The sequence below is a fragment of the Mytilus galloprovincialis genome, chromosome 9 (assembly GCF_965363235.1).
Source record: "Mytilus galloprovincialis chromosome 9, xbMytGall1.hap1.1, whole genome shotgun sequence".
Taxonomy (NCBI): Eukaryota; Metazoa; Mollusca; class Bivalvia; order Mytilida; family Mytilidae; genus Mytilus; species Mytilus galloprovincialis.
The window spans coordinates 84273395-84417573 of record NC_134846.1 but is presented as its reverse complement, the minus strand read 5'-3'; the positions used below and the strand labels follow the sequence as shown (position 1 = coordinate 84417573).

At 31.2% G+C, this 144179-nt stretch overlaps 1 protein-coding gene across 1 annotated transcript; it reads left to right on the top strand.

Annotated features, from left to right (window-relative positions):
- The first annotated feature begins 64742 nt into the window (after window positions 1-64742).
- LOC143046194 (receptor-type guanylate cyclase Gyc76C-like) lies at window positions 64743-141204 on the top strand. Its single transcript, XM_076219236.1, has 22 exons — window positions 64743-64970; window positions 79128-79667; window positions 105288-105591; window positions 107748-107894; window positions 118741-118913; window positions 120061-120196; window positions 120908-121053; window positions 121516-121621; window positions 122369-122447; window positions 124138-124261; window positions 124542-124697; window positions 126358-126462; window positions 130236-130307; window positions 131096-131258; window positions 131793-131936; window positions 132603-132780; window positions 133220-133360; window positions 134360-134483; window positions 135182-135425; window positions 135728-135826; window positions 137022-137113; window positions 137487-141204. Exons 2-22 carry the CDS (start codon window positions 79287-79289, stop codon window positions 138171-138173), a joined length of 3801 nt encoding a protein of 1266 aa, XP_076075351.1. The 5' UTR covers window positions 64743-64970; window positions 79128-79286; the 3' UTR covers window positions 138174-141204.
- The last annotated feature ends 2975 nt before the right edge of the window (window positions 141205-144179 follow it).

Below are 144179 nucleotides of genomic sequence, written 5' to 3'. Positions count from 1 at the left end.
ATATATACAATTAAAACTATGTACAGGATGTTACTGTCTAAATTTTAGCAGAGCATGCCTTCAGGGCAGCTCTGAATCCATCAACTGTGTCAGCTGATGTTGCTGATGTTGGCAGTTGGTTCCATTCTCTAATGATCATTGGAAATAATGATTGTCCGAAGGCGTCTGTTGTGGCCCTTTCTTGGAAGAAGCGGTTTTTACCTCTGGTCCGGCTATCGTTTGGCGTCAGATATTGGTGCCTATCAATGTCTATTAGATCATGTTGGATTTATTTCAATCTCGAGTTGCATCAACGTTTCTTGTAAATCTCATCTGGATTTAATGTTTGAACTGCAGTGTTTTGTACTTTTATTTTCTATGACAGTCCTTAAACGACAAATATAACCTTGTAATGTCACTTTTATCTTCCATTTTGATGTCTGCATATGTCTCGTGTTGTTATTAATCTTCTAATTATTTTCCAATAGACATTAAGGAGATGTATAAGATAATATGATTTACTATAACTATACATCAAGTATTCAATCGTAAAATGAATGACAAAAACATATCAACGATCATCCCTTTAATCTAATCCCTAACAGTTGGGTGCAGTTATTGGTCTGTTATATTGATCTCCGCATATCATTTATTTCGTAAAAGTACAACTTTTTATCATACTCATTTTTCTATACCTAGATGTTATATTGATGGGGTTGTCCATCCGTTCGTTTCTACTTTTTATCCTTTATCAATTTTTGAATAACATGGAATATAATCTTTACCATATAACGTCATAAAATTGTGCACCTCCTATATCATTTTTATGAAAATAATGAAAGTCAGAATGTGAATATATATGTTCACACTCTTTTAGGTCATTTTTTAGTAGCAATAAACAAAAAAAAAAACAAAACTATGTCAATTGGACATGCTTTGATACTATATCTGCCCTTAAATTTAAGAGGTACATTATTATTAATTTTTACTAGATAACATTTTTGTTCGCTTTGGAGATGCCGTATATCGTCAGGTAATCGGAATTCCAATGGGGACTAACTGTGCACCACTAATTGCGGGCCTTTTTTTGTATTGCTATGAGTTATAATTTATGACAAAAATCAGCAAAGATCAATCGAAACAACATCTGATACACAAATTTAATAATACTTTTAGATATTTGGATGATATTTTGGCTCTCAATAATGGCGACAAGAGCCTCTAGCCTTTGTTAGTCTTGTATTATATTTTATTTTAGTTTCTTGTGAACAATTTGGAGTTTAGTATGGCGTTCATTATCACTGAACTAGTATATATATTTGTTTAGGGGCCAGCTGAAGGACGCATCCGGGTGCGGGAATTTCTCGCTGCATTGAAGACCTGTTGGTGACCTTCTGCTGTTGTCTGTTCTATGGTCGGGTTGTTGTCTCTTTGACACATTCCCCATTTCCATTCTCAATTTTATTTATCTGGTGTACCATTTTATGCAACTGTGCTTCCTTTTTCAAAATGTGTCAGAAATTGTTTGGGGCTTTGCTTAGCAACACGTGGATTTGTCAATGGTTTATGTGGTACGGTGTATTATTGTGTGAGCGTCGTTCGCTGGAACTCTAGATTCATATTCACTTTCTTTTGTAAATGTATTTTGATATCATAGTTAGTTACTCATAGTGTTTAAGAACCTTTCGATTTTCAGTTTTTAGAAGTTACTACGAATGATTGTTTCTTCCATAATCAGTTTAAAGAAATATAGCCTGAATTTTGTTAATTTAGGGATGGAACACTGGTTAGTGATTCATCCCCATTTATGTGGTAATCTATATGTTTATGAAGATTTTTTTTTAGATTTGGATGAGCAAAGCGAATGACAATATAGTTATAACTTAAGACCCCGATATATATCGAATGTTCTGCTTTTGGAAATTTAATCTGAGTTCATAATTAGCTTAAATATCCTTATTCGATTTTGGAAGCTGATAATACAATTAAATTTTACGGGAGCATATTGAAAATGAATAAAAAGATATTTCATGGTAAATATAGAGCTAACCTCATTTAGTCAAATAGGTAATTGCATTACGTTTTCATAGTTCAATTAAGCACGGGGCAATCCAGCAATCATCTATATAATAATTGTATTGTCGTGTGTTTTACGACAGAAAATGAAACCCTAGGCAGTAGGATTAGTTAATGTGGTAGATAAAAACATAATATTCTCTGTTTCTATAGTACTATTAAGTATTAGTGGTGTGATTAAATCTGATTCTAGGACAACTCGTTCTAAGAGGTGATGGTATTTATCTGATTTAAACACTTAAAGAATTCGATCGAACGCGCAAATGGCCTCTGTATTGGGCCTGTATTGTATAAGGAAGGTGATTATGAGGGCGGATCCAGGGACGGGTATGTCCAGGTGCTGGACCCCTTTTTGTTTTTGACGATCTATCCTTTTTATAGGGGTCATATGGTTAAACCCCTTTTATCCTGGGGGGGAACCCCCTTTTGAAAATGGTTGGATCCGTCCCTGATTAGATATTAAGATATTAATAGCAACATATGTTATGTTTTAGACAGGTAGTTGTATATGTTGACTTTGCGATGCCGTTCTGTTTAGAATTGTTTATATTTTATCACGCCGAGGTCTTTTATAGCTTACTTTACGGACCAGGTTCTGCTCGGGAAGTGCCATACGGCTCCTATATGCTGCGACCTCCACGTCTTTGACCTCTGGTAGATAGCTGTGTCATAATCAATCATACCACATCTCATTATTTGTAGATACTGTGGTTACTCTTATCAATGAGATACACTGATATTATAGAGACCTTTAACTGGGCTTCAAAATTATCAATTATGTCATTGGTAATCGGGTCTAGATTTATGTAATCAGGATGAAATACATTGTCTATTATAGTGTATACACCGACCACATTATTATATATATTTAGTGTAATAACTCCACGTTTTTTTAGCATTTGTTACTGATCCCTAACGTTTAATCGACAAAATAGATTTTATTCGATGATTGTTAATAAAAACAATTCTTTTAACTGTGTCTATTATTGTGTGTTTGTTTTTTTCTACATTAGGTAGAGGTATAGGGAGAGGACTGAGATATCAAAAAGCATGTTTAAGCCCGTCAAATTCTTGCGCCTGTCCTAAGTCAGGAGCCTCTGGCTCTTTTCTTTTATATAATTCGGAGTTTAGTATGCCGTCCATTATCACTGAAATAGTACACTTTTTTGTTTAGGGGCCAACTGAAGCACGCCTCCAGGTGCGGGATTTTATCGCTGCATTGAAGATCCATTGGTAGCCTTTGGTTGTTATCTGCTCTTTGGTTGGGTTGTTGTCTCCTTGACACATTCCCCCAAGATCACAACCTTGATAAACAATCAACACATGGATCACGTGTAGGATATATGAGATGATTACTTATTTTATATCTTAAACTGTTTGTGAACGTACAAAAATTATAAAAAAAGGGGAGATTTAGCTACATGTAGCTATAAAACAAGGTTTAACCCACCATTATCTTTGGGAATGCCTGTATCGTGAAGAATATGGCAGTTGTTTTTCACTTGTGTTCTGTTGATTTATATCGTTTGATTTGGTCAGTTTTCATGAACTTATCCTTTTTGAATTTGCCTCGGAGTTCGATATTTTTGATATACATTTTTTTCTGTTGTTTCATAAACCGTTTACCAGATTGAGTGAATGTAACAGAGATAACATACAAATTATATTTCCAGAAACAATCATATCATGCGAACATCTTGTTATTTTAGTTTCAAAACGTAATAATGAATAACAGGATACACAGAAACGTTTTCCGCGGAATGAATTGCAAGTAAGTGGAATGTACTTTATAACACATTAGCAAGACTCAATCATAACGGAATCGGAAGTAACTATGAGTCATTAGCACGAAAAAAAAAAACATGTACAAGATTTATAAGGAGAATTAATTTAACGATAACATTTATGCATTATTTATAGCCATGGGATCTAGATTGAAGAATATTTTCGAACACTTGACTCAATTAACTGCAACTGCATACAGACAACTAAAATTTTATTAAAACATCATCAGTCAAGATGCATATTACATAACAGTTCCAATCTTCTTAGATATTTAAGACAAGGATGGTTCCGATTCCTTTATTTCCACTGTATTTCTAAACTTTGCAAAAGATACCAGAAGGACATTCAAACTCGTAGATTGAAAATAATCTGACAACGCCATTGCCAAAAAGACAAATACAGTACACATGACACAACATAGAAAAGTAAAGACTAAGCAACACGAACCCCACCAACAACTGGTGGTGATCTCGGGTGCTTCGGAAGGGTAAGCAGATCCTGATCCACATGTGGCACCCATCGTGTTGCTCATGTGATTACTAATCCGGTCAATAGTCTAATTCGGAAGGTCATATTCGTGACATCCGTTAAATTGGAAATGATAGTTATCTTATTGTGTGTGCTATTTCAATCTGACATAATTTTTCCTGCTCCAATAAATATCAAGGAACCTGTTGTATAATTTCTTTCGCATATATTGATGATGTTCTCTCCAATAACAATCCCATTTTTTCTGATGTGTTCAATTAATATATCTTCCATAACAGGAAATTGAAGAAACAACAGACTAGAATTCTTCTGCCTAAATTTTAGACTTAAACCTTGAATTTGACATAAGCAGTCATTTCAGTATCAGAATCTTTGACAAATGTGACGATTTCAATTTTGAAATTATAAATGTTACCTTAGCAGCCATATACAAATTTCATCTGCATCTTTGATATACATTTACCATCTCATTCGATATTCAAGAGCTTTCAGCTGGTACTCGGACTTTATAAAAGTCACAAGTGTCTGATCAGAAAGTTGATGGACCAGAATTATGTCAAAGAACGGCTCTTCTTGAAAAAAAACCAAACTCATCGGAATATACCATGCATGATATTGTTGATAAATATTCTGTATCACAAATAATACATGATGGTCATGAAGTATAGATTCTAGGAACGGATTGTTTTTAATCTTAATATTGTGTTAAAGTGTTCCGTTCATTTGTATTTGTATAAAAGTAGATATGGTATGATTGCCAATGAGACAACTTGTTCACAAGAGATCTAAATGACACAGACATTAACAACTATAGGTCACCGTACGGCCTTCAACAATGAACAAAGCCCATACCGCATAGTCAGCTTTAAAAGGCCCGATATGACAATGTAAAACAATTCAAACGAGAAAACTAACGGCCTTATTTATATTAAACAATGAACGAAAAACAAATATGTAACACATAAACAAACGACAACCACTGAATTACAGGCTATTTGTATATTTTTAGCTTTTACTTATTAATGTTTTAGTAATATCCTTGTTGCGTGGCTCGTTATAATATACATCCCACAATTGTGTTATTGTTCTATGGACATTTTTATAATATTGTCTTTTGGTTTTTCTCACATGCTTTTTCTATAAAGGATCTACATGCCTTTTTAGTTTTCTTTGTTGACACTGTTGTTTGTTTTTAAAGTGATTAAGATTATGAAACAATGATAATTGGTCTTCCCTTTTCTTGTTGTCAATATGATTGAAATTTTAATTTAATTTGTTTAACTGTTTAACAAGTGAGAGATTAGGCTAGCTATAGAACCAGGTTTAATCCACCTTTTAAGACACAAGTAGAAAGTTTGTACCAAGTCAGGAATGTGACAACTGTTTTCCATTCATTTGATGAGTATGAGCTGTTGATTTTGTCATTTGTTTTTAATGTTACTTGGATTTCGGTATGTTTAATTTACCTTTTATAGAACAGTTATCGTGACAGTTTTTAACAGAGGTTACATCTACACTGTACGTCATGTTGTGTATTTGCACACATATCAACGAATCTCTTCAAGTGTCAAATGTGTACAACATATATACATATTGGAACTATATTGACTATCGTAAACTATGTTTTGGTCCAACCCACCATTTTTGTTCGACAACGATGCAATTTGTCAAGACTTTTACAGTCGATTGCCATTGTTCAAATAGTAATAACCCGAACAGTTTTCCCAAAACTAGTCCTTACAAATATGGATATACATCTTCTCGAATATATTATGGAGTTAAGAACCTCTGTTCTTTTGTTTGCTTAACTGAATTTTATGTTTGCCGTCTTATACACAATTACTCTAATGCCTTTTTTATTCATATCCATATAAAGAAATGTCAAAATACCACTCTATGTTTAATTTTATAGATTGTTTGTCCTGAATTAGACAACTGAACACAAATACAATTACAGACAACGTAGAACTTTAACTATGTGCAATACTGGTATCACATAAGCCTAGAGATAACAAAATGGGAAACAACATTCAAAATGATTACTGTCTTATTAATTTTTGTGGCTTGTATTAGAAATGAATACTATTGGACTGTTTTTAATCTATTAACATTTAACGACAACGCCTATCATTTATTTTTCGTTGATTGTTTTGTCGTTAGAAAGGCCATTTTTTTTCTTTTTCAAATGATTTATATTGTTATGTTGAGGCCTTTTATGGCCGACTATAATGTTTGGGCTTTGCTTATTGTTAAATGCCATACAATGGTGACCTTTAATTGCCTTCAGTAATATCTTTTGAACTCTGTTGGATAGTTATCCTATTTTCAATAAAAACTCATCTTGCTATTTTCATAAGTTTGATTTTGAGCTCTCAAAAATAGTCAATATCTATAATATCACCAGTAAAAAAATATATATCCATTATTTAAACTATAACTTTATTAAAGTCGTATGAAACTTCAAATTGTGACATATATATTTGTCAAAATTTTGAAGAAATATAATATGTTTAAATTGTTTGCTTCCAACAATGTTTTCCGGATGCAATGTGAACTCAGCGAGACCTTTCTCGTAAAAATCCGGTGATCGCAATACGCATGGATCTATCATTGAAATAAACTATGATCTTATTGTACATGTTATACACGTGCTCGGTATCCATGCTTCTTTGTTGATTGTTTACCGTAAGGTGACAATCGGTAAACTACGGTTTCAAACTCAACAATTAATTAGCTGCCATATCTTCTCATCATCAAAGGCAGAGAGAAGAACTTTTGTTACGATTATATGACATGGATGCGTAAAAAATGATTAACGCGTGCACAAAAGACTAAATTTAGGATATATGCATGCGTTTGTTAAAAAATTGAATAAACATATGACTTTAAATTCAATCAAGATTTGTGTGTATTTATGATTTTTTGTGGCCTCGTCTATCCTTTATTAAACAACAAGATATAACTGTGGTATGTTATTGCATTTAGCAGACTTCATGTATATAACAATCTTTCCTGATATGGTGAGTGGTATCATTTGATATTTGACAGGTTTCTTTCTCCCATATTTATCATTTATGTAGTCAAAAATAGATACTGCTGTATTAATGTCAAACAAGAAGACTTATAAAGCCAAGTGAAAATCATGTCAGACGTGAGGGTACATTTAATACGTGGTTAAGTTTGTTGAAGGATAGTTTATCTATCACCAGTCAAATATTGCTTTTTATTAATGACGAAAAGCTCGGTAAGGGTCATATTAGGCACCGATTATAAAGTTCAAAGTTACAAGATAAAAAAAAATCAAGTTGACCTAAAGACATGTGAGAAAGTTAAATAGAACTATTTACGTCAAAGTTTCATTCTAAAGCGTTGTTTTTTACATTCCAAATAGGTCAGAATTTTGGCGAAATTTGTAAATTTCGGCCAGATTTCATTCAAATTTAGGACCAAGAAATATAGATCACAGGCCGCGACAAACATATACATGTAAGACATGTAAAAAATGTCATTACAAACATTTTTTTGTCGCCGTACGTGCGCTCTATGTTTTCTGTGCAATAAATAATGAATATTTTATCAATTTTTATTGTTTTTTCGTGAAAAATCAGTACTAATAATGATGATAAAATTAGTACTAATTGTGACGTTATAAATAAAACGTTTGTACGTAAATTTTCAACACAAAGGTTTATTTCCTGTCTAGTCACTGTATTAGCTACATTTTTTGTATGATTCATTGCGATATTGGTAGAAAAATCCTAATTTGAAATAAAAATAAGAAAGGGCCATTTTAGAGCCTTATCGAACCTGCTTCTTTGATTTTTTGACATTATATAATTGGATGTCTTTCTTTTCTTAATAAATTAATTATGATTTTCTTAGTAGAAAATAGACACTGTTGCATTGTTTCAAACAAGTAGACTAATAACGCAAGGTAAAAAACATATCAGACGAGAGGGTACATAATTATGCACGTAGATGGTTTTAAAATTTTTACTGGTCAAGTTTGTTGATGGATACTGTATCTACCTTAAGGAGGCTCGCGAGTCTAAATCGAATTTTTTATTTAATATAGGATTTGGCTTTATTTTTCTATAAATGAAAAGAATTATAATCTGAATAGAAAATGAAATAAAAACATGGGATCACCGTTCATTAACGCTCACAATCTGCCTTCGAAAGAAACATACATTTTTGTAAAGGTAACTGTTTTCTGTTGAACTAATAGGAGAAATAAAGCCGGTAAAATCGGAATTAAAAAAGAAATTAATTATAGAAATCGCTCAAATTTTACAATAGTTTAGATTAAGAACAGCTTATTTGAAAATAATAATAAAAAATATAGGTCACTGATGAGTTAAAAAAAAAAATTTTCAATTCTAATGCCAAAGGGAGATAATTTGGAGCTTTTTCAATGATATCTAAATTTTAAAATTCATCTGTGGCCAACACGAATTGATTTTTGTGTGATTTTTGTACCATATGATAAAGTAACAACTACCTAAGGTAATACATAAAATTTGTAATGAAACATAAATGTTTAATTTTTTTCTGAAATTTTTACACCATCGAGCCTCCTTAAGAAGTTTTTTAAACGTTTTATTTCTTGACGTTAGATAATTGATGTCTTTCTATTTAGAGGTCATTATAACTTGTCATTCAACTTAACCAGATCTGTCTAGTGATCTCTGGATTTTTTTTATCCTTAATTGGATTAAAACAGAAATAGAAACAATTACAGCAACCAGCTTATACATTGCAGACGTTACAAATAAAATCACGTGACAGATATACATCAAGAAGTGGTATCTGGAGAGATTTCTAGTTTAGTTAAATTTCCATCGTTTGCAAGCATTTCGATTCTGTGAACAGATAAGAGACATAAATATTTAAGTTTATATTTCTTTTATTTTAATAAATACATTTTCTCAAATGTTTTGGAAAATTAATAATGCTTTATCGCTTATTTTTCTTTTTTCTTTTTATTCAACAACAAACTGCTATCAGATTTTTTTTATGATACTGGTTCAATGAAATAAGCTATTTAAAATGTATTACGATCTTTATAGAAGCAACATCTTAATTTAATAACACAACTAATGGGAATACTTTTCATAATACTATATGTACTGTACCTCCTTTAAATATTTGTTCTGAATCTTGTATACCCAAAGTAAAGAATACATTTTATAAGAGAAAACCGTGTACGTAAAATTATACATCTTACAAAATGTATTCTTTACTTTGGGAATACAAGATTCAGAACAAATATTTAACACGGTTTTCTTCTGAAATCAAATTACCACGTCATTGCACTTAACAAAAACAAAAACGTATAGTCGTTTATTTTTCATATGACAGTTCTTTAAATAGGAAACAAATATAATATAATAGAAGCAACTCTTTTTTTAGTTTCCTTGTTTTATGAATTTTAAAGATTTATTCATTGGATCTTCATTTATTCTCCAGGATACCCAAATAGCATAAGTAGACTTACACTTAATTTTAAAAAAACTTACCTGTTGTAATAAAACGTATAACATACGTACTTTTGGCGTTATTCGTTCATTTAACATGCAGCTTTATTTCGTTTGTGGAATGTTTCCGTTGTATTATGCGGTTTACATGTTGTAATGTACTTTAATATTATTCATTTATGTATAATATTTGTGCTGAGTGTTTTTGCATTTGTTTGTACTGTTTTCCTGTCACGAATTATGTCATTTTAGCGGTATTTAAACATTACCAAATAAGCGGGAAGTTTTTCTAGCCTTAACACCAGGTTTAACATAGGAATATAAAACAGAAATTTAATTCTGTATTATTAAATAATGTTTGTTAATTGGTAAAAAAAATCATTAAAATAAAAATTTGACAAAGTGTGGTGAAGCATTTTCATGATCCTATTTGATATGATTGATATGTTAAAAACTAGTGCATAGCTCACTTGCCAGTTAGATATGAGTGGACTCTCCCTCTCAGCTTTTGTAAGTTGTTTACAATCATATTGAAGAATACCTCATATCTACTTTTATAAAATTTGTATAACCGATAACGCCTAATATAATATATAATGGCACAGTATTTCATATTTTCTTAAATATTTGAAGTCATGCAACAATTTCGTTTTAATGAATTTTCTTCCGGTATGGATGTACGATATATATGATTTGATTGGCATTTATCTTTATTGTCTTGTGCCTGAGCGGCTTCACTAAGACGTCGATAACGAGCTTGTCAAAAGACAACATTGTATATATTGAATATACATGCTATCTTGAGTCATAGAACAATAAACTTTCTCAATTGAGCATACTATGGACCAGATTGCAAATCATCAAAAGAAAATACTTGTCCAATGGTACGTGTTATAAATAGAATCAGCAAAATTCATTTATTACATATTGATATATGACATATTAAATGCAAATAAATACTATTGAAGACTACAAATTGCCTGCGTTACATATAAAAAAAATAAGAGATCACTTACGAAGAAGAAAACAAATATCGAAGTTGCAGTTTATTAAAATTGCATAATTGTGTCATATACTATCATATTGTGATCACGTCTTAGACTAAAAGTAGAATCACAAAAATACTGAACTCAAAAAATTCAAAAAGGGAAGTTCTTAATCAAATTGAAAAATCAAAGACTCAAACTCATACCAACCGTTATATGTCTATCTTGATACAGGCATTTTCTTATGTAGCAAATGGTGGATTAAACCTGTTTTTAAAGCTAAATAAAACCTCTCTCATGTATGACAGTCGCATAAAATTCCATTTTATGAACAACGATGTTTGAACAAAATAAACAGACATAATAGGTATATATTTCGAAAATAGGGGTACAGCATTAAACATAGTGTTATTATCTCAATCACCAAAAAAAAAACAACCAGACATTTAAAAAAACATTTACCATGGGTATGAAATAATTAAAACATATTTTCAAAGAAACCAAAATATGATTCTTTATTTGAAAGTCATGTTGAAAATCAAAATCTAAATCACATTAAACGAATGGATAACAACTGTTTTATTTCTGACTTGGTACAGACATTCCTTGATTGTTACCAAACCAACCCAATGTCAGCACCGATCTATTTATTTTGAAACATTTTCGTTTATGTTCCTTGACCGCTGTTACTAAAAATCAAATATTAGCGTTAAACTCTAAATTCCTTATGTCTCAAAACTAGTCCCAGAAAAGCTTGCATTTACAGGGTAAGATCTATTAGAGAAAGCGAACAACCCCCATGTTGGGAAAAAAACCGTCAGCTATGTTTTTTGGGTATAATCTAAAAAAAAATACTTAGAGAACACTCAAATGCAAAAACTAAATTGAATTGACAACAGCTTGAAAATAAGTTAATATTAACCAAAGTTATCAGGCGACTTCTTGAAGAGTAATAATCTTTGAAAAACGATTTGTACTCAATTTGCCTTTTTGTTAGTATATGATAAATAGAAGATTATGTTAACAGCTCGTAAATTAAATTCTACAAGTAACTCAACATGAATACAATTGTCAATTCTTGAGAGTCGTTGTCCGAACAATGCACGGTTTACAATACTAATAACCTGCGATATTTCCTGTTATCTTGAGAACTATGATGTATGGAGTGAAACAGCAAGATAACTACTTAAAGACCTACTTACAGTTGAACATATCATGATTTGTTGACCAACACCATAACCGATTTACTATCCCTTAACGATGATTGCTGACTAATTTTATTTTTATTTTCTATTATCACGAAAACTATCAAAGATTAAGATACAATTGCTAACCTAGTCAGCAAGGCAAGATTAGCAAGAAAAAGGTGATGGAAATCACAATTACATTCTTTTAGGGGTTAATAGTCTTTGAGTAACTTGAATATTAAAACAATTTTCTCCGAGTAGATCTATATCAAACTTTGTCACAAACTAGCTTATTGACTGGAAGATCACTGTTGCATAGTTTTAAGCTTACAGGGAGACGGATCGATATAAGGAATCCTTGTTTCCGAATCCCTTTGTACTAATGTATCAATGTATTTATATTTGTATATCATGTACATGATTTTTATGCTCCATTTATGAGCATTATGTTTTCTGGTCTGTGCGTCCGTTTGTCTGTCCATCCGTCCGTCCGTCTGTCCCGCTTCAGGGTAAAGTTTTTGGTCCAGGTAGTTTTTGATGAAGTTGAAGTCCATTCAACTTGAAACTTGGTACACATGATCTTTCTAATTGTAATGCCAAATGAGAGATTTTACCCCATATTCATAAAAAGTGACTGTTTTGATATACAACCGGATGATTAACAATTAACAATTGAATTTTCTAATTACAACATGTATCAGAAATTCAGGATATGCATCTAAAGAAGACGTTGTCATGGTAATTCTATCTTTACAAACCATAGATTGTGATCTGACTCCCTCAACTCCACCATTGACAGCTTACGACATATTTGTGAATACTGTGTTGAACAATCTACTGACATACAAAGTCACTATCACTACTACTTTGCCGTTCTCTCCGAATTAGAGCATTTTCAGTACTTGTATCTTTAATGCATGTTTGACACAAAACAGAACAACCGAAATAACTTCAATAAGATAATAACGAAATCTAAATAAATCGATTCACTATAGGTTTATACTGGTGTATCCCTGACACTTGTTCCTTCCAAATGTAGTACTAAATGATGTCTTATGTTTTGGAGGTGAATACTCAAAATATGTACGTTGCAATAATTTATTTATATTTTCTACCTTTAATAGTTATCAAAATACCTGGCTTATAATTAGATACACTGTAAAGGTTTAGAAGGTTTTTTTTTTTTTTTTTTTTTTTTTTTTTTTTATGAAAACAGAGGTTTACATGAAATGTTCATTCTGATTTGATGCTGGCAGTTAGGAAAGCGACAAATTAAAATTATTATCCACTGGATCCGAAATTACTACTTAATCGTTGACAACTTGTAAGAAAGGATCTGGATCATAACCCATTGGTAGTGAAAATCTGGTCATACGACGTGGACAATAACCCAATTGTCATCCATTGTTGAAATTAATAAGACCAGAGTAAGATTTTGAAGATTTATGTTTTGAAAATAGAGGTTTTGAAAACGTTTTTAGATTCAGTAAAACTTAAAAGTCTTTGACCAGGTTGAAGATAAGGTAAATATCTCTCTTCCATTTGCTTAATATTAAATAGGTTGCCAAAAAGGCCTTTCTGCATCAACGGGGAGTCAGATGATATCGAGTTACAATTTTGTCCGTAATATTGTTAGGTGATGACACTTCAAAAGACAATCAATGTAGCTGATTACTTTTTAGCTATGTTTAGAATTTTTTTCCTGTAGTTTTATTTCAGGCATTCAAATATCGCAGATCAAATTTATTCGTTCATAGTGTGTTAATTTACGTTTTTTGATTGAGTTAAGCCTGCCAATGGATATTTTATCGCGTGTTTTTCTATGTTGTGATGTTATGCTATTGTTTCACAAAAAGGGAGAAGGTTTGGTACCATTAAGACGTTTAGTCCCGCTGCAAATGTTTGCACCTGTCCTAAGTCAGGAATCTGATGTACAGTAGTTGCCGTTTGTTTATGTAATTTATACGTGTTTCTTGTTTCTCGTTTTTTTAATATAGATTAGCCCGTTGGGTTTCCCGTTTGAATGGTTTTACACTAGTAATTCTGGGTCCCTTTATAGCTTGTTGTTCGGTGTGAGCCAAGGGTCCGTGTTGAAGGCCGTACATTGACCTATAATGGTTTACTTTTATTAATTGTTATTTATTCATACTTAACCAAAATGAGAAGATATTTAAGGAATGACTGTAATATTTTTTTCTGTCTATGAAGAAATAACATAAAAAATTTGGTGCACACTGAATAACGCGCGTAGCGGGTTATTTAACAGTGTGCACCACATTTTTTATGTTATTTCGAATAGACAGAAAAAATATCACAGTCATTTCTTATAATTTAATTCTAAATTCCATTTTAAACCGTAGAAAACCTTGAAAAAACGTTGATGACGTCACGGTCACATGATTAAATTATGTCTATAGGCTCATAACAAAATAACGTCAGCCAATCAGAAGACGCGTTAGATCCCAAATTAAATTATTGCAAAATATTCAAAAATATAACAAAAAAAGGAACCGAGCTTGTGTTAAGTGTTTAGGTGGAGAAAATTGCACATACGTTATGATGGTACAGCGATATGCACTATTGTAAGAGTGTAGGATAACACTGATAGATATATTTTGTAAACTGTATACGATAACGTAACTAATGACAAGTGTTATTCGAGTATATAAAAAATAATGACGGATCACTTTATGTTTTTTTTTCAGGCTATAACATGAAATTCCTCGTAGAATCCCTTTAAAAAGAAATAGGAAAAATGTCGCAAAACGAAGAAGTGCATACAAAATGACAAAATAAAAAAAAGGGGGGGGGGAAACAACTGTCATATTCCTGACTTTGCACATGCATTTTCCAAAGAAAATGGTAGGTAAACATCATCACTGATTTTATAGATATCTTCACCTGCTACTGCATAATCGGCGCCTAAAGTTCCGAGATATTAACAAAATGGAGTGAGGAACCTAAACAGACATACTAGCATATGTTAATGGGATTACGCCGTTAAAACTATGTAACCATACATCACAGACGTATAACACAACTTACTAAATGATATACTCTCAAACATTCAAACCAATAAATAATAAAAAAAGGCGTTTATTTAACAAAACAAATGTTGTAGTTAATAGTACAAATCAAGTAAAACATAAATACAATTGTTTACAAAATGAAAACAACAGTTAACCAGCATTGGGCCCAAGTCGTACATGAACAATAAATGCCCAAAACAAAACCAAAATACCCCACCAAAAAAAAAAAAAACCAACCACATGATAGCTGTATACATGAATACCGAATTACATCAAGAGTCATACATTCAAAACGAATATAATAGCACAAAACAATGGAAAGGGAGAACTAGACTGTAATTACAAAGATAAACAACTTAAGCACCTAGAATAGAAAAAAGTGTCAAGAAAATAAACAGATGCACGCACAATTTCAGCACATATAATCCATTACTCTAATCATCATGTATTATTTGTTAAGTAATTTTCATATGAGTTGAGAAATGTATACTTCATACGCGGGTGATATATGTATATTGCTACTAAGGTGATGACAATTTATAATTGCAAAAAGTAAAATCACAAAAATACTGAACTCCGAGGATAAATTCAAAACGGAAAGTCCCTAATCAAATGGAAAATCCAAAAGCACAAAAACATCAAACGAATGGATAACAACTGTCATATTCCTGACTTGGTTCAGGCATTTTCTTATGTAGAAAAGAAATATGGAATCAAGAAAAAATGTTGCACCTTAGTCAACATGTTAGTAATCATAAGATAAAATCATGTACATTTGTTTATTCAAATGGAAAGTCCTTTCAGTGAATTGCATACTTGAGTTTAAAGGTGCTTTCACAATCTGATAGTTGGTCAATATTATGCATCGATATCGGATAAATTACACAAGATCCCTTATCATATATTAGATGTATCATGTATAGTAACAGTATATTGCTGTACCAATTCTTTTAAAGATTTACATTTCGTATATTTCCCTTTTGTAACTTTACTCTAAATTGTAAATATGAATGGCGATAATGTGACAAATTCGATATTAGGTTATTAGCTTTTGATACATTATATTTATATTTATTTGAGTTGTATTATCATGCCTACATATCCATTACTCATTCATATTTGTCCTTAACATGACCTCACATCATAGCCATTATTCCACTATTCTTAGATCGTGTCACATTCCTAATTAGCAAGACGACAGTATCACTCTTATTAAAGTACAGATCATATGTCCAAACATCGTTTACAAGGATATGATAGTGCTCTTATATTCGATAAGGCCTTTTCCGATTTAGATTTTCCTTGATTATGTTATTTTGTTATTTTACTTATTAAACTCTCTATTTTGAAGAACTTTTATAGATTCTGCGCTTTTATACGTTATAAAACGCGCAAAATAGATATATAAATACCATTTGTTGACACAATGAATATGAGAAGAAAAACAAGAACAGAGCGTTGTCAAATGCTTGTGAGCTATTTGTGGACAATAGGATCTTTTTGCAATCAGATTATTGACTCATAAGTTGGATACATAATCTAAAGAAAATTCAGATTATTTATAAGTAAACAAAAATAAAAATGTGCATCTTGCATCACCATTTATTCACCAACTTCAAAGTAATTACAACAGAAATATAAAAGGAAAATTACTATAAACGTCTGTCTCAGTTAGCAAGCTTATTCGAAATATCATGGAATTAAAACAACCCAATTATTTCAAGAACTATAGACATTTTAGACATAGTACAAATGTGATTTGAATTTCTGTTCGTTATTTGTTTCATTCTACAGATTACGGACTACACGATAGAAATAGATATGTATCTATAATATTCAGCTACTTTGTAATTGAATCGTTAATAAATCTGTCAAACGCAGTAATTTTTGGGGTCCTTCATAGCTGTTGTTCAGTGTGAGCCTAGACTCCGAGTGGAAGACCGTATCTTGACCTATAATTGTTTACTGTTTAAATTGTGACTTGGATGGAGAGTTGTCTCGTTGGCATTCATACCACATCTTCCAATCTATGTTACAAAGATATAGAAATTTTATGAACATGTTGGATAAATCTCTCTCTCTCTCTCTCTCTCTCAGAACCGAAAATCAATTGTACACTGTAAGTTTTATTCAGTCCATTAATCAACTCGTTTAAAAAAAAAATCATAGTAATTGTTGGATGGAGAATATTGTTTATACCAATCATCTGTATATCTACGTTTGATCTGCAACATTAATTCAATTTGACACAAGACGCAATCCAGTCAAATGAACATTATTTATTATATAATAAGTAAAGCAAAGATTGACAGTACTGACAGTTGAGATTGATTTAAACTCTGTATTAAGGGGATCCGATGTCTTTAATGTATCACTTCAAAAACTCATCTTAACGTTTTATTTATCGAAGCATTTCGATTAAAATCAAAGTTTTCATACAACTTACTGAATTGAAAATAGAAGGTCTTTTGCTACGCTTCATATCAAGTCCTGACAAAATAAACAGTCAGACGTTTGTCCTTATTTAAATAAATTGTTTATGCACACAACTATCAATCACTTGTTTCATATGAACATCATAATATCATTCATGTCTTATAAAAGCTTTACAAAGTTTGCGCACTAGTTTTTCTCATACATTTGTTCTCTGCCTATCTTTGTTTATGTTCCGAATTTTTATATTTTTATGTGAAAGGCAAATTTTTTTTTGTTATTGATCTAGATATCTTTTTATGTAGTGGCTAAATAGTTTTATTGATGTTTTCCTAGAAGATAGAATGTTATATTTATGATGTATAAGATGAAATTGATCTGATATCTTCCGTTATCAAATCATTATATTTTTTATATGAGTTTTGAACAGCGGTATACTACTGTTGCCTTTATTTCCCTTTCGCCATGGATATTAGATAGTTCAATAGAAATACATTTTAATGTTGAAAAAATCAAATAATGGTTTAATTATAAATAAACTCATAATTGATAAATTTTCTGTATAGATCTGAATACAAAGTTAGTCCAGGAATGTGTATATGACTCAGTAACCACCCCCTCCCGCCAAAAAAAAAAAATATCAACCACCAACCCTGACCTCAACCCGTTGCAAAATTGCGGTATAAGGTAAAGGAATGCATAAGTATGAAATTGAGTTAATAGGAAATAATGGACATCAAATGAAGCTGTATATAAGCTGTAGAACTATAAAATGTCACGCGATAAGATATACTCATTGTATTCATTACCTTACATGGCTAATATTATCGCATTTTTGTTTTTTTCCGGACCGAAACGCTCACTAGCAGTTGCATCGCTTCAGTGGTTGTAAACACTCATCAAATATTGAAAGCAAATCGTTTTCGTTAAAGTAAGGCTTACCAGATGCACTCAATTCAAAACAGTTAAAAGAACAACCTAAATATTGCGAAGTTGAAGAGCAATCAAAAATAAACATTAAAAGAAGTGACAAATAAGACAACTGAAATTCATTCCTGGGGTAGAAAACCCTATGCGTTTTGAATATTTCAAAAGTGTGTTAACAACTAATTTATAGGTAATTAACGTATCAATGTTATTTCACATTACCACAAAAGTCCTTCCCACTGGGCTTATGATACTGTTATGGAGAACTGTCCATGAACAGTGACATACATCCTGTGACTGGCTGCAAAGACTCATCGCAGATTCAAAGGTTATGATTTGGTGTGTCCGTCTAAATGACATTTAAGTAAACAAATAAAATATGACGAATTAAAAACAATCATTATAGAAAATTAAAAAGTTGGGAAAAATGTAACTTAGGCAATCTATGCCTGTGATAGAGCAACTTTATCGTTTTAAATATTTCAACTTCTAATAAACAGCAAATTTGCATAAAAGTTTTTATGTCACTACAAAAAATTTGACTACTGGGCTGATGAAACCATAAAGAACCAACGTCCACCAGCAGTGGATAGTGATACTCATCAAATAAAATCTCAGATCAGATTTTATTTTTTTTCTAAGTGAGAACACAGTTGCAAAGACAAAGCTAATATTATCAATTGAAGAGCATGAATTATCCAAAATTTCAAAATGTTGTATCAAAATACAGCTTAACTACGAGTTGTGTCAATTCTATTTGTTCTTGTACATTACCTTGACTACTATATAAGTTACAAAATGTACTATCAGTTGCATATAACATCAGTACGAAAAGATCTGCAAATAGGTCGGCATATTTGAATATGTCTATATCACATATTTGTTTTCTTAAAGTTTTAATATTGCACAAAGAAACGTGGTTTGGATACCTCCATTTGATAGGCAATTGAAACAAGTAATAATCGTATTATAATATCAAGAAAATTATAAATCAAAATTAAACAGAATACGTATATATATAAAACATCACTTTGGGGGAGAAATACTTTGATGTGTTGCATTCGTTCCTTTTGCATTTCGTTTTAGTAAACATGTTAAAACTAAAGTAAAACACCTACTAAAATGTTTTTCATTTCTGTCGGCCATTTACTGTCAGTTGTGTACCTTTTTGATAATTCACCCTTTTTAAGCATGTGTTAATATTCAAGCATTTGAAATATAGCATTTCAGTATAACAATATTTAAAAAAAACAACCAACCAACGATTAGTTACAAAAAATGAAAACAATTTATTTTCAAGTGTTTCATAATCAAGATTTCATTTAGAATATATAGAGTAAGATGTGATATGAGTGCTAATGGGACAACTCTCTATCCAAGTCACAATTTATAAAGTAAACCAGTTTAGTTCAAAGAACGATCTTCAACACGGAGCATCGGCTCACATCTAACAACAAGCTATAAAGGGCCTAAAAAATATTAATGTAAAACCATTCAAACGGGAAAAGCAACGGTCTAATTCATATAAAAAACGAGAAACGAAAAATATAATGTTTATATTTCATGTCAATCTGATTTCAATAAAAACAAACCAGTTACAATTTTGAAGGAAATTCTTGTAAACCTGTCAGAATTGAGAAAAAAATAATAAAGAAAGAAACAGGCAAATGAATGTCCTCAAAGGAAAATTGAAGTTGGTAATGAAGTGGCTAATGATAAAGATAGATATGGAAGATTTAATCTATTTATTGCTTTAATTAGGTTTTGAATTTTCTCCGCTAGTACGTTTAGGTTGATAACTTATGTTGCGTGTTATAAAAAGTTACATAAAAATTATACATTAATGACGAGTTAAGTATAACATTTTATAAAAATTGCACCTTCCGAAATTAAAAATGATAATAAAAAGATAGACAATAATGTCTAGATATAAGTACAGATTGTAATCGACTTTAATAGACACGGATCGATTATTAAAGCAGACAAAAACTCCCTTGATATCTGTCATCAAAACAATCCGAGTTAGAAAAAAAATGAAAACAACATGTTATAAATTTCAAGCGTTCAGAAGCGCTTTTCGGAATTGACTTTCAGCAGGATCGCCCAGAGCCGAATATTAGAAAGCCAATGATGTAATGATGTATAAGTACCGAACAAGGTGGAATTGCTCTTAACCAAAATGGATCTTAAGCATGGATCTGTCAATCTTTGTTAATTTCTAGAAGAAAATAATAATTGAGATTCCGAATCCCTCAGTTAAAGTGCATCGAAGATGGAATAGGCTATTATCTTTATGCTCTTTTCTGTCATATTGCTCTTAAGTGTCCAGGTACTAATAATTTTAGGACTTCAATTTATGGAGTGAAAGTGTTCCTGTTGATGGTGAGATCCAGAAAAATTTGTTTGGATGCAACGCATTAATATATATTTCGCCCCTCTTTATAAAGTGTGGTTTTATATAGACAGAGAAAACACTCTTCGAAGATATCGATTTTATGATGAAGTACACCAATCGCGCGTTTCTTTAAAACAAACAATACCAAAGGAGGATCTCAATTTAAATTGATATTGAATCAAACAAATCGTACACCATATTTATTACAACTAGTATTATCCTTAGTATAAGGCTAGTGAAAGTTATATTATCCATGCAAGTTTTGTGTAAGGTTTCATGTGAGTCCTATGTTTATTTTTATATCATGGTATGTGAAGTCTAAGTATCTATGTACAATACATGTTAAGGTTAAAGTATCACTGTAAGTTTCAATTGTATAAAAAAAGTATATGTGAAAGTATACATGTAAGTGTATGTTAAAGTGTCCAGGTAAGTGTAGGTTAAATTATCAAGGTAAATAAAAGTAAAAGTATTCAGATATTTTGATTTTTTGAATTTTCCTCGGATTTCGGTATTTTTGTTCATTACTATTTAAAGTGTAAAATTAAATAAACAATAACAAAACAGAGCAAGGCGAGCAAAGCACGAAAGTTGTTGTCAATTCGTTTGATGTGTATTATCATTTGATTTTGCCATTTGATTAGGGACATTCCGTTTTGAATTTTCCTCGGAGTTCAGTACTTTTCTGATTTTACTTTTTAGATGAATTCTGATTGAATATTTGTTCTTATAATATTCATTTTAAGCAGCCTCTCTTAAAGAAAAATAATCAACATAATGTTTTTTTTATATATCAAATATTCCGTCACTATGTAAGCTTAAGTTTTTCCCAAATAAGTAAACCGTTAGATTAGAATACAACAAGGCTATTAGGAAGAAACACTCAAATCATAGATTCGTCAGTTATTCCTGCTTACCGTTTCGACGGTCTTTTTCAGGTGTATGACTGCAATCGTTTTGTTTTAAAAATTTCTTGAGTCTGGTGGTAAATGTTTGAATACAGTGGCTCTAAATGGTTAAAATTGTGATATGATCCTGACCATACAATAAATATGTAATAAACTGGTTCAGGTAGTACAGATAAAAATACATTAAACACATACAACTTCAAACATTTTCTCTCTTAAAGGACCATCAATAAAATGAATAAATAGATATAATAAGATGTGGTATGAGTGCCAATGAGACAACTATCTATCAAAATCATAATTTATAAAAGTTAACCATTATAGGTCAATGTACGATCTTCAAATCGGAGCCTTGGCTCACACTGAACAGCAAGCTATAAAGAGCCCCCAAAAATTTCTAGTGCGAAAACATTCAAACGGGAAAATATTTGAATCGATTAAGGGGTTATAGAAGCAAGGGCAAATAACTTTCCTGGAGGATAAACTGACGAACTGAGTGACGGGGGATCGAGAATATTTCTAAAGTTCGTTTCAGTTTCGTCAGTAGAGAAATAATTTAAGCAATTTATAACTACATTGCATGTACAAATAACACCAAATTAATAACGCATGCTACATTATATTTATTTATTGTTAAAGATTTTAACAAAACAAAAAAATAACGACCTCGATATCAGTTGAAAAAGGGGAAAGTTCATTAAACGTGACAGAATCAAACGTTAGACTGACTATAAATAATCTCATCATAGATACAAGGATTAAACGTTAGACTGACTATAAATAATCTCATCATAGATACAAGGATTAAACGTTAGACTGACTATAAATAATCTCATCATAGATATATAGATTCTTACACTGCAACAAGTGTATTACGATATTTCTCCACCCGAGACAGTTAAATTTTATTATTTAAAGCGCGAGGCTTGCCGAGCCCTTTAAATAATAAAATTTAACTGTCGAGAGTGGAGAAATATCGTAATACACGAGTTATAGTGTCGGAATCTGTTTCTCTAATGCTTTTTATCGTTCTTTTTCAAAGATTTTCAGAAAATTGTGCTCTTTATATGCGACGTCATCAGGCAAGGTCGCCTTTTTCATGACGTCATAAAAGGAAAATTGAGAAGAAAACAAAACATTTTGACGTCATAATCAAATTTCGACTAATCATTTGCCGAGAACAGATTTTTCACTAGTGAGGAGAAATATTTTTCTCACACCGGTCAGGAAATGTGAAAATAGCACAAAAATTAGAGAAACCAGGATTAAACGTTAGACTGACTATAAATAATCTCATCATAGATACAAGGATTAAACGTTAGACTGACTATAAATAATCTCATCATAGATACCAGGATTAAACGTTAGACTGACTATAAATAATCTCATCATAGATGCCAGGATCAAACGTTAGACTGACTATAAATAATTTCATCATAGATACCAGGATTAAACGTTAGACTGACTATAAATAATCTCATCATAGATACCAGGATTAAACGTTAGACTGACTATAAATAATCTCATCATAGATGCCAGGATCAAACGTTAGACTGACTATAAATAATCTCATCATGGATACCAGGATCAAACGTTAGACTGACTATAAATAATTTCATCATAGATACAAGGATTAAACGTTAGACTGACTATAAATAATTTCATCATAGATACCAGGATTAAACGTTAGACTGACTATACATAATCTCATCATAGATACCAGGATTAAACGTTAGACTGACTATACATAATCTCATCATAGATACCAGGATTAAACGTTAGACTGACTATAAATAATTTCATCATAGATACAAGGATTAAACGTTAGACTGACTATAAATAATTTCATCATAGATACCAGGATTAAACGTTAGACTGACTATAAATAATCTCATCATAGATACAAGGATTAAACGTTAGACTGACTATAAATAATCTCGTCATAGATACAAGGATTAAACGTTAGACTGACTATAAATAATCTCATCATAGATACCAGGATTAAACGTTAGACTGACTATAAATAAACTCATCATAGATACCAGGATTAAACGTTAGACTGACTATAAATAAACTCATCATAGATACAAGGATTAAACGTTAGACTGACTATAAATAATCTCATCATAGATACCAGGATTAAACGTTAGACTGACTATAAATAATCTCGTCATAGATACAAGGATTAAACGTTAGACTGACTATAAATAATCTCATCATAGATACCAGGATTAAACCTTAGACTGACTATAAATAAACTCATCATAGATACCAGGATTAAACGTTAGACTGACTATAAATAAACTCATCATAGATAGCAGGATTAAACGTTAGACTGACTATAAATAAACTCCTTATAGATACCAGGATTAAATTTTGTATTTACGCCAGACGCGCGTTTCGTCTACAAAAGACTCATCAGTGACGCTCGAATCCCAAAAAGTTAAAAAGGCCAAATAAAGTACAAATAACAACCAACGAATTACATGCATTCTCCGATGAAAATTTATATTGTGTTCGTTATCACTTATGAATTGTATAATACGTTTTTGTACATTTTATATCCGATTTTATGTACATAGTTACGTGAATATTTTTGTTAGGTTTAACATTTTTATGATTTGACGTACTTGTTTTTTCTTTATCAAAGTTGAATGCATCATCAATACATAAAATCAAGTACAACATTCCTTCTTAATGAATTATGAAATCAATAAGTTTATCCGAAGTTCATTTATTTCTGGATTCTTTTTACGTCAAAATACTTTGAAAAACAATAATTCAATAACACAAGGCTAACATATTCTTCCAATAAACATGTATTTTATTAATAAAACAATGAATGTAAGAATATGTTACTTTCTATTAGAATGCAATTCATACATTTATCGTCATGTCCCTTTATATTACTATTTACTGTAGAAAGATCCACAGGCAGCTTATAGTAAAGCTGGTATTAGAAGTGTTGAGAACTGTTGTAATAATAGTTCATAGAACTGTTCTTAAACTCTGTAAGTGTCGAGAACTGTTCAACTCTTAATCAAGTTTTCGAGTAACGGTCAAAATATATTCTGTCTGAGGAAAATTCGAGATGTGTTCTATATAAAGAATGATTAGAATGTCCAATACTATTGTACAACTGTCAAACTTGTTTCGGCAGAACTGTCAGATCCTTTTTTCGGTAGAACTATCAGAGTATTTAGCAATTCCCAAAAACCTGTTCTTGAGTAGAAAATATACTCGTTTTATATAATAATGTCACAGGTTAATACAAGGCTTATAATTTGAAACGCGCTTAGTCTACATTATTTTCGAAATAAATATTTGAAAAGCCAATTCAAATATGAAATTGAAGAGCGTTAAAACCAAAAAAATGCAAAAACCTATGCCAAATTATATAATTGATCAATCTATCATATTAATTATTGTTAGTAAATATCTACAGAGATGACATCTATCAACTGATCGCAACATTTATATCACCAATATATAGTTTAAATAAGACTAGCAACCACGTGTGAGGTTTCGCTAGCTAAGTAACAAGGCTTAATTTACCATTTCCTACATAATTGGAAAGTTATTATCGATTGGTTTGATGTTTGAGTTTTTGATTTTGCCATTTGCTATGGGACTTGCCCATTTTAGCTGTTCGTTACTTTTTCCTTATTTATGAAATAGAGAAACTGTATGTCAATCAAGTTGCATCTAAAATACTGACGCTTCACGTTTTGATACAAACATCATTACACTGTTATACACCAAAATTAGCAACATCATTTTATCTTATAGAATTTCTATTGATAGTTATAAGTTAATGAGATTGAATGAAAATATGCATAGTTCTGAATATATTTTGAAGTTTGTTCCTCAACAACGAGACGAGATTTAAATTTGTGTTGTCTTTAAACAGCATGAATTATAATGTGATCTTCTAATATGTCACACCTAATGATTGGAAATGCCTTGGTTTTCTTACAACGAGTGCTATAACGATGGACAGACGATCATAATTCATATCTCAATTATAGTAGGAAAATTATGACCAGGATTTAAGAATAGAAAACACAAGGTTAAATGCTGTGTGTTCTTTATATGTTAAATTCATTGTTCTCTTTTTATATATATGTTAATGAAAATATGCCTCAGAATAAAGATCATTAGTTATAGATCAGGGCCGTAGCTGTTACGTAGTACCACGTAGATTTTGACTGTTGAACGTGTAGCTATAGACTAGATGCTACATAGATATTGATAGCAGCTACGAAGCTGCTACGATTTGAACTCAACCCTGATAATTTATAAACGATTTCTTTATGTCGTGAAATTAAGTTTTGTTCTCCTCTTCGACAGATTCTGAATATAATCTGTTACAATGGTATTATACTGTTTCTTTAATTAATCCCCCCTTATTTTATTGATTTTGTATTTACATTGTATCAAAGATAAAGTTTTTCAGTGTATGTTCACTTGTGTTTATATGCCTTTTGATTGAGTTAAGCCATTTCAATTGATATTTAATAGTGTGTGTCTTTCTATGTTGTTTCTGGTTTTAATATAGACTAAACTGTGGATTTTCCCGTTTAAATGGTTTAATGCTTGTCATTTTAGGGGCCCTTTATAGCTTGCTGTTCGGTGTAGAGCAATGCTCTATGTTGAATACCGTACTTTGACCTATGATGGTTTACTTTTATAAACTGCGACGTGGATGGAGAGTTGTCTAATATGCACTAATACCCCATCTCCTTATATCATTATCTTTTCATTTTGTTATTTTGAAGTTTTTGTTCCTATATTTAAAAACAATACTGGCATTTTGATTAACAATTTTGCTTTGAAAAGTTTTACCAAATGCATCGCTTTTCCAAGCAATTAAAGCAATAGACATTGAATAATTTAACATATATGAAATCACCCAAAAGCACTAAAATGAGTGATTTTTATTGCTATTGTGGGATAATTGTAAAAAGTACATGTATAAGAACTATGGAATGATAATTCACTTGAATTCCAATCAGCCACGTACAAATTCAAACATATATTTGTATATAATTTATCATTATGAAGTTTTCTTTGCAATCTAATTTTATGTATTCTCTGAAATAGATCATGAAAATTTATGTTTTTTATAATTACTTTGTGTTGCAATAAAGGAGCACCAAAATCAAATAATGGGGCTAGCACTAATTGTAGAGTCAGATATGGAAACTAATAGCCATTTGTACTTCTTTATTACATCCTTCTCTGCTACATATTTGTTTGTTTTTAAGATGATCAAGCTTATTATACATTGTTGAATGCTGTACTCAATTTGTGACATTTTCACCTATTATGTCTTTGTTTTGTTCACACATCGTTGTCAATATAATAGAATGTGATGCGACTGTCATACTATTGGGAGGTTTAGATAGCTTTAAACTAGATTTAATTCTTCGTTGTCTACATAAGAAAATGTCCGTACCAAGTCAGGATTATAATAGGCATTATCCATTCGTTTGATGTGTTTGAGTTGTTGATTTTGCTATTTGATCAGGGACTTTACTTTCTGAATTGTCCTCAGAGTATATTTTGTAATTTTACTTTTTATAGAATTCTTTTTTTTTTATAATAATGAACTGCTTTTTATGATTATTGTTCGTGACTGCATTAATACCTTTTATAAATAATTAAACGGAAATTAGTAGTGCACGACTTTACTCATTCTCTTACGAAGGTAGACTTTACCGGAAAAAAATAAAAACTGTGTCAATAAATCGTTGTCGATAATCTAGAGATACTTTCCTGGTGATTTGTATATTTTTGTAAATTCTGTGTTTTTTTTTCAGGGCAAATATTTTTGAAGTGAATTAAAAATACATCAAAAACTTTTTGTATACATAATAGCAAACCACTTGCACAAGGTTATTAAAACTACGTTCTCCGTTTCTATTCTCTATTCTATGACTTTTGAGTTGGTGCGCAATAGCAAGACAGAAAAGTTTTCACTATATATTCATATAAGAATAAAAGCAATTTTAGACACTGACGATAAAACATGCTCGCTTATATAGGTTATTAGATCAACTGGTAGAAATATAGGATCAGTCAAAGTAAAATATTGCCCTGGAACGCTTCGAATTTAGTATTTGACTTATCAGTCACTGGACAAAAGTGAGTTCCCACACAGAAAAAAAGTCATATCATTTCAACAAAAATCGATATTTTTCTAAATTTTTTACCAAGTAACTCTTTGAGTGATTTTTATGATATAGATACCTTAGATGTAGAAATGTCTGAAGTTCTATTGTTTATTTGGTCATATAACTTTTGTGAGGGAAGTTTTCATTATCTGATGGGTTAAACACAAATCTACTAATACATATACCTTCTTGACAAGTGTTCTACAGTATATATCGATAAGTTTATTAAGTAAGCCCTTTTCAACTGACTTTTAATGGGTTTTTCATACCACGTTATGAATGTTCCTGTACTAAATTGGAGCGTTTTATTTTGCAGTTCTTGTTTGTGGCTGTAGTGTATATCGTAATTGTATTGATGGTAAGCTATCTATTATTTCGACTTCTTAGAAAACAATTTTTGTAAATTACCTATTTACAAAATTTTTAATTTTTGAAATACTAAGGCTTTTCTACCTCAGACATAGATTACCTTATCTGTATTTGGCAAACCTTTTAGGAACTTTAGTTAATGCTCTTCAACTTCGTTCTTTATTTGTCCTTTTTAACTATTTTGGATTCGAGCGTCACTGATGAGTCTTTTGTAGACGAAACGCGCGTCTGGCGTATATACACAATTTAGTCCTGGTATCTATGATGAGTTTATTTACAACCACTGGGTCGATGCCACTGCTGGTGGAGATTTATTTCCCCGAGGGTATCACCAGCCCAGTAAACAGTACTTTTTTTGTGCTGACATGAATTATCATTGATATGGTTATATTTATAAATTACCTTTTTACAAAATTTTGAATTTTTGAAATACTAAGGCTTTTCTACCTCAGGCATAGATTACCTTAGCTGTATTTGGCAAAACTTTTAGGAACTTTAGTCCTTAATGCTCTTCAACAACTTCGTACCTTATTTGTCCTTTTTAACTTTTTTGGATTCGAGCATCACTGATGCGTCTTTTGTAGACGAAACGCGCGTCTGGCGTATATATAAAGTTTAGTCCTGGTATCTATGATGAGTTTATCTGTTTCTTAGGTATAAAATTTATGAATGCATATTTTATGTATGTGTTCCGGACCATATGAGTATTTGAAGCATACGCGTATTGTAACTACCATATTCATGTATACTTATATGGCTTGACCGTACTTAACAAACTGAACGTTGAAAAGGTGTTCCATACATTACATTGTCAATCAAATTGTAGTCATGGTACCTTGATTAATAGGATTCAGTAAACTTTACTTACAAGAAATATACTAGAATCATTTTACATGGTCATTATTGATTTGTCCTAATATTTGTACGAAACGCATGTATGTCGACTTATAAAAATAACTTTAAGAATTATCTACATGAAATGTTAAACAAGAAATCAATTGCTTAACTCAAATGAACTTTGGTCATTGTACGTACTTTCTTTTCTTTTTGAAAACTGCTTCTGGTGTTTTTCTTATAACGTTAAATAGTTCATATTATTTTTAGCTTTTTAATGCGTTTTTTTCTCATATTTATTCGATCTTACAATAACAGATTAACGTATGAAAAGGAGAATAAATACAATAAATAATTGAGAATAAGTTGAGATTAGAAAAAAAATGTTTTTCAAATAACAATTTAAACTCTAAGAAAAAAATGGTCCACGTCATGACGGGTGCTACATGTGGAGCAGGATCTGCTTACCCTTCCGGAGCACCCTAGATCACCCACAGTTTTTGATGGGGTTCGTGTTGCTTAGTCTTTCGTTTTCTATGGTGTGTCTTCTGTAGTATTATTTGTCTGTTTGTCTTTTTATTTTTAGGTGTAATACCACCAAATCATGGTACGTCACATCCGGTTGTATACGAAAGTAGGTCGAAAAAAATATTTCCTTGAATTTGACAGTTGTAGGTAATTAATCCTACATTTTATTGCAGTAAAACCATTTCTGTGTCATAACCATATGTCTTGGGTATTTCAAAACACCATTATTTTTTATTTGGGATTTCTATTGAAAATTTTGTAATCTTGAGGTTACATGGTGACTAAACCTTGTACACAGATAAAATAAGGGGAGAAATTTGATTGGTTAACTTCCAATGATTTATTTTCTTATATGCAATGAAATGTTATGTGAATTTTTTTCTATAGAACTGGACAGGATAAAACTTTACTCATTCCAAGTATTTCTTTATTTGAAACAAAGATAAATTCTGCATATTTTTTTGAAAAGTGCAAATTTAACAAAGACTAATAGGGGGAAATCAATGGTGGTATTACACCTTTAGCCATGGCGTTTATTTCGATCTATGAGTTGGAATGTCCGTTTGGTATCTTTCGTCCCTCTTTCATAAGCGCCTATAGTTTCAATTGCATTCGGACAAGATACAACGTTCTTGAAATGTGTATTTTGTGACAACTAGATAGGCACCGTGAATGTTATTTCACTAATTGGAATAAATTGCATGATAAGCATTGGATACTAGATTTGTAAAAACTATCAACTCTTTGTGCGTTCGTTGGCTGGAATTTCTTTTCCCTTTATGCAATTGTCATTTATAAAATAAAAAAAAAAAAAAAAAAAAAAAAAAAAAAAACACATTTACGGTTTAAATATAAACATAAACAATTTTAAATTTGAAACAGATAGCATGAATCAAAGTTATGTGATTTAAACTTATATTTGTTTTATTTATGGCGCCTCTTTGCAAAACATTGGATTCATGAACTTTAGTTATCTTGTTTAATGTTGAAAAAGGAAGTTACTTTAGCTTATAAAAACATTTCTCTACGTTTGATCATCAACATATACCAATTTCAATGATTATTTATCATTTAACAGCATAAAATCTGATATCGCCCAACAGCTTGCTTGATTTATGTTTCAATTTATGCAAAAACGTGCATGCAATGATCTTAAATTGTTTATAAAGTAATAAACTAAAACACGTCTTTTTAATTATCAATGCAAATTCTTTTCTATATTAACGATTTTTGTTAATTGAAGAAACCTCCCTAACAAGCTGTTGTTATAGATATAGTATAGATCGAATGTCTTTAAGAAGGACGTATCTGCTTTACATCTATTTCATTCACTAAACCATATAATTCTATATGATCAAACATAATTACAATACGTTCATTCACAAGGAATTGTATTCAGCACAGACTATTGAAAAGGTAAGATTTTGCCTGTTGTCTTTTGATTGTCGACTTATTTATTTTTATAGACACTATAATTGAATGGACGTAGGAAAATGTTTTTTATCACGTCATAAATACGATACTTTATCACGATCCAAGCTTTTCTGTGCTTTAAAATAGTAGTGTTTATTGTTTTCATGTAAGTCAAAAAAGAGCTTCTATAATTGATCAACTATTATATATTTTTTTTACCATACTTGATTAACACCAATTTTTAATTTCTGCTTAAAGGTGGTACCCAACACTTTCACTAAAATTAATTTGGCTCGTTTAATTTTCATAAAATTTTGACAAAGTATATACTTCGACCCTTAAACAAAAATATAAAAATTTCAAAATTTTTGAACCAACCGTTTTGTCAGAAAAATTTCACTGGTTCTATAGCAGTTTGACAAACATCAATTTTGATCATTGAGAAGCTTAATATTCCATTTACAACACAACGTAATCAAAACGTTCATCTGACTTTACAGAGTTATCTCTCTGTAGTGTTAGGTACCACCTTAAAGACTTCCAAAGGTATTCCTTGTTTGTAAATGCTAGACATAAATTGTATGTAATAATATGACACATGTTATGACAATAAACAGATAAAGAAATTTGATTCCATGAACAAATTCTATGAACATCACTGTTATTATCCCAAGCGCAATGAAAATGCAGAGGACATTTTCTTATACCAGTTGTCTATCACTTTGTTGTCGCCTCGGTAGCACCATCTTTTATTTTTTCTCTTTTCTTTTCATTTTATTTAAATGTTCGACTTAAAGAAGAAAAGCGGAAAAAATATTAACTAATATAAACTAATAAATTGATAATAAATTGACATCGTCATGAAACAAAACAAATCAAAGAGCTGATAGCTCTGAGGTGGCAGAAGGTGAATAAAAGGTAGCTTGAATTACCATAACCCACTAATACAGCTGCTTTGTTCCATTATCGTTATGATGTATTTTTTTCTTCAAACAAGAATGCGTCATAAGTACATGGATTTCCCATCAGTACAATTATTTTCTATGTTCAGTGAACTGTGAAAATTAGGTATAATCTTTAATTTGGCATTAAAATTAGAAAGATCATATCATAAGGAACACATGTGTACTAAGTTTCAAGTTGATTGGATTTCAACTTCATAAAAAACTACCTTGACCATAAACTTTAACTTGAAGCAGGACGGACGGACATACCAGAAAACATAATACCCATAAATGGGACATAAAGATAATAAAACTTGTTACATAGATACCCGCCATGTTTTGAAAGTTCCCATGGTGTTTTTTTTAGTGTGCAACAACATTTTTAAACGTTACAATTTTTAGCGAAGTATTTTGCACGATCTGGATTCTCTAGAAAAAGTGTCATATTTGTATGATGAACTTACATACCTTTTTCTTAAGTTTGTTTGCATGATTTTAGTTATTAAATCGGTTAAAAGATGGATATGTAGCTAGCAGACCATGGTTTATTTATTTGTGTAAGAATATTAGATGCTTGTTGAAATTTCCAATTTTGAATTATGCAAAAAGATGGACCTTTAACAGGTTGGTAACAACACTCCAAATGAGGGGTAATCCTCATTAGAAGAACATTACAACCTACTGTAAAAAATAAGCACCTTTATATTCATATTATTTGATGAAACTTTTACCAAAGAACTGTGCATCTATTAAGTATTAAATGGTCAAAACATGTCAAAAGAATTTTTTGATGTTTCTAAACTTATATATATCTTCTTTATCAATTTGACCCCTCATTTTTGAACAATTGTTTTTTGTCCATAGATTTACGATTTTTGAACAGCGGTATACTACTGTTGCCTTTATTTAGAAAAATTGTTCCAAATATAGTTATTTTTCCCACTTTTGAGTTAAAAATCTTAAAAATTTTCTTTCTTTTTTTTCAACAGTAAAATGACGCCTTGTTTTAGGCACAGTCCCTCATTTAATATACACCACTCATAATGAGGGGGAGGGGGACACACAACCTGTTTGTTGGCCTTTGTGAAAAAAAAAAGAATAGTACATTGTCCTTTAAATGATTTAATTGCATACAAAAATATAATATGTTACAACAAGTATTATGTCAATAAATTAGTGAAAAAAATACTATTCATTATCTTTATGGTAGTACAGTAGACTCCGGCCAATCGGATACCCAAAATGTCAGCTAAAAATATCCGATTACCCGATATGTTCAATTAGACGATGAATGTATATTCATTGAATATTCTACAATAATAAGTAGATCGATTGCTTAATATGTGAAAGGGCTGGAGGATTGATGGAGTGATTTTTATCGGTAAACGGACAGAAAGTCACAGGACAAAAAGTCACAGGACAAAAAGTCACAGGACAAAAAGTCACAGGACATAAAGTCACAAATTTGATGACAAAAAGTCTCAGGACAAAAAGTCACAATTATTTTTTACTATTGTTTGAATATATAAGAGAAAGATCTTGAAATGTTTTCTTTTAATTACATCTATTCATTTTTAAGTATAGGACATTGCTCACAAGCTTTGTTAACTGAAAATTTATTAGATTTTAATTATGCAAAGGAGATATTTCTTGGCACCATGAAACAATTAAAGTACCAAGTCACTTTGACACTTTGACATTTTGTTTTCATAACAATTATTTGAGCATTATTGATATTTATTGAATAAATTTTAATTACAAAGTTGCTTTATATATAACAGTTCAAGAAAAATAAAAAAAAAATATTTTTTAAAATATTTTTTTCTTGTTTAAGAAAAATATTCTAAAAACTGAATTGTGACTTTTTGTCCTGTGACTTTTTGACCTGTGACTTTCTGTCCTACATTCTTTTCATCAATTACATCACCAAGATGTTTGCATAAAAAATTATCAGCTGATTATGTAATGATTAAATTTGTTTACACTTGCAGTTTTTAAATCCTATATTTATTAGAATAAATCAAATGTCCTGAAATATTTATGTGAATTATTATCTTCCATCCATAGTTGTCTTTACTTGTTTAGTTAACAAATTAATATCCATTATTTACATTTTCACACAGGTAAACTAATTTGCCTATAAATAGATCAAAGCATGCTGTGTAGAATTTCTAATCTAAAATCGTAATTGTTATAATTTTATTTCTTTTAATAATCAAATTTAAATTGATGAAAATAATCATGATTGATAAAATAGTATTGCATAAAGTTTACGTTTTCGAAAGACTATTTATGTTTAAGTCATGGTTCTAGTGGCTTCTTCACAAATTTGTAAACTAACCAATATGACCGCCACACGTGATAACTTTTGCACATGTGAAAAAATATTTATGACAAAAGTCAGATTTCTCTTGTCAAAAGGGATTCATATTTATATTGCAATACATTATTCAGAAGGAGATACATTGAGTTTAGATTATATTTCTTATTCTATGAGCATTTAGAGTTTAATCAAAATTCCCCCAACAGCAACGTAGAACGTACTGCTCTTGTCAACTGAGTCTTGAATAATTTTATAAATAGATTCAAACCATTTGAAGTAAAAAAGCACCTAATTCACATGACAAAGGAAAACAATGAATAAAGAACAATTTAATAAGAAATAGATCCTTTTTATTTAGTAAAAACATAATCTTCTTGGCTGCGATATTGCAAATTCGTAACTTCAAGGGCGAACATATAAACAGGGCGAGTTGTCCCGATACCAAATTCAAGCATGCGTACTACAAATATCTACAGTAAAATCATCCGGTTACAAGTAAACAGATAACGTTCATGTAGATGAGATGAAATCTAATAATTTACATAAATAAAAGGGTACATATTGACGATAGTGATTGTTTTTCAATCCCTATTTACAAATTAAATGATTCCGATGCATAAGCATGTGTTAAAATCGGTGTCAGGACTCAGAAGTTGTCACAGAAACGAATGCGGCATACGGAGGTTCAATGATTTTGAAGTCGGCACCAAAGGCCTTCAGAAGACTTGAAGTCTTCTTCCACCAAAAACGATCAAACGACAGACAGCATAAAAACTCAATATAGAAAACCAAAGACTTAACAACACAAACCAGACGTCAATCCCGGGTAAAAAGGTGGATGTTGTTTCGTAGGTTTCACAAATTCCTGTCTCACATTGGAGGCTTTTCGTGTTACTTTTATGAATATGCTGTTAAGATATATCCATTAGGCAGGTAGCACACACTTAAAGTGGATTGGTAATTGACTCTTATCTAGATCTAATACTTAGACATTATCAAATTCGTTAACCAAAGATCATTTAAGTTTTCTAATCCTCAAACGTACCCTAGTGTAAAGTTTTAGCATTGATATACTTTTTTCCTGAAAAAGGATGACACGACTGCTACTAGTAATGACATGGTTGACATTGAAAAATTAAAAAGAATAACACTGAGAGTAAAAGCAATCGAAACGCAAGTCTACTTAGTATTTGTAACAAAACTAGAGATGACCTTGAAGGTTAAACCTAAACCATGAATAAGTTCCATATTTTTTTAGTGAAATTGTCTTGTTAACAAAACCTTTAATCTGATTCTTAACCTATATTATTAGAATAATCACAACAAATCTCTATCTTGTACTCAATAAAACTAAACCTTTTCAAGATGGAAACTCCTTGAAGACATCCTTAATTTTTTCCGGAACACCTTGGAAAACCCCTACTTTTCGGTGGGGATCGTGTTGCTTAGTCTTTAATTTTCTAACTTGACTATGCTGTATTTTGTGTACTGTTGTTTGTCATTTGTTTTTTTTTCCTTTTTGTTGCTTTTTCGTTTTCAGTTTTTTAACCTATGAGATTGCATGTCCCCTTGGTATCTTCGCTTTTGTTTTGTAAATGTTTGTAAATGTATGTTTTTCAACGCCGTACGCTGACAATAGCGGCGATAACGTGATTCGGTCACAGTTTTGATTTAGACGTAGTATTTATTCTACAACAATTAGACTCCGAAAACACAAAATATGCAACTAAAGTAGTATTACATCATTTAAGGTCAATATGATATACTTTGATGGCCTTCATCAAGAATTAGTATCAACAACACAAAGTCATGGTTTTTTTTATTGCATCCGATGTGTCTTTTGTTTTATATTTATATTTGAATTTGATAACAGACCTTATGACAAAAGATATATTTCCAATCAATTTTTGTCTAATTTACATTTAAAGTCAAATATTTTTTTATAAGAATACCATATCTAACAATACAACTATTGAAATATATATAACTCTAGACCGATAAATTCATGTAGCAATAAGTATCTCTAAAATATTAGTCTATCATGATCTTAGCTATATGTGGCTTGATAAGTTATTTTAAACTGAGCGTCACTGATGAGTCTTATGAAGACGAAACGCGCGTCTGGTTGATTGAATTATAAGCCTGGTACCTTTGATAGCTATTTACACCACTCGGTCGATAACACTGCTGGTGGACGTTTCGTCTCCGGTTTTATCACCAGCCCAGTAGTCAACACTTTGGTGTTGACATGAAAATCAATTATGTGGTCATTTTTATAAATTTCCTGTTTACAAAAGTATGATTTGTTTGAAATATTAAGATTTTTATTATCCCAAGCATAGATTACCTTTGCTGTGTTTGGCACAACTTTTTGGAATTTTGGGTCCTCAATGCTCTTTGTTTGGCTTTATAAGTTTTTTTTTATCTGAGCGTCACTGGTGAGTCTTATGAAGACGAAGCGCCCGTCTGACGTATCAAATTATAAGCCTGATACCTTTGATAGGTATTATATATGGGTAAATGAATGTTACTACTAAACGTATCTGTTTAGTTTCTTACCTATAAATAATATGAACTGAATATTGTTAAAAAGCAAGCACAGATTTTATACACCACCCATACATATAGTTTGACATGGAAATGGCTATTAGTTACTTATACGTATACGTAAGATATAAAATACGTAAGATATAGTGTTAAATCTATTTTTCATATAGACTGGTATACATGTAGTCAGTAAATAGAGTGTAACCCACGTTTTTTCTTCTGTTTAACTTCAATTTGTACTCATGTCATACATTTGCAAGGCCATTTCTGTCATCTGATGATTCTTAAAGATTCTAAAGATCTTCTAAAATTAAAATAAAAATCATCTAGCAGATTCTTTACAATTTTGAAGCAATATTAATTGTTTTTCTCTACGATTTACACTCGTCTGCTGTACCAAATTATCAGCCTACTATATTCGATGATTTTCACAGCTAATTGGGTCCTTGCCACTGCTGATGGAAGTTTTGCCCCTTAGTGTATCACCAGCTTAGTATTTATCGCATTTGTATCGACATAAAATAACCTAGATATGTTCATAGATTGTCATATTTGGCACAACATGTCGGGACTTTCAATAGTTAAAGCTTTGCATTATCTTATTTGATTTCACCTTCAAACTGTTTGGTGATAATGACACAGCTTGTCAGGCGTACCAAAATATGTCTAATCTCGTTTCACTTTTATTCCGTATCGACACATCGGCTATATCAGCTTATTTCACAGATTGTTGTCTCTCAAAAATGGGACTCCTAGTAATCAATTGCTTGGTTGTGACCCATGACAGATGACTTTTATATCATGTCGTCACATGCGTCATCGCACTTTTTGATTCGTTTTGTTATTTGATTTTGCCATGTGATTATGGACTTTCCGAATTGATTTTCCTCTAAGTTCAGTATTTTTGTGATTTTACTTTTTTCATAAGAATCCAACAAGTATTTGTTCGTACCCTTGATTTGTATTTTCGTCATTGATTTATGAGATTTAAACAGCTTCAAAACACTGTTTTTGAAAAGCCCAAAAATTTAAGGCTACGTTTTGGTACATTCTCGTAAAATTAACTTACATATCGAGTTTGTAATTTGATTTGGTACAGTAATTTTCGATAAAATAAATGCTTTCGACTTGAAAAAAAATTAATTTGAATTTAAATGCTGCTAATTTTTTCTAGGGGATAAACCGATTAACCGTTTATTCGCTTTAGATACAGGCCCATATTTTTACCGACACATTTAGTATCGTGTTAGTTGGGAGGGGGAGACATTCTGTTATAGCGCTTATATAAATCTAAGGATTTTCTTATCCCAGGCATAGATTACCTTAGCCGTATTTGGCACAACTTTTTGGAATTTCGGATCCTCAATGCTCTTCAACTTTGTACTAGTTTGGCTTTATAAATATTTTGATATGAGCGTCATTGATGAGTCTTATGTAGATGAAACGCGCGTCTGGCGTACTAAATTATTATCCTGGTACCTTTGATAACTATTATGTTTTTCAACGTTTTGTTGTCTCTTAAAAAAAAAGGAAATACAACCAGATTGCATGTGTGGTGGTAAAGAGTAAAATCACAAAAATACTAAACTCCAAGGAAAATTCAAAAAGGAAAGTCCCCAATCAAATGGCAAAATCAAAAGTTCAAACACATCAAACGAATGGATAACAACCGTCATATTACTGACTTGGTACAGGCATTTACATATGTAGAAAATGGTGGATTGAACCTGGTTTTATAGCTAGCTAACCTCTCACTTGTATGACATTCGCATCAAATTCCCTTATATTGTCACCGATGCGTGAACAAAACAAACAGACACAATAGGTAAAAATGTCAAAATTAGGGGTACAGCAGTCAACATTGTGTTTTCATTTTAATCACTATAAAAACAACAAATGTAACGAAAAAGCACAAAAAGACATATATCAAAATTAACATCCTCATTATGCTTATATTATACGATTTTATTTATCTACGTAAAATGCGCTCACAAAGGATGGAAAGTTTTAAGTACTTTTGTAAAATTGCGCGGTAGACATAAAATAATTTTGTCATTCAAAGGATGGCGGGATACATAAATACAGTCATGTAAAATAGATATAACAAAAACAGACTTAACAGTAAAAGTAATAATAATAAATAAAATAAAAGTGTGGTTCAAGGTATGACGGGATACATAAGTACAATCACGTCAAATGTATATCACAAAAAAACAGACTTAACAGTAATAATATTAATAAATAAAATAATTTTATCATTCAAAGTATGACAAGATACAGAGCCACATCATAAAAAATTTTGTCGTTCAAAGTATGATGGGATACATAAGCACAGAGTTACGTCAAATGGATATCTAAAAAAAACAGACTTAACAGTAAAAGTAATATTAATAAAGACAAATAAAAGAATAATATAACACATTATAAAGATGATAAACAACGTCAGTACGCAAAATCTATACTTCAAGACCATCGTGTATCATTTGTGAAGTTGATACGGAATATTTATCAACAAGTTCTTGGTACCTTCCGATGAACGTTTTTAGAAATAGGACATGACGTTCTTTGACATACCCCTGGTTCATCAACTTTTTACTCAGACACTGGTGACGTTTTACAAAGTCTGAATAGGAACTGCAAGCTCTTGAATACCGAATGAGTTGGGAAATGTATATTCCATATGCAGGTGAAGTTAGTATATTGCTACTAAGGTGGGGGAAATTGATAATTTCAAAATTAAAATTGTCTCGTTTGTCATAGATTCTACTACTTAGATGACCGTGTATGTCAAATTCGAGGTATAAGTCTACAAATGAGGCGGAGGAAGAGCCGTGTCTGTTGTCTCTTTAATTTCTAGTTCTGGTGGATATATTAATGGAACCAATCAGAAAAGTTCGGATTGTTAATGGAAAGAACATCATCTCAACTCGTAATTTATTATAAAAAGAACCAGAAGTTGTTGTCGGACAAATCCGTTGCATCTAAGAACCTTTAATACTTTGACCAAATATGAAATTTTGATCAGTCGTATTGGAAAACGAAAAACATGTGACAAAATATTAAAATTTAGTCAACATACTGAAAACAAAATCTTATCCTTTTTTCTTGGTATATAAATGCGAACGTACGTAATACATTAAGAATGTCAATTGCTTAATCGTCAAAAGTAATAAACACATACATGTTAAATTCAGGCATTTCAACCTATTAACCAAATTCTTTCAATAAATTGACTGAAAATGTGAACGTCTGTGTTTACATTCTAACTTAGAGAAGTATCGTATTGTAACAAACGATTATATAACTTTCTAGTAGAAAGTTAATAAATCAGCTATAGCTAGTGCCTTGTATACATCTAATGTATTTCAGCTTCTTGTTATTTTTAGATATGTTATACAACCAATCAGTCCCACGTGTTTCCTTACAATATCTGTATTAATATTTCGTTTTTATATATACAAATATTTTTCTTCACAAAATACCTGTTTCAAGTGAGGAATATGACTTCTGTTTTCCGTTCGTTCCATTGGCTTATATAATCTGGCGTTTAATTTTGGTTGGATTAATATCCATACTCCTTTTTAAATTTTTTACCTTGGAGTTCAGTATTTTTGTAAATACTTTTGTCATACTGTGTCTTGTTTTTAATTTGTTATTGTCTTATTTACGTCCTAGTAACACCGGTTTCGAATGTGACTTTGTTCGAGCAAGTGATAATCCAAGATCGATTGACAATTTTGTTTTTCAGTTCCGCACGTTTCACTGAAAGGAGTAAATCATTAAGAACAAACTTTGCTTTATCTTAAACATTAAAACGTATTTATTCATTTTTGTGTTATAGTTTACGTCAAGGCATGCACTATAAAACTTTCATATTATCTGTGTTATTATTGTTAATGATGTAAGGGTGTTTCGTAGTGAAGTCAGTACATAGTGGTTGTAAAGAGCGCGATTATTAGATTTTTGTTTTTCTGACACAATGTTAAGAATTTGTTATTATCGGTATTGTAGTAGCATAATTCTCTTCATTGTCTTCATAAACTAAACTAAACTAAAATTAAACTAAACACAATTATTACTGAGTAACAAAGTAACAATATCAATTTCATTTAATCTTGTTTGTAAAACATGTTTTTTGTCACCGTTGCTACAACATTGTAACAGTGGCAAACATAATAATAATACTATTGGTTTGAGAATTGATACTACTAGCCATTCCCCCCCCCATTTATATGACGCAGTTTCCATATAGAATTTTCTGAATAACGGACGAATCACACTAGAATTTATGATATACGTTATAATTGCAACTTTTTGTTAATCAACCAACTGTTTATCAGTTATATATCCTTTAAGGTTTGCTCCTCTGTATCTTTCAGTTTTGTGATAATGAGATAATGACAAAATATGAAAATTAGCATGGTGCGTGATGCATCCATTACAGGAGACTCTTAACCCTTCGATGCACCCGAACTTCCAAGAGTCCATGCAAATCCATCAGCTTTGTTTATTATCCTGATTTGTCTTTTTATGTAGATTTACCAGGATTAAACATATGTAAATTACTGTTGCATGTATTTACCAGTTGAACAAAATAACCTACCAGCATCGTAGACATAACGTGTGTCGTTTATGATAAATTACAATGAATATGTGGTAGAATTGCAATGTGTGAATGAGTCACGGACACCAAAATGACGTAGATGATTAAACAGTACGACGTCAACATTGAGCAAAATCCGACATGGCAAGTTTAAAGCAGTTCAAACAAGAAAATCAAGGACCTGATTTCAAATAAGTTTGATAGAAACATACGACATCCACTGTTTAACGGAAAGCTCCTAATTTGGGACAGCCACATATACGATGTGGCAAGGTTAAATATTTTTAGTGTTATTTATGGGCCAACTGAGACCCATCTCCAGGTGCGGATTTTATTTTGGAAGCAAAAGAAGTTTTGTATTAAATCATTGAAATAATAGCTTTGGTCAGACGAAGACAGTAATGAAAGATCGTATTGTAATTTTTGAAATAAATAAAATGATGACTACTGAAATTGTAAAAATCAATATACTGTCTTCACTTTGAATATAATTTGATGTTATGCGAAAATATTATAGGGATATTTTGTAGGTATATATATGCCTTGACTTAACCATTAATATAGTATACGATAACTAGTGTCAATATTTCTTTTTAAGAAGAACAAGTAATGAAAAGGATGGGAGTTCAAACGTAACCGTGTAAGTATTAATGTGAGAAGCAGCGTCGATACGACACACATACACATGATTTAAAACAATTATATTTAGAAACCAAAAAACGAACTGAAAAAATATCTTGAACACGAATCTTATTACGTGATATGATCTTTAACAGAAACGGTTGAGACCCAAAGCTTGTAAAGCCATGCACAAAGATTGAGAGCCATATCACAACCTCGTCTGAGAAAGCAGTGTAAAATTAACCAGAGGGAGCTGGTACTTCAAATAAGAACTGTAAAGATAGAGTTTTTTACATCGAGATGACCTTGAGGTCCTTTCGATGTATTGTTATCGCCTAAATTTCGATTATGCAAATTAGTTTTGGGTTTTTAACCGATCTATAAAAATCATAGATCCTCGGACTTTATGTAGTGCAAAATAACATTCCTAATCGCTTGTTCTAAATTATTTTTTTCAATGGATACTCCTATAAACATTTTTTTTAAAACACAAATTAATAATATGAACATGTTTTGTCGTTAGATATATATATATATATAAATGTAAAAAATATCATTGATAATATCTATGCACACAAACCGAAAAACTGTGTAAAAGCTTGCGGAGGAATATCTCAAGGACGTTTTGCGGTAACTCTGTAATTGCTTTTACAGAAGAGTATCCACCATGCACTTGCACTGCACTATTATTAGAATAGTAGAATAGAATGATATCAAATGGATGAAAATTATATATACATGTAACTGTTATATTAATATGATATATAACAACAAACCAGTGTATACGCTTGGACTATTATTATATTAGTATAAATAGTCCCAGGTAAACTGATTTGTATCAATACAATATAATAGATATTACGGTGCGGTTGAATTTCCTGTCATTTTTTCATTATCCACGCACGAACTTGTCTCAGAAAAAATATATCTCTGTACATTAACCTCAGTTTCAGGTATAGAGATGTAATTTTTTTCTGTGATATGTGCTTTTGACCATCCACAAGAACTTGCAGTCATCCGATATTCAGTACTTCAGTACTTTGATTTATAATTGCAATTGACATTTTATCATTCCAAAGAAACTGTTTCAGACACAAATTATAAAAAAAAATGATTTATTTTCTATTGCCTTTTTCATGCACTTGGCTAGACGAAGGCAATTTAAAACTGAACATATGATTTTAGGGATGTCCTTCGTTGGAGGAAATATAATGATCTTAGCAGTTAACTTATGCTATAATGTTGCTGCTTCTCTAATTACCAATTTTTTTAACCTTGCTATTGGGAATAGAAATGTTATTACCGACTGTTCAATGGTTTGCATTTGATGGAACAAAATGTTGTTTATGAAATTTTAAGGTAGTTGCGGTGTCTAAATTATAATCCTTAGAATATTTCAATAATTTGCCAAAATGTAGTTGATATCATGCTTTTTAAAAAAATAATAATAAAAAGAATGGATAACGGTGCTTATTTTCACGCTACACGGTGTTCAAAATTAACAGATTTTGTATAGATTATGCAAGGAAAACCCAATTTTCTGCAATAAAGCGAAAACTACACCATAGAATTTTGATATAACATATGGAAAATAGTTTCAATAGTATGCTTTAAGTTAAGAAAAAGACCCGTTTTCTTGCTGCATGATAAAATAAGTAAATTCCTAACACATTCTATTGTAAAAGTACCTTTCTCTGAATTATCTGCCTTTGCATATGAATTGTCTCCCATTATGTGGCAAAGTTAGAAAAAATTTAATCAAACAAAAGTTTTCAGTTTTTTGTAAAATACAACCATAAATATGATAAAACGTGTTATTTTCTATATTGAAATGAAAGTTCTTACACATGAATTTCCTACTACTCTTAAAATTTGAACATTCTATTAAAGATTTAAATCTTGTTTTCTGGTATTTCCAAATCCAAGATGGAGGAAGACACCCTATCTACATTATGTTCAAAAAGAAGTTGTCGTGTACATTCTCATCTCTAATCGTATTGGTGTTAACCAAGATTTTTGTGAGTTTGTTTCATTAAGTTGGAACTGCTACTGATATTATATTTTTGGTTTTGGTTTGAGAATATCTTGGGAATTACTAAAACGTGATATGAATTTACGTCTATCGTAGAGCGGCTGATAATAGTTAGTGTAATACAGATATTATTTTTGATGTCAATAGTAATTCGAAATATATGCAATAAGAATGAACCATAAACAAAGTATCACATATGTGAATTTACATGAAAAATCTAGGTTTAAGGTACAATAAATCTGCCGTAAAAACAGGGTGTTACCCATACTATTACATACAAGAGCATGTTATACTAACTTACGATGATTTATATTATATCTGTGAAAATGAACATCAGCAGATATATACATAAATATAATAACTGACACTCAATTTCTCTTAATAGATACTTGATTTCAGATAACAACAAAATATATAATTGAATGTGTAAAATAACGGAATAATATTTCTCTATTGCAATGTAATTCAATGCAATCAGCATTATGCCAAAACATTGGAAAGCTTATATCGTTGTTTTATACAGTGACATTGTGTATGAATCTATAATGATACATCGATATATACAAATACAACATTTTGTCTTAATAAAGTAAACTAGGAGCATGTAATGCAGTGATTGTCGTTTTTTTTTATTCTATTACATAGTGTTTTTTGCATTGTGTTGTACCTAAATAAGGCCGTTAGTTTTCTCGTTTGAAATGATTTATAAAATTGAGAATGAAAATGGGGAATGTGCCATTTCGGGGCCTTTTATAGCTGACTCTGGGGTATAGACTGCTCATTATTTAAGGCCGTGAAGTGAACTATATGTATTCATTTCTGTGTCATTTAGTCTCTTGTAAAGAGTTGTCTCATTAGCTATCATACCACATCTTCTTTTTTAATTGTACAGAAGTTGGTCTATATTAAGTAAACGGTTCAGTAGTTGGTTTATATAAAGGAAGTTCGCTTCCTAGTATCAAGATAATAAGCTTTCAAAAACACTAGTTTATATTAATAGAGGAATGAACATTGAAACAAAAATGTGTAGATCAATGTGCTTGTCTAGAGATATTAGCCAATGAAATTTTGGCGGGAAAATTTTCTCTCTGGACTTCAAAGATTTATCATTGACAAGTTTAAGTTCTCAAAAACTATTAAAAAATAATTAAAATTTTAAAAGATTTATAAAAAGAAAAAGGGAGGTCAATGGACCATTTTTTAAGGCATTCAAATGGATAAAACCAGAGGATTCCGAAAATCTGACAAAAATTCAGAAAAACATCCGTGAGTAAACCGTTCAGTAGTTTATCTATTTAAAGTAAACAGTTCAGTAGTTTTTCTATATTAAGGGAACGGTTCAATGATTTGTCTACATAAAGTGAACGGTTTAGTAGTTTATCATATATAAAGTAAACAGTTCGGTAGTTTATCTATATTAAGTGAACGTGTCACCCTAATTCAAACAAAAAATTCTCTGACGCTGAAATTTTTTGATGTACCGAATTTGTTTTTAATCAATTCATAAAACTTGTAAAATTATAAAGTTTCTATAAAATTATTATACCACAAGCTGTTTAGAATCTAATTTTGAGTTAATATAATACCTTACTATAAAGGGAAATATTATGCTAGCAGCTGTGTAGAATATAGCGCAGCATTTGTATTATGTAAAATAGTTTTATGGACATAAATAGAAAATGTAATACCTTTCTTTTGTTCATAGCAGATGAAATAAAGCACAAATCAGATTCATACTCGGACTTTAATCATAAAAATAACTATATATTGAACAGGTCTGCCTTATACTACTTATTATAGAAATCAGGTATACTGAGTGCAAATTCTTCTTTATATCTTGCCGTAACGGTTGTATATATTGTCATAAAAAATCTCTAATGATTATATGCAGGCAAAAGAACCACATATATTAGCGGTAAATGATACTTATAATTAACATGGAATACATTTTTTTTTTTTAATTTATGATTAATTTAAATAATGTGCACAACCAGAAACAAGACGTATAGGAAAAAGGGTTTTTCGGTCTTTGTCTGAAAACCTTAACAAACTAGTGAGTATAAATGTCTGACTAAGTACACAACTTTTAAGACACATATGTCAATAGTTTTATATATTTTTTCTTTTAAGTGTTTTTTTTTAATCAAAGGTAAAATCCCAAAAATACTGAACTCCGAGGAAATTCAAAACGGGAAGTTACTATTCAAATGGCAAGATCAAAAGCTCAAACACATTAATTGAATGGATAACATCTGTCCTATTTCTGACTTGGTACAGGCATTTTCTTATAAAGAAAGTGGTGGATTAGACCTGGTTTTATAGCAAGCTAAACCTCTCACTTATATGACTGTCAATAGGTAGCATGAATTTGGAATTTGCTTAAGGTGGTATGGGTGTCTTTCGCCATCTGGGATTGTAAAAAACAGAGAATCCAAGGTTTTAAGGTATCAACAATTATATCTTCGTAATTCTATGTTGCATCACGCACACATAAACATAATTTTGTTCTCCTTCGCTATGCCCATACGAATATACAGATTGTCTTATCAATGCGTAAATAAACAAAACGCAATATGGTTTGAAAAACTGCACGCATAAAGAAACAGTCTGATAGCATTGTCAGAATCGGCAATACAGTAACGTTATGTTTGATCATCATCGATATCAGACTTTCGGGATGATTTTAATTGCACATTTCTGAACTAAACTTCTATAAACAGATATAATGTAAATAAATTAACTGTAACAAAGAAATACTAAACCAAGTATACGTTAAGAGAAGGCTTTTTGAAGTAATTGTCATTCAAAATCATTCTGGTATATCAAGCTACTTTCTGATGATGTGGTCTTTCAAATTGAATATGCAATATGATATTGTGTATACTTCAATCTAACTGCTAAATATTTATTAAACCCTTGATTTATTTTGGGATTTTACAAATGCTGTAAACATATGTTCAATAAGAACATGTGGTTTTGTTGTTTTCAATGAGACAGTTAAAACAAAAAGAGACAAAAATGATGGGAAAATTTGCACAATGAATGTTGTTTATTTCCTATATAATTGATATATATTACAAAAAAAAAAAAAAATAAAAAAAAACACAATACTTTTTGCCCAGTGTTCAAAATTGTAGTTTAATTCTAAGTATCAAATGTTTATGCATTATAAGACCAAACAAATATTGCTTTGGGGTGTCAATGATTTACGGAACAAAATCGAATTCAAACAGTATGTGTGAAGTCATAGAAATTTACTATGTTGACATGAGTTTTCATTGATATGTTTATAATAATCATAAACAAAACTTTTAATTTTTGAAATACTAAGGATATCTACCTAAGGAACAGATTACCTTAGCTGTATTTGGCAAATTTTTTAGACATTTTAGGTCCTCAATACTATTCAACTTCGTACTTTTTTTCCCTTTTTAGCATTTTTTATTCGAGCGTCACTGATAAGTCTTTCGTAGACGAAACGCGCATCTGGCGTAAATATAAAATTCAATCCTGGTATCTATCTATGATGAGTTTATTTACAACCACTTGGTCGATGCCACTGCTGGTGGATATTTGATTTCCAGAGGGTATTACCAGCCCAGTAGTCAGCACTTCTGTGTTGACTAGAGTTATCATTGACATGTTCTTATAAATTAACTGTTAACAAAACTTTAAGCATTTGAAATACTCAAGCTTTTCTATCTCAGGAATACATAACGTTAGCTTTTTTTGGCAAAACTTTTAGGAAATGTTTGGGTCCTCAATGCTCTTCAACTTTTTACTTTATTTGACCCATTTAACATGATTTGATTCGAGAGTCACTGATGAGTCTTTTGTAGACGAAACGCGCGTCTGGTGTATATATAAAATTTCAATCCTGGTATCTATGATGAGTTTATTTACTTCAAGTGTATGTCTGGAAAGCTTAGAATTTCAATTAAACATAAGGTATTTGCAAATCGTATAAGATAACAAATATTTACTTATCCCTGGACAGATTTACGTCATTATGGCTTCTTTAACATTGATAAATGTATCTTGTATGTGACACATTCAAATATCTAAATATCAAACAAGCCTCAGAAGTTATGTTTAAGTTTCAAGTAGCAACGTTATATTGTTTAACTATATTCAACAAAATATCGTCTATGGTTGCCACTATCATATGACTGTCATGTTACACTTTACTTGTAATTTGTTGATTAAACTTAAAATTGTTAAGTCTTCCCAATAAACCAGACAAACAACATGCTTCTTTAGTTGAAGTTTAATTACTTAATATCAAATTCACAGAAACTTGTGAAGGACACAGATAAATGCTTTTTGTTAAAACGTCAGTAAAAGAAATGTTTGAGTTTTAAATAAATAAAATTCATCTAACATTTTAATTTACCATTTAACTTACATATTTTCAGTAATATATTTTTAATACCCAATGAAGTGTCTTTTATCAAATGTAATTACAAAATTTGATAAAAGACACCTCATTGGGTATTAAAAATGTATGACTGAAAATATTTCTTTTGATCAATTTGTTCTAATGTTTAATTTCGAATCACAAAGTTACTTCTGAAATTCATAAACAATTAGACGTGTCAACATCACCAGGAACTTGTTACATAATGGAGAAATGACACTTATACACTTCACAAGAAATGTAGAAATTTATATGAAAGAAGGCAGAAAACATAATTCAAATTAAGAAATTGAATTGAAAAAATTAAGAAATTGCATTAAAAATAATACGAAACTGCATTTGACAAATTGAGAAACTTCATCTTACAAATGTGTAATTATGGCAGATATTTCATTTCATACAAACATCCAATCACATGCACCAGTATGCATATTTTTTGAAAATATTTCCGTGATGTTTACTTTGATCCTTGTGATCAATTGATTCGTAGCAAACAATCTTTCTCAAACATCAGTGAAAAATCTGGTTTTTATTAATTTGTATTTGTTGACATTTCCTAACAACAATAAATAATCAGATCTCATAATATATTTCCCTTTACCTAATCAAAACAAAGAATTTGATTAGTGTATTTTCTGAATGAAGAGCTATTGGAGAAAAGTATTGAAAACCACTTTCAGATGAATTATTCCTTTATTATGCAGGTCAACTTAACCGACTATCTATGTTTATATACTAATCTATAGACTTGATGTATGTATTTATTATGGCATTGATGCTAGTTCATAGTACTACATGATTATTATTTAATTTGATTGTCGATTGGAATACATCGTTTCATAGACTGCAGCTGACTTTTCATTAAGATTTAGATATTTATCTTTTTTTCAGTAATTACTTTTTCCTGAATCATGTCTGACTATGTATTCAGTAGTATTAAACAGAACTATGTAACTCTAGCTATTAACCATTTCGTATTGATCACACCGGTATACCAGCAAATATCTTTCTTTGATGTCTTTTTTTTATAAAATAACAATATATTATGAAACAAGAAAATAACGATCCTATTTATATATAATGATTGACACTTTTTCTTTATTTAAACTTCAGACGCTTTTTAGTGCAAACAGCACAAATTTGGTAAACAACGTGGGAAAGAAATAAGTTTGGTATGTTTCATTTGACACTTTTTCAAAAACCAAACCTATTCATTATAACATCTGACTATTAAGAACAGCTATGATTAATGGTGATTCAGTAGCATGAACCAATGGTTACAAGATTAATGCAGGTTATGCTTTCCCTTCCAGAGTAAATTAGATCACTTCCGATGTGTTAATGTGATTCGTGTTACAATATTCATATAATTGTGAATAGAAACTATCGTTTATCTCGAAGAGATAACAACCTTACCAAAGAGGCAAAAATCGGTCTAGTTGTCAATGCTGTATTTTGTATACCTTTTGTCTATTTTCCGTTTTTCGTTTTTTGTCAAGGCATTGTCAGTTTTGTTTTCTCGACTTATCAGTTTGAATATCTCTTGGGTATTTTTTGCCTCTCTTTCGATAAATCCAGTTTCTATTAAGATAATCTACTCGCAATACAATTCAAAACAAAAGAAATCTTTAAGATACTAGTTAAATCATTAGATGAATTTACCACACAGTTATACAGTTGACAGCATACAAACCTGTCGCAGCCTAACGTATATAAATTGAGAGTTTTTATCTCCAAGATTTCTAATTGAAACAAAGATTGTAATTAAATAACAGGCGTATTAGTTGGTACGCCATGCGAGATTCGTTTTGTCTACATTGGACCCATCAATTGCACTTAAATAAAAACAAATGGAATGGAACATTATTAACAAGAAAACATTCAAGACAGGTGTATCAAGTATGACTTAGGCATTATATGTCATTTGGACATTTAAAAAAAACTGTTTTATTAATGAATTAGGTATTGACAAATCACTTGGAACTCAACTTATACCCCACGATACTTACCAAGGAGGAAATCCTTGATAATCACAGATCAGTTCTAGTTCCCTTAGAATTTCAACCAAAGACGAAGAACTAAATCTTCTCTCACTGTAATTGATACCTTAACTATATAGGTGTCCTCGGAAAAAAAACCTTATACTGATGGGTCTTCCATGTGATCCATAAAACCTTTTTTTTAAATAATAAGCAACTATTTTATCAGCAATCAAAGCAGGGCCTGTGTAATCACACATTTCATAGGTGGCATGAATCGTTTGTGGATACTTTAAAAAAAAATCCAAAGATTTCATCTTGCAATTGTACTACATGTATCACATTTGCATTTTATACACTTTACCCAAGTATTCCTAATCTAAAATTCAAAGACAAACAAAAGAGTTGGTCATTCTTTGTTCACAGAAAAAAAATGACTGACGTAGAATCTAGTTTCTTGTCCTTTTAGTAATAAATCATCTTCGAAACTGACATTATCAAGATACCTAATTACTTGATTGACAATTTATTTGTAACATTTCGTTTGCTGGGTATGTTTTTCAACAAGCTATTTCCATTCCCATGGGAAACAACTATGCTCCTTTTTTTGCCAACTATGGAAAAAACAAAAGAGATAAACAGTATCCTTTAACTTTAATTTCCGCTATATTGATGATGTCTGTCACTAAATGATTCAAAATATGGTGTCTAAGTTTAACAATTCTTTCCCATTGAATATAAAGGACACATATGCAAAAAGTGGAACAGGATTTGGTTGCCCTTTCTTGAGCATTTGGAATCACTGCTAATGTTTGGTTGGGATCGTGTTGCTCGGCCTTGTTTTTCTATGTTGTTTTGTGTATTGTTGTTACTCTGTTTGTATTTTTCTTTCTTGCCGATGCCATTGTCAGTTTGTCTTCCACATGTGAGTTTGAATATCCATTTGGTATCTTTCGCCTATCTTTTACTACAGTTGATCAACAGTAAACTACAGAAAATAATAATTTTTTTTATCAATAGTCAATTTAAAATTCTAATAAAAATCATTATAAAATTAGTGACTTGAAAGCAATGAAAGGCAGACTTAACACCGAACGCTTTAAAATGTAGGTTTCTACCATATATCTTCTATATTTTGAGTACATAACCCTCCCTGAACAATTCAATTACGAAGTTTTTTTTTCTAAAGGAACTACATTCATAGTTGATTGAACTTTTTCTAAGAGTAAACCAATCTTGATATGTATGTCCCTATATATGTAATCACGTATATTGTTATATGAAAGCACGACAATATTTCGGGAAAAAAACTTCAGTTACTTTAAAAGAGATTGAAACATAAATTTTAGCTTAATAAAAAAATATATAAAAGAGGGGGGAAAGTTACCCAAGGGACATTCAAACTTACATGTCGAAAATAGTCTGACAATGACACTGTAAAAAAGAATGAAAAGACAAACAAAAGGTTCATAGACCAAATATAAAAGATTTTCCCGTGCACTCACACGAAATACAAAACAGCCTTATAATGTTCTAAACCTTTTAAAAATGATAAGCATGCAAATAAAATCTTTCAAATATGAATACTACCGTTACATAGGTAAGGCTAACTAATGATGGAAGAACACTTTAATGGAAAAAAGACAATGAGGAAAATCCTCAACATTTTCTAAGATGTTATGCAATTGTTCTGTTCAACTGGTATGAACAGCGGGATATACATTGTACTACTGTTCCCTGTATGAAGAGACAGATACTATGTAATTATTAAAATATATAATATATAAAAGAGGGGGAAAAGTTACCCAAGGGACATTCAAACTTAAATGTCGAAAATAGTCTGACAATGACACTGTAAAAAAGAATGAAAAGACAAAGAACAGTACACAAATATAAAAAAAGAAGATGTGGTATGATTGCCAATGAGACAACTGTCAAAAAGAGACCAAAATGACACAGACATTAACAACTATAAGTAACAGTACGGCCTTCAACAATGAACAAAGCCCATACCGCATAGTTAGCTATAAAAGGCCCCGATATGACAACGTAAAACAATTCAAACGAGAAAACTAACGCAGCATAGAAAAGAACAAATAAAGATAGTGCAACGCAAACTTCAATATAATCCGGGTTGATAGAAGCTGTCTCGGAAAGGTAGGCAGATTCTGCTCCACATGTGACACCTGACTTTTAAAGGAATATGAATAGATAAAATGTATCATATCAATAACGCCCTGACTACAAGGCGGATGACTTTATCGGTGACTGTAAGTATCAAAGGAATCGTTTCGAACAAGCGGTAGTAAAATAAAAATATGATACTAATATTATTGCGCAAACATTCCGCGATTCTTGGAAGCGATAGTAATCACATTTGTCATATATATTTTTGTTCAGTTATCCTTTGCTATGCGTCATATTTTCAAATGTGTCATTACTACGTAATAATATGATATTATAATATCGTTACATCACAGGTAGTGATATAGAAAAGTAATTATACATCACAAAAATCTTTTGAAGTAAAGCATAAACTTCATATATACATTTTGTTGTCATACAAAATGCATTCTAATTTATTGAATGAGAGTTGACGATTGTTTACATTTGTTTGCAATATAAAATACGTCATTGAACGTATTTCATATGCATTTATTGTGCATATAAAACAATGTATGCCTGTGGATAACTTTGATTAAGTAGACTTTCTAATGTAATTCCCTCATCTGAAATCTGTATTTTTATTAGATAAGTTTTTGACGATTTGATTTTTTTTGTAAAAGAGACCGAGTGTTTGATATAAATCAGTCGTCATTGAAACTTGACGCATGTTTCCTATTGTTAGCATTATAGATTGTAACTCAATATTAAAGCAATTTACATTCTTCTAGTAGATGTAGATTGCATGTTTTATCTAATATATTAAGGGAAGCCACTTAGGAAACATTGATGATTCTAATATAAATATCTGTCAAGTTGCTAATATCGTCTTAATGTTCACGTATAAGATATACGACATCTCTATTTTCTAGAAACGTCGGAAATTGACTTTAATTAGTTACCCTCTTGATGCTCTTGTCTACCTGGAAGTTAAACCATTTGACATACTAAACACAATTAGTGCTGTCTTTATTTCTGGATTTTATGATGATTATCAGAGTATATTGATAGAGCACATACTCATGAACATCTATAAACCATCTGACAAAAAGGAGACAATACAATAGTAAAATCCTTAAACAGGTTTAGCTTTATTGATCATTTATTAACTCAATGACTGTATTGTCAGTTTTGCATGAGAACTAATCATTAAATCACGAAAAGTCATGTGGGACTTTGTTCTGAGAATTGTTAGGTATTTTTACATTTTAGTAGAATTCAATTTTGTTTTATTGTAGAAGATGAATTTTAGTCAAATTATGAAAAAACAAATTACCATCGTTGCATTTTATTTTATTAGATTCTGGTTGGTGCATCTGGTTACTTATAATCACTCCTCTTCCTTTCGCAGCAAGACCGTTTTCGATAAATCTATGTTCAATGCGTTGGACATTAGTTGCAGCACATAAAAAATGCCTTTCTATATATAGTCTGCTATATACTATTACAAATGATTAAAATGAGTTTTGTTCTTATCAAAAGATAAGAATGTTTGAATTGAAATAAACCGTCAGTGTCAACTGCAAATATGCAGTATTGATTAAGAAAAGTTACTAAATATCATTTTTTTTATATCCAGAGAAAATGGAATGTCTAAAAACAAAGACTAGATTTGCCTATCATTCTTTTACCAAGGGCTATGACGTATTTTTAGATATGTCTATTCGTCATTGGACGTATTTTAAACATGATTTGTGCAACAGTTCATTCACATTAATTAAAAAAAATGAATCTGAGGTATGATTGAATTTTTTGTGTTTTATTTTCGACGTAATAAGTTTTTTCATGTTGACTACCTTCAGATTCCGACTGGAATCAAATATATTAAAATATTAAAACATGTTTTGGATTTTTCGTACTATTGTTCACCGTTGTAAGGTTGGGCTCATAGACCAAATATAGAAGATTTTTCCGCGCACTAACACGAAATACAAAACAAGCCTTATAATGTTCTAAACCTTTTAAAAATGATAAGCATGCAAATAAAATCTTTCGAATATGAATACTACCGTTACATAGGTAAGGCTAAATACTGATGGAAGAACACTTTAATGGAAAAAAGACAATGAGGAAAATCCTCAACATTTTCTAAGATGTTATGCAATTGTTCTGTTCAACTGGTATGAACAGCGGGATATACTACTGTTCCCTGTATGAAGAGACGGATACTATGTAATTATTAAAATTATTGAGAAAATTTTGGAAATAATTGTAGGAATATATCTCTCTCATGGAAAGTACCTTCACTACTCTTGGATCTATTTGGTTTAATTTTTATAACATTTTTGATCAAATAATTGTTATTTAGCATCGTTAAAAAGAAAATAAATTTTCGAAATGCTCATCTGATAAGTACAGTTGGTATCGTTAATGTTATTGCTACTACAAGGTCGATACCTTTTCCCTCGGATTGTTTGTCCCTAAGAGAATAACCAGCACTGTAGCCAGTATTTTGGAAATTTTAAATTAGAACTGTCCTATTTACGGTGTAAATCGTAAAAAATACAGTATTATTCTATGGAGAAGTCAACGCATACGTAGAAACAATGCGTACTAAAGAAAAGAAAACGTACAAAAACAACTACCCACTACTCAGCAAAACAAAAAGGGAGCATTGTGAATCTCAGGAACCAAACCAGGGATTGACATGGCAATCCTATAGAATAAGAATGTCATGTGTAGTGAAATAGTTCTATCGCGTAACTAATTAAAAATCTTAGACGTGCTAGTTTTAATCGGTGATCAACAGGCAACTGGATTATCAAATCATAACTCAAACATCTGTGATGAGCTTTCATATAAGCTCTTTATAAACAAATTGGTGAATATGTTTTATTTATTTAAACGAGGACATAATCAAATTCAACAACCACCTAAACGGAAAAGATCTATTGCCCTCAACACAATTGAATTGTAAAATATTGAAAAGGTGATACATTAACAAAATATAGACAAAAAAGAAAAGATTTCCTTTCGAAGGATACATTACTGCAATTCAAACACAGCACGATTGCGTAGTTTCTTATGAGCATCTAGATGATACTTGTACATGAGTCATATGTAGGTTGTACTGAAATGATGCAACAAAATTATAAACATTTCCGATGAAAACAAAAAAATGAAAAATAGAACTCCTGATTTTTGTCGCTTTAGATGGGAGATATATACACATACATAGATGTCCGTGTACGTGTAATAATGAATAGAAAGTACATGTTAGAATTGAAAACATGCGCTGGCATAAACATCAATGTTTATAATGTTTCGTTTTTTATTCAGCAAAACAATAGTAGGACTGCATTTTGAAGTTGTTAGTTTATGGTGTTCCCTTAGTTTTACTAGCTTTCAAGTATTGACACAGTAAACACTGCATTTATGACTTAGATTAATTGGTCAACCAGGATAATCATGTCGGTGTCAATGGATAACTGGTGTGTGTGTTACATTTTAACGTTGTGTTTCTGTTTTGTCGTATGTTTCCTCTTATATTTGAGTGTGAATTCATATTACTATAAGACGTATCATGGTACTTTTCTATCCTAAATTCATATATTTAGTTTTGATGTTAAATTAGTTGTTCTCATCAGATTTTATCTAAGGCTTAGTTCGTTTATGTGTGTGTTACATTTTAATGTTGTGTCGTTGTTCTCCTCTTATATTTAATGCGTTTCCCTCAGTTTTAGTTTGTAACCCAGATTTGTTTTTTTGTATCGATTTATGAGTTTCGAACAGCGGTATACTACTGTTGCCTTTATTTGTCAATAAGTCTTTAATCTATGATTACATATCTCATTGCTAGAGTAATATAAACGGGAGAACAAACTGGCTGAATCAACATGTAATTAGACTAGATGACTTCTTATATGTATATTTCATAGTTCATACCGATTGTTACAATGTCTTGTATTCTCGTTTTCTTCGATTAATTATAACTTTCATTCATGCTGATAAACTTGAAAAAAAACAAAAAACAAAACGTGAATGTATTTTGGTTTCAATTATTTGTTAAAATAGTTAATTCCTGTTGTATATTAAGCATACGCCTGGTTTTCCAAAGTAACTTATAACTAAGACATGTATTATGATGGTCGTAGGACGAACTATAGTCGTAAGAAATGTTTTCGAAAATGTCCCATATTACGATATGTCATAACCTTTATCGTTAATTTAAGACACCTACATTAAATTTTCCACTTTGGAAATTGGAAGTTTTGGTTCGTTTATTTTATTATCTTTTCTGTTAATTTTGAAATATTTAGTTTCTTTGTATTCATTTGTATATTTTTCACTTTATACTTATGATTGAAATATAAGGCAGTACATTATTGTTATTTTATACATGTATATCTATTGATTTTTTTTTAAAGTAACGGAAGTAATACTTGTTTTATGTGGATACTGAAAAACCATTCCAATTATTTACAGCTCAGAAATATTAGGGTATCTAAAGAGGGCATTAAACAATAGTTAAATGTAGTTTTATGATGCTACATATAAAGGACGCTAATTAAATGCTGCAAAAAGTAAAATCATTAAAAATATTGAACTCTTAGGAAAATTCAAAACGGAAATTCCCTAATCAAATGGCAAAATCAAAAGCTCAAACATTTCAAACGAATGGATAACAACTGTCATATTCCTGAGTTGGTACAGCAAAAGAAGTATTTTCCACAGGACCAAAATACAGAATCCCCAGACCATCAACTGGGAAAAGAACGTTATGTTTCTGATTGATGCAGATGGTTATCAAAGGTACTAGGTTTATACACTATTCGATAATGCATTCAATCGCTCATTCAGAAAATACGATGTGCTATGAAAACACGGGTTTCTTACTCAATCAAGAACCCGAAAGGTTATTATCTTATTTTCATGACAAATATGTCTTCCAATAGTATTGTCTTTATATGTAAAAGCTATTTTTTTGAATATTTCACCAAAAAAAATGTAAAAAACTGCAAAACTTGAAATACTACACTTCCTCTCACTACAAACCAGTAAAAGTCTGAAATGGCCTATATCTGTACTAGACTGTACTAATTTTTACTCGACCAGTCTGGATTGGTCTGAAATTTACTTGATAATACTCGACTGTAGTCTGAACCATACTTAACAGTCTGAATTTGTACTTGAGTTCTTAACCATTTTATACGAATCTGAACCATGCTCGACCTAGTCTGAACCATACTCGACCTAGTCTGAACCGTTATTTAGATTTTAATACCTCTGACCAGGTGTGATCGTATTTATGAGTTTGCCCCAAGCAGAGGTTATACTTTATATTTCACCACTACTCAGAAAAACAATTTTATTTATTTATTTAATTTTATCCCTTTTTGATATAAATTATATATAATATATTATTTTTTTATCCTATTAGTAAATATAATAATAGATATATAAGGTTAAACAATTTATAAATTTTGTTGGCTGTTATTATATATGTCAGTTAAAAAGAAATTTATCTTAACAGTTAAAAAACGTAGAGGTTATTTGGTCTAGTATGGTTCAGACTGGTCGAGTATTGTTCAGACCTTTGGTTAAGTATGGTTTAGACTGGAAAAATAGGTCGAGTACAGATCAAGAATGGGTTAAGACTGTTTCAGACTGGTCGAGTAATAGTTCAGACTATTTTCAACGGCAAAGATAAGGGTCAAGTACGATTCAGTACAGTTGAGTATGGTTCAGACTGGGGTCAAGTAATGTCAAGTAAAAGTCAGACCAATTCAGACTGGTCGAGTAAAAATCAGTACAGTCGAGTACAGATATAGGCCATTTCAGACTTTAATGGTTTGTAGTGTCTGCATCATTTACTATTGTGAAATTTGACCAAATTCTCAAATCTGTCCTTTTCCGTTCGGTATCAACATAAAAGAAAACGTAGAAATTCTACCGTCATTATACTGGATACCCCAATTTCACAAAACTACTACGTCGTCTGATCTGCTAAGTACCGACTGTTACGTATTTAAAAATATGACTGTTTTGCCGAGTACGAATTCGCATTACTACATGTATAAGACGGGTCTCGGTATTTATCTATCCAATATTCATGTATATAAATAAAATGTTTCTTTTGTACATTGTAAGTCCTGTTGAATATTTTGAACGTACATATTCCGCCTTCATGTATTTTGTTGTTACTTTCGTAAACGTGTTGGTCCTTAGGGTCATTTTGTACTAAGTTATTGTTTGTTTCTTTCCTTTGTGGTTTGAAATCTGTGAATTTGGCTGCATTTCACATAATCTAATTGTCAGTGTAGCCGAGTTACTCGTGGTTCGTCTACATGTTTTTTTATTTTATGTTGTTTTTTATGTTTGTTTACTTTTTTGTCTTACATGATCTTGCCTTATAACAGTTACTTTATTTTTATTGTCTTTATGTATGTAAAAGCTATGATTAAATTCAGCTACTTTATTTATATGATTTTAAGTTTAAAACAACTATATGCACATTATATGTTTGCTGAAGTTATTACTTAAGAAGCAGATGGAAGGAAGAAACAAATAAAACTAAAAGAAAGCGAGTTGTACAAGTTATTATCTTGTTCTCAACAAAAACTGTACAGGTAATTACTCGTACAATTATATTTGTACAAGTAATAACTTGTATGATGGCATCATACGAGTAATAACCTGTACAAAATAATAAGATGTACACGACATATATACAAGTTTTTGGTTAACAAGAAACACCGACATGGTTAGAAAACTTATTTATTTGCCTTTTCATGCTTTTCATGTCATAATTCGCTTTATTTAATTGCTTATAATATTCGCTTAAAATACCCTTTTTTTGGAAAATATTCATTTTTTAACGACTATCGGTTGTCGAAAAGCTGCATTGTTTTGTTGAAAATAGTCAATGTATGTTCGAATCAAGACGCTGAATTATAAGAAAGAAGATAGAAAGTCATATAGTTAACAACCATAGCATTGCAACATCTCACCTTGGGGCCTCTTCTATTCATTTGAAGGTCCCTATCATGTATTTGTTACAAATACAGTAACTACAAAAAAAACTTTTATATCGTTGAAAAACCTTCATATCGGCATCTTTTAAGTGTACTTCAGCTTATTTGTCATTGGTTTTAACTAGTTATAAAGCATTTAAAATAGTAGAATTAAATTTTTATGGAATGAAAAATCTTAAGATGTTTTAGGTATGAAGTGCCTTTGATGCTGCTTTTATTAAAAGGGCATTTATTTTACTTTTCAAATATTTACATAACACTCTCATAAAATCTAATCTAACACTTTTTTTTAATCTGTATACTTTTATACATATTATTTTATGTGAATCCTTTTTCATTATTGAAAGAACACTCATAAATTGTCTCATAATATTTGTTCAACTCTACCTCGACTCGAATCAGGATTGAATTACTCGAAAAGGACTAGCCCTGTTCATGTTTTAATCCTTGATCAAGTACATGCTGTACTAATGAAAATATAATGATATAGGTCATATAAAAAGTGAATTCTATTAAATGAACCGTATGATCATTCAAACAAATAGCAATCAAGTTTAAATTTCACTCATCTACGTCCATTATAACCAGACAGATTTCACGAATCACTGTGCATATTCAACAATTAAATTATAGGTCTTATGTCGTTTAATCTTATATCTAATTGTCAATGAAACTTTCATCCCAACGGATCTCTAATTTCTTTAGCAATAATCCATTTAGATTTGAAAGAAAAGAATTAATCATAAATATGACATCTATAATGCTATTAAAGTTCTATTTAAAATAATTTGTCATTAATTTTAATTTCCACGTCAATAATGAATGTTCAATCTGGATCATGGTTAGAGGACATCAAATAGCTTTCCAATGTCATCATGACCATGACATATCGATATACAAATCTATATATTTCTATACAAGCAATAGTTTTGTACAAAAGAAATCTTATAAGCGTTAGTATGTCACCGACATTAAGATGTAAAAGAGTTGATCAAGGTATAGATTAACAAAGCACCATCTGTTTTGTTTATGGCCTTTAAAATATTCTGTATTTGGCAACCTCTAGCATTTATTTGAATGAATTAAAAAAAAAATTCTAACGGCTCTCATAAATAACTAGGTGATTTGTTAACCAGCATTTTGATATATTTTAGTGGTTTAATTTAAAGTTTATAAATTGAATGAATAAATGAGAAAAAAATATGGCCTCAAATAGTTGCAATAGTTTGAAGAATAATTTAATATACAAACAGTCCTTGAAAAAGAAAGTAAGTTTGGCTATGTTTAAGTGTCTTTTAAGTCATATAGTCATACTTTCGTACTATGGAATGTATACATCCTTGACTTAACACCTTTTGGGCTAGTTCTTTACTATAGAAGAAAATTGGGTGTTTCAGTTAACAGATATAAATACTGGTAGTATAATATATAATAGTAAGTTGAATAAAAAAAAGTTGGAAATCCTAATCCCTTACTGAGTTGAAAAGCTTTAAAAACAAACAATGAAAAAACTGTGCAAAATGTACAATAGTCAGCTATGCTTAACAAGGGAAATCCGTAGTGATTCAAATGATTTTAAAAAAGTAGAAATAAACGTATTTATCTGTTCACTTTAACTCAATTGAAGAAAAGGTGTCCAATTTATTTAATCTCAGCTTGAAAAAAAAAAACAACATATACATTACTTTTTAACATTTGTAGTTCCCTATAAATATTGTGATTTCAAGTATATTTCATAGTAAGTATTGCAATCGTTTCAATAGACAAAAAGAGACTCGAGAACATATGATTTGATATTAAATTCTATGAAGGCGACTTTTCAACCTTGAACTTAAAATATTTGATATTTTGATACATTTTACAGATTGATGTTTTAAATAAATGCTCTATTTTGTCGAGACTGTTTAAACATTTGTTTATCAATTCCTTTTTTTTCCATATTGTTTTTATAATGAAGCAAATTTTAACTCAATATATCTCAGACAGGTTTCGTATAAAAATACAGTAATCAATTTTAAAGTTTCGAAATTGAAAGGTTGATATACTGCATAGATTTCATGATATTGCATGGCAAATTTAAATTGCTTACACCATATTTGATTATATAACAAGTTTGTCACCTGTTGAGTTAGAAATTCAATCTTTTTTGTAGACTTCCTCGGAAATTGACTTTCCCCACATCAAAAGTACATTGTAAACTATAAATTATGTAGTGTTTATTTAATTGACAATAGAACATTGAACTATACTTAGTGTCATAAGTTAGTTTAATAAATACATGAATTTATATTTAAATTGAAAAAAATAAATCAAAAAGAGATTTTGTAAACAATTGCTGGTTAAAATATATTAAGCTAAACCGGCAATTCTCTTGCACACGATCACTATCTGTTATCTCTTAGACTTTCAGTGAATGTATAAATATTAGTTGGAAATTCCACACTAGCTAATGTTAATCATACAAAAGATTGACGTCAAATAATGTCGGATTAACATGTCATTTAAAGTTTATCAAATTTTTAATCTGCTGTTATAAGTGAATTTTTGTCTGCAAAATTAATAAATGACCGAATTTGACAATTCACAGGAATGAAATTCGAACACGTACACACACATAGCCAAGAGAAGAAGATACAAACCAGACATTAAGAATTCAATGATTTAGTGCAAGAATAGCACCAACCCCCAAAAAACTACGTTGCATAATATCGCATTATACAAACACAAATCCAATTAATACAGTAAAATTAAACTAGTATACAGGAGATCAAAATCTTTTGAAACAAATCATAAATATTTTAGGTGCACATCGAAATCTAGCAAACATTTAAAGTACCTAAAATGGAGAGTTGTCTCATTGGCACTTAAACCACATCTTCTAATAACTATTCATATACAGGAGTGTGCTTCTTACTGAGAAACTGATCCAACAGAGTTATGCGGAGAAAAGATTAAAAATGATTCTCCGTAAATTTTATGGACACCATCACGAATAGGTTTATCTATACGCTGTGTCTGGGTCTAAACTTACTGACAACATTTGTACCACGCCTTAAATTGTGGTATACCATCTACATCGTCTTGTCTGCATAGACGTGATTTCTTCCCGAAAATAACTATTTTATCTCCCTCTGGTATCTTTCGTCCCTCTTTTACCGAATGTGAATTGACATTGCTTTACGACGTGTCTGGGTATCGATATATCCTAAATTCATGTATTTATTTATAATGATTCTTTTGGAAGTCCGGTTGGATATTTTGGTAAATGGCATGTCCGCTGTTGGAGACGACGTGGTATCACAATTCCAATTCAATATTTTGTACGTGTATTTACATAAAACAAATCTATTATCTTTTTTAAATGTACCTGTGATTAAATAAAGTCACAAAATATACGTCACTTTTTGTGACGTTGATCCATTTATGTGACGCGCAGTTTATATTTTGTTTGTTGAGGCTGATGTGATATCGTGAATTCATCGGAGGTGCCCATTGTTATTCTGCAGTTTACATGTTGTAAAATACTTTAATTATTATATATTATTTAGTCACGAATTTGTCTGTGCTTAGTGTTATTGCATTTGTTTGAACTGTATTCCTGGCACTCAGTGTTAGCAACATTTGTATCATTGACATGTAAGCGGGATATTTTGCTAGCCATAAACGCATGTTCACCCCACCATTTTACGTATAATGTCCTGTACCAAGACAGGAATATGACAGATGTTATCTACAGGCCATTTCTACGTAGGTTTGTTTCCCGTTTTTTTTTTTTTTTTTTGCTAAATCGAATTATGACTATTGAACAGCGGTATACTACTGTTGCTTTTATCTTAAACAAATATGTCAATTTATGTATGTAAATGTATGAAACCAATTTAAAATGAGTACCACATGTTGTTCCTTGATTAAGTAGGGTTATCATGAAAAAAAAACGATAATTTTTACAAAAATAATTTGGAAGCTTTTAAAACAAATATTTTTATGTTATATTTTCCTCAAGTAGACACAACCTAGGAAATACCACTGTAGTATATAACTAATGCACCAAAAAGCATAATATTCTTAACGATAAAAGTTAAATATTGTTATATGTGCGACCTCTCGTGTACAGGTTTTTCTTTTTGATGTAGAAAAAAACTTTCAGAAGTAGTGTGATCTAGTATTCTTGCGTACATCTGATCCATAACATTCATAAAGCAATAATTGCTATTTTGATATCAATTTTAAATGGTTTTAAAAGCTCTTAAGGATTATTAGGTCTTTTCGTTTCATATATTGGTAAAAACAAATTGTTCGTCTAAAACCTCATTACAAAATCATCCACAGAAAGGTATAACAGACCAAATGGGTACATTTTCCATAAATTACAAGTTATAGGAGTAAAATAAATCCTGTCAGATAGTTGTCACAGGATAATTCTTATAGGTTTTCTCGAACACATAAGTCTAAACGAAATCTGCAAAATCATACTCAATGAATAACGACATTAAATCTTTATATCGATATCCACTTAATGTTTTACTTGTTACATTCAGTATTTAAAACACAAGATATAATTTTATGGCGGCATTTAAGAACAGGAAAAACTGTTTTTCAATTGTATAATCAATACTAGAATAACAAAACTTGCATTGCCTCCATAAGAGAACTATTTTAGTGTCAACTCGGGTAAAGGATTTCAATGTAAAGGAAATACTATTTTGTTATGTAAGAAAAACGCTGACCAAAGTTCGCATATAATAATATTGGTTATTTGAGATATGTGTGTCTTCTTATAAATAATACTACAAATGTATTATAAACATCGATAAAAATTAAAAACTACTGAAACTTTATAGAAATATACGGGACATATTGGTCGTGAACATTTTAAATTTGTCTTTTAATGATAGATTATACAGCTATTGCCATGATAGAGTTTCCACAATGAAGTATTGATATCAGAAGTATAAATCTAAATTTGAATTAATTTACAATAGTTTTAAAGGCAGTATTTCAAATGATATAAATGGTTTAACGTTTTGTAAGGATATTGAACAATAGTTTTGATATTTGTCAGAGTTGGGTCATGTCATGGTCGAACCAAGCAGTCACAATTAATAGTACTATTTTTAGATTCACATAAAATACAAATAGACAAATTCAATGTGCAGAGTTTGTTCTTTGTTGAATATTTTAAATCTGACAAAGATTTAATGGATAAGTTTGGCGATAAATAGACCATTAGTTTATTATTCTATAATGAACGGGTGTATCTATACGAGAAGTAACGATTATTATTCTATAATGAACGGGTGTATCTATACGAGAAGTAACGATTGGCAAGCTATGTGTGTACTGTTATAGGAGGATAACGAAACACCTTGAATACAGGTTTGTGACTTTGATAAATTTTAACTATAAGTAAATAATAATTATATCAGTCTATTAGGAAGGGAAATAGGGACAATGCAACATCTTATAACTTTAGAAGTACACTCGCCAACTTTCGATTTCTTTAATTTGCCTCCAATTCTTTAAAAATGATTAAATGAACGATATGACCATTTTGATTTGTATCATAATCATTAACAGTCTAATTATGGACTGGAAATAACAACAACAAAAAAAAAAAAAAGTAATATTCTAGAAATTTTATAAAGTTATAAATTGATGTCTGTCGAAGACTTGAAAACACCTCTATTTTTAGAATTATAGTAGCGTTTGGAGGAGATGTATTTTTTTAACAGGCAATCAGCATTGTTATTGGAAAAACTTCTGTTCCTGTTTTTTTCTTTATTCATATGAGGATACAGGGATTTGTTATAAAGCATTGTAATAAGCTAACATTGTCCCTTAATCCAACGTTGGTCCTTACATGAATTTATGCTAATAAAGATGAAATATGAATGAATGAATGAACTTGATGAATGAATGAATATTTTATGCAGAAGAAAAAATTATGCGACAGAAAAATAACACAATATTTAATGACAATAATGACAGTAAACATGCAGACAGCAACACAATAATGTCATAATAACATTAACGGTACCAATTTTTCTGCACCAGATGCGCATTTCGACAATACATGTCTCTTCATAACAAGCACAGCACTGTATCTGTTATGCAATGATAATTTGTGATCTTAACTTCAAGTTAATCTTCTAAACAAAGCTCATTTTTCTATGTAAACACAGTTTTTTCACAATCTTTCTAGATAGCTAATCAGTTCTGGTAGTAGTGATCATTTATACGACATTTTATATATTCAAATGTTACATTAGTGTTCTCTTGGTCATTCCATACATAATTCATACCTAAACTAAATAATAAATCACAACATTTGGAACCCATTTGCTCTTGCCTTTGATAACTATTGCCATTGAAAGCATCAATGCGTAGAAGATATAAATATCATATACTATATTGGGTTTATCATACATTATATGCAATCAAAAGGTTATAATTCTATGTTTCCTTAAAATGATCATAGGTAGATTACCAAGTTCATCACATAAAAAGGCCATTGGTACATTTTTAAAACATTATAAAACGACAGAAACTGTTATGAACGAGTCCAATGTCATTTGCTCGATGGAGTCTCTAAATTTCAGACGCATAGTTAAGTATAGAGGCCACCATACTGTTTAACAAAATAAAAAGGGTTGACTATGTTCAATAAATACTCGCTTGAGATTATTGAATACGAAACAAAGTGCCCTTGCTTCTTGCTGAGAAATCCTCTTCTGTGAGCGCAAGAACTTTCTATTTGCATGTAGTAACATGCCTATTCATAGATAAGAATTTACAATTTCCAGCTTCTGGCTGTTAAAGAAAAGGCGGTTAATTACAGGTTTTCGATCCTTCTAAAAACGACTACATTTTTCGTGTCGGTATTAACAGTAATATGCCACTTTTTACAATGAAATGAAAGTTTTTCTAGTAATGATTTGGCAGATTTTCCGAACAGTACGATATCGTCAGCAAACAAAATTAAATGTAATAGATATACATTGATATCAAAAACACTGTTATCATTGTCAATAGGAATATATTGAATAATGTCATTCACGAAGAATGGAAACAACAGAGGTGATAACTAAACTCATCATAGATACCAGGATGTAAATTTTATATTCAGGCCAGACGCGAGTCTACAAAAGACTCATCAGTGACGCTCAATTCAAAAAATGTTTAAAAAGCCAAATAAAGTACGAAGTTGAAGAGCATCGAGGACTAATCATTCCTAAAGGTTTTGCAAAATACAGCTAAGGTAATCTATTCCTGAGGTAGAAAAAAAGCCTGAGTATTTCAATTATTCAAAGTTTTGTTAAGAATTAATTTATAAGAACATGTTAATGATAACCCAAGTCAACACAGAAGTGCTGACCACTGGGCTGGTGATACCATCGGGGAATTAAAACTCCACCTGCAGTGGCATCCACCCAGTGGTTGTAAATAATCTCATCATAGATACCAGTGACGCTCGAAAAAAAAAAATGTAAAAAAAGCCAAATAAAGTACGAAGTTGAAGAGCATTAAGGACCAAAAATTCTTAAAGTTTTGTCACATAGGCAAATTGAGGTAGAAAAGCTTAAGTTTTTCAAAAATTCTAAATTTTGTTAACAGTTAATGTTAATATATGAACATATCAATAATAACTCAAGTCAACTCAGAATTATTATGGTTTACCTTGTTTCACTCCAAAGAAATTGTCAAAAGCCTCTGAAAATTAACCTTCAGTGCGAATTCGTAGACGAAAAGTTTCATAAACTGCTTTTATGGTTGAAACAAATTGCGTGGCTATATAACCCTTTAATAGCTTGCACTATATAAAATTATCCTGATAACATTGTCGAATGCCCTCCAAAAATCGATGAATGCGCAATATAATTTCGATTTATGTTGTAGAATATGTGTTATAATACCATGAAGAACAAATATATCGTCTACAGGTCGAAATCCAAAATGATTATCGATAAGATTTTCCTCATCTTCAGCCCAGCCGAGTAATCGCTCGGTTAATATCAATGTAAACAATTTTGATAAAACACTCAATGAAATGATAGGTCTACAATTATTCGGGTCTGTTATATCACCATTTTTCGGAACCGCTATTGCTATGCCTTCATACCACGTAACAGGAAAAAAGCCATTTTCAAACATAAAGTTGAAGAGAGTTTTAAAATAAGAGCGAATAAAACTGGATTCGATGACAACATTTCGGTGATAATGGAACATTCCCAGCAGACTTTCCAGATTTAAATTTATTTATAGCACGTGTAATTTCATCTTCCAAGATCTCGTTATCTAAAGAGTCTATCGTAAAAGTGTCCAAAAACGAGCTATTTTCAATTTGACCCAATAACTTCTTCACATATATCTGAAAGGTCGGTTCTGACGTATTAAATTTTCTGACGTCAGACACGCGAATCAATGAATGTGTTTGTAGATAAATGTTTTTGTTTTCTGTAAAATTAATTGTTCCTTTTAAAATTGTTGATGATGACTGCTTTACCCATATTTTGACTATTTTATTTTTTTATGTCTGTTTAGTTCACGCATCATTGTAAATATAACGGAATTTGATGAGACTGTCATCAAAGTGAGAGGGTTATCGCTATAAAACCAGGTTTAGTCCACCATTTTCTACATTTGAAAATGCCTGTACGGTGTACCAAGTCAGGAATATGCCATGTCTTGTCCATTCGTTTTTGATGTGTCTTGTTATTTGATTTTGCCATAGGATTATGGACTTTCCGATTAGATTTTCCTCTAAGTTCAGTTTTTTTGTGATTACACTTTTTTCTAGCAATTGTTCAAAATGACACCATTTTGATTTTTTTCGCGGCTTAACTGTTGACCAAAATTTTCGTGGTTTTATTTTAGCTATTTTTAAAAGTTCCTAGTCTTTATGCACGTTTGAAACTGGCTAACTGGCTCGAGATACACGTTTAGCCTTGTTGTAACTATTCCGAGCTAAGAAATATAAATTTGTTTTGCGTCTGTAGAATGACGTTGGTAGAAATTGCGCGATGAATTAAAGTTTTCGACGTTCAAGGGCATAGCATAATTAGTTGTTATGTATTTTCACATTTGTCGAATTGTTCACCAATATGGTTTTCCCAAAAAACTTTAAATGCATTGTCATATAGAACACAGCTTATCTGCCTATCAGCTTAGTTCACATCGTCTGCGCTGGATCAGTTATTTATGAAAAGTGATGCACTGTGTTCTCAAAGAAGTTGATTAAACTGGTGACTCTTACTTGAGTCCCACTTGATAATATCATGCATCCCTAACATGTTCGGTAATGTTCATGTCTGAGGACATGGAAGGCCGAAATATGGTGTCAATGGCTTCCTTCTCGTTCAACCCAGTTAAATCCTTGTCCTGTGTGGTCTAGTTGTTTAAGTACAAGGGTATTAACGGCGTGATTAACATTGAAATGGTTACATTTGCTCCTAGTGCTTCTGCCGGCATTTAATATGTCTATTACTTGCCAACGTGCAATCACAGATGACTTAGGCTTTGCCATTTTACACAATGACTTGGCGATGGTCAAATTTTACCAGGGTTGAGTTCAATATCGTAGCAGCTACGTAGCTGCTATCAATATATATGTAGCAGCTAGTCTATAGCTACACGTTCAATAGTCAAAATCTACGTAGCACTACTTAGCAGCTACGATATTGAACGCGGCCCTCTACGCGGGACAACATGAAGACGATTTAAAGGTATCGAAACTGTGTATTTGAAAAAGTGTATATGACCTTTAATAAAAAGTTGCTTGACGGGTTTCAATCTTTTGGTTGTAATGAATTTGCTTAGTGTATGTTAGAGGCAATTTATAACACAAAACATAAATATTTTTCGAAATAGTTAAAGCAGTATTGCCAGTTATATTTAGGTGGTGTTTAACTTTTGGCGGACTGTATATATACAATGTTGATGTATGCGAGTTAGAAATTATAGTTTTGAAGGTTGAATCTTATATTTATAAACGCAAGTAAGGTTATGATCAGTTTCTCTTCGACATATGGGCTTAGAATGTCCCCTTAGTGCCTTCTGCCACTTTGTTAGATGTAATTGTTGGAAGCTGAATTCCATGTCGCCAAATAAACAGATTTACTTCTCAGTAATTGCAGCTATTCTTGTTTTATTTTATTATTTATTTGTTTATTGAATTAATTGATTATTTATTTTATGTTCGCTCGTCAGATGTTTTATGTGTGTTCTTTACTCTATTATTGAATGAAAAGTTTCTTCTTGATTGACTTTTACTGTGGGTTTGATTGTTTTTAGATGCTTCATATTTCCCCACTCATTTATATTTGTAGTTGTGAGTTGATACAGACATTTCTGTAAAATAGACTTCTGTAAATGCATTTGCCTATGTAAAAAGAGAATGTTTGCAGTATATCAGTATTTTTGTTAAACAAGATATACATTGTTTGATATTAAGTGTAAACGACCAAATTACAACCATTCAGACATATAAAAAAATCAGTGAAAAGAAGTCAAACTCTTTTATTCAATACAAAGAAATAAAGAACCAAAACCTGTAAAAAAAACTATTTAGATTTAATACAAATGTGTAGTTTAAGTTAGGGGACGACCATTTGATATTCTGGGGGGGGGGGGGGGGGGGGGGGGGGGCAGGAGGATTTTGAAAATAGATAACTCAGCCATGATAATCACAAAAATAAATGGTTTGTTCTGTTGTAGTTTGAAAATAAATTACCTGACTAGCAATGTATTGAAAATAAATAACTCAGCAGGTCTAATCGAAAGTATGAGATGGCACCAGATTCTTCGTAAATTCATCTTTTCCCCAAAAAAATCGCGAAACACATCCCATTTATTTTAATAATAAAAGTATAAATATTATTTAAATATACTTGATATGTCTGAAAATTGGTTTTATTTAACTTGAGGTATATTGTCTCAGGAAACTTTAACTCACTTTTATTTTAACATATTTTGTTCATTGACTGCCCTTCTGTATTCTGTTAGTGTTGCATTCCTTTTGTAATCTAGTAATTTTGTTATGAACTTGATCATGAGTTTAAAAAAAACAGCAGCCACAGACTTAACTATGTGAATTCCATTTTTACTTTATCATGCACATTGGTCTTTTGATGTTGTCCCTAGAAACTTAAATCTTACACTGAATTTAAACATTTTTCTTTGAGACCAAAATATTGTCAAAAAATTATTAACACAAAACTTGCATTTTCAGATTATGAAAGGGTCTTCGGAACACTCGGAAAGCATGATTTTGCATCATTTGTTCCATAGCTTCTTGGGCCTTCAGTGGCTCCAAAACCCTTTAAAAAAAATTTGCCTCGCTCCGCTCGGAAATATGTTTGCCAATACTTTTAAAGGAGGCGATACAACCAAACTTTAATACTATGTATGTATCATGCAATACATGTATATGCAGTTGGGAATATAAAAGATTCATTTCTGCAGAGGATGATGATTAATTCTGATTAAAATGGTACATAATGACTTAACTATACATGTATTATTTATAATAAACAAATCATTTAAAAATTGTATGTTTTCAAATATCATAAATATAGCTGTGAAAATGAATAATCAGTCCCTTGCTTTAATGAAAATGTATATGCAGTTGGGAATATAAAAGATTCATTTCTGCAGAGGATGATGATTAATTCTAATTAAAATGGTACATAATGACTTGACTATACATGTATTATTTATAATAAACAAATCATTTAAACATTGTATGTTTTCAAATATCATAAATATAGCTGTGAAAATGAATAATCAGTCCCTTGCTTTAATGAAAATGAAAAATTTTGCTTCAATAGTGCAGAAAATGAATAATCTGTCCTCTTAGTTTACAAAAATAAATAACCGATCAAAAACAAATCCTCCTGCCCTCCCCCCCCTCCCCAGAATATCAAATGGTCGTCCCCTTATGACTGATCCTATACACAGAATTGACATAAAAACATATTTTTATTCATCTTCCATAGGACGAGTTAAATGGTCATGGTTATTTTAAAAAAAGTGTCATCACAGGATACTATTACCGAGTAAATTATAAACGAACAAAGAATTGTCCATTTTTTTCTCAACTTTTTCAATAGCAAAAATATTTTCTAATTTTTTATATTTTTTTACTAAAATCAATATACTATGCAACTTGGTTATGTATATTTGTTCATACTGATGCTAGGAGCTGTCTTAACTTGTCATGAGTTGATGTTTTTTGTACCATGTTGAAGGTTATAACTTAAAGATGAAGAACAACTATAAGAGCGCTGTTCTTTTTATATGACTAAAAACTATAATTATAAAATTTAAACGTCGTTATACAAAAATTTTTTTTAATTACATAAGGTATACTTTTAAAAGACATTCGTGCACTATCGAAGAAGATTTGTGTGAGGTATACTCATTTGTGAGAAAGTAGATACAACTGTTTAACATAATATTCACTAATTAGCAATATTGAACTATAGTTGATTGACTTATCGTATTCATTATTGAGTGTTAATTATTGAGAATGTGTAAGGTAACATCAGTTGTTGCTTTTACACAATGCAAACTTAGAGTTTCAGTCGTTTTAAATAATAAAAGACTAAAAGATAACCTTTTGACAGTAATGTGAACAGAACTCTAGGAAAAACTATGATCAGCTACAGATATACCATTCAACTTTCATTACAGTCTTTTTATTAAGCTGAATGTAATGTATTTGCTGTATTAACCATCATTTGTTTATAAATCATAACATGGTTATTCCTATATAAATGATTCGTGTAAACAGTAATTTACCATACAAATTTAATTTAGTTGGGTTTCTGACAGTTCAAGGTTATTTCAAGGGTATAATGGTGAATGTATAATTGTCATCAGACATTGTCTTTTAACAGTATGTCATTGATTAGACATTATTTGATATTCGATCTTTTCAGGTTTCTTTACCCATAAAAACGATACTTTCATTGATTATATAAACAATGCAATTAAAGCTATAGAGCAATACATTGTATCAGTTCAATTTCATGTTCTGACGTTTCTGAGTGTTCAAAAGGAAATAAAGAAATGTACTAAACTCCAAGGAGGTATCTTTAATCGAATGCATAAAGTGAAAACTAAACAAAGAAAAAGGAGAAAACCACTATACCCGTTAAATGAGGAAAATATGTCCACATATAAAGTAGAAAATCATCTTCCTGACACGTTATGTACATTTTTAATGGAACAAACCAAATTCCTAATTGGTGAAGATACGTCTTGAGCGGAATTATTACTGTAAAGCTGCTGACACATTGTAGGGACGTTTTACAGGACTGTAAAATGAAATCGACGACTCGTCATTAACAGAGTATTTCTATCTGATGAGTTAAGCCTTTTTAAACTGATTTTTATAGTTCGTTATTATGTTGTACTGTTGCACCACTATCCAAGGTTAGGTGGAGGTAAATATGTGCCTGTCCCAAGTCATGAGTCTGTAATTCAGTGGTTGTCGTTTGTTGATGTGGTGCATATGTGTTTTTCGTTAATATTTTGTATATAAACTAGGCAGTTAGTTTTCTCGTTTGAATTGATTTACTCTTTTCGGGGCCTTTTAAAGCTGACTATGCGGTATGAGATTTTCTCATTGTTGAAGGTTGTACAGTGACCTATAGTTGTTAATTTCTGTGTCATTTGGTGACTTGTCTCATAGGCAATCATACCACATCTTCTTAGTTATATCCCTATGAAATTCCTGAATTAATTTGTACTTAGCATATACACTTTCAAAATTTAATATTCATTGTACATGTTCATTAGAAAAAAAGTACAGAGATTCCATACTTATTGTGTAGACAGAAATTTGACATTATATAACCCTTCGCCACCAAGAATGAGTTCAGATCCCTGATTTCGTTTGTGATCAATTGCGTGAAAAATGCACACATTTCATTGGGCGCAGGCGCTTGAGACAAGAAAAAACATGTTCATAAAAATGAAAGATGTGGTATGATTGCCAAGACAGAACTCTCCACAAGAGACCAAATGACACAGAACTCAACTACTATAGTCACAATGTCACCATACGCCAATATGTCTGCAGGAAAGACTTACCTGTTTCTGTTTCAAACACTTATTGAGGGAATGTTCTTAGTTAAACCAGTTTTTTTCCTAATTTGAAAATTCGTTATACACAAATATAATATATAAAGATATTACCAGCATTGATCTGGAAGATAATTCAGATTTATTCAAAATTCAAACTATGTGCATGCTTAGACGATATAGTGGAATACTTATTCGGCTCCTTTTAATTAACTACAGTGTAATATTACACGTTTTTCTATTAAGATTTTATCTTTTGGAAGTTATAATACTAATCTGCAGATTTTTTTTTTTCATTGATGACAATAATTAGTTTTTCTTTTTCCAATATTTTAATCTTAAGGTTCAAGTGTAAGGAGTAAAGTATCAGTGCCTCAAATAATCAAATTTAAAGCCTATGTTAAGATATGATATATCTGCAATAAAGATGTCTTTTTTGCTCACTAAAAAACAGTTTGCTATACAGCTGTAACTAAAATATGTGTATCTACGACTGTTGTAGTAAATGTGTTATGCATATGTAAAAAATATGGATATGTATTGTTACAATGTACATGTATCTACGACTACATATTTTCAATTGAAAAACAAATAGAGAAATGTTTGGCTTAACGTGCCACGTCCACTTTATTTTTGTCCATCTGATGAGTTAAGCCTTTTTCAACTGATTTTTATAGTTCGTTCTTATGTTGTACTGTTATACCACTGTCCCAGGTTAGGAGGGTTGGGATCCCGCTAACATGTTTAACCCCGCCACATTATTTATGTATGTGCCTGTACCAAGTAAGGAGCCTGTAATTCAGTGGCTGTCGTTTATCTATGTGTTACATATTTGTTTTTCGTTCATTTTTTTTTTACATAAATAAGGCCGTTAGTTTTCTCGTTTGAATTGTTTTACATTGTCTTATCGAGGCCTTTTATAGCTCACTATGCGGTACGGACTTTCCTCATTGTTGAAGGCCGTACGATGACCTATAGTTGTTAATGTCTGTGTCATTTTGGTCTTTTGTGGATAGTTGTCTCATTGGCAATCATACCACATCTTCTTTTTTATATTACATGTATATCTATTATTTGCTTACAATAGATGTTCTTGAAAGTAGCAGATAAACCGTATTTTTTTTTTTAAATTTTGATAACTTTCCGTAAAACATAGGTGCTAAAACCATTTCAAGCTTTATATCTTGAGTAATCAGAAAATGCAAATAGACCCCCCTTTTTCACAATTTAAATAACTATAGGATCAGCAGTTTACACCAAATGCGGTAATTTCAAGTCTCCAATGTTAGTAGAAAATACGTAGAAAATACGTAGATTATAGTATTGAAACAATATACTAAACAGCTGCTCGCAAGTAGCATCTTAGGTTAAGACTTTTTTCAAACCGCCATATTCTGTCTGTATGTGCCTGTTCCACGTCATGAGACTTGTTCAGTGGTTGTCGTTGGTTCAGGTTTGACATATTTGTTTTTCGTTAATTGTTTTGCTATTAATAAGATACAGTGGTTGTTGTCGGTTTATGTAGTTCATACGTGTTTCTCGTTTCTTGTTTTTATATAGATTAGACTGTTGGTTTTTACTCGTTTGAATGGTTTTACACTAGTACTTTTTGGGGCCCTTTATAGCTTGCTGTTCGGTGTGAGCCAAGGCTCCGTGTGTAAGGCCGTACCTTGACCTATAATGGTTTTCTTTTATAAATTGTTATTTGGATGGAGAGTTGTTTCATTGGAACTCATACCACATCTTCCTATATATCTTTAGTTTGGTTTTCTCAATTGAATTTCTTCATATTTTTCATGTTGGGCTTTCCATAGCAGATTGGATTGGTTTTTTTTTCTCTAATTGTTGAATGCCGTACGGTAGCGTTTAATTGCTAATATCAACATGTGAACTTTAGTGGATAGCTGTCTCCTTGGCAATCATACCATATTTTCTTATTTTTATATTCACGTTCAACTTGTTAGTTTTGGAAACAAAAAAGGTTAATTATAAGACTCAACTTTTCACCCGGTCTTATTTTAATATATCTTTCCTGTTGATTAAGAAAAGACTATAAACATTTTACAGACATAATTTATGATCAACCAACAGTTGATGACCTGGCTTTAGTTGTAATAAAGTTCTATTTAAAAGCGTACTAGATAGTGTTCAGACAAATAAAACAGTTACAGATTGTTAATATGATAATAAAACTGGACATACATGTTTATAAATATTGATAACAAGATAATTAGTTTCATTATACACTGACCGTTCATGGCTATCCAACCCAGTGAATAACTTAAAACCATAGAATTAAGATATTGTTTAACCTGATGAAAGATTAACTACACGTTTATCTAAAATGATAAATAACTCGCGTTTGATCATTGCCAACAAATAAAAAAAAAAAAAAAAAAAAAAGCAAAGAAGTAATATAGCTAGATGTCAGTATTGAATATATGTTTTGTATAATTTCTCAATTAATCTTCTAAAAAATCGAGAAAAAATAATATATGTTTTGTATAATTTTTCAATTAATCTTCTAAAAAATCGAGAAAAAATAATCTGTTCATAACCTTATTTGTATTATGATTATAATTGAGTCAACTAATTACCAATTTAAAAATTTAAAAGAAAATATATTTGAAGGCGAGTATATGTCATTGGCGATAGTTCGATACAGTACTCCTTCAACTTATCAGGATATCGAAAATATGAAACACGTATCATTAATTCTTCCAGAGATACAATCAATAAACCACTCGTAAAACGATCTATGCTTGAAAGTATAGAACGTACTTAAAAAGCAGGGGGAAAAACCCACATGGATATAGATATAAATTGGTCAAACCTATTACTAAAATGAATGTACATGTATATATAGAAATTTATTGTAAAATTGGGATTCTCTATTAATAGAAAATATATCCGAGGGAATACATCAAAGAGACAACAATCAAATGGCAAAATAGTAAATACATATCTAGAGGGCAAGATTCACAGTAGAGTACAAAAAGTTGTTTGTGCAATATGTCAAGCTTACATCTTCCCAAATAACTAAAAGTTGCGAATAAATAAATGTACAAGAGACAATAAAACTAACCTATTATTTCTCCAAGTAATGAAAAAAAACGTCGGAGTAATGTACGAAAAAGCCTGTACTGACTATGTTTGGCCTTGGGACATGTTATTAGAATTCGACAGAGTTAATTTAGTTTTGTTATATCTCAATCCTCTCCTTTATTAATCTCGATCAGAAGATTTAAACTTGTTTATTAAAAAACATCGAATTCAAAACAGTAGAGGAAATTAGGCACTTTTAAATCAAATTCAAAGTCTTTATTACCTTGAACTTTACAGTTCATCGGTGTAAATACAAATTTTCATAGTAAACAAGTAAACAGAGAGAGAATGTTCATGTAATATTGTCATGTCTCTGGTTTTAAATGCTGTAAAATATATAAATGTATGTAAATATGTTAACTGTTTAATATTCTTTAAACTAGACCAGTAATATTTCTTTATGAATTTTACTCAAAGTTCCATATATTTCGGACACACTAAGATGAAATGGAATTCGTCTTCAATACACTGACGGCAAATTGTAAATCTTCTTATTAATTATTACTTACATGTACGTATAATAGATAAAACCAATACAAAATAACCATTTGATCTTATTCTCGCGAGTACTAATATCGAACTCATATTTGTTCTTTACCTATTGATACGAAAATCTGTCGTCCTACACTCTAATATCGGTTGCTGCACTTCATAAAAGATTGCACACGTCATAAACAGTACAGGAAGCCATGATATTGCACAATGTCCAAAACAGACATACATAGGCATTTTGCAAACTGTTGTATGCATTTTGTTGTATTTGGTTTTTTTGCAATGATTTGTTTATCTGTCTTCTCTTTATTTTGTCCTATTCTACCTTCGATATCTTTAACCTCTTTTTGATAGTCTGGAACACAATTCTACGAGTGTGTGTTGGAAATTTCCCTAAATGATAATAATTTATCATAATTCACTTTGTAGACCTACCAATTTGAAATACATGATAATCTATCCATGTCGATTTTTAGAAATGCATATAACCAGAAGCCCATTACAATGGACTCTGGTATATCGAATCCAAATTTAGTTTTTGATGGGTCCTCAATGGGCCACAATAGTACATTCGATTACAAAAACACTGGTTCAATGGACGGCAAAATCATTTACAAGAAATATTTGTTTCATCTTCTGACATCGGACTCGGACTTCTCTTGAACTGAATTTTAATGTGCGTATTGTTATGCGTTTACCTTTCTACATTGGCTAGAGGTATAGGGGGAGGGTTGAGATCTCATAAACATGTTTAACCCCGCCGCAATTTTGCGCCTGTCCCAAGTCAGGAGCCTCTGGCCTTTGTTAGTCTTGTATGCTTTTTAATTTTAGTTTCATGTGTATAATTCGGAGTTTAGTATGACTTCCATTATCACTGTACTAGTATACATATTTTTTAAGGGGCCAGCTGAAGGACGCCTACAGGTACGGGAGTGTCTCGGTACATTGAAGACCCATTGGTGGCCTTCGGCTGTTGTCTGCTCTATGGTCGGGTTGTTGTCGCTTTGACAAATTCCCCATTTCCTTTCTCAATTTTATTCTAGTGGAAACTTTATGTAAGAAAAAACAAAACATTAACTTATTGATAAATCTCAAGAGCATTGCTTGATCTAATAAACCTTTTTATGGATTTTATTCAGGGAGTTTTCTGCTCTTCAGAATACATCATTCTAAATCGAGTATGAAGCTAAGAAAATGACGGCAATTTAAATTCTTTTGTTCTCCATAGAATCTCATTATGGTTTGTTTTTGTGCAGTAGGTGTAACAGAACAATCTTTTGTAAGTTGCTTCTTTAATTAATACAAAAGCTTATGGAGAACATATAAACGGTGTTTTCTTTCAAATTAAAGAAATGGAGATTTTAATTATGAATCAATGGGTAGTTAAACATAATTCTCTTTACGGTATGCATGTTCTACGAAGACTCGTACTGAATCTCTCAGATGATTAAGCAAATTTAACTACTAACAAATATAAAGTCGGTGTATAAAACAAACTTGAGAACTAGTTCTATAAATGCGTTGGTTTCTATAAATACTCCATAATGATGCGGTTTTTCCTGCCACATTAACCTGATAATTAATTATTGAAATGAATTTATTAATAACGTATCAATACATTCTTCATTAATACGATTAAATCATCGCTGCTTCTTTAAGTGAACGCTTTTTTTCCGTCAAAGAATTAGTCTTAAATACATTTCTTATGTGCTCAGCTGTCGATATTTCATTTGCTATAACGTCATGTAGTTAAAATTATAGCATTAGATTATTGTATTTACACAATGTCTCTATGACCAGTAACTTGGATGCCTAGGGATTAATACATTGATAGTCATTTTATATTTGCAGGTGATAATTAACTGGAGATTTCATAATTACTGTCCTGAAGGACGGAAAGCCTATCGGAGGAACGTTTTGATTTGATCAACATGTTTACATAGTTGTGGAATATGATCGGAAGTTCTTCACGATGCTACATACCAATGGGTCTAGTAGAGCAATTCAATTATGATTATTTTATATTTTCACGTGTGCTTAATTTTTACTACTTGTGTGTCGTTTGAAGTAATTTCTGGTGAAAAATTGAAAAACATAACAATCGGATATTTGACTGTGGATAAAGTTATTCCCTGGCAGCGAGATACCCAGGGAAGGATTATATCTGGAGCTATATCATATGCTGTTGATCTTATCAATAATGATACAACAGTGTTACCAGACTATCATATACATTTAGTGTGGGGAGACACCAAAGGGGACACCATCACCGCCACAAAACTATTACTTGACCAATGGCGACAAGAAGCCGTAGCCTTTTTTGGTTTAGAGGATAGTTGCAGCGTTGAGGCTAGGGTGTCCGCTGCAGTAAATCTCCCGATGATATCATATGTAAGTATAGTTTTCTTAAAACTACCCCCACCCCCCAAAAAAATAATTAGGAAAATAAAAATTTAAAAAACCTGGCATAAATGGGTCAATCAATGTTCATAGACACATGTAATAATTCTTTACACTAATTCCGTTTTCAGACTAACTTGTCTGTCTACAATTTAGTTCCCCTTGAGTTGTCAAAAGACAACAGGTGTGTGTTTGATCTGATCTGTGGTGGTTTTTCATTCATGCATTGGACCTTATAACACTATGCATAATGTTTTGTATAATATTTATTTCGAACTCTTCAATTACCCAATTTGGAAACTTTATATAGCCATTTGTGCAACACCAGGACTCCATGTAATTTTCAACAAAAGACTGCATAATTAATTAAAGTTTCGATAAGTGGCAACCCTTCAATTACAGAAACATTTCCAGTTATTATATTAATCATTTACACCATGACAAACATGAATCATGTCGTTGGTTTTATCGTTTGAATTGTTTTAAATTGGTCATTTCGGAGTCTTTTATAACTGACTAAGTGATATTGGTTTTGCTCATTGTTGAAGTTCGAACGTTGACCTATAGTTATTAACTTATATGTCATTTGGTTTCTGTTGGAGAGTTGTCTCATAAGCAATCATACCACATTTCCTTATTTTTATTTGATCAGTTTTTATAATATTCATCGGACTTTTTTATATTGAAACCAACTTTTATTTATGTGTTGAATGATCACATAAAACAAAACAAAATAGATAATCAGTATTTAAAAAGTAAAAATAAACAATAAAACAAGACAGCTTGATATTTATAATTACTTTCAGAAAAAAAATCAAAATATCCCAAGTTAAAATAAGTGTCAAGTTCATACGTTATTCTTATATACAAATAATTATATAGAAAACAAATATTTGTTTTAACAAGCACGTTTGTAACTGAACATACCGCGAAGTCATTTTTATATCATACGTATTGAAATATAACTGAAAAAAATTGTAAACACTTTTTGCTCTTTACACAAATCTATTCGAAGATATTAGATTAGCTTACACGAATATTCAGTAGGCATCATACTAGTACATCGTTTTTAAACCAAAATGAAATTTTACAATCAATTTGTATAATTTCAGTCAATTAACAAATTGAGAGTTATTCAGAAATTTTCAGTTCTGCAATGTACCATATGTTCACTACAAAAAGTTCTTGACACTCAGTGTACATGCATAGTTAATTTAATGGTGGTATTGTTTATATCGCAAAACAAAACAAAAAACAACAAAAAGCCAACAACAAATACGTTTCATTTTAAAGTTGAAGCGTTTTCTAACCATTTAACATAAGTAAACCAAGTGAATTTTCCAGTAGTTATACTTTCTAAGAATGTTTTCTTGTCAACTGTGTGGGAATTATATCTCAATTGCTTAATATATTTTGCTTTGAGGTCAGAAATTGGTACCTTATCGCTGTTACTGTGTGGACATATGAATCGCCATTAAATCCTCTCTTATTTATGATTTGATTGCCAAAACATGTATGTCTAACTTATTTTAGTAAATGATAACAATTCTATGTAAATATTGGTGTAGAAAAGTAGGGTTGGAGCTGGTTATTCAGTATTTGTTTAAAAACGTTTTGCCTGATTTGATCATAACATATTAACAACTCGGTAATAATTCAAAATTAGTTGGAAAAGTCTGTACTAAACAGAGATATTATCTAAATTTTAAACACAACATATGCCACACCTGATTTGACAGGTACCACGTTACCTGTGTAGTACCTGTAACCAGAAGCACTACTTTTATCACCTGTATCATCATATTTAGGGTCTACGTTCGGCCCAAGGATATGCGATAAACAGAGCGTTTTGTGAGTGATTCTATCTGCTTTCATCTCTCCATCTACTTGTGTGAGATAAATTGTTTGTGATTTATTACTTATGCTAATTGAGGAAAACCGTTTCTTTCTTCAGACAATTAAATGAGATAAGGTTTATTTGTATAAGAAGTCATATTAATGTTTTATTCGATAGCAGGTTTATTGCCAATACATTTAGAGTGCAACTGAAAAGGTTGGTAAATTCTGCCAATATATTTATGAATAACACCTCGACAATTGCATTGATCTTAATTTAAAAGGAGGTTAACTGCATAAAATGTTATCTTAATTTAAAGGGGGGTTAACTGCATAAAAGGTTAACAGTTTCTTTGTTAATTTTAGACAATTGCATTTGATGGCAAATCTTCAGTTGTCTGAGTTAAATGTTAACTGTAAATTACAGCTTGGTATATTTTGAAGACTCTTTCTTAAATAAATGTCTTTGGTTTTTGTTTTATTGCGTTGAACCACAGTTACCCAAAGTTTGATATTTTTCTCGTTCATGAATTGGTGTTCATTTCATGATGGCAGTTTTTCGGTAACGGTTTTTGAGACATTTTTCAGGCTTTCACAAATAGCAATTTATACTTGTAAGAGAAAATAATTTGAAATTAAAAGACTGTACCCAAAAGATTTTATTCGTAAAGCAACTGGGGAAAATGTTTTTTGACCGAATTTGAATTAGGGAAATATTTTTCTAAAAAAATGATATTCCGTGATATAACATGTTAACAAGTCTTCTTTTGTCGTCAACAAAATGTGCCATAACTATAAAACTTTTCTGGAGTATTGTGCAGAAATAGAATTGGCCATTGAACCTGGTCTGAAGTATAATAGTTTTGTCGAGTATTGTGTAGCTTCAGACATTTTCTTATTGATTGCCATTGAGATGTAAAAATGTAATAACTGATTTCCTGAAATTAAATACTGAAACTCCATATATTTTCAAAGTTAGGCACAATGCACAATAACATTCTTGGTGGCGCTTTTGGAAATCGAGTTTCAATTTATCACACTAACTGTCAGTCATCTGTATTAAAATGAAGTTTATTTCTTTTCGATCAATTACTATGCTTAGTGTATAGAATGTTTAATCGAACATTGTCTACAAGACCTTTGATTAGTCTTTTAACCTGACGTTGAATAATATTTGCATTTCATGTTTTTTATGTGTGCAAACTAATAAAACACATGACAGATATAAATTACAGTATGTCAAATAACTCTGACTTTTAAAAACCGATAACTTTTAGTCACTTCGTGCCTATACGTTAGTTACAGTAATGGAAATTAATATCTTGTTGGTTGTTTTAATGTTTTATCATTTGATTGTGTTCAGATACATTGTAAGTTATCAATTGCAAATATCATACAAAATATAAGGTTAACTTATGGTGTGAAACATTGGTTTTAAGAAAAGGAGTGGTTTATACAAGGGGATTCATAGAAAAACAAAGGATAACTAATAGACTAACAATTTCAAAAACACTTGATAGAAAACAAAAGACAGAAAAAACATTACTAACAGAAGTAGAGGCAATAGAGAAACCGGACAACAACATGGAAAAGGGAAGGCGAAGAAAAGACAAACGAATTAACTCATTATCTGATAGAAAACCATATAGAATAGCACGAAACGCGCGTCTGGCGTAAATATAAAATTTTAATCCTGGTAACTATGATGAATTTATTTGCAACCACTGGGTCGATGCCACTGCTGGTGGAGATTTATTTTCCCGAGGGTATCACCAGCCTAGTAGTCGGCACTTCTGTGTTGACTTGAGTTATCATTGATATGTTCATAATTCTAAATTAACTGTTGACAAAACTTGTGAATTTTTGGGAAAAAATTAAGACTTTTCTATCTCAGGAATAGATAACCTCAGCAGTATTTAGGAATTTCTGGTCCTCAATGCTCTTCAACTTTGTACTCAATTTGGCCTCTTAAACATTTTTTTATTCGAGCGTCACTGATGAGTCTTTTGTAGACGAAACGCGCGTCTGATGTAAATACAAAATTGTAATCCTGGTATCTATGATGAGTTTAATAAATAAACTCATCATAGATACCAGGAATAAATTTAGTATATACGCCAGACGCGCGTTTCGTATACAAAAGACTCATCAGTGACGCTTGAATCAAAAAATGTTTTGAAGGCCAAATTACGGACATACATTAAAAAAAAACTGAAATTCCCGCACCAACACAAGCAAATAAAACAGACTAAAATACTGAGCTAACTTAAAAATCGTCATATAATCAACCTAATAAAAATAGCCTAAAATAATTAAATTGTTAATCTTATCTTGGATAACATTTTGAAGTTGGTATTATGCTTTCATGCTAATTATTACTATATATAACAATGTGTGAGTGTGTCGTTCTTGACGTATTTCTTAGGTTTCTGATTTCTAATATTTATTACTCTGGTAGGCTAATTATGCTCTTTTGAACTCTTTAATGTTTCAATTTTTTTTGTCTTACGGTGTCATTTCAAACATGTTACACTTTGTTAGTGTCATGTTCCTGAGGCATGGTCTCTTTAGTTTCAGATTTCTAATGGTCTTTGGTGTGCTAGTTAAATACATTTTGTTTCTTTGTTTTCTCTATATTTTAGATTTCCATTGTCTTCCCGTCTTCTGTTGTAGTTTGAAACATGTCGGAATCAGTGTCTTTTCTCTCAGTTTTTCAAATATTTTCTTTTTTCTGTTAACAGAGACACCAAGGTTTTGTTAAATCGCCTCAATTTTTTAGAACCTGACGTTATGCTTTGGTTTGTCTTTCGTGTTGTCTGTGTGTTATCATTCGTGTTGTCTGTGTGTTATCTTCCGTGTTGTCTGTGTGTTATCTTTAGGGCTGTCTGTATTTTGTGATTTATATTTTTCTTTTATTATAGTGAGCTTCGTTTTGCCAATTGTTCAGTTTGCCTCTTCTGTTGTCCTTAAGGCAATGATGTTGACTGTCAATTCCGAACTACAATTAAAATTGCACGTATGGAGTCTTGTTACTTGTTGACTGTCAACTGAGGTCATCACCCTAGAAGCTTTTACCTGATTTCATATAAACTATCTGATTTTTCTCAAGAACATAAGACGCTTGACTTTAATATTGTTCTGTTGATTGCAGCTGATTTTAGATATAAAAATAAGAAGGTGTGATATGATTGGCAATGAGACATCACTCCACCAGAGACCAAACAATAAGAAGGTGTGATATGATTGGCAATGAGACAACACTCCACCAGAGACCAAACAATAAGAAGGTGTGATATGATTGGCAATGAGACATCACTCCACCAGAGACCAAACAATATGAAGGTGTGATATGATTGGCAATGAGACATCACTCCACCAGAGACCAAATGAAGAAGGTGTGATATGATTGGCAATGAGACATCACTCCACCAGAGACCAAACAATAAGAAGGTGTGATATGATTGGCAATGAGACATCACTCCACCAGAGACCAAAATAAGAAGGTGTGATATGATTGGCAATGAGACATCACTCCACCAGAGACCAAAATAAGAAGGTGTGATATGATTGGCAATGAGACATCACTCCACCAGAGACCAAAATAAGAAGGTGTAATATGATTGGCAATGAGACATCACTCCACCAGAGACCAAAATAAGAAGGTGTGATATGATTGGCAATGAGACATCACTCCACCAGAGACCAAAATAAGAAGGTGTGATATGATTGACAATGAGACATCACTCCACCAGAGACCAAAATAAGAAGGTGTGATATGATTGGCAATGAGACAACACTCCACCAGAGACCAAACAATAAGAAGGTGTGATATGATTGGCAATGAGACATCACTCCACCAGAGACCAAATAAAATAGAAATTAACAACTACAAGTCATGGTGGGGTCTTCAGCACGTAGCAAGACCCATACCACATAGTCCCCTATAAAGTCCACATGATGACAAAATGTCAATATGATATTGGTCTCCTGTTTTCACATTTATGTTTCCTCATGTTGTACTACCAAAATAAATCTTTTGGTCTGTTTGTGCTCTTAAATTTCAAATATCTGTGTTTTCCTTTGTTGTCAGTTAAAGGTGTTTGCCGTATAAATTATTCTGTTTTTAAATTTTGAAATGGCAAGGTATCTCTTAACAACGTATCGTGACACAACAGTATATTTCCATTTATTGTTTTCAATACACGTACCAGGATGTTAATAATGTTTCGTATCAACTAAGACGCATATATACATGTATTTAATAGATCTTGAAATCCTTCAGTTCATTTTTTAAATTATAGTTACTAGTACTGCAAATGAAGCCATTTGGTCATTGCATTTATTCGTTCCTTTCATATTTTACTTAGTCCTTTTTTTTAAGAATTTCTGGAATTCTATCTGCCTCATAAAAAAAATCGTAATGTTTGATAGCTGTGTACGTTCCAATGATTATCTAACACAAGAAGAGTGTGGCACTCTCCCTACACGAGGCGTTCATTCCAACTGAGTATTTGGCTGCATATTCATACATCCTTCACAGTCAAAGGGACACACCACTACTACTGTAGCCAAGTTTTAAGTGCTAGATGGATGGGGAAGTTGATAGGTTATCATATTTCTAAACTCCCATTTCTTCCTCCATTACATACGATTTATCCTGGAATGTCAATAGTGACAAGCAGGTCTCAAATATGTATCTTGATTTCAATTATCTATAATTCCGTTGCACTGTTAAATTAAACAGACCAATCTTACAGCGTATTCCTGATTTCGGATTTCTAATTCTAGCTTTCATTGGAAACACTCATGGGATGTTATTTTCCAGGAACATTTCGTAACTCTTCACATGTATAATGAAACACATTTTGTAATCTGGTTAGTTTTGTCCTTCGCTAACCCTCACCAGACTATGATATAATTATCGATATTAAAATATTGGAAATAAATATTTTATTGTTATATTACTTGAAAATAATTGCTCTCATAATAATTTTGGAAAATAATAATTAAGGTATATTTTCACACCTGAGACTGTCTTAAATGTCATCCTTGATTATGCGTGATTATATACAACAGATATAAATCACAAATGAGAAAAACACTTTTTCGAAAAAGAAGGCATTAAATGATTGGTTATGTAAAAGTAAGTAAGTAAATTATTTATTATAGTGATATGTGTAAATTATGTACAGATTATAAACATATAATATATGATAAATATTAATACACCCGGCCCAATGGACCTCTAAGTCACCTCAAATAAAGTAAACCAATTATTAAACAATTTTATCGTCCTTCCCTCCGCCTATATGGGTCGTTTTCAAAAAATGTCGAATTTTCAGTACACCCATGCTAACTTTTTTATTTCTAATGGAAATTTCAGTTGTAATGGTTTAAATGAAAGCTTGTCGGATTTGTGATTCAGAACATTAATAATAAACACACCTTGCATCTATTTTGATAAGATTAAACTGCATTTAAGACCCATTTTGGGGGTATTTGTCTGCGTACAGTGTCAGAAAAACACATTTCAAATGATTTTTTTGCGATTTTCTGATCGCCTTGATATCTGCAAAAGGGACTTTTTAAGAACGTTTAATATTACTCTAACGAAAAATCGTAGCTTCTATATCATTGTATGTAACATATTATCTACAAACTAAATTGAATCTGCGTACAGGAGGTTCATGTCTTTCCTGTTACCGCTACTTAAATCAGCCGTGAAATTATTCTCCTTATGAATATTGAATCAGTCGGTGTTGATCTCAAAAGTGCAAAGTAATCTTTACATTTAAAACGCCTCTTTTCTTGAACGAAAGTGTAGAGAAAAGAAATTTCAAGACATTTAGTGAAAAAAATATAGCGTACTTTTTTTCATGTCTATGCTGTTACCACCAATTTTGATTAAATACACCAACAGTATACTTGTAAAAAGTGCAATAACGTGTTGGAAACCAAATTCACAATAGAAAAACATAATCACTTCACCAAAGGGAGTAGTTACGTCACAACAGCAATCAAAAACGAAGAAATTTGTCTATCCTGTTATGTCTATCCTGTTACTATGGTTGCTATGGTTACAGTAACAGGATAGACAATTGTAGACAAAAACGTCGTTAATTTTTTTATCTTAACATATAGGTGCAAAACGAATGAAATATTTCGTTGCTTGAAGTCATCTTAAGGTTATAACGTATTAATCTTCCCAATTAAGCATTCGCAGGTGCAATACTGATATCGGTAACAGGATAGACAAAAAGGTAACAGGATAGACTTTTATATAGTAATATATCAGAAACGTACGTTCCTGTTACCAATGAAATATAGAGAAAAGTAAACTAACTTATGAGGGATTTACTTGATGTTGGGTTTATTTGAAAGGGTGAAAAAATGCCGAACAATATAAATTGCTATCTTAGACTTGCATTACTGGTGGTAATTTTTACAACCTTTGAAAACCAATTTTTAGAGGCATTTTTCAGTACAACCTGTTAAATTGGCAAATAATCTATTATATTACAGAATGAATATATATAGAAGTTTATTCTCTTGAAAACCATCTAATTGTCTACGTAAAACAAGCTTAACATTTTATCTAAACCTTTTCTTAATAACACAAAATTTCTTTTGAAAATGGTAACAGGATAGACAAAATAATGTACCACCGATCAAAAAATGTTTCAACATATTTTTGTATGACATCATTAAGATTGCATCTTTTAATATGTTGTTCTTAAAGTACTATTTGTTTTGATTTGCTTATGTAGAGGGTTGTTTGAATAAGTATCTTTTAATAATTTTTTCAATTTCAAAATTCGACATTTTTTGAAAATGACCCATATCACCCTGCTCTGTTGCTCCGTAATTTTCGTATCAAGACTTCAAAATGAGACCAGGCATTATCAACGACGTCACAATGTGAGAGGAGAAGTTATCAGCGACGTCACGATGCGAGAGGAGACGTTATCAGGCTTGCTTTGTCAAGCGTAAAACCTGTCTTAGGGAGAAAGAAACGACCAGTAATAGAACGATAAAAAGATAATCGGGGTTTCTTCGTATAGATATCGTAAAATATCAGCCGTAAAATATCAGCCACTCGCCAAAAAGGTTCACATTGTGGCTCGCGGCTGATATTTAACGATATCAATGTGTAGAAAACCCGATAATCTATACATATCACGTTCTAATCTTTTGTTGACGTAAGTAAATTTCAAAAATATATAGACATAAAAATATTTGTAAACAAAAATTTAAGCTTTAAATATGCAAAAAAAAAAATAAGTGTTATACAGCAACTACATGAAATGCACGAACTATATTTTTTGCTAATTTTCTAATGTGGAAAGACATTAAATGTTCAATTTGTCAGCATGATTCAAATCTGTGAAGTTTTCCTCAATTGAAAGTTTACCAAAAAAGTTAATTCGACATTCAATATACAATGAATGGGCAATCAAACATCAAATAAAACTCAGTTATGATGAACTAAATAACTTTATTTTCAGATATAGTAAAGTCTAATGAAATCAATAAAAAGAGCCATAACAGTTTTGCTCATCGTAAAACATAACCTTATTATATTATTATATTTTCTTATAGCAAACTTAGCATAAACAAAACAACTGTTCGAGAATATGCTCTTAGTAAAAATAACCCTTATAAATTTGGCGGGCTTTTTGCAGTCGAATAATTTACAACTTATTTTCCTAATTTGTTGTCGTCTGGTTAAAATACTTAGATCTGTACTGGCACGTACACTATTAACCTCCGTTATGTTTCTTTAGACTAAAGGTTGTGTTGTCGTCTGGTTACAATACTTAGATCTGTACTGGCACGTACACTATTAACCTACGTTATGTTTCTTTAGACTAAAGGTTGTGTTGTCGTCTGGTTACAATACTTAGATCTGTACTGGCACGTACACTATTAACCTACGTTATGTTTCTTTAGACTAAAGGTTGTGTTGTCGTCTGGTTAAAATACTTAGATCTGTACTGGCACGTACACTATTAACCTACGTTATGTTTCTTTAGACTAAAGGTTGTCGTCTGGTTACAATACTTAGATCTGTACTGGCACGTACACTATTAACCTCCGTTATGTTTCTTTAGACTAAAGGTTGTGTTGTCGTCTGGTTACAATACTTAGATCTGTACTGGCACGTACACTATTAACCTACGTTATGTTTCTTTAGACTAAAGGTTGTGTTGTCGTCTGGTTACAATACTTAGATCTGTACTGGCACGTACACTATTAACCTACGTTATGTTTCTTTAGACTAAAGGTTGTGTTGTCGTCTGGTTACAATACTTAGATCTGTACTGGCACGTACACTATAAACCTCCGTTATGTTTCTTTAGACTAAAGGTTGTCCAAATGATGAACACAATATAAAAGTCGAGCATCGTTAGACAGAGTAGTTACTAACGTGCACCAGGAAATAACGAAGAAACAAGAACTGGGCTATTACGAAGTTAACCCAAGCCTTTGTTTTAATATATCATTATAGACTAAAAAGTGAGAAATGAGAGGGAAAAAACATTCCTTAGAAGATTTATGGATTCTTCTCATTCATTTAATTGAAATTGCTTGTATAATCGCTAGAAGCAAAAAGACCATCCAATGAAAGATCAATTCCATCTAAATGAGTAGTACATACTTCAAACCGTTACTTTTGAACTATATGTACAAACTATTTCTGGTATTGGTATATATTTGTATTGCTATGTTTTAATGCTATTTACGACATACAATTGAAGGTAGCATTAGTAACCAAATGTCGATTCACAATATATACAACTGACGATGGAGTAATGACTATTCTTTTATGTTATTTTATCTAGAAAATCAACCGATTGTTTCTTTAAACGTGAATTTACGTGTCTACTGTCGTGCCAGACCATTTTGAAATATAGCCGGTACATCAAGGACATGATCCTCATAGATTTTATTTTATAAAAGTTGAATAAAATAAATGTATCGTGTTTCCTATATTCATTAAATTCTTTTGTTGATTAATGAATCATTAGATTTTTTAAATTTAATATTCACTTAATATTTGACGTATTTGTCTTAAAGATTGCTTCTAACAACAGATGGATACTTACAACCACTTATCACTTTAAGTAACGGTTTACTCAAAATTCCGTAAACCGAAAATATGACAGGTCGTTGCTCTATTTTTGTCTGTTTCATTTATGTTAAAATTTATTGGAATCACCAGATTTGACTATAACATAATTTCAATTTGTCTCGATAAAAGATCAATAACATAACAAACAAAAAAGGTAACACCTCAACTCCACACTACAAAATCTTCGATAAGATAAAACAAAAGTCAACAATTGCTTGTCAATTCCTGGCTTTCTTATACGACAATAAGCATACCATAAAGCTATAGCATGCCCTGGTCTATCCTAAGAGCACACGCGGTGTCAAAGAAAAGCTACAACTGCAACCTCAGTATGATCATTTAGCATCGTTTCAGAGAGATCAAAATAAAAAAAAAGCTGTTTGAATACGTAGAAAATATGGTACAATATTATCATTTGTATAAAAAGAAGAAAATGCTTGACATCAAGTTGTCATTATCGGTATTTTCTAGTGAAGATGAATATCCAATTATCCAGATTATATTCCATTCACAACAAGGATTACACAGAATAAGGGAAGATGATCAAGAAAGCTTTAGTCAAATTAATGTAAAACATCAGCCGCTGCTTTTCTAATGTCTTTTTGTCACACTATATAGTCGTCTCGTATAACCGTATTTCAAGTCATCAAACTATTTCTTCTTATTGCTAAAATTGCAAAAATACTGAACTCCTCGGAAAGTCCCTAATCACATGACAAAATTAAATGACAAAACACGTCAAACAAATGGACAACAACTGTCATAATCCTGACTTGGTACAGGCATTTTCAAATGTAGAAAATGGTGGATTGAACATGGTTTTGTAGCGCTAAACCTCTCACTTGTACGACAGTTGCTTCAAATTTAATGATATTGATAATGATGCGTGAACAAAACAAACAGACACAATAGGTAAAAATATCACAAAAAAGGTAAAAAGTCTCATTCGATAGGTCACGTTCGTGAAAAGGGAAGGGGATTGTTATTGCGGAGTAACCATATTTACAATGCAAATAGATTTGTTCGTAGTGTCATAGTTTTCCTCGTTTGTTTTACCCAGACATGATATTATATGAGAAATTCCGTAGGCCATGTATCATGTTTATTTCTTGGTCCTTGTAAAACGGATTTTGATAATTTGTTCATAGGTCTGATCATAGTTCCCTTTACACCCTGACTACGTTAAGCGAAGATTTGACGTATAAAATAGTTTCTTACTTTCCTGCAACCGAAACGCATAAGGAATTGCACGCATTTTTCTTTTTTTTTTCTGTCAAAAAAAATCCAAGTAGGAGCATGTCAAGTTCCCTGGCAAGGTGTCCGACACAACGTATTTATTTTAGCTAAGATATTCTACTGTTTTTGATAAAGTTTATTTTTTTTTTTACTTTGAAGTTGATTTAAAAAAGTCATAAATATTATGTAGAATTGTTGCCCATAAAACTGGGTTTTTCAGGGACGAAATTTAAGTGTCAGGAGATCGTCAGAATGCAGGATTTTGCACTTTTTATCAAAAAATGCCCGAACCTCCTGCCGTATAACTACCTCTACGAGGCGGGATGAGTTTCTTCGTGACACATTATACTTTCCTGTCGTACCAATATAAGTTTATAATCTATGGTTGGGTTGTTGTCTCTTTGACACATTGTTGATACGCCTCTGTACTTATTTAAAACCTCATAACAGCGAAAGCTGATCTATTGAAAAGTCAACTGTGGAATCCTCAGGATAAAAAGAAATGAAACAAACTAAAATAAATAAACAGATACCTATTAGGTTTATGAAGAAGGTATACGTATATAAATATAAGGATGAGCATGAGCGAAATACCAACAAAGATCAAGAAGAAACATGTCGGAATAACATTTGCCTGGAAGTGGAACCAATACTTGTAACGCTGATAATATATTTGATTGTCTGGATAAAAAAGCAAATAGGGTACGATTGCTTATGAAACAACTTTCCATTCGAGTTCAAATAAGCTAAACATTTAATTTCTAACTAATTTTTTTGTTTTGACTCGTCAAACATTTAGGCTAGTACAACTCTCGACACCGACTAATAGAGGTAACCGGTGAGATCACGAACCGACGAATAATGACGAACGAACGTATTGGGAGCAGTGATTTTCTATTTGGGTAAAGCTAATTAAAATCGAATAACCAACTGAAATACCCCTTCACACCGTGGGCTCACAAATTTTCCTTTATTAGAAAACAATGATAAAATATGAGCTTTCAAGTATAAGGATGGATATATGAGACTATGTATTTTTAACTTATATACCGTATAAATGTATACTTGCGGTGATCACCTTCTACAATTTTCAATAGTCACGTGGAATGATAGCATGATTTAATCATTCATGGGGACAATATTTTGAATACCACGGTCCGGGACTGTAAGGGACTAAGAAAGTTGCAACATATTATAAAAAAAAAAATCATTTGACACCCCCCCCCCACCCACCCATTTTCCCCGTCTTTTCCTATATATTATTGTATATCGCAGTTATAGCGCGTATCGATCATCTATCTTTGATTAGGGTATAAGGAGGCAACCATTTGATTCTGAGGGGCCGACCTGGCAGACTTGGTCAGTCAGATTATTTATTTAAAAAAAAAATCAACTGCTACACGCAAGATTATTTATTACACATGTATTATTTAACTGTATAATAGAATTTTGCCGCCAGGTTTTTGAGGTGAAAGCCAGCATATTCATTCCTTTTTTTCCTTGCCTATACATTTATTTACAAAATCTGCAAGCTCCGATCCTAGAATCAAAGAGTCGTTTCCTAACCCCCATTTAGTATGCGGTATTGCTTGTATTATTTCAGATACTTGGTCCGGGAAAAAAGAATAGTATGCCGAAAAAATGAACTTTTAAATACGCTGGAATTATAAAATTATATTATAAATCTAATTAGGTTATAATTCACCATTTATTCTGCGAACGAACACATAGCATATATGAAGTTTTCTGTTAAAGTAGGTTTTTACCGAATCAGAATAAAAAAATAATTTCTAAAGAATATAATTGAAATTGATGATCCCGCTTCGTGTCATACTGCAAAGTAGGTCACAGTGATACGTTCGTGATTCGTACGTAATTCGTGATCTCACCGGTTACCTCTATTGACACCTAAAGTTTACAGGTAAAATGGAGGGGTCGTCTCATAGACAAAAACGTCTGATTATCATTACGATATATGAATTCGGTTTGGCGGTTATATACAGCTACAGAAGATATAAAAAAAATATAAAAGGTAAATAAAAATATTTCTCTATCATACAATATTCTTATTACATTTATTTACACGACATTTCACGTTGAATTGATTAAAAAAATTACTGCAATCATTCCGCATCCTGATCAGTTTTCTCTTCAACTTTATGATTATGCCGCATGCCAATAAGAATAAATGCGTACATTTGTATTTGTAAAAGTTTTTCTGAAAATTTCTGAGAATTTCTGAAACAACATTAATACTGGATTGTCTGTCCGTCTGTTATCACACTTGTTAACACGGTCGAGACTTTTTTTAAACGATCTAAACCTTACCCGATGTACGTATTCAATTTTGGGAGGGGTAGAACCATATTGATTTCAAAGGTCGAATGAAAAGATCAAGATACCTTGTTAAAGTTGGTGTATTTCCTTCTTGAATTACGGGAGATGTATCACTATTTAAGCAGTACATACGTGCGTATGGAATTTATAATTCAACATACTAGTTACTATAGAACGTTGTCTATTTTATCGTAGAGCCATTCCCCTGTTCTCGAAAATGACCTCTGAGTTTTTTTCAAGAGCGGGAATTGCTTAGCAATAGAGTTAAATGGGATCCGTGTTGATCAAGTATCGTTGGTTTTATATGTTACACTGTTATTGCTATATTTTATTTTGTTGTCAACGGGTCAGAAATTATTTCGCTGTTTCTTTTTTCCTTGACAAATCTTTGCCGGTTTTATAATCTTTAAAAAATTTTACTAGTGATTCTATTTAAATTTCGTCCATGATCATGCATAAGGGAGGGTTTTTTTTTTTATCCAATTAGATTAGTAAAATCCCGTCGCCTGTTTTGTTCGCCTGAATCAAGTCCTGAAAATGTTGCTACTGTGTACGGCCTCACACGGTGGAAATTATGCTTCGCCTTCCTATTTGATTTTTTTTTAGTCCATTAGAGATTGTTGTTTTATTTTGAGGTTTTTTATCTATTTTTTCTTCTGTTTTTTTTTTCGCCGTACAGAAAATGAGTTGATCGTTGTTTTTTTCCTTCTAAATTTAAAGATGTCATTTTACTTTGTTGGAAGGTTATCATTGTCACTCAAATAAATTTCAAGAATTAAATATCTTAGTGATGTATAGTATTATTTTCAATTTTTATTTTTGAGACGACCCCTCACATCTTACCTGTCGTAGTCGTGCTCAACTGTAGGTGTAGACAATTGTTGAAAAGGTCTATTTGTATATACTTGCACTTGTTACTTGCAAGTGTTTTCACCATCGTATAATTTGACCAGTTCAAAACAATTCTAAATTATAAATGTTTTTTTTTCTCTCTCTCTTTTAAAGAGAGGAAGATTGACCACTGATTGATAATAAGTGTTGGTGCCTCCACCACTTTTATTATAATGAATGGTCTAAAATATTAATAAGTTGATTATAATCGACAAGGTTGGTTGGTTTTTACGACCTGATGATTCCATATCATACTAAATACTGGACATTGACGACTAAGATTTTAGAAGATAGCTGAGGTTTACTATAACCTTTAGCTTTATCTACATACTGTGTCAACTGCCATTATTGATAAACTTCATTTGACTGGAGCTTATCTATAGAAATGATCAAATCCTCATTAATATTGTAAATAAATCAACCGAAATGATTGATAAATATATGACGAATTATACAGAATCCTTGAGACAGCATTATTGGTTTGTCCAGAGTACCGTTCTACTGTTATGCTCTGATGTTTCTAGAGTTTAAAACAGCTCTTCTATTATGATTTGAATATCTTTAATGCACTGGTATTCACCGTAAATTTGTCCTCAATAATAAGACAATAAATATTAAAAGTTTATTTTGTCTCTTATTGTTTGTAGTTACTTGGGGGCAAATTCCTCATTTATGGAAAAAAGAATAAGATGATATAAATGTAGACTAAGTACTGTAACAGAGAAATAATTAAACTGAAACACAGAAATAGCTTCTTTTTAAGACGATACTGTGTATGAGGTTAAAAAAAAAGAATATTTTCAACATTGCAATTTTATAACAAAAAGTTCAGAAAATCATTATAAAAACAACATTTTGTAAGATTGAGTTTGGTTAAAACCGATGAACAGTACATGAGCATTGAGAGATTGAGGTGGCCATCTATTCAGGAGCTCTACCAGTGCCGTCTGGTCAATGGTGTAATTGTATTGTCAAGTATGCAATCTGGTTGATCAGTGTGGCTGTGGGTACAAACTTACAGCAGGGGCGGATCCAGCCATTTTAAAGGGGGTCCAACTATATGTCCCCATTCAAATGCATTGATCGTCCAAAAAAAGGGGGGTTCCAACCCCCAGACCCCCCTCTGGATCCGCCACTGCCTACAGTCAAGTTACATTCGACAGTAGTATTGTTTTTTATATGCCATATGGATATACTGTATTGAATACACTGATTAGCCATCAGGTTTAACGTTCTAAATAATAATAAATTGGTTATGTCATATCATACATTAGTTAATGATTGACATGCAAGTATATTTAAATAAACTATTGATTCATAATGTATTTAAAATAACGATATTTGTTGGAACATCATCTTTTAACAAGAAAATTCACTTGAATTAAAGTAGTTACTAACAAACTTGATTCAACAAATATTCATTAAGATTGACATTTTCTCTCTTTTTACTAGATAAATGAAGAAACTGTTGTCATAATGCTGTATTGTATTCATTTATTTTGATTTGATTTTATCTTGATTAAGAATGGTATATCCATTAAAACCGTTTAAAAGTAGATTTAGTTTTTTCTTTAGTGCGAATTTCAATATGGTGTAGTTTGGCCTTTTTAGAATAACTTAGATTGGTTTCTTGTAACACAAATATTTTTTTTTAAAGATGAGTAGATATGGTATAATTGAGTCGTTTTTGAAATTGTTCCACTTTTGAAATAACTAGATGAATATTATTATTGATGTTACTGTTAACCTTTAGATAATTACCCTTCCTCGAAAGTATGATTAGTTTTAATAGGCATGTGTGCATATATTCATATAGATTAACGTGTCTTAATAGAATGGTACTTGTGAACAGATATATCATGTTGAGGAGGGGTATTTGTGAAAAATACCAGTCGAGAGAATGTTAAATTTCACGAGCCGTAAGGCGAGGGAAATTCATTCTCAAGACTGGTATTTTTCGCAAATACCCCTCAATAACATGATATATCTGTTTAATTACACCGAATGTTAATGTACTAAAACGCATTGATGATCGTGACGTTACAAGCGTCCAGTCGGATAGAGTATTTTTTGGCAAATACCACGGCAGAGAGGGTAAAAAAGGCATATCCTTTTAGCAAATACCTCGGCGGCGTTAAAAATTAACGATATTCATTTGATAACAGTAAATTGGTGAAAAATACACTGGCTATTAACCAATTAAAACCCCGGATTCTTACCTAAGGTGTAATTATATTTAAAATCCGAATAAATGTAGCAAAGTATGAAATGCAGATATAAGTTATATATTAATGTCCTTAACTCTTCAAGATAGAACTGGCAGAATATGTTCTAGATTAGCAATATTGGAATCAGATCCACATTATAGTAGAATTGTCCTTAACCCTTCTGGGTATAATCTGTTCTATATTAGAATTTTACATACCTGAGATAAGTGTAAATCTCTGAAAGTCAGACTCCGGGTAACACTATTAGAATCAGGTCTAGGTTTGAAATATCAGAATCAGTTTTAAGGAAGTATGGTCTTAAGCTCGTCATGGTAGAACTGTTTAAATATTTTCTTGATTAAAACTGTCGGAATATCTTCCGGGACAGAACTTTTAGAATGTTATCTGGAATAAAACTTTTCAAAACTGTTCTTGAATTAAACTTTCCAAAACTATTCTAGAATAGAACTTTCCAAAAATGATATGTGATGTAGAATTTTCAAAATTTTCTAGGATTTTTTTTAGCATCAGTTATATAGGAGATAAGAGATAATGGTAAAGAGAGATTGCCTCATATAAGACACGACATTCTCAAGTTGGTTCATTTTACATGTCTTATAAGAATCTCATCGTCACCACTTGGTGTATTTTAAGGATGATATAAATGTATTATTATTTCACATAATATTTTCTCGACTATGTATCAGTTATTTTACAAAAACATATGGTAAGTATATGTTCTAAGTTCGTTTCAACGAACGTTCGTGAATATAAAGATACTAAAAGACAAACAGAGGTATCAAATACCAGAATACAAGAATACATCTACAAGACACATCAAAGTATATAAAGAAACAAGGACATATATATATATGTATACGTACATATAAAACATTTTTTACTGCAAAAACACATGTTAGGCTTATGCTCTGGTTTACGTTTAAACAACTATCAGTGCATATTAACTTGAAGACACTAAAAAACTACAGTGATATAAAATACAAGTCTCCACAAATAAGACAAAGTAAAGTATACTAAGAAACAAGAACGCATGCACACCTGACACTCGTAATATTTATACTGTCGTTTTTATAAGATATCTGTTCTCCTATTTTATCTTTTTCAGCAAAGTAACATTTTCTTTCACGTTTCGCTCACTCGGATATTTAGAGCTCATAAAAATAATTAGATATTACAAACAAATTAGTGCATGTCAATACATTATCATTTGCACACTTTCTAGTTATATTAACCACAGGTGTAAAGCCTCACAACAGGTGAAAAAGGCAAATTCCGCGTAAAAATAACTTATTTAAGTACATCATCTAACTACGTCCTGTTTTTCTTTCAAAACATATGAATATGATTAGCTTGTTTTAGCTACTTAACGAAACGAATACATTACAAAACGTGTAAAAAATCCGAGTAGATTGTGATGGTCAATTTATATCACTAACTTATCATTGGGTTGATGTTTAAAGCGTGTATACAATTATCCTAGAATAATTGAAGGAGTTTAAGTGTTAAATATTACTTTACTCTAGTTAAATTCTGTGTTTATAAGTTAAGAAGTTATTAAGAAACAAAGTTTCCAACTCTTACAAACACGGTAGTCTTTTGATGCAGTAGTTGCCTTTTGGTCAGTTAACGCTTCAAGTATTCCGGTATTTATATCACCTTGGTGGTTTTAGTCAATAGTGGGTTTAAGCGTTAGAAACTTTACTGTGTTGCTATCGTTACTTACCACAAAGATTTATTAGGAAATAATGTCAAATGAACTTATCGCACTGAACTGAGAAAGGCAATCTCTGAAGATACGAAACATGTTAATATAGGCAATTGTTTATTTGTCAGTAGAAGCGAACTGTGTTTGTTCTTGTCACCTTCTTTCTGTTCATTGGCTGCATTAAACTATGGCCAAGGAATAACCTTATTTCTGAAGTTGCTTTCAAACAAAACTATGCATGCAGCATTTGCCTGTGAACATTACAACATCGATGATTATGATACTATATTGATGTCAGTTCAATGTACTGAAATTAAGAATATTAGAATGACAATTAAATATACGGGTTAGAGGAATAAAAATTTTTAATGCAAGTCAAAACGAAGATCAAATTTTGGACTTCATGGAACTTAAGTAATCCTCATCATTATGATTTTTTTTATATAAAGTTGAAGAAACATCTCATAGCCAGAAATTAGAAGTGCTTTTGCTAATTAATATTCATAATATGTAAATGAGAATTGTACCACTGGCTTGATATCCCTAAAATCTTTAAAACACGGATATTATAAGTTGTCCGTCACAGAGTCCTTATTTACAATTTCTCCTCTGATATTTCCGTAAAGTTGTCAGGCGGTCAAAATCAAAACATTGAACGCGAATGCAGTGAATTTTTCGTGTTTTTTGTGAGTTTATTCTTCTTGAAAAAGGGCTGGGCATTTTAACATTACGTTGGAACCTAAAGTTCAACGACTACATATACAAGGTTTGGACTTGCTTATTCTTAGGACATTCAACTTTCAAATTTCACCCCGGCAACCTGTTTTTCTAATGACATTGTATTTTACACTACAATGTTAAAAGCCTCTCGCTTCGATTTTTAAAATAGCTCAGGAACCTTGATTTTTGCAACAACAGTCATTATGTTTCGTTTAAATGGTGTATATTTATTTTCTGCTCCAGAACCTGTCTTTCACTTAAATTAGAATTAAAACGGACATTTTTTTTTTAAATTCCCTATCATTTTAATATAATTTTCGTGACACGTATCCGATTTCTTTAGTATAATATTCAAATAAGCAAAGTGGTGTTGATTTCTGGACATGTTGAAAACATATAATTTGTCTTCGTCTAAAATGAGTGTTTGTGAAGAATACATAGAAGGCAAAACAAAACAATCAAACGACATAAACATATGAAGGATATTAAGAAAATCAGCTGACTCCAATTAATCATCTGGATCAAAACACAAAGTTCAATAGAAAGGAACGTTTTCGCTCAACTAAAATCTCTACATGGAATGTCGAGCACTAACGTATATATGAATGAATAATTGTGCTATTACCACCAGAATCAGTATATACATGCTCTAAATTAATTATTTACTAACTGCCTCGCGTTTGAACTGTGTGAAAATTGATGGGTGTTCCCAAATGATTAATTGTTAAGCAAACATGACAGGTATTGTAATCAAAACAATCAAAACAATGTCATTTTACAAATTATTTTCCTTAGTCTCAGGTTGACAAATTTACATTTCTAGTTTCAAGGCATACATAGTTTATTTCTGTTTCCTGATTCATATTTCCTCCGACAACGGGTGTTTTTTTTAAGAAAACGTATTAGAAAGAGATTACATCTTGTATTTGATATTAGAATTCAAACTTCAAAGTTAATGTTGGGATAAAAAAAATGCATATAAATAAGGGTTTTTGTTTACGTTAATTTGATTTCTAACCACTAAGTAAGCCATATTTGTTTTTCTCACTTGAAGTCCCATTGATTAGCAAGGATGCTAAACATTTGAGTTGTCCATCCGTTAGTCACTGCACGTTTGAACGCATTACACGTGGCTAGCTTAGAGCTCTGATCAATCATCCATTCTCTTGGACTTGTCGGGAACGAGGTAGAATTCTATAGAAATGGTTTGCACTAGCATTTTTTGGGGCCCTTATTAGCTTGCTGTTCGGTGTGAGCCTAGGCTCCATGTTGAAGACCGTACCTTGGCCTTTAATGGTTTACTTTTATAAATTATGACTTGGAGTTATCTCATTGGCACTCATACCACATCTTCCTATATATATTTTAAGTTACACAAATGTTATCAAGAGTTGTCAAGAACATAAGGTCATGCATGAAAAAAATGTGTTGAGTTATGTTTTCAGTGTTTCAGAGAGTAATTATATTCTGATTGCATCATTATTATGCAGCATTTCTTGGATTCTCATAAATTAATCTCGACGTATGTTTTGTCATTTGATCTACAGTTGCAATACAAAATGCACACGTGTACTATTTTATAGCTTTTCTGTTTTCATTCAGACAGAAGGTTAATCTAGTAGGGTATAATTAAAAAGTAGGGATAAAAAAAAACTAACATTGCTGAAATTTAATTGTTATTCATCGCTTTCAGATTTAGAATTAGGTGACCGTTATTTAGAAGTGATGACGAAAGACAAATCTGTTCAAAGACCATATTGTGTAATAAGACTTGTTCTTCTCAGAAACATCTGTGCAAACAATTGAAGGGTCCTTTCTGTGATTGATATGTCCAATCCTAAGTAATCTGCAGGATCGATTTATTATTACAATTTATTATTGTCCAATAACTTAAAATTGTCAAGGTTATTAACCGACAGGACTCTGTATCTGTGTCAAACAAACAAAAGAATGCTAGCTGGCTTTATTAACTTATCATACACAGAGAAGATCACGTTAAGATCCTTTGCATTTCTATGAAATGCAAAGGCTACTTATTATTTAACACAAAAGGCATTTTCAAAAGTTAATGAACTTTTTCTTTATAAACGAAAAACCCAAAGGCTTATTATCATAACAAAGGATTAACTGTTCACCACAAGAATTATAAAGCCGTTAATATATACCAATCATTACTTATAACCATTTAAAATAGATAACATTTTTATTAAAACTTTGTTTTCGATTTTGACAGAAACGTCTACGAGCAAAGCTTTAAAATGATCGAATGTGATTATGACAATCTTTTTCAAGATACATAATACATTTTCCTCTGCATTTCAAAGGCAAACTTGAAATGAAAGGTAAATATCAAAAGCTTACTGATACACTTTCATTTGTCGTAAAAATGCATGAAATATTTGCTACTGGACGTTAAGTAAACAACAATCGATCAATCCGTTTATTGTTTATCAGCTCACACGTTTTCTGTTTTTATCAACAAGTAAATCATACTGATGAAATTCAGGATAGTAAATACCTTAAAATATATGAATTTGTTGAAGGATTTATATGAGAACAATAGACGATATTGACTTCTTAAAATCAAATGAAAATCTGTCTGAAACACTACTAACAATTGTTTTAAAATTTGTTTGAAAATGTCTAGCTTTTATATAAGTCAGTTTAGACTTACAAAGATCATCATATCTATCAATGCTTTTGTTTTGTAAAAAAGAGGCACCAGATACCTAGGGGACATTCAAACTCATAAGTCGAAAATAAACTGAAAACGCAATTAATAAAAACGAAAAAGACACACAAACACACAATAGTACACAAAACATAACATAGAAAAAACTAAAGACTAAGAAACACGAACGCCTTGGAACAAATGGGGCCAACTCAAGTGCTTCTGAACGGTAATCACATCCTGCTCTACATGTGATACCCGCCGAACTGTTCATTTTAATGCAAATCCGCGGTAATAAATTCGGTAGGTCACAATCGAAAAAAGGGGCGGGATATGCTATCAATTTCTTTAACTTCATAAATGGTCATGTTTCCACATTTGGGAGAAAGGATGATAAGTGGTGTTTTAGTTATAGCAATTAATTGTTTTCTGCTATATACGTCCTTATACATATGATATATGCTATGTACTTTGTTCCCAAAAATACTTGTCCGTTGCATGATTTGTTGAAGAATATTTAATTAGTTTTCGTTCGTTTGACACTTTTAATAGTGATGACAGACATATTTGATTTAAAATCGTCTGATTTAATATTGAATGTTGAAGTTAAATTAGAAAAAAAAAATCAAATATTTGTACGAAGACTTGTCAACTTACATTCCTTTTGTCTGTCAATTTTGTGAAATATTGAAAGATTTAAATAAAGCAAGTCTGGATACCGTGTCTAGGGATCACATTAAATTGTTTAATTTAAGAAAACTGACTTGTAGTAAAATCATGGGAATTCATCTACTGAATAACGGAACCATCTTTGGTATCGATTGTAATATTAATGACATACTAATATGATGTAATATATTAAATAAAACAGCTAGTCATAAATATATTAAGTTTATGTGGCTTAATCTTTTAGGATAGCCTTTTAATTTTTAAAACACAGACGTATTTTTAGTCATTATTCTCCGTATCATCAAATAATTGACCAAACAAATCTTTCAACGTAGCTTTGGGGCATAATATATATTTTTTTTTACTTTTACCGAATATCGAATCAGGGGTTGTTCGCATGTAATATGTGTCACTGGAAGTTAAGCACAATCAATAAACAAATCTTTTTTTCCAGATAACGATGAACAAATATGGATTTCGAAAAAAAAGAGATTGATCTTAATATCATAAATATTGCTAATTGCTGGGATAAATTCAGTTAAGCATTATGGGTTAAACATGATAAATTATAATATATTGTATTGCTGTTAGTTTTTTTTACCGATAAACCAATTTTCGCAATAGAATTATTTTCTTATCCATATGTTTCTATATATCTGTGGAATTTGAATGTACATGAATGAAATATATATGGTATTCTTCATTTTATTGCAATTGTTGAGTGAAATTAAATTTTATTAATGCAGAAATCAACATATTTTTATTATTCATTTAAACGGAACCATTTTTTTTTTATTCTTCATACATAAATGTAACAACAATATTCTTTGATATAATGACCCAAAATATGTGTACTGGAAATAAATGAAAAACAAATCGTATACCGTTTACTATCCGTACGCTTGTGCACGCTGCATTTATATTTCCTGAATCGTTGTCCATGAAATGTATGCCGCATGTATACAGTAACACGTACGTGTATCTGACGTGTAGGTAGTATATTTTTATGACAATGTTTATGTCAAATTAATCAATTTGTTGTACCTTACTTTCTATTTTTTTTTCTAATAGAAGAGTATTTTGTGCATTCATTCTTTTTTGTGTAATTGAAACCTGGATGAGACTCTTTTGCCGTTTTCATGTACTATGTGATGCAAGTGCGCATGACTGGGAGTTATCAGACTATTGTTTTTGCCGAAATTTTAGTTTTAAAAACTATAAACTTCCGCATTATATAGGTCCTGGTTGTACTGAAATGAGGAATTATTCCCAAACAAAGGATGAAATATCATTGTATGCATGTATTCATACTCTTTTTAAAAGACGGCGAAATAAGAAATAAAGTTTAATCAAATTTCTCTTCGATGTTTGTCAAAGTGTATCGTGACTTATGCGATGAAAGACCTTAAGGGACTATTTCTTGGCTTTTGATTTCATCAACTGCGTGGTTAGATGTTCTGTTCTATTACAAACATCATTCAATATTATATAGTCTCAATCCTATTTATATACGTGTATGCTTTAGCCTAGACACGAAGATGACTTTCATTTTGTACTATTAAGACAGTTCAACACAATGATAAGATACAGATGATCGTTGAACTGTTATTATTGTAAGAAAATGCCAAGCTAATTAATATTGGCCTTTGATAGAAATATCAGATTGAAAGTAAAGTATTTAAACAATCTGTAATTTGCTATAACTTTCGTAATAAAAGTATTACAAAGGAAAGGACACATGCACCTGGTTTACATAAGGAAATGCTGTATAACAGATTTTTCTTTCATCGGTTGTAAAAGAGTCATGGCTACATCTTGAGACTTTTGTTTGTAATTTCTAACACATTAGTTTAGGGAAATATGACAACATGCAGTTGATACCTCGGCTACATTCAATACTTGAAAATTATCATGTAAAGTATTGGAAAATGTACTATTATATCTAATAACGCAACTTTCTGTAATTGTTTCTTGATACTTCAGAAAATAAAAGAAACAGTAACAGCGATAACTCACCGAAATAAACATTAACATGACGTCTATAGTCATAAAGTATATATTTGCCTTAGTTTGTTTAACACGTTATAAATGCATTCTATGTAGTAAATGTAGCAGCTAATTATACAGTAAAGTGTAAATACATAATTTGCAATGGCGTTAATTATTCTTTTATTTTGTATTTCAGAAATGTGCCGACCTTGAAGTTTCCGATAAATTGAAGTATCCCACCTTCGTGCGGACTTTTCCACCAACAACACAAGTTACTAATTCTCTTATTTCACTGTTACTTCACTATAACTGGAAAAGGTTTACCCTTATCTTAGGATTATCACATAAACCACAAACTATTGCCAAGAAACTGTTGGAGCAGGCTAAGGTTTATAACATCACTATCAATGGTCAACAGTCCTACAAAGATCCTCACCTTCCCCTGACCTCAGGCAATCCATTTCCAGGAATTGTTGAGAAGACTTTTATTGATACGAGAGGTATGATAGTTAAAGTTAGTGACGACAATCTGTTGATTACCTATTCATTGTATTAGTCTTGTAATCTCTTCGTCTTTAACGGAACACTGACTTATACGACAACACCAAAACCACATGTCTGGCTGAAAACGATACCATTAGTTGCCATGATGTTTCTCCTAAAATGATATCAAAGGCACTTTTTTTGCTATTTTGAAATATACGATTAATAAGAAATGTTGGAACTATGTTCCTCTTTATGTGGATCATTTTAAAGACTTTTGGCTATTGTGCGTGCTGATAGAATTACTAAAATCTTACTGTGTTGAGGGTTAGAACAGTAAAGAAATGTAATATTTTGGATTTATATTTCTCAAATAAATTTATCAAAATAACAATGTAAATAAAAAATGAAATAATATCTTGAAGGTTCCAAGTCAAACATTTCTTTTGTAATGTAATATACACGCCGCGTCACATTAGCAAATGCGTCACATTGGATTACTCGACTTGCAGCCAAAGATCACAAAACGCAATCGTAATCTTTTATTAAACATAATGTGTTCTTGCAATATTTCCAGCACTTCGTCTAAATGCTTACTGGCTATTGATGTCCACGAAGCATTTAAACCTAATATGCGAATGATTTGATGGGTTGTTTAATGTGTATTTTATACGTTCATTGAGACCAGATTCATTCAATATTTACGATTATCAATTACGATATAAACCCAGAAAACAGATACAATTCTGTCTTTTTATTGCCCAATGAGTAAGGGGATTAACACAGAGTGACATATATTTCAAGGCATGCACCAATGATAATACAACGTTTACTTTATACATTTTCACCTTGTGAAACAAACGTTTTCGCAATCTCCACAGTGACTGTTTGACTGTATTTATTGTATTAAAGTGTCACCATTATTCACAACGAAGGAGTATTGGATTACAGATAACATGATTTATGTATTGACCATGTATCTTAGATCTAAATGACCATGTCAGATCCTTCCATTCATTATTTATGTTGGTGTCAATAGAAAATGGCATTAGTTTAATGCGTATAACAATGTAGTGCCATATTTAAAATTCAGTCAAACCTCACCAGGCAAAAATAGAACGATAAGTGAAAGGAAAATCATTTTTCAACCCATCATTTAGATATGTGTTTGATAAATGACCTATCATTATCTCAAAATAAACCAACTAAGTGCTTTTAGCCTCTAAAACAAAGAAAAACAGTCATTTACTTGAAGAAAGCCATTTAGTGAATACAGAGTAATTATTAATCTTGTTTACCGCAGCAGTATACTGATCATTAGACAGACAACATCAAAACTCTTAGCGGGATATTCAGTTCAGCAATATGACACGTATCTAACGAACCAAGGGAAAATAAAAACCATGTAGAACTTCAATAATAATTGGGGTTTATTCATTTGATGTTTGTACTTAATGTTAGCCAGTTAAACTAAGACTTGAGGTCAGAAAATGTTTCATTTTAATCAAAGGTTTCATTTCGATTACCCATGTCGTGTTTACAAATATTGGTCAGTTATCAATAACATCAAAAGCCACAGGATTACAATGTATCTAAACTGGTAACTGTGGAGGGTCTCTATCCATACTTCTAAGTATACACAATGCAATCGACAATAAGTTCATCGCTCATTTTAAAAATAAATATATTGCGGTATGAAAGGAAACAAAAACGTCATCGTTTGTTCTTGTAAGTAACTAAGTAGGTTAATTTTATTTAGAGTCCGGCATGATATGTACAAATTAATACAGTAAACATGAGCTCTGTAGAGCTCTTACTGGCTAATAGAATACAAAAAAATAGTTTGTTGATATGTTCACACGACAAGTTTACCAAGTCCGCTTAGCACATTAGAAAAAAAAGATTACTGTACCAATGATAACACTGTAAGAAATATCGTCGATGCCATTCAAGACGAGGTTCATATGTTGTTATGATAATTTCTCCTTTACAAAATTTTTTCAAATGTTAAACTCTTTCAACCGATCTCTCATGAATTCAATTCCTCCAACAAGAGTCTCCTTTAACTTAAATATGGTCATAATGTTATCTTATGAAAAATAATTTGTATGGCAACACTAGGCGTTATAATATATTACCATAATGAAAGATTTTACATATTTATTTGTTACAGTATATGTGTTACTTGGAGATATTAATGCTGTTGTGGATTTAATGACAAACTTATACGACAGAGGGCTGCTAGATACTGGTGAATACATCGTCATATATGTAGACCTTGATACATTTGACAGTACAGTTCCACTTAAATATTTCAAAAGTAAGTTATCAATTTTCACAATTTATATACATTTAAATATAAAAACAGTGTAATATACCATTTGCTATGATTTCTTATATGTATCATGTATTTGGTTTTGATGTTATATTGGTTATTCTCATCGGATTTTGTCTAATGCTTAGTTCGTTGCTATGTGTGTTAGTTCAACCCACCATTTTTTTCTTTAAAAATGTCCTGTACCAAGTCAGGAAAATGGCCATTGTTATATCATATTTCGTTTCTCTGTGTGTAACATTTTTACGTTGTGTTTCCGTTGTGTCGTTTGTTTTCTCCTATATTTGAGTGTGAATTCACATTACTATAAGACGTGTCACGGTACTTTTCTATCCCAAATTCATGTATTTGGTTTTGATGTTATATTGGTTATTCTCATCGGTTTTTGTCTAATGCTTAGTCCGTTGCTATGTGCGTTACATTTGAATGTTGTGTCGTTGTTCTCTTATATGTAATACGTTTCCCTTGGTTTTAGTTTGTTTCCCCGATTTTGTTTTTTGTCCATAGATTTACGATTTTTGAACAGCGGTATACTACTGTTGCCTTTATTTAGTGTTGTTCTATATTTAAAAGTGGAATATATCAGCAAAAATCAAATTATTGTGTCCATACAGTGTCTACAACAGATGATTTCAGTTTTTATAATTGAGAACATTAGGTACATTTGCTTTTTTGTAAACAGAAACCCTCCATCAAGAAAATCATTACAGGAAAACCCTGAAATATCGTATCAAATTTGCAATATATCTTAGATGCAAAGTAGTTCCTGCTGAGCTCAGTACAGGTATATCGTTTGAATAATCTAATTCAAATTCTATCAGAGATTTCATCAATATATTCAAAGTCTATATAGTAAATGAAAATTGATTAAATAGCAGAACAGACAATAATAGCTTCTGTTCATTCTTCCGAAGAAACTCTAGTAAAAATTCTGTCTCGTAATAATAAACAAAGTCTGTCTCGTTACAACAAAGTGGTACACATTGTCCATATGCTTTGAAATATTTTTAGTATGTAATTGTTTATCTTTCGGGTCAAAAAAGGAGAAGTATTCATTAATAAAGAGTACCTCTTTCACAAATATTACAAATCAACGAACACTTAATGTATTGCTGCAACACTGTCCTGATCGTATCAAACAAGAATATATGCCTAGAATGTTTTTTTTTTATTGCGTAATATTTCAAAAGTATCGTAATGAAGAGTTCGTCGCACATGGAGATTTATCTTAGTATTTGTTAATATCAGATTGTATCAGATTAATGCTCCTATAATGCTAATAATCAAACACTTATCTTTATGGTTGCTCTACAAATATGTTCATGGAATGTTTAAAGTGCTGTTAATAAAATACCATTCAGGCTATAAATAACTTCATTTTTTTTCGGAAGCAATAGCGGATGTTTCCCCCTACATCACTTAAATGCAACGTATCAAAAATAGAATTCATCTTTTTGTTTAATTTTCTATTACATATAGTTTTCTACTGAACCAAAGAAATAAGGACAACTCAAATAATTGATACCTTATGGGTTGGTCTATGACCTATGCCATACTAATTACATAATGATACCTTAATGGTTTATACCTGATAAACCTTAACTTCATAATTGATACATTAATGGTTGATCTATCTTTTCCCTATGAAAGAATTGATACCATAGAGGTTGATATATATGTGTACCTCATGTAAGGACTGATACTTCAGAAATTAATATATTAATCTCTTATTTATATGACAGTTGTTATCAAATAGTTCGTTTCTATGTTTGTTGGTGTTTGTTTTTGTTGCACATCGGTGTTCCTGTGTTCACTTGTTTTCCTGTTATAGTTGATGTGTTTTCTCGGTTTTGGATGAAACTCGGATTTGTGTTCTCTTGATCGATTAAGAACTTTTAAACACCGGTATACTATGTTGGCTCTATTTTATATATCTTGAACTTATCAATAGAATGATTTATCTTTATCTTATCTTTTGCATTGATATTTTAATTTAGTATCTTATCCATAAAATAATTGATACTAAGGGGTTGATATTTCTTCAACTGAACTAAAATATCAATTCTCAAGGGGTCCTTAATTATATTTACACTTTATTTAATGGACGTATCTATACGTTTTCTAAGATTGAATCTCAGGGATTGATATATTTTACCTTATCTAATATACATCAATACCGTAAGAGTGTTGATATATCTATTTGTTATCTAATGAATTGATACCTTATCTAAAAAGAAACCAGGAATTATTAAATATATACTGTTATCGTAAAACGATACCTATAATAATAATTATCAATGCGCGTGGCTCTATTTCTTTTCATCAAGTTTTTTTTTTTTAAATTAGATAGACCTTTAGTATAGAGTTGTATAAAAAGCAAAATCACAAAAATACTGTACTCCGAGGAAAATTCAAAAGGGAAAGTCCCGAATCAAGTGGCAAAACAAAAAGCTCAAACACATCTAGAATGATTTTCGTTTATATTTGTCACGCATTAGTCAATACAGAAAACATGCTACATCTTTATGTTGCCTGCATACTGGAAGAAGACTAGAAGAAAAGAAACTGCCGAAGAAAGTATTATCTACTTTTTTCATCATTGGTTCAATATTTTGAATGAAAGTAAAAACGCACTCATTACATGAATTTTACACAAAAAAGATACTTCATGGAATGTTGAGCAATACCTGAATAAGCCTGTCATGTTGGCACTGTGTTTCTTATGCTATACAACGAGTTTACTCTGTGTGGTCGTTCCTGCAATACTTTTTTCACGGCGTATGTCATAAAATGAATGTACAATCATGTTAAAAGCATTTAAGGTTAAAGATTGGACCAACTGATGATTTGCCATAATTTGATATTATTTTTACATATATTTTAAGACGTATGATGTCGATCTTTGGTCACTTCGATTATTGGGCCGTATAAGGATCCACCTGTTTTGAAGTGTTATCTTCAATTGTATTCCATAAAACTATTAATGTGACAGTCCAACTTTTAATAATCTTTTGTTACGTACTTCTGTTATATGTTTCTTTTATAGCATAGTTTCATCATTTTGTTCTTTTGCAATGAAACGGTTCTGCCAACTCCAAGGTAAATTCATAAAGAGGAGGTCCATTAAAAGCTGACACACTTAAAAGCTCTATACCAACCATGCAATGGAACGACAATTGCTAGGAATATAGACCAGTGTGTACATATCTAATAGACGTGACAGATTATGGCCAACAACTCTATATAGGGAAACAATAAGACACAAGAAACTGGGATATGTTATGTAGTTGACCTTTTACTGATCGATTAGTGAAACATTATTCCCAAATATAAATTGATCGTACCAATGTTACTTCATAGTGTTGAAACTAGGAAACATTATAACAAGCGCGACACAACCTTTCGAGTTAATCGTTATACTTCTCTTTTTGTGGTACTATTTTCTCTAATTTTTGTGCTATTTTCACACCATTAGTGAAAAATTTGTTTTCGGCAGATGATTGGTTGAAATTTAATTATAACGTAAATTTTCATAATTTTTTTTTAATATCCTATTGGGAAGTCATAAAAGAGACGACTATGCTTGATGACGTGACATATAGAGTGTACAACATTCTGCAAATCATGAAAAAAAGTCATTATAGAAACAAATTCCACTACTATAACTCGTGTATTACGATATTTCTCCATTATCAGCAGTTAAATTTAAATTATTTACAAAGCTAGGCAAGCCTCGCGCTCAAAATATTAAACTTTATCTTCTCTAGAGGAGAAATATCGTAACACACTTGTTGCAGTGGTGAAATCTATATATCTTGAATATTTACAATCAGGTTATTTCAGTACCAGTCAAAACTACGAAAAACTCTATTATCCCCTAGTATTTGAACTGTAAGCCTTATTGGAATTTAATTACATCCAGGAAGCTTAACCGATTTTCTGCTGATACCAGTTTAAGTTTTGTAAAATTGCTTGCAATTGAAAAACGCATTATATTTAAAAATCTTCCAATTTCATGCTCCCTAGAGTTTGACAAAATTAGGCATGATTGTCGGAATATTAAGGAATACTTTGTGGTTATTATGGTGTTTGAAGTGAAAAATTAGTTCATTTCTTTTTAGAATGAATAGTACGAAAAAGACATATTGTTAAAATACCGTACGTTGATAACCTTATATCACATTCCTTTATACAAACATACTCAATCCAACGTGGATTTTGCCGACTGTGCTTAGTCTTTTTTCTCTTCACTTGCGAGTCCGTCGTCCGTCGCCGTCCGTCGTCGTAAACTTATACAAAAAATCTTCTCTCATATCTCTGAATCCAAAGCATGTTGAGCAAATCTGTCGGGAATAAGATTGTTCATTATGTCAAGATCCATCTGCCCTGAAATTTTTAGACTCATCTGGCAACCCGTTGTTGGGTTGCTACCCCATAATTTGTAATTTTTAGAAATGTTTTGCAGCTTTTGGTTATTATATTCAATATTATAGATAGAAAAAAACCGTAAACAGCAATAATGTACAGCAAATTAAGACCTACAAATAAGTCAACATGACCTAAATGGTCAATTGACTCTTTAAGGAGTTATTGCCCTTTGTAGTCAATTTTGAACAATTTTCATAAATATTATAAATTTTTGTATCTTTTTACAAAATATTTTCCTGGAAACTGAAACTACTGGGCCAAGTTCATTATAGATAGAGATAATCGTTTAATATGCACATAGACATAGGTGAGCGACACAGGCACTTTAGAGCCTCTAGTTGGTTTTCTCGTCTATTTATCGTGATGTTTTCTATCTTTATTGGACTTTATCAAAACACTATCTCCCGCCTTTTTTCTCTACATACGACTTTTCTTCTTGAAATGCACATATAAACGCGCCAACCTTATTTTTTATTAGAAGAACGTTTGTATCTTTCCACATTAAAGAATGCAATCTAACACAAAGTAATGCTACAAAAAATACAATATCAATGAATATCGCTAATCACCTAACCATAATTTTGCAATGATGGTATTTTTTTTTAAATTATGTAATCAATTTCAAATGGTCACTTTATATCACTAACCGTCATAAGTTGCATATAGTCCCGAATCAACTGAAAATGTACGGGAACATACGACATTTAGATAATTGTTTTAAGATGATAAGTGCAACCACATTGCAACTCATGCATTGAACATAAACATCGATATATTTTGAGACGCAATGTGTTATCATAAGTACTTTTTAATTGTTCATAATTACCATAAACCAGAATAAATCATAGAAACAAATACAAGTAAGCCCTTAGTCTAATATTTTTTAATTAGTTATTGAACTCATTTTACTTTCAATGAAAAGTTTATTTATCAAACAGATATTTCTGAAAGTTTAAACGTAGAAAGCGCGTGAAACGTTACGGGACATGCATATTAATTCGCAAAATGCTAACAGAATTACGAAGTATCGGCTTTTTATGAAGATTAAATATTCTATGCGAGTACTTCCGTAATTGAGTAAACCTTCTGCGATAGTTTGGTGTGATTCATACCGATTTGATGAATTACGCCCTTTCATACTGATTCTTACAGTGTATCATTATGTTGTTTCACCATGGTTCTCTGTCGTCAAAGGTCTTGGGTAGGACTGTGTGCTGACAATACATAACCACCATATAGCTAAGGGCTATAGAGTAGTTTACAACCCCTAGAAACATTGTAAACAGAGGAGTAGCATGAATTAATCTATTTCAATGATACATTTCTTGTTTGGCTGAGATATTCATTTTTTATGTCAAGTTATTGTTGCTAAGATATTTAAGTCTGTTGGTTTTCAATCGCTTGTTAGCCATGAGAAAGAAGGACTAACCTTCACATTCAAAATATTGTCTACAGACTATATTTTAAAATAAAACGCAGTTGCTAAACTTTTACATGATTATTTCAGACTATATCGTGATGAGGAACTATATTTTACTAGTCTTTCAAAGTTTTAATCTATTTTCAAAATATGATTTCCCCGGTTTACCACAGTAATAGATCCTTCATCCGGAGATATACGTCTGCAGTAAATTATTACTATTATTTGTTTTCCAAGTAATTATTCGACATCATTTTGCAGAGACTAAAAGTTCGTTTGTCATCAGTATGGTAAATGGAATTTGAATTGAACTGACTTTGTTACGCCAATCATTAACTAAGATGACATGATTTGGTCGCTAACTTGTTTATCATGTACAACGGCATACATTCTCATAAGGGATTTATTTTGATCAATTTAGTCATTTTGTCTTACTCAAACCAATCATGCTATTATCAACTGGACACATAGTATTGCATAAATTAGTGTTTAGTTTCTTGTCCGCAAATAATTACATCAAAAAATTACAACTGTGCGTTGAGCAATCGATTTAGAAGAAAATAATATTGCTTCAATATAGATTAATTTAAGTATGTGTTGAGAAAAAAGTAAAAGCACAAAAACATTGAACTTAGAGATAAATCTAATTGGAAAGTCAATAATCATATGGCAAATTCAAATAACAAAACACATCAAAAACGAATGGACAAGAACTGCATATTCCTCACTTGATACAGGCATTTTCAAAAGTAGAAAATGGTGGATTAAACCTGGTTTTATAGCGCTACCCCTCTCACTTTGATGACAGTCTCATCGAATTCCGTTATATAAGATTATATTACTAAGAGAAGTTCTATACTTCCTTTACTAATTCCATTAAACAACCCTTTTGGCATATAGTGTTGATTGTAAATAACCAATTCCATCGAAGACCTATGACATATAGTACTGATTGTAATGTTACTTTCTGCTGTCGTCTGTTGTAGTATGCCTCATAAGATCATACAAATACATCAATAAATCATATATAATAATGCAGAGTCAGAAACACAATGGAGAGAAGCTTTTATTCGAGTTCACTAATTAAATGATTTTCCAAAAACATTTTTGTCATTTGTTATTTGTGATAACATGACGATCTTGGAGACAAGTATTGTAATTTGTTAAAGCATTCATCAGTGAATAGATATAATTTAACCCATGTAGTAGAAACAAATAAAAAAACAAGATGTTTTACTTCATATTTAATTCATGCGTTGATTAAATAGAATTTTAATAGAACCAATAAGGAAATTCATCACTGAAATTTCTGAAATTTAAATAATAGCATTAACGGTACCAATTTTCCTACACCAGATGCGCATTTCGACAATACATGTCTCTTCAGTGATGCTCGTGGCCAAAATATTTGAAATCCAAAGCTTATATAAAAGATGAAAAGCTATAATCCAAAAGGTCCAAAAAGTATAGCCAAATCCGTGAAAGGAATTAGAGCTTTGCATGAGGGAGATACATTCCTAAATTTATAATAATTTCTAACATTTTGTAACAGCAAATTTTGTTAACAAAACAAAATCCGTTTTTTTTCATGTCGGTACCGAAGTACTGACTACTGGGCTTGTGATACCCTCGGGGACTAACAGTCCACCAGCAGAGGCAACAGCCCAGTGGTAGTAATAACATTAATGGTACCAATTGTCCGGCACCAGATGCGAATTTCGACAATACATGTATCTTCAGTGATGCTCGTGGCCAAAATATTTGAAATCCAAAGCTTATATAAAAGTATCTACACGATTATCAAGAACTCACTTGCTTGAATACTTTTCTTTAAAGCTGTCCACTTTATTATACGTTATTTTTTATTATGTTCATACTTTGTTTGTGAAAGAACTAACAGCCATACAATTGAATCGAACCGATTCTAATCATCAGAAAAGACGTCATGTGGAAATAATCATAGCATACCGTAATACCAATGTGTCCGTTCGTCAACGGCAACATTCGAACAAAGATGTTCGTAACACTTTTTGAAGAAACTTTAAAAGAGATTAATTGCGTATTTGTTCAATAGCTTGACAGGCTTGTTTGTATTGGCATATTCATCGCATGGACATTTTACAGATACACGATCCTTATCCAATGAAAGAAATGTGACGGATCACAACCATTCATATATTGTGATATACAAAGGCAACAGTAGTATACTGCTGTTTATCAATAGTCATACATCGAATAAGCGAAAATAAATCCGGGTTGCAAACTAAAACCGAGTAAAACACGTCAAATATAACAGGAAAACAACGGAACAACAGAAACACCGAACTGCAACAAAAAAAGCATTAACATCCATATACACGGGCTATTTGATAACAACTGCCATATTCCTGACTTGGAACTTGACTTTAGAAAAAAACATGGTGGGTTGAATTTGGTTTTATGGTTAATATCTGGTAGCTTCCACCATATTTTTCTCGTCAAAAATCGTAATGCCATGATCGATTTACACAAACAGCTTTAAAAATCGTAATGCCATGATCGATTTACACAAACAGCATTAAAAATCGTAATGCCATGATCGATTTACACAAACAGCATTAAAAAAGGATATTTTAAATGTTTATAAAAAGAAAATAATCTCAAAACCGTACTATCCACTTAACACTAAAAACATTAACATGCACCCAGTATGCTTGTTTTGATTGATATCTTCTTCATCATAGCAAAACTTCAATAATTATTCTGTTAGGACATTACTGTACAAAATTCAAGATTCAAACCCTGTGTCGTTACAAGATATCAAAAGAGTCCTGACTTCCTTAATGTCGTTATTTGTTGATTTTACCAACAACTAAAACTGTTAAATTAACTTTTGATAATGAAAGTGATGGTTAACATTGTTCATTTTGTCCGTTATACCTATCTATTTCTGTACATTTTGCAGCAATAAATAGAACGGCTTTGATTTTTATATAATGTAAATGTCAGACTTCATTAAATATTCTGTGTTTTGTGCTTGTAATGTTTAGTTTTAATGGCTGTTATTGGTGGAGATTGCTTTACCATATCCTAAGATGTATCATATTTTTTATTTTATATTAAACCCATGATCATTCTACCGTCTGTAACTTCTAATGTTCATATGATTAGTTGCAAAGTCAGTCAGTTCAAATATATTATTGTTTTCTGGTTAATGCAGTTAGTTAAATTTATAGTAGAAAAATATGTAAATTGGAGGATTTCCCCAATGAAACTATTTAGCATGTTGAATTGTTCTTTGCATGATACAGTATAATTACAGCTCCGTTTATAACAGTAATATGTCTACAGACCAGTAAATATTTGGAAAGAATTTACCCGAATAAAAAAAGTTCAAGTTATCATACTCGATTATTATGATGCAAGCACAAGTCTAATTTGACACACGAAGCAGCAATATGATAAGTTTACAACTATTGTTTTGCTGAACTGCAATTTCATTAAATAATCTTAGCAAACAAATACCACGATGACTACAATACAATAACACATGATTCAAACAAAAAAGAACAAGATGAAAGGTTACTTTCGTTCAAAATTATAATGTGCACACTTGTCACCTGCAAAGATTTGTACATGTAGCTTTCTCTGCCATTGAAAAGTAATAAGTGGTTTCTATTTAACATAAGTATCATGGGAAAAGACATAAAGAGGTTAAAGGTAAAATCACAAAAAATACTGAACCTCGAAGACAATTCAAAACGGAAAGTCCCTAATCAAATGGCAAATTCAAATGATAAAACACACCAAACGAATGGACAACAACTGTCATATTCCTGACTTGGTACAGGCATTTTCAGATTCCAAATTAAAGTTTTGACCCCAATTTCACGGTCCACTGAACATAGAAAATGATAGTGCGAGTGGGGCATTCGTGTACTATGGACACATTCTTGTTTAATCGTCTAAAATAAGTATATATCGTGTACATATTATACTACAAACGTTGTTTATTCTTCAATTTGGTCGAAACCTTTATTTCTTCAATTTATGTGCTCATTATACCAAAATTGTCCAATTAAAACCAATCTTGTTAAATCTATATGCATCCGTTGAAGTTACTTTAACAAAAAATTAAAAGTTCAATTATCTCATAAACATTAATGTAAGGTATGGCTTCCGACGGAACAAACAAATATTCAGGAAAGAATCATTTCACAAGTTCAGCTTTTCCGAAGTTTTATATTTTATCAGTAAATTTTCATGACTATCTGATTGTACGTTAAAACAAAAAAAAAAAGTCTACAGTTAACAAAGCAAAGGCGAAAATGAATACATGATTAAGGAACGGAAATCTGTCAATATCAGGATACGTAATACTTCCTGATATTATAAGTATTTTAAAAATTATAGTATGAACCTCAAAAAAAGCGCTTTATAAAGTACATGCGTGCAAAGCACTTTTCTAGATTTACCTTGTTCAGAAATGCCCAAAGCCCAATTATAGGATATTATATACTGTTCTAGATTACCTTCATCAGGAAAGATCAAAGGCGGATAGTTATAATTTCAAACAGTGTTGTTTTATTTCATTGTAACATAATTCTATCCATTAGATAATAGTTTTTGAGAAACTTCGGTTTTAACATTGATATTTTATATTTATTTTTCCTACATAAAAGTAGATGTATGGAGGAATAATACGAAAAAACATATTTTGTTTCAATTTGATTGTTATCATGGTTATAATGGACGATTTGTAATTTCACTTGATAACTATCGGAAGTAGTTACTCAACAGACATTGCTAAACTAAGTGCAGGTTTAAATAAATTCAGATTTTTTTAAAAACCAAAATAATGTTTAGCAACCAACATACTATCTATAATTACGTTACTGTACATATTTAACCACTGTATCTTTAATTGTAAATCGTCACATTATCGATACTGTTTATCATCGTCAATATTTAGGATATTATATTTATTTTTGTTTGTCTTTACAGGAACAGCAGATAATCCCCATCAACCAAGGAATGGCGATGCTGCTAGATCATTGCTGGTAGTCACCCTAAGTCCACCCAGTAATCCACAATACGATAAATTCCGGAAAGCTGTTAATGACTACAACGAACAACCTCCATTCGAATTTCCAAACCCTTTTATGAAACCTAAAAAGGTATTTATACTTTCTATATGTAAGTCGACTATTATTGGCTGAAAATTGATTGATTCTCAAATCAAATTCCTGATGCTATCGAAGTATGATACCGTAAATCAGTTTTTTGTCGGGTGTCACTGTTTGCGTTTCACAGCCTTTTGCCTGCATTTAAATTAGTATGGAATATTTCGCCATCTTGGAAATTATGATTTCAGATTTATAATGACAAATAATCTATTTTGATGCAGGAACTCAATTCAATTGTGAGACTTCATTTAACTGAGATAGCTTCATTTTATAATTACAGGTACATTTTTCTGTTTTGTTATAAGACAAGATAAAAAAAATAGCATCCCCAAGCGTTATATTAAAACTATCTTTTTATATTTTATTTTTAAATTCTGTCATTCACCTTTTGCCTTATCACATATGATAGTTTTCCTCGTTACAATCCTTCATTAAAATTTGTTAATTTTTCACGGTTATGCTAAGGATATAATATTTGGCTCAATCGTCTAAACTTTATGTTATCATTTCCCCATACTTCTCTAATTGGACAGTTACAATTTGCGTTTGGTACATTGCGTGAAAAAGAATATTTTTGTGAATGTAGTGAAAATTTCCGACAGTTGTGTTGGGTTTTTAATTTACATTTTTATTGAAAAAAAATGTACACCTAGTATGGAGGCAAAAGTAGTATACCGATGTGTTCAAAATTCATACATCTATTTTAATATACGAATTAAAATACATGACGTAACCACTTCAACAACAAAAGGAGCAAGTCTGCGTAGATTTAGATGGTATACGTCACGTGCTATGCATGCACCAATCGTCATTTGTATCATTATGCAACGGTAGGGAATATGACATGTTTGGTAAATTTTCAGCCATGGTGACTATTCTCAGACAGAAAAAAATGTCTAAATAATAGTCCAAATACTCTTGTTGTTTTGTCGGTAAATGCTCATATTTGCAATCATATTGAAATATAACATTATGAATTATTGTTCTGCAGAACAAAGTCTTTCTTGTCATGCATCATAATTTAATGAACATGTTTTAAATAACAAATTGCTAAACTAAACAAATATTGAGTTAATACAAAAAGCTCAATGTAGGTCATTTAAACTGTTTTATATACTAATAATTTATGTATTTACAGATAACAGTATATGCCGCTTATTTATATGACGCTGTGATGTTGTGGGCAAAAGCAGCTGATAATATGACACGTTCGGGAGGATCAATCAAAGATGGAAGAGCTATCATTAAAACCATGCTCGGAATTAGTTATCAAAGTATGAATAGCTTAGTAAATACTTTCACACTGACAAAAAGGTAGACATCATGTTGTCTATAAACCATAGAAAAAAACAAAAAGTAGGTATCACGGTGGTCTACAAACCAAAGACGAGCATCACACCGGCCATTACCAAGAGAAAAGAAATGACAAATAACACTTCAAAGATAACTTAAGATTAAGCAACATGATTCCAGCAAACACCGGGGCTGGACAACACATATATAAGGCTTCGTGGTCAAAACTACATATTGCTTCTCATAAAATATATATTTGATAGCTACAGTCGTTCAGACGTGATGCATATAGCTATATACTTGGTATTTATTTTGAAATAATTGAATTTATTTGGTGCAAAATTTAATATGTTTATTTCGTAAACTTCAAAACGTTTGATATATTCAAAAGAAATAGTGTAGGGCAAACACTGAGATAGAGAAGATACCATGGAAGAAATCAAAACAATAAGCCGAAAATATATTAAAAGGCAACATCGATCAAACTGAAAGACAATACGAAACTTGCTAAACCCAGGGTCAAATGTATGTACTGTTGAAAAATTACAGACGTTCTTTCTTCAATAAAAACATTTGTTTTGTGTTCAAGAATATAAAACTTACGAAGCTTTTCTTGAATCTTGTATATACTTTAACTGTTTCATATTTCAATTTAAACCGTACTTCAGCCTTCTTTATTTTATATTCACAAGGCATACAGGGTGTAATATCCAGTATTGATAGTAATGGTGATGCAGAAGGCAATTACACTCTACTTGCTCGAGTACCATATGTTTCTCAACATGCCAATTTTTCAATGCAACCTGTTGGGCACTTTCTGATTGGAAGCAAATTACCTGTAAGTGTATTTCATGCTGATACTAATCAACAGAGTTTAAAGAACATATAACACGTGTTAGCAATATGTGTATATAATTGTTTCTGATAAAAACAAACATCTACATTTTTCTTTTTCTTTTCTTGAATGTCAGATACATGCATATATCGAAAGCTTTACAGGATGTGCTTATTATTTTGTTCAAAAAGGAGAAATAGGCTTTAGTGGCAGACTAACCAGAGTTCAATAGATGACTATGTTAAATTCTATAGGCTCCCTTTGACTTCTACAGTAAGCAAAACCCATACCATATTTTAAGAATGTTTTCAATCATTTTGCGAATTATCGAAAATACGATTCTGTTTTGACTAGTGTCTAATTCTTTATATATGTTTATTGGTCCGGGATGTCAGGTATAAATATAGCAACTTCTAGTTTCTGCTTATAAAATAAAACTTGAAAGCATGTTATTCTTTATTGTAGAAGCTTTCCCTCTTTAGAGACCACAACATAGACTGGGTGTCTGGGATGGTTCCTTTAGATGAGCCAGTTTGTGGTTACAGGAGAGAAAAATGTATTCCACCAAACGGTAGGCATCGACTTCAGTTCAGTTTATACATGTAACCTACTGGATAAAAGTATCAATTTAATCATATGTAATTATTTAAAATTTTATACAGTACAATTGTATTTAGTAAATATTGTGTAAACTACTTTTTTAATGAAACATATCAGTCAATTTAATATGACGTTTACTACTAGAAAGGAATAAGGAATAAGGACTTGCATGTAACATGTAACTGAGGGACGCAAAATGTTCATATTACTGGGTCAATATCTATGTCTTACTTAGTAAGTTACAATAAAAGATATCAAAATACAAATGAACAAACTGTAATATAGGATTAATCAATGAAAACCCCAAACACAAACATTGACTATATGATTAGAACGTAACCGACGCATTTTGTACGCTACAAATGGTCCTTATCATTATTTCAGTTTGCGGTTTTCATTTTTTTAAAATTTCATAGTATAATGCTGTAAATAACAAAAAAAATTTAATTATCGCATTTAAAGTAACAAATCATGTTTCTTATATGCATACAAGTGTAATGCAATTGGATGATACCTATAATAGAGTTTCAGTTTTCATTTTTACTTGAATATTCAAAACAATTTTAAATGTTGTTATTTGCAGTGTATACACTTGAATATTGTTGACATTTTATGTTTTTAATTGCAGTGTATACACTTGAGTATCCTTGACAATTAGTGTTTTTAGTTGCAGTGTATACACTTGAAATTCTTGACAATTATATTGTTTTTATTGCAGTGTATACACTTGAAATCGTTGGTGGAATAATAGGAGGAATTTTATTAATAGTCTTTATCATAATATTAGTAGCTTACAGGTGAGCCAGTTGGAGGGATGTTATTAATAGTTTTTTTTCATAATACTAGTAGCCTACAGGTATAACAGTCTCCCCCACAACACCTCAAATGTGAAATACTTCTCTAAACATATTTAAACAAAAAAATACAATGTTAAAACTCAAAGTATAATGACTGTTACGAACAAAGGAACTGAATGGAGAGTTTTGTCATTGGCACTCATAGCACATCTTTTTCTATCTATAAACTTCTAATTTCAAATCATTTGAAGTATCCGAATACATTAAACATTGGTAAGATGCCTTTTTTGGAGATCACAGTAACCACCAATTGACAGAATACACATTACAACTCTTCTTATTCTGAATACATACATATATACGTTAAATAGATAAAAAAAACACATAATATTTAAGCTGAATCAGAGTCGTGTTTAGCACTGTCAAGACCATAACTTGCATCAATGTTTTACTTGAAATGCTTCTGTTTGGAATCGTGTATATCTATTTACAACCATTATATTGGTTAGGTTCGTGACTTTTAAAAGATGACATGCATTCTAGACGGGTCCTTATGTATCTAAGTAATATATGATATCAAATTGTCTGTCAAGGGTCTTCTCTGAAAAGATCCATACATGAAACGAAGCTACATCGTTATTAACTACTAATAGAATAACAAAGAGTCGTATAGTTCCTATGTTCTTTATCATTAGTAAAAACAAAGTATTCAGACAACATGACAGGTTTCTTTTGTCTTTGAGGAATATGTTCGTTAAAAAACCTTCAAAGTTTTTAAAATCGTGACGTGCAAGTTTTATAACAATACGTCCTTTTGAAAGGTTGAAAACAATCTGTAGACTTTCCAAAATTACATTTTATTTCTCGACAAATGCAACATTTATGACTGCTTCCCATTACAACGTCATAACAATACATAGGAGAACAAACAAAAGCTTGGTATAATTTTATAAGGATTTAGAAGATTCGATCATCCGCACATTGCACAACATGTGTTTTGTTCAACGCTATTATATAACAATACAATTATTTTAATAAAACAAAATAAAAAGTTTGCACCTGTTTAACTCGAAACAACTACGTCGTCCACACTCGTTTCCTTTTCAAACTTTGTGTCAGATTAAGTCATACCTACCTAATCATGTTAATTAAGTTCGATAGGATAGATGCACTTAATAAAGTAACCAAACTTCAGCTGGACCCGAAACTAAAAGATAATGCATACTCATATCAGTGCTATAAAAATTGGGCTAGACGAATAAAGTAGCAAATTGAAAACATATGAAGGAGTTCAGTTGGTTGTCATAGGTTTGCCGTCTTTCTGTTGGAAAATAGTTATCAAAGGTACCAGGATTACAATTTAGTACGCCCGACGCGCGTTTCGTCTACATAAGACTCATCAGTGACGCTCATATCAAAATATTTATAAAGCCAAACAAATACAAAGTTGAAGAGCATTGAGGATCCAGAATTCCACAAAGTTGTGCCTGGGATAAGAAAATCTTTAGTTTTTCGACAAATTCAAAGTTTTGTAAACAGGAAATTTATAAAAATGACCACATTATTGATATTCATGTTTACAAAGTCAACTCGTTTACAAGTTGGCAAGTTCGTGAATCAAACAAGTTGGTGTTGATTATTATGATTTTATCGAAGAGTATTTATAGAACCATGATACTTTATTTTAAAGGAACTGGAGATATGAACAGGAAATTGCTGGTTTATCATGGCAGATAAATACACACGATATTAAGTCCACTCACACTAATGGTAAAGTGTCGCCATATGTAACAATGGTTAATGCAGGTAGTACGGTAAGTAAAATGTGTACTTATAACAGAAAAAAAAATATTCAACGATTTTAAGGTTACATTATATTCAGTTTTGTGTTCTCTTTGATAGTGAAATACGTTTTTTCTGCTTCCTGCATTCTGCAACTATCAAGACCATAACTTTATGATAATCATTAACCTTATTTTTGCTGATAAAATGTCAATGATTTAAAGTGTCAATGTTTTATTTATCCTCTGTTCAGAATACTAAAGAATCATGTTCATAGTATTAAAGTTTCAAATTTCATTTTATATTCCACAGGTTTCCTTAAACAGTAATCAATCTTTAGATTCACGGATGTCGTTCACCCAAGTATATATAAAAACTGGTACCTATAAAGGCCAAATAGTGGCACTGAAAGTATATGAAAGTAAAATGCTGCATATAAACAGAGACATTAAAAAACAAATGAAAATGGTAATATTTATGCATCATTATTTTTCTACATACCATGCACACATAGGGTGAAAGAAAATATGAACCTCATATTTTATTTTTAACCAATATCTTCAAAAACCCAAAACACCTTATGCTATTCCACACAATTTGGTAACACATCTGCAAAATTAAGTGACCTGTGATCCCGGATGCATACAGTATTACTGAAAAATTATTACACAAGGGTTTTCGATATCACAAACTAGTCAAAACATTTACTTAGTTTTATCATCAGTATAAGGACATCATTCGTAAATATATCTCAACATGCAGACTTCTTATACGTTCAGGTATTTCACATCCAATTTTTTATGGAAATATTCTTTATAAAGCATTCAAAAAATGTCAGTATTCACCTCAGAAACTAACAAAACCTTTAAATAGACTTATTAAGAAGTCTGGAGCTGGCATGTCAGTTAACTGGTAGTAGTCTGTTGTTATTTATGTATTATAGTCATTTTGTTTATTTTCTTTGATTACATCTTCTGACATCAGACTCGGACTTCTCTTGAACTGAATTTTAAACGTGCCTATTGTTATGCGTTTACTTTTCTACATTGGCTAGAGTTATAGGGTGAGGGTTGAGATCTCATAAACATGTTTAACCCCGCCGCATTTTTGCGTCTGTCCCAAGTCAGGAGTCTCTAGCCTTTGTTAGTCTTGTATTATTTTAATTTGAGTTTCTTGTGTACAATTTGGAAATTAGTATGGCGTTCATTATCACTGAACTAGTATATATTTGTTTTGGGGCCAGCTGAGGGACGCCTTCGGTGCGGGAATTTCTCGCTACATTGAAGATCTGTTGGTGACCTTATGCTGTTGTTTTTTTCTATGGTCGGGTTGTTGTCTCTTTGACACATTCCCCATTTCCATTCTCAAATTTATGAAATGAATTTACATACTTTTTTTACAGAAAGAATTGTTTACATTTATTCGGAAACATTAGTTATCCTCGATGAATACAGTAAATGTTTATTTCTTGGTATATCTGAAGTGATTTCAATATATACGTGTTTTCTCACAATTAGTTATGGCAAATAACGATTTGATCGATACAAGCCTTCTCTAAAATAAATGCTATACAAATCTGGTTATTATATAAATATTTTCTTCAAGGTTGTGTTTGTGGGAATTTTATTTTGAAAGACCGTTGTAACATACTCAGATGTAAAAGTGCACCATCAGCTATTTTTGATTTTATTAACATTGCATACGATGATATAATATCGTTCTGATGATAGTTTATTTCAACATACAGTTAAAGAAAGGAGAGGATTAGTATCATCAATGAGACAATAGTTTATTCACCTAATGTCACAACAACTTTTCATGTATATAATTATCTCTATTCAGTTGTTAACGATTATGGGAACGGACAAATACAAAACTGCACTCTGTTAACAAGTTTTAAATGATTTAATCATTAACTACATAAACCATAATATATAAAAATGAATTTAAGATGAAAATATGGGAAAAACTCACATAGAGATATAGACTGTCAAAACAAACACACACTGCACATAGTCCCTTTATACAGAACGTCAAAAATTTGTAACGTTTTTGTTTTCACCTGTGTATTTTGCTTATGCAATCATGGTTTAAATTTATGATACTAAACACCAATTTATGTTTTCAGATGCGAGATTTACGACATATGAATATCAATCCATTTGTTGGTGCTTGTGTTGATACACATAATTTTATTATTGTCACAGAATATTGTTTTAAAGGAAGCCTTCAGGTATGTAACACATCTACCTATCTCACTTTTGAAATATCTTCTCAGCTAAAGACAGGCGAAATATACTAAAAGGGCATTCCAACTGAGATGTCGAAATAAACTAACAACGTCATAGCAAAAACATAAATAGACCAAACGAGAAATAACAGTTTAAAAACACCAAATAGAAAATTAAAGTATAACTAACATGATCGAAATAAAACGTCCGCAATTAAATCCACTTTAGTTATTCTGTTCCGAGCATTGTCATTCATACAACACACACAAAATTTGTTAACGGATAATGCTGGTCAACGTACTATGCAACGTAAAGAGATTTTGATTAAACAGAACGAAGACCAATTTTTCAAACCAAGGCTACAAATTCGTAGAGATATTTCGCTATATTTTTTAGATGACAGTTACCCTTGGATATGAAAAAATGCATTCGTGTTTCGACACAATTTAACAATTACTTATACTGAGATCAATTGTGAGCCTTTAAATTTGACGCCAAAATATCACGGGACATATAATTCTTATTGAACATTTTGTTGGTGAATATAACAACTAGGGAGTAAAGCAATGTGTAAATTATTACAAAATCAAACAGGAGTTGAAAACAATTGTACATTATTGTCAAGATTTAAAGATTTGATTAAATTTGACTACTAGTAGAAGTTTTCCTAAATGCAATTGTATCTAGGAAGCTGGATACTAAACATCTTTAACGATTGCGTTATATTTGTTATTCTCGTGGGATTTTGTCTGTTGCTTGGTCCGTTTCTGTGTGTGTTACATTGTAGTGTTGTGTCGTTGTTCTCCCCTTATATTTAATGCGTTTCCCTCAGTTTTAGTTTGTTACCCCGATTTTGTTTTTTGTCCATGGATTTATGAGTTTGAACATCGGTATACTACTGTTGCCTTTATCTGCACACTATATTCAAAAGTAAAACAATTTTTTTGTTTAGTGATAGATCACGTCGGTTGGGGTTCTCCGTTTGATTGTTTCACACGTATCGTAATGTCTAGGCCTTTTCAGATTACTATACTGTTTAAAGTGCTAATTGATATAGCCCGTAGGATAACGTCTGAGAAGAACAATGGCTGTAATATATTTGTCACTTATTTAGACGTATTTGTACTATTCTTTGTATTTGTTTCTTTACTCAACTTATTGTCGTGTATCATTATTTCGTTTAATGACTTCTGGTTTTGTTGTTTGGTCTTTGCATCCTTTCCCGTCTATATTTAACAACAATGGTCGTGATCCTTCCTCATTAACTATAAATATAAAACGTTACTTTTAATATGATTTTACAACTATGATAGCGACTGAAATATTATATAATATTGTCAAGATGGAAAAAAAATTAAATCTGAAGGTTCCTTATTTCTTTTGAAAAACGCGATTACCGATCCTAATGGAGACATCCATGCTATTTAGTCATATCAAAGAGAAGCATTAAATGAAGATAATGACATAAGAAAATGGATAGTTTATGAAAAGAATTATTAATAGTTTTGAAGCAGCATTAAGATGACACATTCGCAAAACTAAAAAAAATGTCAAAGTAAAAACAATTATGAGACAAACAACACCGAAAAACTGCCGTTATATCCATTAGGTTGTTATATCATGCATTTGAAAATATATTTAAATTTGTTCCTTTCAAATGATTGTAACATTTTGATGTTAAAAAAACACTTTTTCATTGTAAGTTTTAAACTTGGTCACACCTTGCCAGATAGCTGGAACGGACGCCGAACGGATGAAAAAAAAAAAATTCCGTTGACAAAATTTGTATCCGTTGGGTGTCCGTTGGTATACTGACCATATAAAACGGAAGGGTAACAAAGGTCGAACGGACACTTACAGGATATGCAACGAACGAGAAACGGAAACGTCCTCCCATATCCGTGTCATGTCCGTTTAGCGTACGTTTTATCCGTCAACGTTTGTTCTGTCCGTTGGAAAATTTTGAGCATGTTTAAAACTTTGAACGGACGCCCAACGGATGAAGTATCCGTTGAACGTCCGGTAGTCGTCTGTTTTGTACGGTACTCGTTTTGTATCCGTGACTTGTCCGTTATACATCCAACGGACTTCTACCGGACGTATAACGGATACAACGGATGTTGAACGAATGAGAAACGGACTCCTACCGGACGTTTAACGGATAAAACGGATGATGAACGGTTCTGAAACGGATAAATGCCCATTGAAAATTTGGCGTCAGAAATGCCAATTATGGTATGTCAGATTTCTGGAATGTCATGCATTTTTATTATTCATAATCAATCTTACAGTAAGGGCACGTCTTCACTTTCAAACAGCTCTTATTCAGGCCAGACACTACCCTCTGGGGGCATTTTGAAGAACAAACCAAAAGCAGTTACTCAGAAACTTTTTGAATAATTATGCGATTTACATGTATGATTATTGTCGCCTTTAATTTTAATCCTGACGTCGACGGTTAAAACGTACGCTAAACGGACACGAAACGGATATGGACGAACGTCTAACGGATATGAACGAACGTCTAACGGACATGAACGGATTGAAAAAAGTTATCCGTTCGGCATCCGTTCGAACTATCCGTTAAGGTGTGACCGACGTTTTAGGCGTCCGTACGTGCTATCTGGTAAGTTGTGACCGAGGCTTTAAGGTGTAGTCGAGGCTGTTAATTTGTATGCCCGTCACAGTAAAGTTGACAGACCTATACTTTTTAACTTCTATGTCATTAGGACTCTTGTTGAGTGTTGTCTCAATGGCAACTATACCACATCTTTTTTATGTTATCTTTTAACACAAAATAAAATAAAGAGTTTCAAAAAATCTCTTACAACTTCAGAACATAAAAAATATTAGGAATTACGACTGCAAGTACTATATGTCTCATTGGTTCTTATTTTTAATTTGTATGCATTTTAAACATTCTACTAATATCGTCGACACGGGTCCAATATTTACTTTTCATTACAACAACAAGCAGAACATTGTTATAAAAAGGCACAAAAATAAAAGTCAGACGTGCATAAGAACCGAAAGAGTCGAAGAGCTCAACATGGGTCCAATATATACTAACCTTATATCATAAATACCAGAGGTAGATTGTTATAACCAATGAATAAAGGAAACATGTTCTATTTATATAAGTAGTTTACATGAAGTTGAAATGAAAACAAATAATGAACTATATGACACACAACATTGTGTATTAGCTCCTTATAAGTTTCCAATCAATCTAAGTTTTCTGTGAGATCCTTCAAACCTGTCTAAACGTACAGGAAGGATGACCAGAAACAATCAATTCATTCTACAAATATGAACAGCTTTATTAACAATAAGTACAATCTACCGAATTTTTATAGGAAATAATCCTGTCATCTATAAAACTGATAGCATAGTAAGTGGTGGTCTGTTAATCGGTTGTTGTCAATTGCAAAATTATATTAACAGTATTTTGTCATGTCAAAATGCAATTTGTTTGCCGTTTCGCATTTTTCAAAACGTTAAGCGGTTGTTGAGGAAACTTATTTTTAAAGGAAATTATCAAACCACGCATTTCTGTCAAGTATCTCTTCCTTGTCTGAACTCACCATTTTCATCATATGATATTTCACATCCGATGATGAAAATGTCACTTCATAAAGTTTGTGCGTCCGAGGTCTTAGCCATTAATATGGTATTATAAACATATACATTTAATGAAAATGGATGAAAATTAATAACATTTTCTACATTCATGTATTGCCTTTTGCAAATTGAAATTAGTATGTTTTCTTTTCAGGACATTTTAGAAAATGAGCTTATAAAACTAGACAAAATGTTCATAGCGTCTATGATAAAAGATGTTATTCAGGTATTTATTATTAATTTCCATAGATAAATATGATCATAATTTTGGAATGTTGAATCATACAGTGACCTATAATTCTATGTCCTTTTGTACTTGTTTGAGAGTTCTCTTTCTCGTTGTTATACCACATCTTTTATAAAACGTCTATTTACCGATAATGAACACTTTTCCAACAACATTGCCATTGTTACTAGTTTTATATATTTCCATTTACGGAGCCCCTGAGTGTACTCGCACCTTTTACAGGGATTATTGTTGCTTTACGTGTATGTATAAATTTCTGTGTAGTGTTTATTAGTCTGTTTTTCCCCCTTTCTGTTCATGTAAGTCATTGCAAAGTCAGTATTCCTTAACATAATTGTTTTGTAGGAATTGTCTACCCCTTTGATAGTAATAATACTATAATTGCCTTTTCATTTAAAACACTTGTTAGTAGCAAAACAATTTTTGCAGTCTAATGTTATGTTAAAACATATCAATTTTTGAAGTTATTTAGCAAATTGTTGAAATTATAAGTTTGAAGTCATTGCTTTATAAGTTTTACGGAAACCACTATTCAATGTTTGATCATTATGGAATATGTGTGTAGCATATGACTTCATGTATATTTTTCTTAAATCCTGATTATCTTATTGATAGTTTTCTATCAATGTAATAGAATACCACGTCTTGTCTTTGCTGTTTGTGTTGTAGGTTTTGTGCTCAATAACGGATACATGTTGTTAAACAATATGTGTTTTGTTTAGACCTAAAACATGGTATTCTATAAAGTTCCTCTTTATATCTTTCAGGGTATGATATTCCTCCATAATAGTGAATTGATGTTTCACGGAAATCTGAAATCTTCTAACTGTGTAGTAACGAGTCGATGGAATGTACAAGTAGCGGACTTTGGACTATTAGAATTCAGAAAGGCCACCTATAAAAAAGAAGATGAACATGCTTATAATCGAAGTACGTGTTTTGTGTTTTGTTTTTTATAGATATTTTTAATTTTATATTGCTTTCCATAATTCTGGTTTCGAAAGCACCATAAGATATATATCACTAAAGCACGTGTCAGTCACAAACCCTTAGTGAATAAAAGTAAGTCCAACGACATCATATTAAATGAAATAACTATGATCGATGCCTTTATTGTACTTTATATGAAACATTTAATGCTTTAATCTCAAGTATCTACGAAATATATATAGTGATGTATCACCATAAAATGTTTTCATGTATGCAAATTTGTCACCGAATAGTTTAAACACGAAACATGCATGTGTGACAATCCTACTGTAGATTGACCTTCAGTGTAGCAGATCATTGATAGATATTTTTTAATCAATTTACAACTCAAAATATTTGAAGAAATTTGAACTACGAGGCGTAGTCCATCTACTAAACAAAGCTGTATAAGAAAAACACATGACTAAGCAACCCAATCGCACCAAAAACTGGGTTTCAATGGTTGGTAATAAATTTGTATCATTATATTTTTAGATTTGTTCTGGACAGCTCCTGAAATACTAAGAAATCCAAAAGTTTTTGGTTCTCAAAAAGGAGATGTTTATTCATTTGGTTTAATTTTATATGAGATATTTAGCCGTTTGGGTGTTTATTGTTACTGTAATATGGAACCAAAAGGTAAGTATAAAATAAAACTGAGGAGAAAAACAATATGGAACCAAAAGGTGAGTATAAAATAAAACTGAGGATACAAATGTATATAGTATGATCAAACACCAAATGACAATGCTTTGAACATCTTCAAGTGCGATCTTCGTCAATTTTAGGATTTTGACAAAAGCCGAACCGAAAATATAAGAATATACGATTTGGACTTTCAAATATTTTGTCGAACAGTGCATCTGGGGCATTAACATTTTTACGGTTAACCTTTTTACTGTTAAAGCCGCCTGCATCAATATCGATTTCTGAAGGCATGATCAATGAGTGTTCAAGTAAAGAATATGAAAAAATACTATATGGACTTTGTAGCAAAGTTCATAGTTTATCAAAAGTCTAAAATTCGACGCTATAAAACTACAAATAAAAATATCTATTTTGTATATGACACGGAATTGGAAACATATGCTTATATAATAAATTGTGTTTATTTATATGTCAAACATGTACATGTATATTAGTAGTGAGGTAGTAAATAGATTAGGGCAATAATGTGATGCTTAACAATTTTTTAAATATTCGTATTAAATGGCTTTTATCTTATTTTGTAATAAGCAACGAAGATAGAAAAAAGATAGCCCACGTCTTGCTGAAGTGTTTTATGACTTTGCTACTAAATTTCAGATATAGTTTTAAATGTAAAAAGTGTTCAAAGAGTTGAACCATTCCGTCCAGATGCAAAATATTTAAATGCTGAAGATTATATTGTGAATTGCATGAAAGAATGTTGGGATGAAATACCAGACAACCGACCAGACTTCAGAACCATTGCCAAAAAGTTACATGATTTGTGGCGGGGAATGTAAGTGTATTTATATTTTGATTCTCTTGGTCAGTTTTATTGATATTTAAACTATTTGAAATTGGTATAACCAAAATGCGATTTAACAAAATAGAATAATAAAAATCACTTTTTAAAGAAATTTAAATTGTTCATTATGTTCGACTTGGTTCCAAAAGTGAAATATTCGCATCTTTTTCATCTTTATAATACTGGATACTTACTATTTTCGAACGTCTTTAATTTTGCGAAATGTTTTGTCATGCCAACATTGAGGCAATTTATTTTCGCGATCTTCCAACTTTCTTGCTACGCATGTATGTTTACAAGGAAAGATTTGCAAATTTGGGGTGATTTTGCGTTATTTTTGTTCTCGCTATTCTAAAGTGCAAAAAATAAATCTTCAAAAAATGAATAATATTTTTTTCGTCAATTTACTGTACTCACTTATTTCACCCAGGAAACGCAACATATTCGATAACATGATGGCCATGATGGAAGCATATCAAAATAACCTCGAGAATCTAGTAGAGGAGAGGACTGAGCAGTTGGTTGAAGAGAAGAAAAAGACAGAAACATTACTTCATCGTATGTTACCTTCGTAAGTATAGAACAAGCAATTAAATCAATTGAATATCATGACGTTTTTAAAGAATATACTAGGCTGTTATGGATATTGCAGTGTCAGTAGGTATGTCTTGAATAAAGATTGTGATGTTTATACCACACTTCGTATACTATATAAAAACACAGTAGCCTCTTTAACTGGTTTTTACTTTTGGTACTATTGTTGCATATTATCGGCACAGCTGTATGTTTATCTTTAACAATTGAATCTATTATTTCTGCTATTTTAATAAAGCTTGTCCTTATCATTATGAGACAATGTGTAAGACTGTTTTGTTCGACGTTTGTAATAAAGAATTATCTATCAATTTGTTTAAAATATTATTATTGAATATATGTGTGTTTCTCTATATACAACCTTTAAACCTCATGTGCTTTTTATGAAGAATACAGCTGACTTTATGCATTAACGTTTACTGATGAAACGTAGAAGTGAGCAGAGACATTATTAAAAAAAATCAAAAGCAGAAGACAACAAGAGGACGATCAAAACTCAAAAATAATCATCAGTTAATGAAATATAAGACTACAACACGGGAAAAAAAACATTTAGTCCACTAAACACCGATTGTGTTCTCATATACCGCGGAAGGTTGGGCAAATACCTGATCTACTTATTGCATCAATCGTGTTACTCATGACAAGTAAAAACTCGATGATAATTTTCCTTTGTTTATATCTCAAACGTGGACAAGATGACAGACATTTTGCTTTGTCAAATGTAATGTCTGTTAAACGGTTTTGACTCTTTGTTAGCTCTTCTTTTGGTTTGATGAGCTCATCAACATTTGTTTAAAGTTTTGAATTTGAGATTTTTTGGCATCGTGCATCATTGTTGAGACATAATTTTTCGAACTACGCTCTTGGTACAATCAAATGTAGCGCCCTTGGTTCAGTCGATTTTGTACCATGAATGTTTTAATTAAATCTTTTTATGAATAACAGTTTCTATGAAAAGATTTCATTTATGCAGGGTCATAGCAGATCAGTTAAAAAAGGCAAAGGTGGTACAGCCTGAGTCTTTTGAGTGTGTCACTATATACTTCAGTGACATCTGTGGCTTTACAAAGTTGTCTGCAGAAAGTACGCCTTTGGAGGTATGTACATATATCTTTTATCAGTCAATATTATAATTGTATTTTTCAATAAAAGAAAAAGAGCGTATGATGTATTGAGGTAATCTATAAAACACTTTACTCTTCAACGTAAATATTAGGTTTGAATTTTGAAATATGTTGGCATTGAGCCATGCTGATGACACATAATAATTGCTGACATGCGCTTCTGATAGAGAAACATTTGTACGGATGGATCTGATCGAACAAAAAAATGTGTTTTATTGTTCTTTTTTACAATCAAATGAAAGTGTTTTATAATGTTAAAATCAAAAAATGTAGAAATACAAAACTTATGAATTATAACTTCTTCAACATGTATTCATACAGTAACTACACGTAGAGCACTCTTTTCTAGTTTTTTTTAAAGAATTGAATTATTGAATTATGTTAAAAAAAATCACTTAATCTGTTTGATTCGTTTTAGTTTTACCCCTTAGTAAACCTTATACTCATAAAAAGTATTTTATAACAATGTGTCAATTAATTGAAAAAATATTCTTTAATTTCTATTAAAAAGTATTTGACTATTTTTCCAACTTAATATTTCATATTTTAATACATTGGTAGTCACCTTGTTATAAACACGTCCTAGATAATTCCATTTACCACGATGTCAGTTGATATTATGTGTTATACCTACATAGAAACATATGCTGCAAAATTTGATTTTATTTCAGGTGGTGGATATGTTAAACGATTTATATACATGTTTTGACTCCATTATAAAGAACTATGATGTTTATAAAGTAGAAACAATCGGTGATGCGTATATGGTGGTCAGCGGTGTTCCAATACGTAACGGAGACAATCATGCAGGAGAAGTAGCCTCGATGTCGCTAGAACTTTTGCGAGCAATAAAAATATTCAAAATACGACATCGTCCAGAGGAAACATTAAAGTTAAGAATTGGAATGCACTCAGGTACTTTATTTCTTATAAATAACTAAAACAAACCAAAAAGAACAGTTATGTTAATACAAATATGCTCATAATAGACGGAGATGCTAAAATGAAGATATACTTCACGTTTATTGTAACTTTGACACTGTAAAGAAATTAAGAGCAGCTGTATGATTGTCAAGGAGCAAACTATCCACAGAAAACTTCAAGATGTGTACCGGTCCATACCTTTATCGTTTAATTTACACTGTTAAATGTATATATCTTTTCTGCAGTCTTCCTTGTTACTGTTACAGACTGTTTCATCTTTATTAACTTTTCAGGTCCATGTGTAGCTGGGGTTGTTGGTCTAACGATGCCAAGGTATACATTGTTTGGTGATACTGTAAATACAGCTTCTCGATTGGAGTCTACTGGTGAACGTAAGTATCTTACATCACAATTATTTATATTTTACAGATATCATTGATATTTGTCTCTTATCCTTAATTGAAAAAGAGGAGGAAGACTACGAGGAGACATTCAAAACACACAAGTTGAATTAAGGTCAAGGATCACTAAATAAACTAGTCCATAGATTTTTTTAAAATTTAGAACTCAATTAGATATTGAAAATATACATCAGAAAATATAAAAAAAGTATATGTCACCGACATCGTTTTCAAGAAAAATCCATTTTTTAAAATGGTCCCAGATGATACTAAATTACATAAATATATAGGGTAAATCTATATTTTTCTTCTACAATTTTCGGTTTCTGGTATAAATCACGAGAACCGCTCCATAGAATTTTTTTTTTCAATATTTTTTTCTTCTTTGTCTTACGAATTAGATGATATTAAAAAAAATATGGTCACCGACTTCGTTTTCCCTGTAGAAGCGACGCAAACCCAGCGTTTTGGCAAAAAAAAACCATCAAAATTTGTGACGTCGTAATTTTTATTACATAACGTCCAGTTATCATGCTAATGATTTCCAACGTTCTTCGTGTTGATTATGCACGATGATTATGTGTTTCGTATTGATAGATTCTTTTTATCATAAGAGTCTGGATAATTATCATAATTTTTTATTTAGTATTACCAATATTCTTTATTCTTTATATTTTAGCACTCCATTATACACTTTTTCTTTTTTTTTTCTTTTTTGCATTTTATTCTGCAATTTTTGCCCATTATTATATATTCCGTAAAACCCTCTTTTATGGAACATGTTAAAAAGAAATTATACGTTGTAAAAAATGTGATACATGTATGTTCATTATCAATATACATATCTAAAACAATTACTAATTCAGATAAAAATACATTGTAAGTACATGAACGCAAAAATGGTAAAAACTTAAAATTAGAAATCATCAGGGTTACTGTCAACAAGTTGACGCAATAAAAGATGTAATTGAAGCTATATTTTTTATGCCCCCTTCAACTACCCCTATACGTCTGTCCGTCCATCATTCCGTCTGACCGTCCGTCATTTCGTCTGACCGCCCGTCATTCCGTCTGACCGCCCGTCCTGAAGGATGGCAAACGGTTGGCGACTTTAGACATTCAGTATGTGCCTGCCCCAAGTAATTCGACTGTAATTGTTCATTGAAAATTATCAATTTCTCTTCAGCTCTACAGATCCATATAAGCGATCCTTGTAAACAAATACTTGATAAACTAGGAGGATATACAATTACAGAAAGAGGTTTTGTCAGCATGAAGGTAATTTGTTTAAGAAAATAGTTATGTTTTATCTGTATATACATGTACCTTTGTATTGCACATGCTCATGTATTTCATTGACTGTTAATGACGTCTTTTCATAACATACATTGAATGTTCTATGTTAATTTATTAATAGTGTAGTCATAAATAAATGATTTTTTATCATTTATAAGTAAAGTTGAGATGAATGCAAGTATTAACAAGTATTCTGCTATCTATTCTACAAATTTTATTGTTGTAGGGATAAACAAATTTTGATCATAAAAATCTGACGCTCTTTTCAGCTAATTTTAATAGTTTTTGCTTCTGTTCATTACAAATAATTTTTTTTAACTATATGACTTAAACATTTTTCTTTCTTAACTCTTAGGGGAAAGGAGAATTATTCACTTATTGGCTTAATTCAGAGAATGAGGAAATTCGACACGAACGATTGCGGCGAACAAGTCAAACATTAAACTTTAGTTCACCGGCAACAAGAGAAATAAGACAGGCCTATATACCACATTCCGGTCAGAATCACCGTTCTATAAAAGATAGTTTAAACGAAAACTACAGTGATAAAGACAATCATTCCGATCACAACCAGTCAACTCCTCTAATGGACATTTTATGTGAAAGTGAAAGAATTAACTCCTCAGTTGCTGTACCAAAAATTCCAATAGAACCTAACGACTCTCCAACAACTAGTTCCATGAAAGCAAGAAAAATATTTCAATCAAAACTGTTCAATGGTGTAATTCCGGAAGAGAAAAAGTTTCGGCTACTGAAAGGTAGTTCTGGTTCAGATATAACGACAGAACGATATGCTCTGATGAGTGATTTCCATGACGACGACAGTGATAGTGACCATATGTCAACAAGGCATCATTCCTTAGGAACAAGAAATAACATACGACAGCCACCCAGCTGTGCAATGTGTACTCTTCCAAAGTCTACAAAGCAAGACAAAGAGACAAATTCGTATGTACCAGACAGACAAGACGTTGAGTCAAGAAATTATTACAATAGTTTTGGACAAAATGATAATTTGATTGACCCCGAGACAATATTGTAGCATTAAGATAAATGGACAACTACATATTCAATTACACGTATAATATTAATTAATTACAACTTTTGTTAACAAAAAAGTAAGGGGTTTATACGATGAATTTCTTTTAGTACTTGACTTGAATACCTTTACCAGAATATCTTTATATGTTAATGTGTTCTGAATATGAATCATGTTTTATACTTTACCGACAAATATAGTCGGAATTTTTCAGTGCTAGTTAAAAATCATCAAAAAAGAGACATGCTGCCTCAAAAGTGAATTCGATTAATTGTAATTCGTAATGTTTCTCACTATGCTAACAAGTAAAAGTAATGTTAAGCTGACATTATCCTTCAACACATCTCCCTGCACGTAACATTATTTTTGGTGTAACCTTCCAGTAATAACAATAGTAGCAAATTTGAGAGGGTGATGAAGCATAGTGTAACTCCTCGTAATAATGGTGGCTTTGGTGTGTGTTTAACTGAGAAAAAAGAACAATATGATTAATCAACATAGCAGCTATGTATTATTCATTATGAACACGTCATTACAAATCGTACGTGAATTTTCATTTTTAATCTTATTTAGGATACTAAGCTTCGTTTTTGGTTGTTCACTTTATTTGTCCTAATAGATGTATAAGATACACACATTAGTTTTCTAATGTTGCATAAATTTAAGGTACATAGTGGTTTGTAGAAGATCAGACAACACTGTTTTATTAAACCTTTGTTTTGAAGTATTCAAATTCAAAATATATTTTTTATCAATCATATCATATAACTCTCTTCTTAAATTGAATCTTAGTTCAAAACGGCGTTAATTGTACAATAGTTTGTAGTAAAATTTTAAGTAAAATGATAACATAGGTTAAACAGCATGGTATATCGGAGAGTGAACTAATCGAGGAACGGAAGTAATTCTCATTGATCAATCACATACAAGTATTTGAAGATATGTAAAGTATGTACGAATTAATAATTAATATTCCTTCATACTTGCCTTTGTTTTGCAATAGAAAGAAAACCGGTGATATACTCTAAAATATGCACTTTGTAATTTTTGTTCAAAATTTCACAGTGAATGTTTGTTAATTTCTATTGATTTAGTTTGTATGTAGTTTTACTCAACCTTTAACATAACTCCTGTTTTGTTTTTTATTTGCATTTAACTTGTATATGTTATGCATTTAGAAGTTATCTACATGTTCATTGATAACGTGTGAGGCACGATTTCTTACCATGTTTATGTTGTACTATAAAATGTGAACTTGCAATCTACACTTTGTCTTATGTGAACAAAGTCAATCAAAAAGAAGTGGTGTCAAGATGTCAAAAGTCATAATTTATTCTCACAATATTATATTACCAAGACTGTTCTCTTCCATTATTGTTTTGGTTGTATAACTAAAGTAACTAATACATCTTCTAACTTATTCATCAGCAAATTGAAAAACAAAATCTATATTTTAGAATATTAACTTACAGTGTTTTTGTAATTGAAGATATATGATGAAATATTGAGCAATGACATTCAAAAATAAAATGATGCAAATACTATTTGTCCGAAAACCTTTGAGAGATAAATAAACCTTAAGTGCCACATGTATGCCACCTATAAACTGTTACTGTTTTACTGTTTTTTAATTGTTTTTGTATATCATGAAGGTTTTGAAGTTTTGAGAAATGTACTTTCCATCTAAAGAGGAGACTACAGTAATAAAACAACAATGCTAGATCACAAAACATAAAAATTAAAATTAAAATTTTATAAAATGAAATATTATATACTAATTAACTTGTAGACTGCATTTAACTTGTTGACATAATGTGTGTTGTTGGTTTAAACAGAAAAATATGTTATATATATATATACACACACACACATCAATGAAACATAAAACAAATTTCGAAACACACACTTATGACAAAAATTATATTAAACAGTATCAAGCAATTCTCATACAAAGAATGTCATCCTACCCTCAAAGACGCACTAACAAAGACCTTTGTCTATCTCTTCATTTTAAGAAGCAAGACAAATCAATTTTGAGAGCCTTGTGTTTTAACTATGATAACCATAGTACAATTTAAATTTTTAAATATAGACTCTTTGACTTTTCCCTTGATACATGTACATGAATTCCCATTGATGTACAGTGTTAAAAATTCCTATGCATCCCACTTTTTGAAATAAGTATACAAACAAAAAAAACTGCTAATGATAACGGATTGATAAAATGCGATGAGACATAAAACCAACAAAAAATGTATGGATGATCAGAAACCAAATACACAATGTTTGATTTATTAGATGACAAATCATTGATAAGTAGATGTGAAAATATTCACATAATCAAGATTTATTAAAATATTTGTTCCTAGAACCGCTCGTATCTATTCGCAGAAAAATGTGTCAGGTGTTCATGTTCTAACATTTTGATGAAAGAAGAAAACAAAATGCGTTGTCTTTCTTTAAACAGATAATACTTTTTCTATGTAAAAAGTAAACAAAAAATATATGAAAATATCGAAAGATTTAGATATCTTATCAAATTGCAAAATCAAAACTAAAACGTATTAAACAAATAGAAAACAACTGTCAAAATCCCGACTGGAACTTCATGCAATCGGAACAATTAAAATAATTAAATTATAAATTTTAACTTTTGTGAAATATTTGGGTTGAGAAATGGTTCGAGATAAAAATGTAGTTGTATTCACATTTTTTTCAAAATCATCACATCTACATTGAAACAAAGTTAATCATATTTCACTTTCATCTAAACTTCATTTAAAACATGTTGCATAATACTTCCATGAGTTCGTAATAATAAGCCTTGTTACATTGTATATTTAATTCATGTTAATATGTATATATTATATGTAATTGATTTGTTGTTTGTAGATATAAATATAATTTATATTCCTGAAAAATCTGTGATAATTTCCGAATTCATTGTATATTGTATAGTTCATAAAATGTCTTCAATATGTTGAATAATAACACGAGAAATCAAAATTGAACAATAAAAGCAAAACATTTGTAACTGCTGTTTTCATGTGCCAAATAATTTGTACTAACAGTGAAAGATAAATATCAATTTAAAAATGAAAAACAAAAACACATTTTTTAAACGTTGCATGCGACCAACGAAGGGCTTTTCTTGATTATCATTCCCCCAAAAAGCTCAAAACTGAACATTTGAAAGCCGAGGATGTATAAGACCCAACACAGTTGAAAAGCTATATGAACAAAAAGTACATATACTAGCTGAAGATGACCTTGGAGGCTGATAGTCGACCAGCAGCAGTATCATCCCAGTGCTGTATACACCGAAAACAACATGTTATTAATTTTATGCATTTGAAGCGCTTTTCTGGATTTACCTTCTGCAGAAATGCTCACTGAATTTTAGAAACCAAAACACCAACATCTAAACTGATTATACCCTCAGTCATTATATTGAGCGACGCTGCGGTCCTATACCACACACCAGAAACCTATCTTATGTTGTTTTTTTTTGTCACAACTTTTTGGAATTATGGGTCCTCAATGCAATTCAACTTTGTACCTGTTTGGCTTAATAATTATTTTATTTCAGCTTTACTGATAAATCATATGTAGACGAAACGCGCGTCTGGTTTATTAAATTATAATCCTGGTACCTTTGATAACTAAGATGGTCAAGAACAAGTTTGGAGCAAGAACAAATATCATGTAGTTTGTTCTTTACATTTCGGGTTTTTCTCATTTTTGTTCTGAAAAAAATAAGTATGGCTATATGACTCTTTCATCTTGCAGTAGTATTAAATCAGAAAGCTTTATTACATAAAAAAAAAATAATGTCCAACGTAGATACCACTATCTTGTCTCAGAGAGGGATAAAATCTACCTTGTAAAAAATAACTCTGATATAAACAAAAATATCTGGATACTTGATTTTAGTATTGCCAATATATTTGTAACGTTTGGCGGACGTGTTATTCAACAAACTATCCGCATTTCCATGGAAACAAACTGTGTTACTCTTCTTATCGACTTGTTTCTTTATTCTTATAAAGCTTACTTCATACAGGAACTTCGTAGAACGAAAGAAAAGAAGTAAGCAAAATCCTTAATTTTACTTCCCGCTTTAGAGATGATGTTTTCCACTAAAAATTTGAATATTTTCAAAATGTGGGAACTATGTTGACGCATCGATCCCACCGAACTAAATATATTGGATACAACAGATACAGTTAAGTCTGCCTCATATCTTGACTAAAAGTTAGAAATTGACATTAGTCAAAATCAAAAACTTTACGACAAAAGAGATGATTTCAGCTTTCTTATTGTGAACTTTCCATTTCTATGTAGCAACATTCAGGCACCGCCTGCATACGAAGTATATATCTCCCAATATAAACAATAATCCAGGGCTTGTATTTCCTATCATGATTTCCTTGATAACCACTCAGAAGTATGCTATTAAAACCAAGAGTTCAAAATGGTAAAGTTGAATTCATCCCTTTGTAAACTTTACGAACGCCAACACGAGTTATTGTATATCCGTTTCACAGATGATAGCGGATATATTCATAATGTCGTAATACAATCCCGTTCCCTTTTCACGAATTAGATTTATTACCGGATTTGTATTAACATGAGCAACACGACGGTTGCCACATGTGGAACAGGATCTGTGTACCCTTCCGGAACACATGCGATCTTGTGGGGTTTGTGTTGCTTAGACTTTAATTTTTATACAACCGCAAAAATTGAAAAAATTTTGGTCGTATATTGTTATCACGTTGGCGTCGTCGTCTTCGTCGTCGTCCATCGTCGTCGTCGTCCGAAGACATTTGTTTTTCGCACTCTAACTTTAGTAAAAGTAAATAGAAATCTATGAAACTTAAACACAAGGTTTATGACCACAAAAGGATGGTTGGGATTGATTTTGGGAGTTTAAGTCCCAACAGTTTAGGAATTAGGGGCCAAAAACAGGTCACAAAATAAGCATTTTTCTTGGTTTTTGCACAATAACTTTACTATAAGTTAATAGAAAGCTATGAAATTTTAACACAAGGTTTATGACCTCAAAAGAAAGATGTGAATTGATTTTGGGAGTTTAGTCCCAACGAATTAGGGGCCAAAAGGGGCCAAAATTAAACTAAGTTTGATTTTAACAAAAATGAATTCTTTGGGGTTCTTTGATATGCTGAATCTAAACATGTACTTAGGTTTTTGATTATTGGCCCAGTTTCAAGTTGGTCCAAATCGGGGTCCAAAATTAAACTTTGTTTGATTTCATCAAAAATTCAGTATATGGGGTTCTTCAATATGCTGAATCTAACCATGTATTTAGATTTTTAATATTAAGGACCGGTTATCAAATTGGTCCACATTGAGGTCTAAAGGGTCCAAAATTGAACTTATTTAATTTCATCAAAAATTTACTTCTTGGGGTTCTTTGATATGATGAATCTTACCATGTATTTAGATTTTGGATATTGGAATACCACAAAGGGATAGTATAAGAATTGTCTTTGGGAGTTATGGCTCAAACCGTTAAGAAATAATGTGCAAAAAGGGGGGGGGGAGGGTTTCCAGGTTAATGGACAATTACTTAAGTACAAAACATAATTTAAAAGAAGTGTAAGGTTGGTAATTGAAACTCATTTTAATATCTCACCTAAACTGCTCTTAAATTATGTATATTGGAAATTTGCCAAAACTTTATTATTATAAAATTCCATTGGAAATTTGCCAAACACTTTAGTTTAATGAACTTCATTGGAAATTTGCCAATATAAAATGTTGCATTGGAGTTTTCTTTCTTTGTCCAGAATAGTAGTTAAATCAACTTAAATCATTACTGTATGACATTTTATATTTAATGATGTATTCAAACGAGTAGTTATTGTTGAAAACTCCATTAGAAATTTGAATTGAGATCATTTTTGGAATACCGGTAAGGGAAAGGGGGAGGTGAAAATAAATTGGTGGGGTTCAATTTTTCTTATTTACGATTTCAGAAATGAA

Excerpts from the sequence above, each read along its gene's own strand:
- LOC143046194 (XM_076219236.1), top strand. The coding sequence starts at position 79,287 with ATGATTATTTTATATTTTCACGTGTGCTTAATTTTTACTACTTGTGTG. Across the intron at positions 124,698-126,357 it reads TTAAAAAACAAATGAAAATG|ATGCGAGATTTACGACATAT; the intron begins GTAATATTTATG and ends TTATGTTTTCAG. Across the intron at positions 137,114-137,486 it reads GAGGTTTTGTCAGCATGAAG|GGGAAAGGAGAATTATTCAC; the intron begins GTAATTTGTTTA and ends CTTAACTCTTAG.